General features: G+C 39.0%; 2 protein-coding genes across 2 annotated transcripts; both read right to left on the bottom strand.

Moving 5' to 3' along the window:
• Window positions 1-5,705: 5,705 nt before the first annotated feature.
• LOC139940286 (metabotropic glutamate receptor-like) lies at window positions 5,706-18,577 on the bottom strand. The gene is made up of 3 exons (XM_071936480.1): window positions 18,572-18,577; window positions 14,547-14,576; window positions 5,706-6,170 (listed from the first exon to the last, which is right to left on the bottom strand). Exons 1-3 carry the CDS (start codon window positions 18,575-18,577, stop codon window positions 5,706-5,708), a joined length of 501 nt encoding a protein of 166 aa, XP_071792581.1.
• Window positions 18,578-22,911: 4,334 nt separating this feature from the next.
• Window positions 22,912-77,932, bottom strand: LOC139940711 (D(1) dopamine receptor-like). Its single transcript, XM_071937076.1, has 3 exons — window positions 77,662-77,932; window positions 49,729-49,833; window positions 22,912-26,099 (listed from the first exon to the last, which is right to left on the bottom strand). Exon 3 carries the CDS (start codon window positions 25,940-25,942, stop codon window positions 24,620-24,622), a length of 1,323 nt encoding a protein of 440 aa, XP_071793177.1. The 5' UTR covers window positions 25,943-26,099; window positions 49,729-49,833; window positions 77,662-77,932; the 3' UTR covers window positions 22,912-24,619.
• Between the last annotated feature and the right edge of the window lie 43,964 nt (window positions 77,933-121,896).

Raw genomic sequence — 121,896 nt, 5'->3', positions numbered from 1 at the left:
CTGAAGTGCCATAGTTTTCGAGAAAGAAGTAATTTTTCCACGAATTTGATTTCGAGACCTCAGGTTTAAGAAGTAATTTTCCACGAATTTGATTTCGAGACCTCAGGTTTAGAACTTGAGGTCTCGAAATCAACCATCCAAACGCACACAACTTCGTGTGACAAGGGTGTTTTCTTCTTTCATTATTATCTCGCAAGTTTGATGACCGATTGAGCTCAAATTTTCACAGGTTAGTTATTTTATGCATATGTTGAGATACATCAACTGTGAAGGCTAGTCTTTGACAATTACCAATAGTGTCCACTGCCTTTAAATATTTGTTTGTATGATAGGCCAGGGGGTTCGATGCTTCACCTAAATTGAGGGTTGATGTTTATTACAAGATGATAAGTAAAATTTTAGTTTCTGTTTGATACTTTGCCTCAAAATACTATTCTTCCTTGACTTTTAGAGACTCCATGCCTCCATAATCTTGATTTCTGCAGTGGAATGTTATCCACCGTTAGGTCTGCCAGGTTCCCACTCTGCACCTTATTTATGAGTGTGCATCCATGACCAATACACAACCGAAATGGATACCCATTAATAAGAGAGATATTGGTTTAATATAATGATTCACAAAATACATAACGAGGTATAGACACTATCTTACGAGAAATTGACTGATAAATTAAACCAAAATCAACAAGGATGGAAGGTAAATAATGATTGACAATCGGTTATATGTGCCAACAAGTACAGCCTTTAATTGGGAAGTAATAATATGTAAATTAGGGTATTAAAAACAGGGATGGGTTTCCCTAACATGGTGACCGTCAATTTAAGAACACTTCTCTTTGCAGTTTTCTTTAAACACAGCCGCGGACTCGATGTCTTTGGGAAATCTGGCCCCGGAAATTCTGTTCCTCATTATGTAAAACTAACAAGAGCTGGAGGAGCTTGATTCAAAAGAGGGCGCTATTGGAATGTAGTTTGCACACATGCGTACAATTATTTGGTTTGCGGTAACACTGTGTGCATTATCTACGTTGCTGTGAATATTTTGTTGTCTTTTAAAACTTGTATTGTTGTTTTTATTTTTTAATTCTATTGCCCCAGTAGAATACGGCATCCGGAAGACTATTCAGGTTCAGGTTCAGGTTCAGGTTTATTTTTTCCATACCATGTGTACGTGTACAATGTAAGGGAAAACTAATTAAATAACTTAATAACAGTATGGGGAGGTCGCAGACAGAAATTCATGAATGTCTAAGACACAACCGACTAAGTCAAGACTCAGACAACATTGCAACCAAAAACTGAGTGAAAAATAATGAAATTAACACCTCTCTGTGTGGTTGTTGTCACCACAAAAACTGCAATTATGTTCTGGCGGTTCAGTACAACGACAACTGTGGCTAAAATAATGCCATTTGCAGAGCTACAAAGCAAATGACATCGCTATTCACAAGATTATCATGCCGATTCACACCTCGGATTTCAAGTTTATAAAAGAAAATGAAACGGGTTTACGCTGGCAATAATGCGCCACGGTGTCCGCATGCAGTTGTAATAGTGACATAGTTAATCAGTATTCATAATTACCTCGGACAGTTTCGCTATTCCTATTGGTGGAGAGCGCGTCACGTGGGTGTTTAAACGGTTGATAATAACCAGCTGGAACTGTTTACAACCGGCTCTTTTCGGATACTACACGCTAGTCTTGATGCACGATGTTTCTCGTTACGGGTGATGCGGGCGCTGTTGGTGAGTTGGCCGCGCTGCCTGTGCGTGAAAGGAAAACGGTAAAACGTCTTGCACCAAGACTATACGCGCATGAATGCATATCCGAAAAAAAAGTATTGAATGCACACCCGAAAAAGTGCAACAGACGTACGTGGAGAGCTCAAGTACTTCGGAAAACGGATAAGTTTTATAGAGTTTCTTACTTTATTACGCATTTTAACAAAAAATGCATTTATGAACGGGAATAAAAGAGTAGTGACTCGTTTTTTAAACTGCCGTTTAAAACCTTGCAGGGTCGTGGCCGTGCGATAAAGGCCCTCGCTTTCGCCTCGGTCCTTTATCACACGGCAACGACCCTGTCGGTTTTAAAAGGCCATTTAAGAACTCCATGCTACCCTTTTATTCCCTTAGTATAGAGTTAGATTAGAGCATTTAAATAAAGAACAGCCCACAACAAATATTCAAGAATAAAAGTGATCAGGAGTTTAAAAGAACGTTACAGAATTGGTAAGACACAAAATCGTGAAGATCACAGATTTACATAAAACCTACACGGTTTAATGATGAAGATAGTAGAAAACATCACTTGAATGTTTCTGTCTGAAATAATAATCTAATTTCGCACTTGGAGTTTATCGCTCAATGAGTGTTTTATTCATTTTTTTTGTTTTGCATCAATTTCATTCAAAATGTGCAAATCGTTATTTTTTTAAACTATTTTCTCGTGATCCGGATGGCCGATCGATCCCAAATTTGTACAGGTTTGTCAGTTTATGTATATGGTGGCTTACATAAAGTGCTTTACACTGCCAGAAAATGTTTTGTTAGCAAAACCAATTATGTAATGTTCCTTTAAAGCCATTGGAAACTTTCGGTAAACAGTATTGTCCAAGGCCCGCACTTCGTGTATCACAACTTGTATATCAAATAACAAACATGTGAAAATTTAGGCTCAATCGGTCATCGGAGTCGGGAGAAAATAATGGGAAAACCCACCCTTGTTTTCGCACGTTTCCTCGTGTCATGACAAGTGTTCAAAATAAATTCGTAATTCTCGCTATCGAGAATTGATATTGTTTTAGTGTTTTCTCAAAAAGTAAAGCATTTCATGGAATAATATTTCAAGAGAAGTCTTTCAGCATTACCTTCTGTAAACTCTGTAAGTTATTTGTAAATCTGTGAACTTTTTTTGTATTGTACCGAAAGTGTATAATGGCTTTAAGTGGTTTGTCACGACTTACACGATTTACACAATGTTCGATCGCTTCTTTTTCTACAGAGCTGAGACATCACCTATAAAAGGTGAGTTAGGGAATAAATATGCCTTTTAGACAAACATAACTGTTCTAAAAAACAACATTGACTTGTTTGTTTTACTTAGTTGACAACTCACATTGCAGTTGTTATAAAAAAAATGTGCGCGAACATCAAGTAATCGTCCAAACGGTTAATATATTACACATTAGACACACTACCCCAAAAAGTTGTTTGTTAGACATTAAACATTAACTTACGGTAACTTCAAACAGTGAATATATCGTTTTCCAATGCACTTTAGGATATACTTGTGTGTTTACACTTTTAAATCTTTTAGCTACTAAATATTTATATTGTGCATGTTCTAGTGCAAATCAACGCTATCGGTTGTCATACTTTTCATTACGTTGTAATATTTTTATGAAATAAACCAATTAATATAATAAATCAATGCAAAGGATGGACACATGTAGTAGAAGTTTGAGCGCTTTCTTGTTATGTTGTTACACTAGCTCTTTATAACTAAAATCAACAATACACCTCTGAATGTAATCGGCCTTATGTTAAAGACAGCGAACACTCTTGGTAATTACTCAAAATAATTATTAGCATAAAACCTTTCTTGATTACGAGTAATGGGGAGAGGTTGATAGTATAAAACCATGTGAGAAAAAGCTCCCTCTGAAGTGACGTAGTTTTCGAGAAAGAAGTTATTTTCCGCGAACTTGAATTCGAGACCTCAGATTTAGAGTTTTGAGGTCTCGAATTCAAGCATCTGAAAGTACACAACTTCGCGTGGCCATGGTGTGACAAGGGTGTTTTTTCTTTCATTATAATATCTCGCACCTTCGACGACCAATTGAGCTCAATCTTCACAGGTTTGTAATGGATATGTTGAGATACACCAAGTGAGAAGACTAGTCTTAGACAATTACCAATAGTGTCCGCTGTCTTTTACACAGACTCATGTGCAACACAATGAGTCAGATAGAAAAGATACCATAGAAAGGAGCAGAATACAAAAAAGGAGTAGCAAATCTCTAGTCTGAAAACAATCTTATGACTTTGCTATAGCGCTGCTGAATTCTCTATACTAATTTCACATGAGATTCAAACAATACAAGAGTGTCACATGAGCAACGTGTACAATGACCCGATGAAAGAACACACGTGAAAGGGAAGGTTCACGTTTGGTTATTGTCAAAGAGCAGTCTTCTCACTTGGTGCATCCCAACATTAGCATAAAATAACAAGCCTGTAAAAAATTGGGCTCAACATTATTGGTCACCGAAGTTGTGAGAATATGATGAGAGAAAAAAACACCCTTGTTGGACGAATTTGTGTGCTTTCAGATAGAAATAAAAGACTTCTGGCTAGAAGTCTTCTATTATTTCAGTGAGAAATTACCTCTTTCTCAAAATCAATGCTACTTCAGAGGGAGCCGTTTCTCACAATGTTTTATACTATTAACAGCTCTCCAATGCTCGTTACCAAGTCAGTTTTTAAGTTAATGTTTGTTTTGAGTAATTACCAAACGTGTACCTTCCCTTTAAAGCCAGTGAATATGACTTGTAATTCGATGTTGAGTTACTTTGTCAACAAGAACAATGTGCGTAACAGTATTTCAAGACTTTGTGTTGAGGTTTGGTTATTTGATCCCAACGGTCACTACAGTGCTATTAATTGTATCGGTGTTATGAAAACTTGACAACAGCGTGGGTCACGATTAAGGCCCTTTTCGAAACCACGGCTTCGGATAAAGATTCGTCTCAGGCTATAGCTTGGCCCCATGGTTGTTATGACAATATTGCGCGTGCTTTACGTATGTTGCTCAGGGCTTCAGACGAGAGGACGGAGCCTGAAGCCTAATCCAAACCGAAGCCGCGGTTTCGAAAAGGGCCTAAAGTCTGGACGAGACAGATCCGACATCGTCAATTCTTATACCGGTGTCAGATGCAATTGTGTCCGCCATGCAATACTGTCCGCTCCGGACACTTTTGCATATGCAATCGTGTCCGGGGCTATGCAAAAACTGTCTGGCGGACATTTACATGACTATACATGTATGTGTGCGCGTAAGCGAGCGTGCATGCACCGAAACTACGTACTATTTGCTGCATGAATATTCACGTGTTTTATGATTGCAGCGAATACCCAACTGCCGAACAATTCCTATGTCATTCATGACATGCACTTAGCTCGTAAAAAAAATTGCGAACATGTTTTGTCGACCAAGGGCGTTTAACTTACTGCAAGGACGGTTTTGCACGGGGGTGGACACAACTGCATATGAATGTGTCCGGACTGACACAATTGCATTGTGCAGCAGCGTCCGGGCGGACACGATTGCATATGCAAAACCGTCCGGCGGACATTAATTCTATGCGTTAATGTCCTCCGGATAGTATTCCATAGAGGACATAATTGCATGCGACACCGGCAGTAGAGGGCGTATTTAGGCTTGCTGTTGGTTTAACTGGGGCCTAACTTCATGGCTCTGCCTACCGCCGAATTCATCGCATCACCATACTCCGCTTACCGTGCAAGCGTCGAATTTCTAGTTGCCTCAGAGTGCCTGGTACCCTTGAGATAACGCGCGCACTAGCAAAAAATCACTGCTAACCCGTTGAATACGCTTGACGTACTCCGATAATTTCCTGCTTCCGTAAGCGCCGATTCTTTGCTTACGGTAAGCAGAGCCATGAAATTTGGCACAGGTTTCTCTACTGGGATATTGGCACTGTAGTAGAGACCGCGGCAGAAACAGACGTGCTCGCCTTCCACTCACACAGTTCCACCTCGACATCAAACCGTATGGCGTACAGTTTGGGCAGATAGACACAAAAGAGCGTCAAGAACGCGTTCAGAAGTAATGCAAGACAGAACGTTGCTACCTTCTGCAGTGTGTACACAGCAGTGATGTAGACGGGCACCGCTGCCATGCCGAATACCAGTGTGGAATAGACACTCAAAGCGATGAACTTGGATTCGTTGTAGTTGCTTGGTACCCGGCGGGCCTTGAATGCGTAGTAGCAACAGGTCAAGATCAACATGAGGTTGTAGAATGTCGATACCAGGAAACCGTAACCGAATTTGCAAAAGGTTTCGATGTAGCCGGTAGGGGGGCTGAAGTATTGTTTCTCGGGTGTACTCGGGCTGATCAGAGCTCCGATGAAACTGATCAAAATCTTTTAAAAACAATACGAAATATTTCATTTGAAAAGCAATATCAATTTTGTGACTTTTGAAACTTGTACATTTCTTGTAAATATCCTAATCGGGCAGCTTTGTTACCATGAAAACGTAGCCTATTTGCACGAGAACCATAAAGAAACACGACAATGCTTCTTGGGAAAGAAAATAAATTGTTTACAATACCAGTGCGCCATGTTAAGAGTCCCTGCCTGTAAGAGTGTACCAAGTGGTGATTCATGGGTTCTCAGATCTTCTTCTAAAAAATTAGAGTGATACATCATCATACCAAACGAACAAATCCAAAATTTTAGTTTGCCGACGCTTTCGGTTTTGGAGTTACCAGTTATCAAAGTTTCGGCCTAAAAGCCCTCGAGAAACGAATAGTACATTCCCTGTAAACACAAAAACGTGCGCCAAGGTCATCCCAGAAAAAGTAAAACATTTTTTGAAACCTCCAGTTGGGCTCATAACAAAAGTAAAAAAAAAAAATTGGGATCTCGTTGGCGCATCATGTTACGCGCACCTGAACCTTTGACGAACAGTGCCCTCGTGCCATTTTCAACGCCTCATAACTCAGCGCGCCTATAAGATCCCATGAATTAAACAAGTTCAAATGAAAGAGCTTGCATCCCTAAAACAAATTTAAGTGCAAAGTGCGTGGGATCTCGTTGGCGCAGAGAGATAATAGAGGTCAAAGTTCAAATTTTACCAATATATTGCGTTTTCGCACCTCCGTAACTTCGCGCGCCAACAACAAAAAATTGTTTTTATGGCAACTGGGTATTGGAACAGTTTCCATCTAATGACAAATGAAAAAAGAATCTTGGGATCTCTGCAACTTGCATGTCAAAAGATTTTTTGAAAATTTTCTAAAGTATTGTCATTCCACACATTTTGGCCTAAATTGGCACAACATTCACTTTTTTCATCACTGTAAGCATCTATGCCAATAAGATCCCATCAATGTTTTCTTGTATTTGGTTAAGTTGAGTGTTCCTAAACAGATTTCAATTGAAAAATAATTGGGATCATGTTGGCCCACCAATATAACAAAGGTCAAAGGTCATATGAAACTACACTACTGCCTATTTCGGGCGATTTTGCGTCGTCTAGAAATCCCCGCGCCAATATGATCCCATTAAGTTGTCTGTGTTTTATGATTATATAGATTCTCAGCAACACATAAAAAGCAAAAACCAAATGGGATTTGAGTGGCGCTAACAAATATTACAGATCAAAAGTTCACAATACATGCCTATACTTATGCATTGCTGTGGCAACCGAAAGTGAGAAATATCCCCCAATTTCAAAATGTTGGCAAACCATGAAGGGGATAGGTCTCCAAAATGAATTTTGGTCAAGATATAGACTGGACTTGTTTTTACAAATGGTGTTAGTTTAATGTTGGTTGGTAACTGTTGCCAAGGTCAAAGGTTACAAAGAATATGGGTGTTTTTTATATTTCCGTCAAAAGCCAACTTCAGAGCCTTTTCAAGATTTTATTTAAAGAACAAGGGCTCTATCATTTCAGTTTGGGACAGCCACTTATAATATCTAGGCACATATGGTTGTCCCAAATTAATTATAGAGCCCTTCCTTTTTTGATAAAATGTTGACAGGGCTTCGAAGTTGGTTCTTGACAGAAAATGTATTACAAAACACCAATATTTTCTGTGGAGAGCCAACTTCAAAGCCATGTCATCATTTTATCAAATGAACAAGGGTTCTATAATTAATTTGGGACAATCACATGTGCCTAGATATTATAAGTGGTTTTCCCCAACATAAAGGAAAGAACCCTTGTTCATTAAATAAAATCTTGAAAAGGCTCTGAAGTTGGCTCTTGACAGAAAATATAAAAAACACCCATATTCTTTGTAACCTTTGACCTTGGCAACAGTTACCAACCAACATTAAACTAACACCATTTGTAAAAACAAGTCCAGTCTATCTCTTGACCAAAATTCGTTTTGGAGACCTATCCCCTTCATGGTTTGCCAACATTTTGAAATTGGGGGATATTTCTCACTTTCGGTTGCCACAGCAATGCATAAGTATAGGCATGTATTGTGAACTTTTGATCTGTAATATTTGTTAGCGCCACTCAAATCCCATTTGGTTTTTGCTTTTTATGTGTTGCTGAGAATCTATATAATCATAAAACGCAGACAACTTAATGGGATCATATTGGCGCGGGGATTTCTAGACGACGCAAAATCGCCCGAAATAGGCAGTAGTGTAGTTTCATATGACCTTTGACCTTTGTTATATTGGTGGGCCAACATGATCCCAATTATTTTTCAGTTGAAATCTGTTTAGGAACACTCAACTTAACCAAATACAAGAAAAAATTGATGGGATCTTGTTGGCATAGATACTTACAGTGATGAAAAAAGTGAATGTTGTGCCAATTTAGGCCAAAATGTGTGGAATGACAATACTTTAGAAAATTTTCAAAAAATCTTTTGACATGCAAGTTGCAGAGATCCCAAGATTCTTTTTTCATTTGTCATTAGATGAAAACTGTTCCAATACCCAGTTGCCATAAAAACATTTTTTTGTTGTTGGCGCGCGAAGTTATGGAGGTGCGAAAACGCAATATATTGGTAAAATTTGAACTTTGACCTCTATTATCTCTCTGCGCCAACGAGATCCCACTCACTTTGCACTTAAATTTGTTTTAGGGATGCAAGCTCTTTCATTTGAACTTGTTCAATTCATGGGATCCTATAGGCGCGTTGAGTTATGAGGCGTTGAAAATGGCACGAGGGCACTGTTCGTCAAAGGTTCAGGTGCGCGTAACATGATGCGCCAACGAGATCCCAAATTTTTTTTTATACTTTTGTTATAAGCCCAACTGGAGGTTTCAAAAAATGTTTTACTTTTTCTGGGATGACCTTGGCGCACGTTTTTGTGTTTACAGGGAATGTACTATTCGTTTCTTGAGGGCTTTTTGGCCCAAACTTTGATAACTGGTAACTCCAAAACCGAAAGCGTCAGCAAACTAAAATTTTGGATTTATTCGTTTGGTATGATGGTGTATCACTCTAATTTTTTGGAAGAAGATCTGCGAACCCATGAATCACACCCCCCCCCCTAATTTGGTACATTCTTACAGGCAGGGACTCTTAAGACAAGTAACTCAACCTAACAAGAGAGAAGACTAGTCTAAATTCTTTGTGAAATCCACCCCTGGTGTCACACAGTGAATGTTGTTCCCCGCACAGAAGTCCGGGGGATCTCTCCTATAGGGGATTTTGTCCCCACGGCTTGGGTTTTCCGTTCGCCAGGGGGATTGGACCCCCTCTCGTTTATAAATTAAATGTAGTTATATTTGTATAATCTTCATTTGTTGCCTTTGTGCAACACTTGGAACCTTAAAAGACAATAAAACAAGAACTGTTGTTGTTCATTCTCGCTCAAAAAGCTCAATTGGGGGGGGGGGGGGGGGGTATAGGCTGTCTGCATAAGTCTTGGACTGATGTCCGTAACCTTTCGTTGATTCACTAAAAGATCGTAAAACATTCTTTAAAAACATAAAGCTGCAACGTGTAATGTACTTCATAAGGCCACATTACTACAATCCTATACGTCTTCGATTAAAACATGTTTTACTGCTCACAAAATTGCTGTTTTACGGGTGAAAATGGGTGTCAAACCTACAAGAAAATAGTGCCCCTCTGAAGTTCCGTCGGTGGACGCTAAAACCTGGGGACATATTCTCCGTTGGCGGACATAATCTCCGTTGAGCACTGTTTTCCTAATAACATTTTGTCATGGGGACAAAATATCCGGGTATGTGTTGGATGTGGATTTTTTTTTTAGATTGCGATGAGATCAACATGGCTTGTTCCTGTTTATTGTTTAAAATGAGTTTAATCCATTTTTTTTTCAGTTGAGGCACAGAGTGCTCTTGATGGCCACCCCTGAATATTCACGCACTACGGAGTTCAAGTAAAACATGGGTAGGTAAAATCAAGTAAAAAGGAAAACAGTGAGAATTATTTCGTTTCCTCGACCGGGCATTCTACATTAGTTTTATGAAAGTATTTCCACCTTATTTTGACCGAAATTTTAAAGAATGGAGGTATATGCAAAGTAGCGTTACAGGATAAAAAGCCCTACAAATTTCAGGATATAAAAAAACAACAGAGGAGTTATAATGAAAGATAAATTACAAGCCTACCGTTAGGACGACAGCAACGAGTACGAAGACAATCTGGACCCGTGGACCGATGAATCGAGGGCGCTTGTTGGACTTCTTACCCGCCTCGAAGATCCTGTGGATCCGGTTTACCTTCAGGAGCGTCGGAGCATACGTCAGGGTAATGCACAAAGATACCACTATCTCGGACGACAGACATGAAACATACGTCGGGGGTAGAAGAAGCAAGAATGGAGAAACAAAAGCCAAAGTGAGCCCAAGGATGTTGAAGGTGCTCAGCTCTCGACTTGATGCTTTTATTAGAATGTGTTTACGGTAGAAGAAGAGACCTGCAGCTGCGAGAGCGGAGAGTACAATACCAGAGACAGATAGGACAATGATGACAACAACCACCGGACTGTTCAAATCTGGCAGGGTAGGGATAATCGGGAGACATCGTTTAAAAGTCTCATCGGGCCACAGATCCTTCTGGCATTCCTGACACATGGTCTTATTGGCAACGATTGCATTTATTGGGCAGCGTTGGCAGCCAAAGCAACACTTTTCCTCTAGTGGTATTTCAATGGAGCCAGAGGAGCATACGTCTCTGCAAAGTGATGTGGGTGGCTGGGTCCCGACCCACTGTACCGCTGGTGTGTTCAAACGTAAGGGCTCTGCTTCAGCTAAGTCCCACTCGCCTATCTCGACAAACTCATACTTACCAGACATATCTCTTTGCAGGTTTAGAATGCGGAATTTGCCACCTGGATCACCGGAGCTATCAAATCTGTAATGACCCGCAATTCCTTCAAATTCAACGTCCATTAAATACGGTAGAAGATCGTTACCAGTGAGAGTTTTCAATGTCTCGGCATAAGTGCCGTTCCCACAAAGGTCGTCCAGCAAGTTTTGAAGAGCATACGCGTAGGCCAGAACTGCATCGACAATAAAGCTATCCTCGGAGTGGAGTGGTATAGGACAATCCTTTGAATGGGAGCAGGATTTGTCGTGCATCCATTCCATCCGAAAGTCAGTAAACCAGGGGCTCACTTTACTAACATCAGGATCAAGTTCGTGTTGACGGAAATATTCCTCGAAACCCGGGATGGTGTGTTTCTTTACATGGACGAAAAGACTGCCGCGGATGCTTTCCTCTTCAAATGAATCCAACTTGTTACCCCATGAGTCACTTGCAATGAATGTGACGGAGCGATTACCAGCCTTCTTATGTATGTTGCTCGTGATGGCGATAGCGACACTCTCTGACATGAACATGACAACAACTTTCACTTTTTCGAAATCGTTCAGTTTCTGCACAGCGTCGTTCAGTTCTTTTTGGGGTGCATTTTACCTTACGGGAACCGAAAATGCAAGACAGATGTCTCGTTCCACTGCGATTTTCTGTATTTCTTGCGCTCCATGGATGCCGTAGCTACTAAAGTCAAAGTAGAGACCTATGTACTTCCAATTGAATCGGAGAAGGATGTCGACGATAGCCGAGGCTTGGAGTTTGTCTGGAGGGACGGTCCGGAGGAAGTTCGGAAATCTGCTCTTGTCGCTCAGCTCATTACTCGTCGCAAAGGCTGAGATTATTGGGACGCGGTAAATGTTAGCGGCTTGGGCAGCTGGGATGCTTGTACTACTGGAAACCGTTCCAACAATCCCGATGAGATTGCCTCTTTCTGGGGATGATATCTTCTTAAAGTCGACATAGGTCTGATTTCTATCCGATGTGCTTGCCAGGGCAAGAGCGGACCACATCGCAACCGTCTCTGAAAGGCAGTCATCACGGATATCACAACCGATGGTGATGTTCGCGAGAAGATCGTCGCGTCCGTTGATCTGGTCGATTGCATGTTGGAAGATCTCCGAAATCTGAATGACCCAACTGTTCAGTTGTCCTCCACACTGCCCCCAGAAAGAGTGACGGAACGGGAAGGTTGCACCGAGAATAACATCCCCAGACCGGGCAAAACTCACTTGTGCGGCCGCTGGTACGGCGATACCATCCGATTGCAAAGGAAGAGATAGTCCAACAAGTAGAACTACAAGTTGCATCTTTGCATTCATCCTTAGTTCTGCTTTTATGAATCGGGACAAACAATAAATGTTTTGTAGAGTTCAAATGTGTGTCCACGCAGGTAGGAATCTTCAAAAAGGGCGCTTTATTCGAAGTTTTAAAAACGTTTTCCGAGACTAAAATACATACAGCTGATGGTACGCTATTAAGTCATCATAACCGCTGTCATATCATTGCTTGGTATCGCTCAAATTCAAATACTAGAATGTATTAAATATTTTTCAAGGAAAACCGTCGTCGCGAGGATTTCTCTCTCACTATAGTAAAAGTCAGTCCCGGGTGAAAATCAACAACATCCGCGGTTTTTTACTGAACTACGAACATCCAATCTGGCTAAAAACTTGATTTCTGAGGTTATTTGGAGAAGTGGGGGACATTTATAGTGCCCGGGTAGTCAATAACTTACGCACTGCTTGGATGAAGGTTGCTTTCAAATTGAGGTCAGGTTGGCAGGTAAAAAAAAAAGATTCGCTGATCCTCAATGAAATATAGCATCCTTTGGGACGTGGAGTGCATAACGAAACCGGGTATAGCTCAGGTATATAATATCGTTGGGTTTTTATGGTTTAGATTCCCATGGAGACTGATATTAAAACAAATCCACTGGGAAATTGCAGCATTTAATTGTTTTTATTGTTATCCTCCTTTGTTGCGGAGAAACTAATCCGCGATACACCCACCTTTAATTGCAAAAGGCCTTGACCGCCACAATCTATGAGTTGAGAGGGTAAACACAACTCGATGATACCTATTTATGAGCTTAATGGATTCTGAAAATAAACCTACTTCATTGTATTTGGATCAAAATAAATTGCCTCGTAAATTATAAGGCATTGTTCATTTTATTTGAAAGAAGATAACATTTCCTGTTTGCTGTTTTTATCGTTTTGTCATCGTTTTGTCATAATATTTAAAGCCGATAACACTCTTTTTCAGCGCAAAGGTCGTAAATTGACGATCTACTTTATATAATTTTAGAACGCCATAATCGTACATGTACGTAACAATCTTTGTTATGTACTCCAAAATTTCCACGTTATACAATGGTTGTTTTTACCATTACTATACATGTTATAATGCGAGGTCAATGTTACTTAATAATAATGACTTTGGGATGTACCAAGGGCAACGCATATCAGCAAGATTCACTTCAATTGGTAAATAAAGGCACGTTTCTGTTTTACAGAAAAAAAGACTCCAAAAAGTTTGGGAATTAAGGTTAAAAAAATATTTAAAAAACGAAAAAGCGAGCACTGACAGAGTTAAACGTTGACACGTTTTGTATTTAAAAGGAATGAGTGATGTTATCATGGTAACTTCGCAAAGTAAAAACGCCAGAGTCAAATACTGCATGGAAATATGATCCAAGCGCAAAGTAAGTTTCTTTTATGCTTCAAATAGCATTAGATGTATTTTGGTCAGCGCAAGTTTGATTAGCACAATAGATAGCCACCAACCAAAAAGATTTAGGCCCCTAAAGAGGCAGGTGAAAGAGCAAGTAAATTTAGCGTAGTTACGTAAGAGACGCAAACACCCCATTCACTATTTTGAATGAATGTGTATGGCACAATGGTGCACAGAAGGTTGATATACAAAAGCTTTCACCGAGCTGTTATATGGCACATGTCTTTGTAGTCCGAGTCTGAGGAGTTTAGTTTAAGAGCTTGTGACCAAATAATGTGCGTCACATTATTCAAACTTTAACTCACAAATGGGTTGAGTGAAGAAATGCCACGAGATACCGCAAGGAATGCAAACAAAACACACAATGGAATGGAATTTATTACTTGTATGCTGAGAGTTTCCATGTCATTTCACAGCGACAATGTAGAAAATAAAAAAGGCTAAAGAAACTATAAGGATAAGACACAACTTTTTGAGATGATGTAAATTCATGATGTTACGTCTACGGAATATCCTTACAAGTACGCCCATATAGTCAGTGTGAACGGGATCAGTGCGGAAAATGTAGAAAAACTACAACTCCCTTTTCTCCCTGAGAAATATTATATCGACCACGACAACGGAATCCAATTTTAACACGATGAGGCGGTTATTTTTCTAAGTTTCCTCAACATTTTGCTTGAATGCACATGTAAACATCTAAGTTGAAAGGAAATAATAAATTTAGTTACGACCTCGTACCTTCAATATGTTTGTCAAGACGTCCGTTTTCTCCAAAAGTAATTGCAGAGAAGGTTGGTCAAGGTGGTCTTGTTATGAGTTCATCAGTGCCGGGGTAGTAACCAACATCAATCATTAGTTCTATCAGAACTAAGCCAACTAAAAATCAGTACAAACTCTTTATGTCGTGGTTCGTTTCCAGTCCGTTAGTTTATTTTCGTAGACACACATTCGTAAGTTGTTTTTTCTTTGATCGCGCAGCACTGCTTACGCTCGCTATGGTTGAATAAACCCAAGTTATTTGATAGCGAGGTATGCCCTTCGCCAAATACATGCACGAACCTGACATTGTTTTTCACAATCTAAATTCCCATTAAAGTACACAAATACAAAAAGGACAATAACAAGATTTATACTAGTTTGTCGCCGAAGTTTATCTGTGCCTCTCGGTGAAGAGGAGCAACTCATGCTGAGGACACGTTATTATTATTTTGGTTACTTGCTGATGGTAATTCAGTGGGAATGGAATGTGTAGAAGAACTGGGCAGGACTGTCAAAGTTTTTTGTAAAGATGTTTATTTTATAATCATGAGGCACGTACTATTTATGTCGTTAATACACTTCTAGTTAGCACAATTGAACACAAACTCTCTATTGAAGGAAGAGAAAAACTAAGAAACCTATAAGCTTACGAGCTAACAACTTACAACGCTTTAAAGCTGCTAACAAAACTGCTTAAAATCTGCTTAAAACCCTGCTTAAAAATCTGCTTGTTAATCTGGTTATAAACATGTATAAAATTCTGCTTAAAAATATGCACAAAAATCTCCTTAGAAATCTTAAAAACATGCTTATAAATCTGCTTAAAAATATTGCTTAAAAAAGGGTGCTTAAAAATCTGCTTAAATACCTGCTTAAAAATGTGCTTTAAAAAATGTGCATAAAAATCTGCTAGATATCAGCTTTAAAATCTGCTTAAAACCTGCTTAAACCACCTTTAGAATCTGCTTAAAAATTTGCCTAAACATCTGCTCAAAAATCTGCTTAAAACCTGCTTAGAAATCTGCCTTAAACCTACTTAAAAACCTGCTTGAAAATCTGCTTAAAAATTTGTTTAAAACCCTCTCAAAAATCTGCCTAAAGCACATTAAACATCTGCTTACAAACCTGCTAAAACATCTGCATGCATTTAAAATCTTATCAAAACCTGCTAAAAAACCTGCTTCAAAATCTACTTAAAAACCTGCAAAATGTTCTTTAAAATCTGCTTTAAAATCTGCTTAAAATCTGCTTAAAAATCTGTTTTTAAGCTATTGGAAGGGTATTTCTATTTTTAGAAAATAGTATAAGCGTATTTGGAAAAACTTCTCGTGAGTGTATAGGGGCCAATCAGATATCTTTGTGAACGTCCATTCCCTAGTGGCAGGAGATTTGTCCCCCACCCCCGGAGATCCGGTGTGGCGGTTTCAGTCTTCCGCCGTGTTCAGTTTTCCGGGTGACGTAGCCGGACATTTCAGCACGTTGTTCGAACGGTTTTAGCTTTCCGGCGTGTTCAGTTTTCCGGGGGACGTAGCCAGACAAAAATACCGCCGCGAGTACCCTGGCGAGTACTGTAGTTCAGTGAAATAAAAAAATAAAAAAATAAAAAAATAAAATAAAAAACGGTAATAAATAAATTTAATAAACTAAACCAGAATAATAAAAAAAATCTTGTGATTCTCTGACGCTCGTTCGGTATATGTACCACTGGTTTAATACAGGATAATTTGCTTGGTCTTCACACCAAATTCTCTCATACGATCCACGCGTTCGCCGCTCGTTGTACTCGTGGACGCCGCCATGACAGCTACCGGAGAGACACGGAAGACTCAACACGGCACTAAAAATGGACTACTTTCGCTTGCTGTGCGCAGTTAAAACCGCCACACCGGTCCCCGTGTGGCGAACTGCGTATAAACTTCTTCTGATAGCGCCCTCTATTGAATCATTTTCCTTCAGCCCACATAGTAGTTCTGCCATATAATAGTATAGTTTTCACGATATCAACAAAAACGGACGGAGAGTTGCTGGGTTGATTTGTTGTTTTTAAGGAACATTACAGAATTGGTATTTGCTAACCAAACAGTTACTTGTAGTGTAAGTACTTTATGTACTCCACCATATACATAAACTGAAAAACCTGTAGAAGTTTGAGAATGATCAGCCATCAGGGTCAAAAGAAAAAAGTGAAAAACCAATTAAAGAAAAATGAATAAAACGCTCACTGAGCGATAAACTCCCCAAAACGAAAATAAGATTTGTTGTTTATCAACAAATATGACATTTCAGACAATAATATTTCATGGGATGTTTTCTACTGTCATCTTCATTAGACCGTAAGTTTTGTGTTAAAGGATTTGGGTATTTTTTTTTAAAATGTCCATAGATTTACATTAAACTTACAGGGTTTTAAGATAATGAAAGTGGAAAGCTTCCATTCAATAATTACTTACTGAGGTGCTGTAGTTTTTGAGAAATGGGTAAAACAATGTAATGAAAATACGTTTGTAAATGATTTTAAAATAATTTTCGTCTCATGAGACGAAAATGATTTTCATGACATTGTTTTACTCATTTCCCAAAAACTACAGCACCTCAGCACGTAATATTTTAAGGTACGCTTTCTACTATCATTATCTTCAAACTATGTAAGTTTGGTGTAAATCTGTGGACATTGTGGTTTTTGTCCTACAAAAGTTACATAGCCCCTTTAATCTGTGATGTTCACGATTTTTGTTTCTTACCAATTCTGTAACGTTTCTTTAAGATGCAGTGATATGAAATGCATCATTTGAAATTTAAATTTCTCTTCAAAGTGGTTCATAAAACAACGTCATGTGTTGCTCCGTAGACGTTTCTTATTGGGTGTTATTCTCATATCTGCCCGTTAGAATATAACACAGGTTGTCACTCCGAAAACCCCCACCCAAAAACAGAAGAAACTACATGGGGACAGTCACATGAAGTTTTAATAGTGCGCCCTCAAACTGCGGTGCTCGAATTTGGTAACACAAACTCTTGCAGGCAGCAGAATCAAATTTGGAATCAGAAGAAACACTCGGTACACCTTTAATAATCGTATTGTTCAGGTTGTATGTGGTAAAAAAATTAACCACACATTTTTATTTTATACACAATAAGTAATTAAAATAATGTTCAAACCGCCTACACTGTCTTCAGTATTACAATGTTTATAAGTTGGGAATTAAGATCCAGTGGTGGAATTTATTGGAAGCAAGCAGCACAAGAAGACAAACATGAGAAGGGCCCAATGAGTACAATTATACATTCATGCATAGAATTCCCTTTCTATTGATAACATGTATTTGTATTTGAGCTAAATGCACTCAAAAACTTCACCGTCACAAAATTGTATTACTAGATTGACGAAGACACAAATAATAAGATTTCAGACATCAAAAATCAAGATTTCATGATAAAAGGGCATAATACGAGATGGATAATCACCAATAATTAGACAAGACGAAAACAACTTCACGTGGGAGGGGAGGGGGGGGGGGGGTCAATTTTGAAAAGGATGATTTTCACCCAGTGAATGACGGCTTTGGGCCCAGTACCAATATTAAACCAATGGAGTTTTGTTTAAAGCCATTGGACCCTTTCGGTACAGGAAAAAAAATCACAGATTTACAAATAACTTACAGTGTTTACAGAAGGTAATGGTGAAAGACTTCTCTTGAAATATTAGTTCATGAAATGCTTTACTTTTTGAGAAAACAGTAAAACAATATAAATTCTCGTTAGCGAGAATTACGGATTTATTTTAAACACATGTCATGACACGGCGAAACGCGCGGAAACAAGAGTTGGTTTTCCCGTTATTTTCTCCCGACTCCGATGACCGGTTGAGCCTAAATTTTAACAGGTTTGTTGTTTTATATATAAGTTGTGATACACGAAGTGTGGGACTTGGACAATACTGTTTACCGAAAGTGTATAATGGCTTTAAAACACACACACGCACACCTTCTGTCCACACAACTTACTCTCATGTTACACACGAGGGTTCGATCAATGATACGTACAATCCAAGGGGACGGGGTTGACAACAGGGTTAAGAACAACCATATTCAAAACAACGCAAATCCACAAGGACAGTTAACGAATAGTAAATCACTTTGACAAACGCAAATAACGTTGCAGTAGGCCTATACAAAGACAACAACACAAAATAAAATCATAGCCATTATTATGTGTTATAACTATTGTATAGTCTTTGGCATAAGAAAATTATAATTCAAATGTATGGCTTTGAACGATAGATGGCAGCAGACATCGAGTGATGCCGCATTTTGTTTTTGTTACGCGCGTACATTTGCCCAACCAACAAGATAAATTGTTGTTCCTCCAACGGGCGTCCCTTATTTTATCCCAATATTTCAAAATAATGAAGGAGAGAACAAAAACAATCCAATACTTACATCTAAAAGCATTTTTCCCAGAATCTCTACTGAAAAAACACACACACTTTACCATTTCAAACATTTAACGCAAAACGTTATTTTTAAAACGTAACACAACTTTCCCTCCCTGGAAAAACGGTCGCAAGAAGGGATTTAACGTTATTGCTATTGTAATACTGCTTGTGAGGTGATATTTATTGGCCCCATAAAAATTAAAATGATAAACTCAAATCGTTTATTTGCTAATAGCTATCAAAATAAATAACATCTTTGGTTTAGCACTCTGAAAAGGAAGTTTCTAAAATAATATTATTACTAATAAAAATACATTATTCACATTTCGATTATCTCTCAAACGCACTTTGTCTTTCTTCCACCACATTTTCCTCCCAAATAATTTCAAGATCTCCAAAACAAACTGACCGCAAATATTGTTTTTACTTTAACCGTTCAATCTTTCTTACACTATTTCCAACATGGTAGTTTTAGTTACAGATACATTTGCGTTCAAGGAGAAGTTTTCAATAGCCATTAACTTGTAACTTTTAGGACAAGTATCTTGCACCCATGTTTGAATTTACACCTTTTACCCCCTCTATCGTTTCCATTCCGTTTTGAGATGAAGGTGCACCTTATGTTTAAATACCAGAATGAGATAAATAGACAAGCACAATGGCTAACGGTGTAACGCAAAACACAAAATACTAATGACAAGTTGTATGGGATCTTAGGCGTAGTATGGTGAGGTGTTAATATATATCTGTACTCATTTTGGTTTATACCCTCACACCGATATCTATAAGCACTTTATACTCAGTACTTTCCGATGCATGTGAACAAAAATCACATGCACTTTACTCAGGTAAAATATTTTGGTTTGCGGTAAGACCATGTGTATATCTGTTTGCCAACACGCTGAAAAGAATTATGAGCAATAAGAATCAACAACGTGAAATTTCATATTGGTGCCATTTAAAAACCTTAGTTCACCTTAACAGTAACTCTATTAACAGGTTTATCATGCCCCATACTTAATTTGTTTTTCTAGAACAAACGAGTCTTACAACATACAGATAGAAATCGCAAGGGTCAACCATTTCATGACTAAGACTAGGGCCCCTCATCAAGTAGCTGCTGAGCAGAACAATCAAGTGGAAAATTTGTTGGAATCCTGTTTTTTTTTTTTTTTTTTTTATTATCAAGGAAGACATTTCATGCTACGCAAATGTTTGCGCCAAGCAGCTCCAGGAAATTTGGGCCCAGATTATCCCATCAATAAAATTGTTAAGAATAAGTAAAACCAAAAGCATATTCCAAGTTTATCCGTTATGTGAGTGACTGCTCGCGTGGCTGTACATGGAATTATGAACTCTCACCACGTTTCCTCACGAGCGCCCTCTTCCGAATCGTTATGGAGAGTGTGCTTGCTTGCTGTATGGGTTCATAATTCCTTTTACAGCCACAGGTATGCTCTACACTGGGCCCAATTTCATAGAGATTCTTTAAGCACAAGAAGTCGCTAAGCACAACCGAACATGCTTGCTAGAATAAGGTTGTCAGCCACAATACACTGTCGCACGTGCAATTTGTGACTGGTAACCGCCTCGTTTCTGCCAAGCAAACAATTATGTTTTCTGCTACAGCAGCTCCATGAAATAATTTGGCCAAGAACTCTTCCCCTGTCACTGTAGTTTAAAAAGAAAATTTAAAGGGGACCGGCACTAGCACTATAAAACCACAGGTCTGCTTTTGTCAAGACGATACGGGTAAAAAGTACAGCGTATGGTAATAAAGCACCAAACCCAAAACAAAACACAAAACCATTCAAAGATCGGTTTGAGTACACACCATTCCCAAATCTCCAGATGTTTTGGTCGGATACACTCACGGTTAAAGTGAACTTGTTCAATTGCTTTGTTTGCTTAATCTGTTTTGTCTCTTTGCTTGTTGCTAATAATGTGTAAAGCGCTGTGGCACTTTCCTTTGTTAGTTTGAGCGCAAGAAATGCCTTGTACTATATTATAGTATAGATTATTATTATTATGATTAAAGACGGGGAAGAAAATCTGAAGTCTCCCCGAAATCACCAGTGCTTATTTGGATGACCACAACCGCAATAAGCACGTGACTGTACACTAAAACCCCAATAAAAGGACAAACGGTGTCACATTATTTGTTACGAGAAGGGGACCACTTGTAGTGATATTTTCAAATAATGGTTATAGATGATTTGTTTATTTGTTATATCAGGATTTGAGCTATATCAATCGTTAAAGACAATGGACACTATTTTGTAATAATTGTCAAAGACCACCAGTCTTTTCACTTCGTGTATCTCAACGTACGTATGCATCAAATTACAAACATGTGGAAATTTGAGTTCAGTTGGTCGACGAAGTTGCTAGGTAATAATGCAAGAAAAAAAAACACACCATTTTCAAACGAAGTTGTGTGCTTTCATCAGATGCTTGATTCTGATGCCTCGAAATCAAATCTTCAGAGGGAGCCATTTCTCACAATGTTTTATATTATCAAAAGCTCCCCATTACTCGTTACCAAGTAAGGTTTTATGCTAATAAGTATTTTGAGTAATTACCAATAGTGTCCACTGCCTTTATGTGATTATAAGTTAACGTTTAATAACTGAATGATGATCACTATTATCTCAAGAACCGTTTATGCTACATGTACACGATCTCTGCACCATAAAGAAACTATTGAGGTATTAAACAAATCATCTTTCGTGGCATGCTCTTTGGGAATTGGAACTTTAAGGTTTCATAGTTAATATTTACAATGAATAATAATAGTTATCCGCTTGTTAAGAATTATAATATCTTTAAACTTTCAAGGCTGTTATATCATATACAACTTCACACTGAAATGTTGGGGTTGGGAAAAGGGATGCATAAAACACTAGATGTGCATTGAAAAAGAACTGTGGGAAAATAATAAGAGCTTGTTTTAGAGGTTAATATTACAAAATAAACTCATATTAAGTTTGACTTGTTTATATTTATCACGATGCAACAATCTTGATCGTGTTCCCTTTACTCATGAATACAGCTTTCGCGCATCAAGTAAAGAGAACCAGACTACTTTCCTTTTAGCCTCGTTACGAATGAGAGAAACTAATTTGGCCGCTCTTTGGTGATGTCTATTATATAGGACGCATATGTCTTGACCTTTATTGGACCAAGTCCAAGAACTTTAAATGTCTTGTTAAGCCATAGTCGGCAATCAACACACTATCATTACTCTAGACATAATTATAAAGTTACAAATCGGGCACAAAAAATGCAGCACAACAACACAATCAGCTTCGTGGAAGACTGGAAAAAAAGAACTTCGATCCTCGTCAAGGAAGGTTTCGCTAAAATAAAAATATTGAATTTTGTTTTCAATATCTCGCAAAAGTGTACATTTATAAAATGTATGTTGCCGCTTTACTACATGTATATCGTTTATATTGAAAGAAAGGAAAAATCCCAAATCGTTCTCATTTTCTTATCACACAGGAAAAGAGTTTCATCCTATTTATGTAAACAATTTGTAATTTGTGAAATCGCCCAAAAAATAAAATGAATAATGATAATAATAAAAAACCAACAGAACACAAAACCAAAACAAACGCAAAAAACCCTAGCAAGCAACCCCGCTCACCCCCTCCCACTAAAAAGAGAGAGAGAGAGAGAAAAAAAAAACACGATTATGAAACTGACATTAGACAAATGATTGATTACTTAACAACAATTCTGAACTCAGATTACCGTGTTCGTTTCCATTTCCTGATAACACCAGAGAATATTACGTTCAAATTTTAAATTAACAATGCCAGTTTTGGGCTGAAGTACCACACTGAAAAACTTCTACAAAAAGCCTTGTTTTTGTATCGACAGACCATAGATAAGAAGATGAAGAAGAGGGGTGGGGGGGGGGGGGGCTCACAATAAAACAAAAGACAAGTAGAGTGTCATGGCCGAGTGGTTCGAATCCCGGTCGTGACACTTGTGTCCTTAAGCAAGATACTTGACTACAATTGCTTCTCTTCACCCAGGGGTAATTGGGCACCTGCGAGGGTAGAGGTTGATATTGTGTATGAGGAGGCGCCTTATATGCAGCTCAGTGTTGAATACTCCCCAGGGAGCTGAGAAACATTAAAAGGGATGTTATTGGCCCTATGACCAGGGCACTAATGTAAAGCGCATTGACACGGTTATTGTGAAATGCGCTATAATAAGAACTTGTAATTATTTTTCAGAACAATAAGATGGAGAGTGTTTCTTTGCGACAATATAGGCAGCACTACTTTATCACTATCGGCTGCTTAATAAGCGTGCGACTAATGTGACTGTGTGCTGACGCCTATAGTACCTACCGTGTGTCTATAAAAAAAAACCTAAACATTGTTCGAAATGGCTCCCGAATAACAAGTATATGATTCTGTGGAAAAGGTTTATATGTATGAATAGCTTATGGACTCAACTTTCATACGACACCAAAAAGTTCGAAAATAATTCATGCTCGGGTGAGCACCACTTACTTTTGTAAGGGGTATGAAAAGTAGGCTGTGTAGTAATTAGCCTTCTCTTCAGTGTGGGAGGTAAGTCCCTTGGAGCTTACACAATTCAATCCAAGGTGTTGGCTCACCCAAGCATGAATTATTGTCGGACTTTTGGTTTCATTTGAAAGTTGAGTCCATAAGCTACCCATACATACAAACCTTTTCCCCATAATCATATATTTGATATTCGGCAGCCATTTCAAAAGTGTATAGTTTTTTTTTGAGACACCCTGTATAGGCCTAAATGATATTTCCCTTGATATATATTACTATCGTGTTGTGACCTTCCTTATTTATTTCAGGAAAGCAATGGTTTAAATCAAACAAACAAATAGAAACAAACACAAATACCCCAAAAGCTCAACGGACAAACACTAAAGTAATACCCAAAACCAGTAAAGCTGTTAACTGGAAATATGGACTGAATTGCAGGTCGACTGCCCTCTTTCGTCTGAAAAGTGCCATGCAGTTTGTCGAGACCTATCCATAATTAATTTCAATCGTGTATTTGATCTTAGAAACAACAACTAAAATAATATAAGCTATTACCTTTTTTTGTGCAAATTGTCAATCATCTTTACTCTTAGTTTCAAGTCTCATGGAATGTTCAAGTTTCTTAACGATCAGTATAAATAATTGTAAGTCATTAATTCTTATGGCACACAAACGTGTGCGGCACATGACTAAGGAAAAATCTTATAAAATAGTACAGCCAGGCCGCATTAAACATAAACCTAAGGTATAAACTTGACAAAATTGCACTGCTCAAAGCATTTGGTTCTATGTTAGCATCATTGTCCGGAAATTGGGTCACCCTTACAAGGTGAAAAGGAAACAAACAGGTGGGGAAAATATGGCAGTACACAAGTCAATTGGGTGCTTCATCACGCCACTGCAATCTATGTTTAGTTCCCCTGCGTTGTCAGTATGATCGCAGAAAACTAACAAAAGGGGGCCAGTCTGTTTCCAAAATGGTAGCTTCAATTTCATCACAATGCGAAACAACAGCGTGATAAAAGGCCTATATACCAGCCTTTTGTTTTACTCGTCTGGTGTCCTGACGCAAATCATTTCCATTCCTTTGGAGGTGGTGCAAGGTTCTCTTCCGTGTCCGATTGATATTTTGCTAACCTGGGCCCCACATTGTGGCCAGGGTACGCCCCTTCAGTCTCCCCCTCGCACTCCTCTTTGAGCGACTCTTCCGTAACGAACTCCGTTATCGCCGTCAGGGTGCGCGCAGGCACCGACTGATGGCTAGTCGCACCCGCTTTGGCCTTTTTCTTTCGTTCGTTCTTGTTCGAGTCAACTTTCCCGTTGCTCATGTGCATTAGTAGTGTCACTGTGGTACTGTATTCCATAGTTCGATCTCTAAGAAATTGTTTTTTACAGAGCAGGCGCTTAAAGGCCGTGCGGAATTCCCTGTTAGTGGCGTATATCAAAGGGTTCAGGGAGCTGTTTATCCAGCCCAGCCAGAGGACTACAGTAAAGACACCGTCGGAGACACACTCCGGACAGAACGGCAGGATGCAGTTCACCACAAAAAACGGGAGCCAACAGAAGACGAATACACCCAGTATAGCACCCAGTGTCTTGGCCGCCTTGTGCTCCCCTTTCTGATTGTTATCAAGGACCCTATTCTGGCTTCGTATACTTTGCTCCTGTCTTCTCGCCTCGCGGTAAATCATCAGGTACACGATGATCATCACTATGGAAGGAACGTAGAAACTTATGCACGACGACAACACGGCGTACACCCCGTTCAAAATAAAATCACATTTGGGTGGGTTTTCGTCCATGGTGTCCGGGCCGTCCACCGTGTGTATCCCCGTCAGTACGGGCACGAAAGACAGCACACAAGACGTGATCCACACGCACGCTATCATGAACATCGCTCTGTTTTTCGTCATTTTACTCTGGTAGTCAAAGGGCTGTGTCACGGCCCAGAAGCGATCCAGGGAAATCACACATAAGTTCAGAATGGAAGCTGTCGACATCATGATATCCAGCGCTTGGTGCACCGTGCAAAATTTACCGAAGGGCCAGTACCCTATGGTGAAAGACGCAGCGTTCCACGACATGACCAGAAATCCCACCAGAACGTCCGACAACGCGAGCGACACCACGAACCAGCTTGTTATCTTGTGCCGTAGCTTCCGCCATGACGTTACGGCAGCGATCACCAGTATATTCCCAAAGACGGTAAGCAGCGAGATGATGGCCAGCGCGATGCCGGCAGCCACGTTGGGATCCCCGGGGGCTAGGAGCTCCGTCTCACTCATTGAGACATTCCGTAACTCGCCCAACTCGCTGTACATCAACTGGGAGCTGGTGGGGCCCTGTGATAGTGAGGAGGACAGCTCGTCTGCTAAGTTTTCCAAACTCACGGTCATCTTCCGCACGAAGCTAGGTGTGACGCCGCTGACACCATGTCCTCAAGTTAAATCCAAACAAATCACCGCTCCGAAATTTCCCCGCGTGTACACTTGCCCAACCGGACACGACATGTAAAATCCATCCGAATGCGTTCGCTATTAGAATCCCGAGAGCCTGTGGATTCAAGAACAAAAAATAACAATCATCATCGCGTCAAGAATCTATGTCAATCTAACAAAATAAAATAAAAAAATAAAATGACAAGTAGACCTGTATGTACAGCAACAAACTCCCATGTCCTTGTTTGGTCGAGGTTGCTTAGTATCTCCACGTACGGTTGCTAGATTGTTGTTGATATTGGACGTCAAACACGATGGCACGGCAGCGTTGAATGTTAGCTTTAATATCAGCGACATACAAACCGTGTCTGGTATGTTTTATTGGATATCGAGAAGGAGTGTGAAGCGACTGCTGATGTGCAATGGTGACGTGCGCGCATGTCAGCGTCCCCAACTCATACTCGGCATCGCACCACGAGGCTGCGGCCATGTTTGTTTGGTTTCTCAAATGCCCCCCCAAAATTATCATCGATACCATTTTTATCAGAGTACTGCAGCCTGAACATACTTTGTGTCTAGCATTCGTTATAAAATTCAAAGTTGCAGAACCATTCTCTCCTCCCGGTTGGCGAACTTAATGACGTCAGTAGTGACGCACACTCTATACAAAATCATTTTTTTTTATAATACAAATACAGGGGAGAAGACCAAGAAGCCCGGTTTAATGTTTCTATAGAGAAGTAAAATCATTGGTAAATTTCTGTACATCCGTGAGGGCAATATATAATATTTCGTTTAAAGGCAGTGGACACTATTGGTAATTACTCAAAATATTTGTTAGCATAAAAACTTACTTGGTAACGAGTAATGGAGAGCTGTTGATAATATAAAACACTGTGACAAACGGCCCCCTCTGAAGTAACGTAGTTTTCGAGAAATAAGTTATTTTGTATGAATTTGATTTCGAGACCTCTGATTTAGAATTTGATGTCTCGAAATCAAGCATCTGAAAGCACACAACTTCGTGTGACAAGGGTGTTTTTTCTTTCATCTTTATCTCGCAACTTCGACGACCAATTGAGCTCAAATTTTCAGAGGTTTGTTATTTTATGCATAATGTTGAGATACACCAAGTGAGAAGACTAATCTTTGACAATTACCAATAGTGTCCAGTGTCTTTAAAACAGAGTTCAGGTGAAAACTGAGGACAGTGACCGTGAAACACACAACCTATTACATAGCCCTAATTGAAGTTATGTATAAATTTTGACAATTTTCCCTTATATACACCGATGTGTGTGAGCACTGTACACTCAGGACTTTCCCGAGTTCTGTGAAAGAAAGACACAGACATATTACTCGAGTGGGGTTCTAACCCACGACCTTTGTATTTCTAGGGCAGTGACATATCTTACCAACTAGACAACCGAGATTGCCCGGTGGCTAGAGGCAGTTCGAATCCTATGTTTTAGCGCAGGGTACCGCAACGATGTAATATATGGAAAATGTTGTGCGTGGGTAAAATCAAAAAACGTATTTTTTGCATCCCCGATTCAAATTTCCATCCAAGAAGATCAGTAGATGGTGTGTGTCTTTAAACAAAACCCACAGCATCCCTTCTTCTATTCTTGTCAACAAACACAAACCCCCCCATCCATCGAGAGATGTTGTGCAAACATGCATACACCACTGCCACTGCCATCACATAATAATATTGGTCGACTGTAGGACAGTCTTCCCGCTGCCACCTGCATATTGGCGTGCGTGATTAACCGAGGTGGTCAATACAAAATTATGACATTAAAACATTGATTGGTAGGGGCCCCATAAAAAGAAGCCGTCTTTCAAAAAAATAAAAATTGCCGTGCGTATATCACTCACTAGCGGGGGAGCAAGAAAGGAGAGGGGGGGGGGGGGGGGGTAAACACACACCGTCGTGAGGTGTCCACGAGTTCAGAGCGGTGCAAAAAGACAGAACATGAAAAAATGCCGGCAATTATTTGACGTTCATGCTCCACGGTGCATGAGTACATCAAAAGAAGATTGTGTGAGTGATGAGAGGATGATATCACTTGCTAATACAAATCAACCCCGTCCTCTTTTTCACACACATGTTTGAAAGGTTAGCAGAAAAACAAAAGTGTACACGGGTCTATTGGTCTATGGAACAAGAAGACCAAGTTTAGCAGTTTGAACTTCTGTAATGTTCATTTAGAATCAAGATTATTATAGGTTCATCAACAAATTATAGTTCATTTTTTGGTCGATGTTTGATGCATATTATTTTATGAATGCATACTCTCATATGCATAAACGTGGCCGACTGGGACATACCGGTTTGTTTGTACAATTGGAACTCTCTTCTTGAACGGTGAGCCAAATACTAAAGACATAGAGGGCGCTGCATTGGATGAACATGGTGTGAGAAAGTCTTAAATAGAACAGATTGGTTGACACAATGGTTACAACTTTTTTAACATGATGACACTATCTTAAAGGACGTAGACACTATTGGTAATTACTAACAAATAATTATTAGCATAAAACCTAACTTGGTTACGAGTAATGGGGAGCTGTTGATAGTACAAAACATTGTGAGAAACGGCTCCCTCTGAAGTGACGTAGTTTTCGACAATGAAGTAATTTTACATGAATTTGATTTCGAGACCTCAGAATTGTAAAACTCCGGAGGTAGTTAACACGATAGTTAAAAGTCGAATTGCGAGTTTCATATGAGGGAAATTGTATTGCACAATCTATGACATAATTCTTTACAGTGCTAGACGAACATGATCCTTTTTCTTCCACCCATGTTCAAAACTTTACAAGGCGAAAATTTGTTAACACGGAAAGTTTAAATTTTTATCAAGTCCCATAATTCAAAACAAGGTCACTAGTGGAATAAATTAAAAGCCTCAAACGGTGTCAGTGTCCCGCAAACACCCTCCCAGTACGAGGTGGTATCCCGAGGTCTTATAACAAACCCTCCTAGGTATAACACGTGATCCTGGGGTCTCGACAATAAGAGACAAACCCTATACCTATAGGTGATTGGCCATAGTATGGATTCAGGATCAGATCGAAGCTTGACAGGGAGGGCCGAAAGAAGACAAGAAAAATATAGGCCGTCTAACCCCCAGACGAAACAAACACTGGCGCAAAGTCTCCCCCCTCCGCTTTGATCCAATTCAATCGAAAAACAAACACACACACCGCGGTCGGTACACACCCCTGACTTGACAGGAGAGGGGGGGGGTGACCCTAGGGGGTTTCCCCCTTCTATGTAGGCAGGCCTACGCGAGGCACTGTCAAACCATCCGTGGAAACCCTGTTCTGAGAACCCTGAAAACGGTGTCGTGAGACCGTGGACCCAGGAGGGTCATGAGCCTTTCGTTTACCCCGGGATCGCATCGGGGCTCGGCAGCCTTTGCTGATGATTATTACCAACGCACGGCCAAACAACGATCCTCCTCCGATGTGTAGTGTATTTGCGGAAGTAAACGAGGAAGGATTTTGCACGTTCTTTGAGGTTTTATGGAGTATCCGACTTGATGATGGTCAATCCACCCCGAAATGTACTTTTGTTCAATCGAACCCTGCGTGTTTCTTTGACCTGTATTCGCTATAACTGCATCAGGTTCACACAAATTAAGAACCAACTGAAGTACCTAAACCTTGACAAAACTTTGCTTAAACGTTCTGCGCGAAAAACCTGTTCTAAAAACCATAAAATGCGCAGCCCATCCCTTTAGTTTGTGTGAAACACCACCAGCATTCAATTCTATCATTTATTTATATTTTCCGCAGCTGACATTGCATCTGCACACTTTAAAATACAAAGCGCTCTGAAGCGCACTTTAGGGATGACTTTGAATGGAAAACATAAATCATCAACCTGATAATGGCAGATACGATGAAAAATTGTACACAATATTGACTGATAATTATGTTAAGCCAATCCCATAACACATATCTTTTGGAAGAGAGGAGTAAATTCATTCTGAGCCTCAAGTTGTCAGTAAACTCACAACTCCAAAACACACCTCTCATTTCCATTTCAAAATGCCAAACATTATCAGCTAATCCATAGTCTGAACATTACTGTTTCCCCCTAAACTTTTGTCACAAAATGTGTTTGTCCACAAGTTGGTTGACCGGACGAGTCTGTTGAATACTAGATGTTTGAAGTGGCTTCAATAGAGGAAATATTGCACTCTGCTTTCTCGTTTAAGAAAATAAAAATAAACGAAAACAGAAGCACATTTCAGATGAAATTTGCACAGTTAAACTTCAAGATACCTGAACGAGAATTTTGTTATGATTGGACACACTTAAAACAACCAAAAGGTGCACCTTTTATGCAAAAACAAAGAAGAAGCTTGAAGAAGGAAGTAAAAAGCGCACTGTTTAAAAGAAAAGATTCCCGTGTATGATGAAGTTGAAGGAAATGGTGGACAACTTGGAAGTGGATATTGAGCGTTCTGAAACATTAGGGGTCCCTCATAGCGGGTCGATCCCACCTTCTGCACCCACCAAAATCACAAGCCCCGAATGACATCTACAAGTGACTGATATTGATCTCCAGACGCAATACAAAATGTATTGGCGAAGGGGAAGCCCGAGTGTTGGACCCAAGAATGCCCAGGGGGCACTTCTGATGGACTCCTTTTACCCTCTTGGAATATTTATATTGTTATTCAAAGGACGTTAAAGATCGTTTTTCGGTTTGGAGTGAAGAGGGAGGTATGTTTTGTTGTAACTCTTCTTGTACATTTTCGACTTGCTGTGTCAACAGCATTTGGCTTTATAGAGTGAATTTGACCGTGAATGCGTATACCGTCTGTGTCTTGTTTCCACTTCATGAATTATCATGTATGTATACTCTGGTTTTCATAAAGCACTGAAGCGTCGAGCCATTGCACTATATAGCTTCAGTTTTGTTATCGTCTCTAAAAAAAGAAGAGAGAATTAAGAAAACAAAATTGTTGGCCCGTGTCTTCTCGCCTACTTATGGTTGACGTCAGGCTACCCTACCTAACCGCCATCTTGAATATATAAAGCTGCAATGCAACAATAGAAACGCACAGCTGTACGCGCGGCTAACACCATGGGACAAAGTGCAACCTTTACGCGAGGGTATACACTATACTCCACTGGCACTGTGCTTATGCTACATAACATGATGTGAGGGCTAGTCTTTTGCTCAGGTCGTTGAAAGTCTCTGGAGCAATACGGGCAGATATCCTGCAAAACACTTTCAACATGTCCTTGCATTGTTAAAAAAAAAAAAATAAAAAAATAAAAACAGTTCATAGTGTTGTCATCCAACCATCACTCTGAATACACTGCTTGAATGCAAACACATTCTAAATACCATCGCCATCACCGATACAGAGTACAGCCATCCCAGTTGGGTTCCTAGTACGGCAGTCGGGTCATAGCATTGAATAATCGATGTTTGAACGGGACCAGTCTAAGTTTTGCTATGTTTCAGAGGCGAGACATGTTTTCAAGAGGGCGAAAAGACACTGAGTATAGGTCCACAGGATTCATTTTTTTGCAACGTCACAGCCCAAGTTTTTGTCAACCGAGGTTGGAAAACTATGGAAAGCCATGAATGCATGAATGAGAGGTATCTTATTAAGTTGACAGTTTGCAGAACATTTGGAATTTTTGTTCACATCATCTGTTTAGCACAACTGAATGTTTGGTAACATTCGGCCGGCCGTTCCAACCACCAGCGCAGTTCGTTTACCAACACTGGAAAGATCTTTTACATCTAAGTTTACAAAATGTAGTCATAGTCTTGTACCCGAGCGTTGATAAAATAAACCAAGATGGATACAACAAAACATGTGCGCTATTGTTCTTAGAAACACATCATCGTTCATTTATTCCTATGGTTTCACAGATGAACTTATTGAACGTATCCGCCCATCTTTAAGTAGTTTTTTCTTGTTCAGTTTGACGTCGATGTCACTTGATCACGAGGATCAACCATTAAGTCTTTTAAAAGGAATGAATGGATTCAGTTTCAGCTTGTTCATCAGTCTGAGAACATTAATTTGCTGAAACGAAACCTAGACAGCAGACAGAAGGAAAATGTTGGGATACAAAATGATTTGTGGGCCATGCAGTGGGCTGGTAGTCGTAGTCTGCCGTTAGATTTGACTCAAGTCCCAATCCCGTGCCATCCCCAGAAAACTATTGTTTTGTGATGCTCTGCATTCCCAAACCTGTTCCATTCTCTCGGGACCACATTTGGACTGCGAGCGCGCACTGCTATATACGGCTTGTATGCTAGTTGGCACGATATGCCACACATCTCTATGCCAGTGACTCTGTGGACATTCCATACACCTAAGGACACTCCCATTCTTCAACATTGTAAACAACGATATGTGGACGCTGTGCTTCAAGTCCCTATATTATGTGGACCTCTCTAGTTCTTGGGTCCAGACTTCGTATGTAATGCCTACCCACACCTAGCAGCTCCGCACCAACCGGATCCGTAAGGATATAGCCTTAGGGATCCGGTTGGTGTGGGACGGATCCGGTTGGTGCGGAGCTGCTAAATAAATTATTATGTTCTATAACTCCCTTCTCTAAATAACTCTACTGTGGGGTCCAGTGTTCCATTGTGTAATATACCCTATAAGGGCACCCCGTAACTGCTCACACCCATGTTTGTCGACCTATCTTATTGTTTGGACTTACTTTTTTCATGGTGACGTCCATCGGTTTAGTACACGCAAACGAATCGAGTATGTCCTCGCCCTATCCTCGCTTTTGTTCAAGTCCTCAATTTCAATGAATGGGTAAACAAGCACACACACATAATCTAGTTTGGTGGGCACCAAAGTCTTGCTATTACTCCGTTAATGTGATCCAATTAGTCAGGACGTATTGTTTTTCAGTTGCAATAATGAGTAGGGTAGATGGCCTTAGCTTTCAATCTAAAACCGGAACTTCTTCAGAGGCATAACATACTTAATGACAGGTGATGTTTTTCAGTTGCAATAATATTTCAATCAAGACTGAGTTGATTTCTACTGAAAAGGATTAATATAATGTCATTAAAGGCAGTGGACACTATTGGTAATTGTCAAAGACTAGCCTTCACAGTTGGTGTGTCTCAACATATGCATACAAAAACAAACCTGTGAAAATTTGAGCTCAATTGGTCATCGAACTTGCGAGATAATAATGAAAGAAAAAAACCACCCTTGTCACACGAAGTTGTGTGCGTTTAGATGGTTGATTTCGAGACCTCATAACTCTAAATCTGAGGTCTCGAAATCAAATTCGTGGAAAATTACTTCTTTCTCGAAAACTATGGCACTTCAGAGGGAGCCGTTTCTCACAATGTTTTATACCATCAACCTCTCCCCATTACTCGTCACCAAGAAAGGTTTTATGCTAATATATATTTTGAGTAATTACCAATAGTGTCCACTGCCTTTAATGGAATATGGATAAAATACGTCATCGGTGTAAATGTTGAGACTCAAGTAACCACCCCAAAAACAACATCATTCGCAAAAAATAAATAAAATAAAAATTATCATTGGTAAGAAGTAGACATAAAGACCGCATCGCCAGTCAACCTCTCTCCCATCATCAGCAGGCAACACGTTTTTGTCTCTCCATCAACCCCGAGGGCATCCAATACTACAGATCTCACTGTCATAAAAGCAACTGGTACCATGAAACAAGCAGCGGAAGGTGTAGCACTACTATCCACTCACCACTCCAACTCATCAAGAACCTCCCTAGCCGATCCTCTCAAACTGTTGACTCGAGCTGCCTATCCCTAGACTAAAACAGAAAAGTATAACTCAAGTATCCCGTGCTCGGTCCAAGTAGGAGAAGTGGACGATGATGATCAAGGTGATGATGATTTTTTTTCCTCCTCCTTCTAACACATCGTATAATGTTTGCTTTTCAGGTATGTCGCACTTCACGGCTCTGATTAAAGCCTGCCGATGTTCAAAGCGCCGGATAATTTTGCAACGTGCATCGATTTCCGATGGCGGAACTGCAGTTTGGTTATGTCTGACCCAGTTTTAATACTTAATGACAGGTGATATGTCCTAGAAAAGCCCCTATACATGTATGGGAGAAAGGGGGGAATTATATTAGCAGAAGTAATGTATGGGCAAGCAAATTAAGTTATATCCAGTTTTCCACCCCTCGTGTTTTTATTGTTTATCAAGGTTGGAAGGGGTGGAAATCTGATGGGGGTAGGGTGGGGGAAACGGCGGTGTATGTGAGTGAGAGCTTTTTCGTCCAGGGGACATGGGTTTCAGTCACTTGGAGAATGCATATACTAATCGAGAAAGAGAGGAGGGAAATGCCTATACACACACCTGTGTGTTTGTTGTTGCTCCTAGCCGAGACGAGAAGCCATGCCAAAAAAAGCCTGCGGATAGGGAAATTGTGCACATCACAAAAACTAATCAAATCTTACCCCACCGTCCATCAGTACACCCCGCGTTTCATATAACGGCCGTCGTGTTTCCCGACTACAGCAGACATTCCATCGCTTGATAATGGCGGTACTAATTTAGAAAGACAAACCCTGCGCTCATTTAGATGTGCGTAATGAAACCTAGTATATTAAAGGTTTATCTAGCCGATGGGGGCTTGATGGGGAGAGAGAGGGGGGGGGGGGGTGCAGACTGAGCGGACGGACCGACACGTCCGCAGACTCTAATGGGCGACGGCGGAAAATTAAAGTTGCCGATGGGGTTGTACAAAAAGAGAGAAAAAAAGAGAAGGAGCTGCTGCCAGACTATACGAGCTATTGATCAGCGCAAGATATACAATGAATACACTCAGTGTATGAGGGCCGTGGTTGTGTACATATTAATAAGTTGGACCCAATCAAAGTCGATTTGAATTGCAACGAGTGGCTATGATACGTCGCTTCCGTTCAGAAAAGGAAGAAGGAAAATGAGGCGAAGAAGAAAACGAAGAAGGCGGCGAATATAAAGAAGACGAAGAAGAAGATGAATAAGAAGAGGGAGAAAGGGGGAAAAACACCACCATGTAATTACTTGAGAGTCACCCATGAACTCGGTGGTGTAATTATCCGGCGCGCAGTCTGGGTGGATGAGATGGATCAAAAAGTGTAAACTATCAAGATTTTACGGTAGGCAGAAAATCATGGGCTAAACTGTAAGTGCACATTGTAAGCTGTCTTGGGTTAAAGGATAATTGAGTGCGACATTTGTATTATTTCTGTGTTCGATTTCATAAAGACCAATCACAAACATATTATCAATCATTATTTGCTTAGTAATTTTGAGTGTGACGTCACAATCATCTGCTATTTTGATAAATCATCCTAACCCACGTTCATGGCATTTTCAAAACCACACATTCAACTTTGGACTACGGCTTAAGCTCCAGCCTTCTTCTTAGAATCCCCGTACCAACAACGCACGTTTTCAAAATGACCGACGGAAGCCATAAGCCATAGCTCAAGTCAAAATTGCGGTTTCGAAAAAGCCTATCCAATATCCTGTAAAATCGAACTTAACCATTAAGAAATAAAGTTAACCGCAATTTCAGCCCCATGTTCTGTATTGTTTAGCACAAATACATAATAACCTTTAAAGGTCGCTACCGGACAAAAAAAAAATTGAGAGGAAAAATAAGTACAGATTTAAACAAATTAATACTTTGAAGACCAGGTAATTGCAAACAAAGACACTTAATGGGAACGTAAACCACATGGAGAGGATCCATTATTCGGCTGTTCGTATAGATTCATGGCCGGCAAGTTGCGATGGTTGATGATAACCCAATACCCGTCCGCTCTTGAGGCAGAGTGGTACAGGTTGAAATACAAGACTCTGTTATCCACTCAGACGGTTCCTTACCGCAGGTAGAGAGGGTAGAAGTATAGTTCAGAACGGGACGGTATGGATTAGTATAGATCACTGTGTGTGTTTGTGTGTGTGTGCACACGAGCCGCTGAGGGCGTTTGTTGTTAAGATCTCAGAGGCTTAGAGTAGGTATACCCTTTCAAACCGGGGACTTATAAGAAAAGAGGACATTAGGGTCCACTGTTCGGGATGATGCAGAGATGGAAAACGTGTACAAAAACAATGTGAGCTGTTGCAAAAAAATAGGTCCATAGTTGTAGGCGTATTTACACTTGTGTGCGTGTGCGTAAATAGAACAGACCATATTTCAAAAAAGTAACTTCGAGTCGCATATTTTGAGTAACGGTTTGTAACAACAGCATACCTTGTTTACCTCATTTGGTTCTGAATCCGAAAATATTTATTTGTTAGTAGTTGTCCCTGAAAAATCACATTTAAAACAGCGCAGTAAACCAAACAGACGATAGTACTTTGCATGCAACAAATAGTCAGGTTCTGCTGTAAAGCTATGCAGTACGTCGAAAAGTACATAATGTGTCACAGAGTAGAAAATGATACACACCACAGCCTAAATGAACTTATCATATCAGCCGCAGTCCATTTAATTTTCTTGCCAACCGAGCACATTTAATACCCCAGGGCCGGGGAGCAATTTTTATTCTCCCTTTACCTCTCCTTCCAAAAGTTATGATTTAAACCATTATATATCTAACTCTACCTCTTACACAAGGGGCTCAATCTTAACAGTTGACATCTCTCGTTGACAGAAATAGCGCCCGCTGCCGATAGTCGACAGTCAGTTGCTGCCGAGGAACAAGTGCCATAACATAAGAAGTTAAGATGACATAATGGGGTTGGCATATATAAAAACCTTCACAGTAGAAATGAATTTTTTCATCCAGGAAAACAAAGATGAATAATTACAAGCTACATCGGAACGTTTGTGAAGTACGTAATAAATTGTCGTCGGACCAAACACAGTGTAAATGGGCGCACCTTAGGAGTCATAACCTTCTAACGTCACAGCTTCAATTTTTGCCAACCCCCCCGAGCCTGCTCTGCAAAAACACACTAATTATTATTACATGGCTTACAACAACCCCAAGATCATCGATGTATCAAGGATTTCTACCCCAAACAAATCGAAAGTAGGAATAATTCTCCTCGCAAGGGATTTGTGCATTTCACGGAGAGTAAATTTGTGCCAACCAAGTTGGACATTTTGTAATTAATTAAGGCCGTCCATACAAAAGTGAAGTATGTAGACACTATGACCAGGAAACTGGTAGAACAAAACAGATTGAACAAGGATTCTGCGTCAGTTTGACTGATTTTGGGTCATACGGACTCATTTCGGGTCAAACCCCTACGTGTCATTTCTGACATGGACACTTGTGGAATGATCGCACACTATGCTCTGTTCGATGATGTGAAAGTCTTTACTTCACTCAGCGCTAGCTTATTACAAATAATATACACACCTGACTTGCAAAGAACAACTTTCCTCCCAAAACAAGTTCTCTTTTTTAAAGAACACTGTCATAACCATCCCCAATTTTCCTGTAGTAGAAACTGCAGAGAATTACACAAAGATACACACAAAAGCTTCCTAAACATTCTATTGATTTCACGACAAGGCAGTATTCAGCGGAGAGCTGCTGAAAATACCCCCCGTTAAAATTACGGTGTTCACACACTCCCGGAGTTGATGAATTAAAACACTGAGCACGATTGACCGAATAATTACTCCGTGTGTGTACGTCACAAAATCACATTAAAGAAGCTGTACGCCGACCATTAAGAAATTGCATTGTTTTTAACACAAAAAGAATGGCTAGACTTTTTTATTCAAGGTACGACACAGTGTTAATATTTTAAAGAGCAAAGCGTAATAAGTACACAGTGTGATCTATTTGAATGTGGACAAAAGTTAGATCATCGCGGTGTTTTTGTTTAAAATAGAATACAGCAAATACACCAAAACCGGTTTAAGCTTTGCTGAGTATTCTGTGCACGTAAACCAATCACAAGCTTTTATTCTGACTGCTTCAAGTCCAAATAAGCAAAGATGAGGTTATAGTGATACAAGTTGCCAATTCTCTTGACAGTCCGTAATGAGTTTGAACTTTTATATAATCAGTGAGCTCTCAGATTGAAACTAAATGATGTTTTCACCGATGTTACAAACCCCGAAGTTTGTATTTAAAACACAAGGCAGAATGACTTTATGTTAGGTCTGGGCCCATTTTTGTTAGAAGTGCTTAAGCAAAATTGCTTAACAAAATCTGCTTAGCAGCAACAAGCAGGATACCAGTCACAAACTGCAAATGTGACATGATATTTTGGCTGGTAGGCCTGTTCTGGTAAGCAAAGCTATGTTGTGCTTTACTTTTAATTGTGCTTAAGCAGCTCTATGAAATTTGGCCCTGGTGTATTTTGTAGCCCACATTATTTTTTGTTAATATTTCCAACTTTCTGGAGTGTGAGAACTCACAGCCCGAGCGATTCAATTTGGTTGAAGATCTTTTGTTAATGGGTGTTAATGGGTGTTGTTGTTACAGTGAAAGCATCTATTTATAGCAAACGGTTTCGTGCGATTGCAACCAAGAAGGAGGTTCTCCACTTTATTATAATAATAACCCCATTTAATTGCCTGAAAGACATTGACTGTTTAGGGGAGTGGATGGAGCATCAGGTGGTTTTAATCCTCTATAACACACACGAACAATAATTAAGCCTCACTATACTAATCCCAAGTCAACGCCCCATTATAATAGCCACTGTCGTTTTGAAAAGAACACCCTGACTGGCTGAGTAACTGTTTCGTATTGTTTCGAGATGGATGGCACATCAATAAGAGAAAACATTTAGCTATGTGTGGTATCGATTCTTTACTTTCAAGGCCATCTCAAGAGGGAAGATTTTCACTGGATAAGTGGTGTGTGGCAGCTTGAACCCGCTATTTCTTATTGACAAAGAGATTTCAGGTCCCAACTCAGAGTTATTGAACACTCTGTAACGCCCCCTTTACAATCACAAAACAATTTCTCTCTAAAACCATTACTTTCAAAACAAACATCCCGTTAAGCACGAAACACAAATGCAACTTATTTACATTTAAACATAAACTGTTTAAATACAAAGTTTTAAAAAACAATGATGGTAGAAAGCTCCACTTTAAAAATATTACTTGCTGAGGTGTTGTGGTTTTTAAGAAATGAGTACGCACAGGAATCTCCTGAAAACATTACTCTCTAGTTTCCACGTTTTGTCTCACATAATTGGCGACCAATGAAGCTGAAACTTCTACAGGTAAATTGTAATATAAGCATCTTCATTCGCAATGAGTAAGTATTCATGTTATGGCCAAGAACTTGATCTGCAACAGGTATCAAAATCCTTTAACAGAACTTGAGCTGTGACATTCTCAGGGAAGTCTTAAACTCTCGTTTAGACCCCTTTCTATAAGATTACACAAACCAAATTTTCAAATCATAAAAGACTTCCAATGCTAGATTATTTGCAATTGCTTTCCGAACCGGGCCAAATGTATCAGAGTTGCTTTAAAGTAGCTTAGCACAACCAAATGATGCTTACCAGGGAAAAGGTTATCAGCCAAAATTTAATTCCACATCAAGGCCCGATGCTTCGTTTGTTGAAAGGGCAAGGGCACCAAGGCGTTTTGTCCTTGGTACAGGGCACCAATTTCTATGAGGAAATTCAAAATTTCTATCGAAGTCATACTATGGGGTCATTGTCTCTGTTACTTCTGTGAAATAATAGGCCTGCCATATGTATCATCTATCGACTGGTGTCATAATTTCTGCTTAGCAGAGACTTTAAGCAATACTTGCTACCGTTAGACCAATGATGGTCAGAAACGCCAAGCAGCGGCTACAACGGTTCGCATATACCCAAATGATGACAACATACGGATCCATGAGATTGTTTCATATGCCAACTCCAAACCACCCCTTTAAAGCAATTAATGTCTGGCTCATTAAGATTGTCTAATTCCTGATGAAGGTACACTATCCGCAGAACGAGAGAGTTAATTTTTACGTCCTCGTGAATATTTGTAAGTGATGAACAGAGATGGGGGGGGGGGGGGATGATACACTCTGTGCAGTGTGTCAGCCTAAAGTCAATAAGACAAGATTCAATTGGCGTTAATTTGTCGGCCCCAAGCCCCGAGCCCCGAGCCCCAAGCCCCGCGATGTTTTCATTATCGCTAAAGGTTCATCTTGTTCTGTTTTCCGTGAAAATAAGGAGGAGACCGCAGTATCAACTCTACTACCACTAAATTGAAGCTCTAGTTGGTTTGCAGGACGGAGAAAACAAGATTGACTTTTATTATCTTTTACTATTTTGATATGAGCCTTTCCAAGTTCTACAGGCGGAATATAGTGTAGTTTTGATTTCTTTATAATGGGGGTTGACCTAAAAGGCAGGGGAAAACACTGAAATGACACGATCCCATTCGGGCGGGGATGATGACTTTATCAAAAAGTGGGAAAGCTAAAACAATAACATAAGAGTGTTGACTGAAACCATAAATGTAGCTTTGACTTCTTTAAACTGGGGTTAACCTCAAAGTGGTGGGTAGGTAGGGGGGAGGGTACTGAATGGAGATGATCTCAGTCGGGCAAAAATGATTTTATACCAAAGTGGGAAAGCTAAAACAATATTAGAGAGTGTTGACTGAAAACATAATATAGTTTTTACTTCTTTAAAATCGGGTAGACCTATTCCTCCTAAGGAGGAATACTGGAGGAAGATCTCATTCGGGCGGGGATGATTTTAAGAAGGTGAGCTAAGACACAATAGTGAGAGTGTTGACCAATAGTTTAGGCTTCTTTAACCTTGACCAACAAGGGGGTGGGTCGTGGGGATACTAAAACGAGACAATCCCAAGCGGGCGTTGATGATTTTATAAAAAGGTGGGAAAGCTAAAACAACAATGAGAGTGTTGACTGAAAACATGCAACGAACTTTCCTAAAGGGGGCGCTTTCCCCACTGACTTTGTCACCCTTTCCGTCACACAATACAAAAACAGAAAGTAGGGTAACAAAAACAAGGTTATGTCAAAATGTAAAAAAGAAAAATAAAACCAACCAATTCCACCTGCTTGACTGCAGTTTGTCTGGGGAATATGCATTTGAAATGAAATATATCGGCCTCAATCCTGTGAATATAGAACCTAGAAACCCACTTGTACCACCCCCTCCCCCCGCAACTGCATTTTGAATGAAGAATCCATTAAAATTGAGGCATTTTCATCAGGACATTGGAAATACTATACTTTCAAAACGTTGAGTGTTCTTATGATGGGTAAGCAAAATAAATGTTTTTTCAAATGACCTTTTATAAAAAAACAACATAACTTTTGGAGCGGCTGCTCTACTTTCAAAGATCTAGGCCAAATTTCATGGCGTGTGCTTACCACGTGCTAAAGGTGTATGATCAAATGCATAGTTCTGCCGGTGTCGCATGCAATTATGTCCTCTATGTAATACTATCCGGATGACAATATTGCATATGCTATAATGTCCGCCGGACGGCTTTGCATATGCAATCGTGTCCGCCCGGACGCTACTGCATAATGCACTCGTGTCTGGACACACTTGCATATGCAGTTGTGTCCGCCCCGTGCAAAACCGTCCTTGTAGTAAATTTAACGCCCTTGGTCGAACACGTTTATTTACAAGCTAAGTGCATGTCATGAATGAAATGGAAAGTTGGGTATTCTCTGCAATCATAAAATACGTGAATTATACGTAGGTTCAGTGCATGCACGTTCGCTAACGCGCGCACATGCATGTACTGTCATGTACATGTCCGCCGGACGGTTTTTGCATAGCCACGGACACGATTGCATATGCAAAAGTGTCCGGAGCGGACAGTATTACATGGCGGACACAATTGCATCTGACACCGGCCGTAAACGCATACATGTGCGGTGATCAGACCCAGGAATGTGGGCACTGGGCAGATTTAACATAGAACCACTAGTTGCAAAATTTAGCGTGAGTTCTGCTTTGTTTACGTTAGCGGAGTTAATGAAATATAAATTCTGCTAACGGGTCACCTATAAGCAGAAAATAACCTCTTAGGAACTGGGCCATGATCAACAGGGACTTACAATACGCGTCAACGTCAAATCAATGCATGATAAGGCGCTGTGACGTCACATTATTTGCGCATGACCTCATCAAAGTATAGGGCGCCCTCGGCTGGAGGTCAACGAAGGGTTTTTATTGGCCCATCTTGTGCGTCGTGCAGACACAACAAAATTAGTCCTTGAAAACCTGTGACAGGAGATAAGTTTTGAGAAGAGATTTGAATTTTGCGCATGCGGTTTAAAGACAAGATCTAAGATTAAAGAGAGCTCCATATGTGTGACGCAGCTGAAGAAAAGACCCGTCACCCCAGGAGTTCTCGAGACTTGACAGCTCAAAGACGAATCTAAATGTTTTGGTGAAATTGAGCCCAGAGGTCAATTTCACAAAAGGTTAAGATCTTAACTACAAATCAATCAAAAAATTGCTAAGCAAAGTGCAATGTCACAAAACAAATCACTGTCACAGTGAAACTGACAACTCATCTTGAAATGACTCTTTACAATCGAGGCCAGAGCAAACATACATAATCTACACATTGCTCAACGTATGTAAAACACCAGTGACATTCAAACAAAAACAGGAACTCAGCTTTAAAAGAAATGAAGAGCCAAGGGCGTAAAATTGCTTCATATCTTATGGTTCGTACTTGTCAAAGTCACAAACCCACTTGTAAGTCACAGCTCATCAATACAACAAGTGATAGCACATACACTAGATAAACGATCTAATTGCAGACAGACCGAGGGGGTGTATTTAATACACATTTTGAAGAACCTAATACGACGTATATGATATCATATCAAGGTGCAGATGTTTGATTGATACGACCGCATGTCAAGAATTGAAGGATGTTTAAACTGTTAAAGTAAGACACGCTTCAGGTGTTCTTAAGGAATGTCTTACCTGTCAGTCTGGAGAGCACTCAATGCCAGTCATACACTAATCTTGATCAAGATTTCATCTGCTGTAGTATAGTGATGTCAAGTACGGTCAGTTAGTAGTGTTGAGCAACAAGCTTGCGACAACTACTTCAAGGAACCCCATGCGTTATGCATGATACTGAGGTATCAGATTGTGAAAGGGAAAATCGGCTCGGCCTCCTCATCTCGGTACGGGTGATTGATGATGCTAATGATGATGATGCGCAGCCGGATGACAACCATGGTATATTATATCCATCCATCCATCAAGACATGACTGCGTGTGCAGCTACACGTACGCCTGCGTGTGTACTGCGTCCGTTTTGGTAGAAGCCGTACTACTGGGAACCGCCGGAGCAAACGGACTCTGTAATTGTGTGATGAGCGCTCTTAGCGGAGCGCTCTTAGGCTCCCCACGGGAGCATCGTGCCCCGTACTCGGCTCGCCGCACAACCCGGTTAGCACGGTGATCTAGCCGTGAGCGAGTACCTGAGATGGGTGGTTCCTCCTTCATCAAATTTGACCCGTCATCTTCGACTGGACATCTCATCGCCCGATCAAACATCAGGAGGAAAATTATGCATGAGAGAGGGTTTGGTTCACCGTGCTCCCTGCACAAAGCTAAACCCTATATCCGGTTATATAAATAAACACACAATTAATCCTACTTTAGATGCCGCTGATGCTACGCACCATGATTAGACTGTGCTTTTGTTTCTGCGCTATTACTCAATCCGTCTGTAGTTTTTGTTTGCATAACAACTGGAGTTGTTTCAGCCGTGATTGCTTGCTGAGTATACTGTCTACAGTAATGAACACACGACACTTCACTCCCCCAACATCAACTGAACACCATGAACATACATTACGCAGGATGACGACAGCTGGAAATGCGTGTACTTCAGCACGTTACTTCACACTATTGGTTATTACTCAAAATATTTATTAACATAAAACCTTACTCGGTAACAAGTAATATGAGAGGTTGGTATGTACACAACATTGTGAGAAACGGCTCCCTCTGAAGTGGAGTAGTTTTTGAGAAATAAGGAATGTTCCACGAATTTGATTTCGATACCTCAGATTTGGAATTTGAGGTCTCGAAATCAAGCATGTGAATGCACTCAAGTTCGTGTGACAAGGTTTTTTTTTCTTTCATTAATATCTCGCAACTTCGACGACCGACTGAGCTCAATTTTTTCACAGGTTTGTTATTTTATGCATAATATGTTGAGAAAGAAGACTGGTCCTTGACAATTACCAATAGTAGCCAGTGTCTTTAAGGAAATGCATACGAGTAATCGCTTTTAAAATTAATGCTAATGAAAACTTGGTGTTATAGAAGCCTATATTATAAACCATTATACACATTTAAAATCATTTGTTATGGCCCCGAATTTGGATACCAGAAGCGTTTCTGCAGTAACGCTTCTGAGATTGTATTCATATAAGGGATTATTCTTCCTGCGTGGACATTAACCCCAGATTAGACATTTATAAAAACGCGATTTTCTTTTGAAATGAAATTTCAAAATTTATGTTAGTTTTATTGTTCTACATATAGGCATATACAATATACAGAGGATTGAAACAATATTGAGCAGTTCCAAATATCATACTTAACGCACACTTAATATCAATACAGTTGCTGTATTTTGAAGAACGCACCAATAAATAATATGACCCAAGTAAAACCATTAGCGTTGACCCATATCGTACCAGCTATATTAATACACAAATAAGTTCAAAATTGCATACAATTTGGTTTCTACTCCAATGCAATTCCCCAAATGAAAATTTCCATTGAAACGGTAAAAAAAAAAAAAAATTGCAGTTCTGAGCGTCAATGAACCTTGGCTTAATAACAACTGAAAAGATGATGAACTCCCGCCGGGGGTGAAAAATAAATGGAGTAAAAAAAAAAAAACATGAACATCAATAAAGATTGGAATGTAATTTCCTGATTTGTAATCAGGCGTAATGACCCATTCGCCATAATTTGGAAAGGTTGTTTAGTTGACAGTATTATATATTAAGTATTGCAATGAGGGTGATGAGAGGTTTTAGAAGCTACTCAGGGACTCGTTCTGGTCGTCTAGGGTCCATTTTATTTGCTCGGACAGAAGTTTTACAATGGGCATTTTAAGTCCATCATTGAGTTTGCAAACTTTAATTTGTACGAACTGCCGAGGAAACTATCAACATATCGGTACGGACATGGCATTTTGATGAGCGCAGTCTGCCAATCCAATACCTCGAATAAGGTTTTGAAAGATACACAATGCCGGCCTTTTTGACAAATTAATATCATCTACTATGGAAGTGTCGTGGCCGGCTGGTTAAGGGCACCGAATTAAAACTCTGGCGTTTCTGCTCAGCACTGTGGTTTTGAATGACAGATTTACTATGCTAGCCTGCAATTGAGATAGTATTTCATCTATAGCTACGAAGTCAAGGGATGTATGCATATATAGTACAATGTTAACCCTCCTACTGTCTGACCATTCAGTATCATCCACCGTGGTTTTAAATGCTAGCCTTTACATGAATTGTGCCAGCCTGCAATATGATAACAATGTGATGAATGCATCTACACAGTACACAGTCAACCCTCCTACCGTCCTACCATTCAGTATCGCCCACTCTGGTTTTGAATGATATATTACCTATGCCAGCCTGCAATTGAGAATGTATGAGGTGTATGCATCTATAACAACGAAATCAAGGGGTAAATGCATACACAATACAAGGTTAACCCTCCTACTCTTTGACCATTCGGTATCATCCACTGTGGTTTTACCTATGCAAGCATGCAATTGGGAATGTATGTGTGCATCTACACTTTACCTCGGCATGCCCCACAGTTACCATGTCGAATGACCCGAGCCGAACGCAAGCGGCTTAGTATCATTTCCTCATGGACAAATCACTGATAAAATATTAACATTATTATTTTCCTCTTAAGGAAGAAGGGAGGCAAATGATTTTCAGTGGGAGAGGAATTCACCGATATAATGTGGTTGTTGAGAGGTATCGAGGCATAATGCTTGTCCCAAGCCGTGCATTGCCTCCCGGTTACCCATTCAGTCTCTCACCATCAACGCGTTCCGACGGAACCAAAAGGGCCTCTACTCCGTAATCCGAGGAATTCCAGCGGCAAATATCCGCAAAGATCCGGACGCCTCGGGGAAGTTGTCACTAGGGGGGAAAGCCAACATTATGCACAAACGGTTGGATCTATATGTCATTGCCCCCCAATACTCACGTCATACGTGGACATATCACAGCATGACATAAAGGTTGAGTTTTATCAAAGGTAACATTATGAAAGTTGTTGACATAGCAACAGCACAACGTAAACGAGGTTGAACTTTCCAAAAATATGTATTGTTTATTGTATTAATGTACTGTATGCCATAAATTACACTATACAAGTTTGCCCCAAATATGACTTAAAGCGACTGGAATGGGTTACACGAAGGAAAAAATTAAGGTGGAAATAACTGATCAGGGGAGCTGAAGGAATGGTAATTGGTATCTTCAGACGTTGTGAAGAGCACCCGTCAATGAGTTCAAAAGCCATGCAGTTCATGGGGAAAACATATATAGGAATGAATCTTTTTCTTTATGAGTGTTTTGATGAGAAGCAGTAGAAATCCCTGTTTCATGCTGAAACACACTGTAAGAAATGAACAAGGTCGGACACACTGGGATGGAACAAATACAATGAAAATGTATGTGGAGAAGACAGAGGCTAGTTATAGATAACCAGTGGGAAAGAGGTTTTAACGTTGATGATACCAACGTTTAGTGAACAACACACAGAAGCGTCATCACACAAGACTTTACCCAACTATTAAAGCCCATCTTTACAGCCCATCACAGGTTTCCCCCACTTAGGGAGAAGTCACAAACGCAAATCAGACAATCTGACTGAAGACCCATCATCAATGAGAAGCATAAATAGTACAGCCGTCCGGGTTCAAATCTTAATAGATTTTCAAGGTTCTAGAATCGAATCGAACACGTGCCCTATATCTTCCCCTCCTTTTCCCGCTCATTCTTTCCCGCGTTTTGTTGATTCAGACGACCTGCACGTGGACCCGATTTCTCGTCAAGAAACAAGTAGCACAATGAATTATGCAAACTGAACGTCTGGAAAACCTAAGCGTCTCAGTGTAACCGCTTATACTTTCTCCTAAATCAAAGAAGAGAAACAGAAAGAACTACCCCCAGAAAACTAATGAATATAGACACGGGAATATTCAAGCATTCACAATCAAGAAAGTACAGTTGATGCGACCTAATGGCATGAGGCTTGGGTTTTCATCATGCATAGCCTTCCAGTGTACGTCCCTAAACCCCTCAGCCCCGATTTCAATTTTAAACAATTTGAATGTGTTTATAAAGTTTTACGAATTGGGTAAATGTGTTGCCAGACAGCCTGAATAAACACCTCAACACCCGATGCACCTTCCTCAGGGGGATACATTATCCAAAAAATCCATATGCATTACTGAATGTTTTGACTTCAAAGGTGGCCCTTGAGACCAAAAAGGGAGGTCTTTATAATAATGTCCACAAACTGCACACCTTTACTTTTGATGTCAGCTGATGTTTAAACGCATTTACCTTGCTAATAAACCAGCATGTTGCTCATGTGTTAAGATGATTAGCAGCAATTGCGTAAACTATCATTTGATTTAATCTTGGATATTGGGAAGGGAATAAAGGTAAAGTATAACTTGCCCTATAAAGTGTGAGCCGACTTATGGAGGAGGATCGCTTCAAGCTATCGTACCCCGATAGCATGGGGTTAAGATGCCGTATTATACGACCCCACGAGAGCGCTTAATTCGTCCCCCACGTGGCGCCGTTTGTGGCAATCTAAGCTAATTAGAGAGCCAATCTTGGCCAGTGAGTTCAAAAACTATACACGCCGCGGTCGACCGGGCATCAAGCAAGACAAGCGAAATAATCGTCCCCCGGCTTCGGCATTAGGGATTCCCCTATTGAGGGGCGTGTATACCAGGGTTCTTGTTTTTGTTACGAGAGGGGAAAGCGGATGTTTGCCACACATGGGATGGCGGGTTGCAACCTCGAGTCCAGGCACAGGATTATTCTCTGGTTTAACGACCATAACAAGAAACACAAACAAACAGATGAAGGACATGGAGGACGAAATGAACTCAAGGTTAGAAATGAACGACGATACAAGAACTACCCGAAGTTTTTAGGCATTAAATAGCTTTTTATAAGGAAAAACATGTTTGATGACTATATCCACGAGTTATGCGATTGGCATTAGTCAAAGTGGTGTGCATATATCATACTCATTCACACTCCATAAACCGAAAAATGATAACTGATGTTCCCTGTAGACAAAAGTGCAAAGAAGAAGTTGATTGATCTACCTTTACTGCGTATAACTCACATTAAACTATCGTGTAAACCAGCCTTCAACAAGTTTTCTTCTCTTACCGTTAGAAAAGGCCTTCCGTTTTTCAAAAGCAAACCAGTTGAACCCCTCCTTTCCTCCAGTCTTCACTAACCAAGAAACAATTATGTCCTCACGTTCCGACAGTCGGCTCACCGACACAAAAACTTGTCCATTACTCTACACCGAGGCAGGGTCGGGTAGGTCTGCAGCAGCACTCCGCTCCGGCGTTCCGGGTTAATGAGGGCACCCCGGAACTTGATTGGATTCAGGATTTTTCTTTCCCCCAATCTTCCTCAAGTCTCTTCACAAGAGTGCATTATAATGAATTTCCCCTAAGCCAGGAGAAAAAAATTGAAAATGAGGTATCATGCCCAACAATCCGGTTTGACGATATAGTTCCTGCGGCATCTGTTGTTGTTTCGTCTCCCTGTCGCACGGACGAGCTGACACAGTAAACTTCCGGTAGCACGAATATTGGCTTACCGTTTAAACAGTGGATTATAAACTACGCCTTGTGGTTGTTACTCTAATGTCATTAACGAGTTTATTTATTCAGATCTATCAATTTAAAAGTCTTCCTTTTAATATCCCCCAGTGGAGAAGTGGGTGTTGCAATTCAGGCCCCAAAACTGTTTAAGTTTGCAACTCAATTTACTAAAACCGCTAATGAACTTAAACGGCGGCCATCTTGTATCAAGTAACTTCAACCTCAACACAACCGGAGAGTTATCTTTTAAATTAAATATTGAATATCACCAGACAAGGCGAGTTAATCATCATCGAAGTACATACTTCTTCTTGAATACGGTTCGTAGATTATGTAAACAGTTTGTTAGGGCGATTGGCCAAGGAATTGGGTCACTGAATTGCTAAAGGGGCGGTTTGGAAAGGGGGGGGGGTGCATAAATGCATCATATACACGAGTTTTTATCCAGTGCTTGCCGCTCCCAATCCCATGCAAGCCCGTATACGATAAGGTATACCTACATGCGGAACCACAGGTCTCGACTCCTATAAGTTTGTGCCGTTGTGCGTTTGTCCTAAAGTCAATGTTAGCCGACCTCTACAGCCAACACGCACACTTAACCGTTTCTAACGGCGCTTTCTATGCGAGCGAAGAGGTTTAGGTCTCGCGGCCCACACTCCACTCGCCATTTAATTGTCACTATCGTAGATTTTGTGTACACACTGATGATAGCTGAGGAGGTGGTACAGCATTTTTTTTTCTTCTTTTGCAGATGACGCTGCGACTGCGTGTGTGATGATGTCGAGATATCGAGCCGTGCGACGGTCGAATCAACAAACTTGATGAAAGGGTTGGCGGTGATTTTGTCGTTGTGTAATTTAAAACAAATTGCCAATTCTCACCTTATTAGTAGCGTTGACTTGACACCGTGCAAAACACCTGCATTGCGTTGGTTATTGCCTGAAAGAAACGAAGAAAGAAACTGCTACGGGACACACGTTCAGCACCTGTAATTAAAACAAGAAATAATCATTATAAGAGTGACACCTAAATTAAGTTTCGTTAATGGAAAAACAAACCCTCAAACCGCATAATACAAACTCGAGAGTGGTTGGTTCTTAAAGACAAGAGAAGTAATAGCTAGAAATTTAATCGAGTTGAAATTCGATGACTTTTTTTGAATGTTATTTTTTCACAGGTTGTTTTGATGTTTTTTTTATTACCCATATTCTTTTGTCAGAATTTATTTTTAACATAAATCTTATAATAAAATTATTCAGAATTTCAGCGTTCAATATTAAAAACCAGTAAATGAGCGCTTTACAATATGAAAATGGAGCGCTTTACAATATGAAAATGGAGTCTAAACGTATAAACACAAAGCCAACAATATTCTTAAAAAAAAAAAGCACCAAAAAAATCAAAAAAATAAAAATAAAACCACACAAACAACCCTTCAGATAATTAATCCCCCATAAGTGGAAACTAATTGCCAAATCGAAACACTTTAAATACAAAGCTCGAACGCTGAAAATTAAAATGAACCCCAACGCCATTAAATCATCTTTCCTTTTTCAAACTCAAGCATGGTTTATTTTCTAATAAACATGAAAATGACAAAATGTAGGAAATCAAATTAGAATCGACAGGCGAGAAATGACATCAGCGGCCATTCCCTTTCAGAAGATATAAATGAGGCCACTCAGAGAAATATTCTCTTGTGTGTGGTTTGCATTTAGCACAAACCCCGGAGACTAATTTGTCAGCGGGCAGTCTTGAAATACCCATCGGTGTTGACTTGTGGAATGATTCATTACTTATCATGGACGACTTGAGTGTCCGGAGAGTTTATATTAAGGATCTCTGAGAGCCATTCAAACAGAAGGAGCCAAACTCTTCCTGTTGAGATGGTTTGTGGCAACCGTACGAAAGAGCAACATGTCTTGGGCTCGACACATCACAAGAGTGCACACTTATTAAGCGCTTTTCACATGACAGCAATCTAACTGGTGTCCCTTGCTTAATTTTAGCATGGTTGTACAATGTAGCAATGTTTGACAAGATTTTGAAAAAGAACTTGGACAGTAGTTCATGTTTTAGCAAGGGACCCTTGGTAAATTGCTCTCGTGTGAAAGGTGCTTTACTTGCATACATGACAGCTGCGGCCGACAAGCATGCAGTGTACTCCGTGCGTGGCATCAAACTAGTCTTTCAAAAGTGGCCCATTTGCCAATTCCAAATCCGTCCACAGATTTGTTTTTCGTTGAGACAACACAACTTATGTTGGCCAAAGTGGTAGTTTCATGAGAAAATATCCAAGTGTGACCTCATGGTGGCCCGTTTACGGATTCCAAACCGTCGAACAATTTCGCCATTAAGAACAAATTTATATATGACGGTTGTTGTCGACGCGCTAGTCTTTTTTTTTTTAAATTGTCAGTGTGTGACGTCATATAAAGTTCAACCGAGTGGTATAATAATTTTGGTCTAGGGATGAATGTCCAGATAAATGCATTTAACAGTGAAGGTACTAAGACTACGATTTGAAAGGTAGAGATGGCATTCATGAGAAGGCATAGAATTGGTGGTTCTGGTTAACATTAAAATGCTGGACAATGAAACAGAGGCAAATTTATTCCCGTTTATATCAAGCAACGGGATTCTGTCAACACTTCTGTTGTCTTTCACTTTAACGACTAGCACCGACTAATCTCAACATTTTAAATTGGAAAAAGACGGAGTTTGTTAGCAAAACAATAAATCACGAGTGAGCGACCTGAGCGTCCTCGACAATCACGACAGGAATATGGTGGGATTGTGTAGATTTTCAATCATAATAAAATAGAGAAAAGAGATAAATCCCCACCTCGCTTGATTTAATAATACAATTTAACAGAGGGCAAGAGCAGAATTATGGCTATTTCAGAGTCTTAAAAACGCTACAGGCTTTCTCGCGAGGCCGTGTCCTCTGGTGGACATGTCATCTAAAATTAATGTGGTTTTTTTTGTTTTTTTACTCCACGAACAAGTAAAAAATCTAACATGCTGCTGAGAACACGTCCCGTAGAGTTTAGATTCTTCCTCGCTCGATTAGAAGTGAGGTGATCCATGAAGAGGAGTTTTACTATCCAAGAAGAAAGCATGAGGGCAAGGCCCTTGCTTCTTGAGAACATTCACTGATCAGATTCTAACGAAGTAAAACCACAGGGACACGGGTCCTTTAGAGGCACTGGACACTATTGGTAATTTCTCAAAATAATTGTTGGTATCAAAACTTACTTGGTTACGAGGCATATGAAGAGCTGTTGATAAAAACATGGTGAGAAACGGCTCCCTCTGAAGTTATGTAGTTTTTTTCGAGAATGAAGTAGTTTACAACTAAAATATTTGAATTAATTTCGATACCTCAGCTGAGGTTACGAAATCAAGCATCTGAAAGCACCAAACTTGTGCGACAAGGGTGTTTTTTCTTCCATTATTCTCTTGCAACTTCGACGACCAATTGAGTTCAATTATCACAGGTTTGTTATTTTGTGCATAAGTGTACACCAAGTGAGATGACTATGTCTTTGACAATTACCAATTGAGTCCAGTGTCTTTAAGAGTGGTGTATTTTTTTGTTTTACACATGTCTCCTATGGGGTTTGAGAACACAGCATAAATAAGAGATGACATGTGTGTTTTTTTTTACCCACGAGATGGGGCAGAGCTATGTTATAATTTTTTTCGGACCGATCCTAAAGTCAACTTAATTAAAATTGGCGCTTCACTGCGACACCAGTGGTATTGCCACATCTGAAGCTATTAACTTGTTTACCATGACCCGGTAAAAACAAAATAGACTTTTAATTAAACCGTTCAATTTTAAAGGGAAGGTACACGTTCGGTAATTGTCAAAGACTAGTCTTTTCACTTGGTTTATCCCAACATAAGCATAAAATAAGCATGGAAATTTGGGCCCAATCGGTCATTAAAGTTGCGAGAAAATGATGAAACAAAAAACACCCTTGTTAGACGAACTTGTGTGCTTTCAGACTTCTAGCTAGAAGTCTTTAATTATTTTAGTGAGAAAATACCTCTTTCTCAAAAACTACGTTACTTCAGAGGGAGTCTTTTTCCACAATGTTTAATACTATTAACTGCTCTCCAATGCGCGTTACCAAGTCGGTTTTTAAGTTAATATTTGTTTTGAGTAATTACAAAACGTGTACTTTCCCTTTAATGAGTAGTGGTATACACGGGTTAGAAAAATGGGCTTGTGACTTTTCGATTATAGGGTTTCTATAACGATTCACGAGAACACAATTATTAGCAATACCAAAATGGATTGATTTAGGTCAGTTTCTTTAGGAATTTGCAACAACAAATTAAGCCACAAAACATATAGAAGTCCAAAATGCATGTTATGAGCATAAAAAAACAAACAAACAAACAAACAAATAAACATTCGTTGTGTGACGTCTGAAGAATATAAATATATGTTCACAATATTAAGAAAGCGAATAATTATTCTAGCATAAAATCTTAGACAATCAAACGGAATAAAATAAGACTCAGAAAGATTTTTTTAGAAAATGACACTATTGTAACCTTTGGAAACTAATATCTCGACTGACAATCTCACTCGCGGACATAAAGTAGAACAAATATAGACATTATCTTCTGTTGACAGACCAATCAATAATTAGAAAACACTCCATTATTAGCTCAGATCTCTAAGATTGACTGACATCAAGGAGATAAACCCCTCTTCCCTCCACCAGTTTGCTCTCAAATCCCCCATAATATAACAACCCGCGGAATAAATGTTTGCAAACCACACACTCTTAAGACGTGGCCACTTTAAATATTGACTTTCCAATATTTATATATATTTTATTATCTCATCAACACGGTTTCTCAACGGTGTCTCCCAACGGAAGATAGATCGTCTCTTCGGCTTTCATGTCACGTATCACAGCAGAGTAATCTTTCCTTACGCGTTTGTTAATCCAGTTATACATTGCCCCAGCTTTTAATAGAGGCTTCTATTTATGGTGGCGAGCCAATGCCAGTAACCTCCTATTGGATATAGTTGATACACCAACAACCCGATTGATTTCCTAGCACGCCGTAAATATTTTACAAGTGTGGGCCTTTAGCTGTGAGCTATAAAAAAACAAAACAAGTTGATACCGTGATGTGTGGACCTGTATCAAAATACAGAATGACAGAGAAATCTGCCAATTGGGTTTTATTTTTGGATGCATTAAAAGTGAATTGAGATGGTGTGGTAATACTTCAACTGACTGTTTGAAAATGTCCTTGCCCCCAAAAAAATATTCGAAAAATGAAGAGGAGCTTTTTTTTCCTCTCCTCATGTTGAAATGACTAATAAAAAGCTGACCGAATTGATGCTACACTCGATATCAGATTATCAGATTCAAAACTCAACATTGATTGCGATATTGCAAGGCAAGTAGAAGGTCAAGGGGACAAAAGAGTAAACAGAAAATACAAAGTAGTAATTTATGAGACACAAAGAGGCATACGGAGGCGAATATGAAGGCATAATCAAAAGACCAATTCTTGAAAAAGGAATTCCTTTGTAAGACAACAATTAAGTTACAGCAGATCGACAGGACAGAGATGGGCTGGACGGATCGGGACAAACAAAGCTAACCAAACCCAACCCTTTCTGCTAGGACGAAACGAGGGGTTAAATCACTATTACAAACTCATAGAAGTGGAGAGAAGAATGAGCTTATTCCTAAGCTTATTAACATAATTTGTTAGCATTGCTTGAAAGTAATATCTCAAACTCTTCAAGAAACACTTTCCCACTTTTCACATTATGGACATGAGTTCGAATTCAACCTCTTGCTCAAACCTGACAAACAGAACGGTGCATCGTGCCCCACGTGACCGATTAAGTTTTCCCGCCATTCCGCATGCATCCCTCATGTCTCACGCAACAGAACAAACCCTTTGTATGTTTTCCTATCCACGTGGAAAGTCACACAATAAAACAAAAAGCAGGTGAAGGCACTTTTGAATGGTCCTCGGTTTCCTTGAATGTAACCATGAATGTACAAGTGACGCAGGTTCGACTGATGCATTACAATGTTACGAAAATCCCCCATTACGTCGCAAATCCCAGGAAGGAAGTTCAATTTGTAACCGATCGTTATGAGAGAGGACCAGATGAGCCTCTCAATGTGTCTCTTTCAAATGTAGCATTTGATCATGTCACGTGGGAGGTGCTTAAAGGCACAGGACTCTAACAAAATAATTGGGGTTAGCGCAATGAAACACTGTTCAGCCCTCACAAGATCCCCTTTTCCCACACCTGGTGATAGAGAAGCAATCATGGTTAAGCGCTTTTCTCAAAGGACACACCATGAACTTCTCAGATTCAAGCTACAGCTCAAACTGCTGCTTAAAACAAAATCAAGATGCAGGCAGTATTTGAAACCTCTTTTTGGTTTAATGATATCATATTTCTTCTGTCGGATAAATATTTTTTTTCTCGCTGGGAGCGTCAGATTGAGGGTCAAGCCCTTACTGTCGCCTTCTTCATCATGGATTTAAAGGCACTGAACACTATTGGGAATTACTCAAAACAATTGGTAGCATAAACACTTTGGTAACAGCAATGGAGAGCTGTTGGTGGTATAAAACATTGTGAGGAACGGCTCCCTATGAAGTAACATAGTTTTTGAGAAAGAGGTAATTTCTCATTCAAACGTTAAAAGATTTGGATACACCAAGTAAAAAATACTGCTCTTTGACAATTACCAAACAAAACGTGCCCAGTGCCTTTTAAGCAAATATTGCATGGATCTATAACAACCAAGCCCTTGCATTATATTATTTCCAATCTGCCTGATCGTTCGCAAATGGTATAACTAAACATGCCTGGTTTTACTCAAAAAGGGCTTCTCACTAATACGCGGGGTGACATCTTCGTTAAATTTGATATCTTATAAATTTAGCTGTCGTTGCTAGCTGGCCTAATTCCGTTCTGCCTCAACTGGAAAAATCCATACAAGTGAGAGAGAGTGCAGCACATCCGAGGAAAGCATATATATAATATGCAGTATTTGAGAATTTAAAGGGGTCAGGATTGGGGCCAGTGGTTTCCGTTCTTAAACAGGGTCGAGTGTTGACCGGTGGGGATTACAGCGTGTTGATAGCAAGGGTTGTGTGTTTTGGGCGCCTTTACACGGACGACTTTTTAGATGAGTCTATAATACTGTGCTGTTATGTCCGAGGATCTACAGCCGCATAATGGGCAGCAACCATTAACAGCATCAGCACAGAACACAAATGGATCTTGCTACCCACCCTCTCTAGGACAGCAGCAATGGACAGTAAAACAATTTAAGATTCAAGATCTGAGAACACCCTCAACAACTTTTAATGTCAAGTCGAAGCAACTTACTTCCAACATTTTAATCCTTAAAGACACTGGACACCTTTGGTAAATGTCAAAGACCATTATTCTCAATTGGCGTATTCCAACATAAATAACAAACAATATGTGAAAATTATTTTGGACTCAATATTGGTCAACAGCTCTCCTTTGCTCGTTTCCAAGTAAGTCTGTATATGAACATCTATTTTGAGTAATCACCAATAGTTTCAAGGGCCTTTAAAGACAGAGGACACTATCGGTAATTGGCAAAGACTAGTCTTTACAGTTGGTGTATCTCGACATAAACATTAAATAACAAACCTGAGCAAATTTGACCTCAATCGGTCGTCGCAGTTGCCAGATAATAATGAAAGAAAAAACACCCTTGTCACACGAAGTTGTGAGGCCTCACATTGTAAGCTTGAGGTCTCGAAATCAAATTCGTGGAAAATTACTTCTTTCTCGAAAACTACGTCACTTGAACAGAGGGAGCTGTTTCTCACAATGTTTTATACTCCCAACTTCTCCCCATTACTCGTAATCAAGAAAGGTTTTATGATGATAATTATTTTGAGTAATTACTAACAGTGTTCACTGCCTTTAAAGGTTTGGTGTTGGTAATGCCCCGACAAAGTGTGTGTATTTTGTATCCGAAAGCCTATTATAAAGATGGTGACGGTAGCAAGCATCGTGGGAAATTATTTCCTCTAAAGTGCCCCTGTTGATTGAAACTCAATTAAATTGTGTGAAATCAAAACAAAGTCAGCGAAAATCGCCCGCTGTCACATCGCTAACAGTGGATGATTTTAATGTTTTTGATGAAATATCGTGAGAGTTTGCTCTGTTTTCTCAATAAATAGGATCGGCACTGTATTCAACAGAAACTTTCATGTGGCTTTTATTGTTATCTTTCTTGAATTCAGTATAATATAGTGTTGACAAAACCGAGTGATGACCATACCCTGTTATTGAATATTAGAGTGAAAAACGCTAATTTTGTCTATCATACCACTCTAGCAAAGAGCCTTGGTGGACAACCCTTTTTGAGTGAAAGACGGGTACTTTCAACTCGATTTAGAGTGAAGTTCGTTCCAATTTCACTCAAAAAGAGTGACACAGATTGACTTTCACTCTCAAAAGAGAGAAACTGACACCACTCGGACGCTAGAGTGAAACTGTCACTCTTTTACATTAAGATTACAAAATTTCACACAACTTTATCGTTAACTGAAGAATGTCAATAGTGCAGTTATACACTACTTGGTGTTTTCCATTGAGTTCTGTCAGATCATCAAAAAATTCTATGACCAGCCGATACTCTGCAAAAAAAAAGTGAGGTGTTAAAATTGACACCAGGGGTGTTGTGACATTAAAGACACCAACGAGAGAATCGAACTTAACACCGTGTGGTGTTAAAGTAACACCAATGCAAATGTGTTTGCATTTAACCACGGGGCGATAAAGAAAAACGTACGGCGATCAATGCAAAAGTGTGGCAATGGCACATCGCAATCAAATACGTCAGAGTCAAGCAATGAAATACTGCGATATTACAAAATTAAAATATAGCGATATTATCCAATGGAAATACGGCGGTATTTACAGAGGTACAACGCACTATTACGTCGATATATCCAAATCGGCGATCCACGCCGTAAAAAATAAAAAAGAGTTCTCTGGAAATTAGTGAATGATTGTGAGTAACCGAAGTCGTCTAACATATGTTGTCAATTAGTTTTTGGAAGAGTAAATTCAATTCCATCTTCAGTTTTCATTCCAATAAGCACTCATCATACACACCTGAGGTGATTCCAACTTAAATGGTGACTGTTTTGGCGAAATTAGTGACACGCGGGTCGGTGAATATTGCATTGTTTTTGCTAGAGGGTGTCTCCGTATGTCATTTTCCCTGAGTGAAGTATTTCAGACGGAAACCTTGTCTCTGGAGGATTGGTTACAGCCATTATACAATTTCGGTACAGAAAAAAAAGTTCACAGATTTACAAATAATTTACAGGGTTTACAGAAGGTAATGGTGAATGACTTCTCTTGAAATATTATTCCATGAAATGCTTTACTTTTTGAGAAAACATTAAAACACTTATCAATTCTCGACAACGGGAACTACGGAATATAGTAAACACATGTCATGACACGGCGAAACGTGCGGAATAAACAAAGTGTCCAATGGCTTTAATGGTTATGACCATCACTGTGCTTTTACAATGAGGCCAATCAATGTACTTGATATGATATCTTAAAATGGGTCACGCCATTTAGAGACTGGCATAGTTTTTAATTGCACATCAGGTGACGGAGTGTATATTGATATGGCATTCATTAAACTGCCATTCATGGTTGGCCCAATTAGAAACGTGATTTCAGGTCACAGCGGGTTGGCTCAAGGTCGAGGTTATTCGTATAGCTGAATATTATACATCAAAGCAACACCCGTTAACTCTTAGTGCTACGCGCACTCACTTTTTGCGTTGCTCACAACGTAATAATAATAATATTAAAGGCACTGTACACTATTGGTAACTACTCAAAATACTTGTTAGCATAAAAACTTACTTGGTAACGAGCGACGGAGAGCTGTTGATAAACATTGTGTGAAACGGCTCCCTCTTGAGTAGTTTTTAAGAAAGAAGTAATTTCTCACTAAAATATTTGAATTGAATTCGAGACATACAGCTGAGGTTTCGAACTCAAGAATCTGAAATCGCACTTTAGCGACAAGGGTGTTTTTTTGGTCCATTATTCTCTCGCAACTTCGACGACAAGTTGAGTTCAAGTTATCATAGGTTGGTTATTTTTGGCATAAAGTAGGAATACAAAACGACAAAACTGGTCTTTGGCAATTACCAGTTTCCAAGGACTTACGGTGATTTGGAGGAAATAAAGGAGCTCAGGACAGGGTCAAGTGAAAGTTATTGCGAAATGGGGAGGGGGTCTACAAAACCCACCTTCCACGTGTTAAACCATATCTATCATATATATATATTTTTTTTTCATACAGCGAGGCGTATCTCCTGGGCTCCATGTATGAAGCCCTGATGTTTTCTTAACCTACTTTCAAAGTGGTAAAATGTCATGCTCGACAGAGCGCCTATAGTTGACTTCTGTAGGACCCGTTACGACCCGTCACCCTTGATCAAAACAGTCTGCAGACGGACATGACGCATCGCATACGATGTAAGAACAACTTCACGGCAGGGCGAGCGGCTATCGCGAGCGTGTCTTGGCAGTGATATGGCTGACTTTTAAAGGGTGAATAACCGGTAACGCACGACAGGATCGTTTGCGATCCTTCTAAATTAGAAAGAAAAACATCATCACAAAATAATTGCGATCAAGGCTGAACATATACAATTGTTAGGAAATTGCAGACTGTCTAGTTATGAGTTGGTTAACCTAGTTTATTTATATAAACAATGATTCAACACGGTTGATTCGGTTTCGGGAACGTTATTCTTTGATTGTGATTGTTCAATGCTCAACATTGTTGAAGTATCTTTCAGATGTATTTTTTTGCAAAATATATAAATAAAAAAAACGTATTAGAAATGTTTGTCTCTTGTGTTGCCTGTATAATTTACTAAGTACCCTTAAAAATAATAATTTGATATTTCCAAACTGCCTAACTCATGACCCCTAAAATTGATTTTTACGATCTCTCTAAAAAAAAAAGGACTTCTAATTGGTAAACTATCGAAACTAAAATAAATTAGTTTCAAGTTTCATTCTGAAAGCATACTGATGATACCAACAGTTCACTACAGTCCCCCACATAAATATTTTCGACTTTAACAGCCTGTTAAATTCGAAGAAATAGCATATAGGAACAACCTCAAATTCACCGTTGCTTATTTTAATAAGACCCATGTATAGACCCCCACCCCAACACACCAACCATCAAGCAAACTTCATGGGTTTTCACTAAACGTGACAACCAAATTTGATGAAATTTTCTCAATTTGTCCCTACTTATAGACTCACTGAAAAGTGCCTATATTCTGAAAAATAGTGGTTGGGTACTGACTTGCTCATTAGTTCCCTTTAACTTCGCAACTTTTTTTTATATAAGAAATTTTGACATTTTTAGAATATTTTCTTTGAAACATTCACTTCCGAGACTCAAGAGAAATCATGGCACCCAGTCGCTGAAGAAGCACAACATGACACGATCGAATCACGAAGGTAGAAAAACAAACCGCTGGTTTTTAGCCCGAAGCGATGTCTGGAATTGGCTGCTTGCTGTCTGAGGAGACGAAGAAATGAGTTTTTGATTCTTACATGGTATTCAAACGAATATTCGACTTATTTTGGTTTTACCAATATAAGATAATACACTACAACGATGTGTATTAGCAAATGGCGATGTTATACTCAGTACTTTCCCGAGTCCTGTAAAAAAAAAAAAAAAAATCAAAATCAAAGGTACATTCCTCGGGTGGGATTCGAACTCACGACCTTTGCAGTTCTACAGCAGTGTCATAATTGCCCGGTGGCTTTGAATGGTATGTTTTAGCAGAGGGTATTGCAACGATTTAATAGATGTTAAACTTAACGACAATTAAATATTCAACTTGTAGTTATGAAAATGAATCATTATTCGGATTTTCCCCCTGTGCATTTACGAGGAGATGCAAAATGAAATATGTTTCAATAAAGGTTTGCGGTAAAATCATGTAATGGTACATCTTATTATGGTGTTACAGAAAACCTTTGTTAAACCGTATTTCCACCATGAGTTTCAAAAGGTAACATCGTTCGTTTTTTTGTTTCATTACCATTTGTAGAACAACAAAAGTACATACAAATAGATTACAAGTAAATAAACAAATTTATGATACACTAAATAAGTACAAATGGGGGTTGCAACCACAGAATGTAAACCCTCCTGTATTGGAGCACCATACATGCTGTAAATGCTGCACAGGTTTAAAGGTAGAGGACATATGTGATTGTCAAAGAGAAGTCTTCGCACTCGGTGATCTCAACATATGCATGAAATAACGAACCTGTGAAAATTTGAACTCAATTGGTCGTTGAAGTTGCGAGAGAGTAATGGAAGAAAAACTGTTGTGTGCTTTCAGATGCTTAAAAAAATACCCCAAAACCTATGTTACTTCAGAGGGAGCCGTTTCTCACAAAGTGTTATACTATCAACAGCTCGCCATTGCTCTTTGCCAAGTAGGTTTTTATGCTAACAATTACTGTGATGTGTCCAGTGCCTTTAACAAATGACAATATGCATTGAATCAGCAGCTGCTACAGTTGTTAGCAAAATTGCATGCTTTTAAATTAAGGTGAGTAATGATCAAGTATTAAAAGGTGCAAGCTGCAACAGAACGATGTGATTAACTAGGTGTGATGCAATAACACTTTAATAAGCCATATTGGTAGCCGGGATTCATCCTGGTATGGGGCCCCTCGAAATCAGGCCAACCGGATGTAATGACATTTCATAGGCTAACAAACCCTGTGCATCGAGGTTTGGGAGGATCAACAAAGGGATATTTCACTGCTTTTTCCCCCAAGTCTTGAGGAAGATCTGACGATGGAAGAAATTCAAAGAAATATTTTTTATAACAGCAAAACCCAGATATAATCAATCAGAGGGTCTGATACTAAAATCTCGTTATTGTGTGCGATATTCACGGAGAGCGCATCCTCACCCGTTGATTATATGAACACCATGGAACTGTCACGTTTGAGGATACCAAGTATCGGGCCCCACCCCAAGATGTAGCCACAGAACTATTTGTAATCAAGCCATTATGTAGCCTCAAGTTGGTACATTTTCATTTATTTCAAAACATTTATTTTCATTCCAACACTTAACCAAAACAAAACAATAACAGGTGACTATTAAACATAACAACAATGCTACACTCCACTAATAGGATTTGTTACAGGGTACTTGCAAATGTGTGTAATAAGGGTTATTACCCATTCTATTAAGAGTTTGATACTATCAAATATTTCTTCGCTTTGATTACAAGCTCCAATGAACATTACAGAATTGGTTTTGCTAACTAAACAGTTGCTGACAGTGCACTTTATGTAATCCACCATATAAATAAACTGACAAACCTTTAGAAGTTTGAGACATATCGGCCATCTGGGTCACGAGAAAATAGTGAAAACAAAACCGATTACACAGTTTGTATGACAACGATGCAAAAACAAAAATGAATGAAACGCTCCCTGAGCGATAAACTCCAAACGGCATATAAGACAATTTATTTCGCATCAAATATGACATTTCAGAGAGAAGTATTTCAAGGGATGTTTTGTACTATGATCATCATAAGACCATGTAAGCTTTATGTACATCTGTGATCTTCACGATTTTTGTTTCTTACCAATTCTGTAATGTTCCTTTAAACTTAAACTCCATAGACACTCTAAGTGATGCTTGTACTTCTAGAAAATATAAGTTGGTGCCCCGATTTCCGTTTACTTCATCGAATACGTCCTTTTGGAAGGTTCGTTTATTTTACACTTTTTCACAAAACTATCTCCTCCTTCAAAATGTGGTGAACATCTGGAGAGGTCTCTGTTCCTCGTGAATGATGATTCAGTTCCTGTTGAATTGAGTTGAATTGAATTGAAATCTCGACAAGAGGCGCAATTTGAAGCACTTACTCACCTCACACATGACTGCCTTCCCTTCAACACACATTAAACATTCAAGAGGGATTTGCTGCCAAACAACGGTACCCGCATCGAGCGTTTAAAGACGGCCTCCTAAATACAGAAACCTTGTTTGTAACATTTTGTAAGACAACTTTGTAACACCAGAGTGCATCTAAATAGAGATTCCACCACCATTGGTCTCCGACATAATGGAGTTGGTAGCAGGTAGTCTAACAAGACCTCCGATGATAGTGACACAATCTTGCTTTTCTTCTCTTTTTTTTGTTATCCCGAAGAGAAACGTTAATAGCAGACCGCGCAACAGAGCCTTGAGAAGGCAACAAACATGTTTTGCATTTTGCAACTAATTCGTTCGGAAAACATGTAATGGTTACAAAATACCAAGACTGGACATGCTGTGTTTATGGAGGTATGTAACTGAGGCCACTTCGACAACATGCCCCTAATGCAGAAGAGTTGACATCACTCAAATTCGACGACGTCTTGGTCAAACCTTATAGGTGATTTTCTTTCCTTCACATTTCAAAACCTGCGGGTGGTTCCCTGAAGTCTTGAAGTACAACCTTGGTACATGTATTCATGACAAATCAGCGGAAGGAGCAAAAGAGACAGTTCTCCTCCTCGGGTGTTATTTTTGCTGTGGCCCGGCCTTTTGTGAGGGCTAACCCCCTACAATCCTCCCTGTTCATCTGTAAAGGCTTAACGAGGTGACTAACACAGTACATTGTAAAACCCGCGAGCATGGGGATTCAGTGGAGGCTTAAAATCAGGACACCAGGCTTTGCAAACAACTGCTTTAAAGCATGATAATCTGGGCTTTGGAATACCTTTAAGGCGTATTCCTCAAACCATAGTTTTCCTTAAACAAGTTATGGGATTCTCCGTGCCACAACTGCGGGCTCTTCCTACCAAAAATTGATATTGACAAGTACTTTCTCTGCCCGAAACCAGTCAATTTCTCTGCCCAAAACCAGACACTTTCTCTGCTCAAAAACCAGGCACATTCTCGGCTCCAAAACAAGGCACTTTAACACTGTCCAAACCGGGCATTTTATTTGCCAAAGCCATTCACTTTCAAAAGCAGTTTCAAGGGAAGCTTATCACCATGACGACCTGTTGTGCTGAATATTAACTTTGTACCGTCTGAGTAAATCTCGCAGAAGTTCGAACTCTTGGACAAAAGTACGTGAGTTCGTTTCCTTTACTCATAGAACTTAGGAGCCATATACGTCGTGGGTCTAAAGTGGTTCCCCAAAAGGTTCGGTATCGAAAACGCGCGAGACTTGTATTGCCTTTTGCCACTCTTACCAGTGGTGTACACAAACCCTTCAAATCCATGTTTTGTTTAAGGATCACGAACATAGTGCCACAGATATCACCCCATGTGACTATTTTCTCGAGTGGCTCTTGTTGTAACAGCCTTGGGCCTTAGTCTAACTTCCGAGAAGTCTTTTTGTACAACCACAGTGCGTACAATTACTGACTTTTTAAGGAGAGCTTTTTTGCATTAACGCGGAAGTAATCAGGGCATGAAATCGGTGCCAAAATGTGGCCCAAATAATCCATACGTCGCAATATTGGAATCCGGATTTTCAACCCCGGATATAAGCCCATGTGCAATATCTGGCCCAATTGCGACCGACTTGATACTTATATGGTTCATGGTATCTTTGTTTGCTAGCTACGGGGCATATTCTATAACGAGCTCTCTCTCTTAATACTTCAAGCACACTTGTCCTCAGGAAGCACAAACTAAAGGCGTCGTGTAGCAATACTTCTTGCTTGATTCTTTTCAGCCGAAGAAACAATTCACTCAACGTTTGGTATGCATACATCACTAAATTTTTGGTTTGCGGTAACACCATGTGTGTATCTACTTGCCAGGTAGAGTTTGTTCTTAGTGAACTGTCTTGCTTAATTCTTCTACCGCGGAGTAGATTGTTCATAAAATCATCATGGGAAAAACATCATGTCTGAAACTGATGTAAGTTTCGGGAAAATTGCTTGTGATCTGCATGGTTGTACTCCCAAGTAGTCAAGCGGATATGAATAAAATTATAAAAGGACCGTGAAGTACGGTACATATTTATGTTTATTGTTGAAACTGTTAGATGAGGGTGTCACAATCAGAATTTGGCAGGTGCTCGCTCGGCACCCTAATGGCGATTTGCAGAGAATGCAAACATACAGACACCCCCCCCCATAAATATCAAATAGGTCTCTGTTCTGTATAAAGGGTTACTCAAGCCAAAACAGTTATCTTTTGGTAGGTTAAAGTGAACAAAATAATGTGTAAACACAATTACCTGGCATCAGATATGTTCAATATGATTAATTGGGAAGGCATTTTACATACTTTTTTAACATCATCATTATAATGAAAGACTGTTATATTTTGTTTTTCACAGAGCGTGGGTGATGATAAGAGCTCAACTGGTCGCCACCATCGTTAAAAAATGCATGTCGTGCCATGTTCACTCGTCGTGCCATTTTCACCCGTCGTGCCATTTTCACTCAACCATGAAAATTGCCTACCAATGAGTACAGTTTAGTTACGAGCAGATAAGCTATCCAGTGGCTAAACAAGTTAATTGATTGAATAGTCAGTTTTAAAAAGGAACAAAAGTCTGTATGTGTTTTAAAAATATACATTGTGAGGCGATTCTTAAGTAGGAACGGTACTTGTGGTGTGTTTTGATATTGTGCTCACCACAATGTTTTTGTTACAGGACCAATTAAAGAAAAAACTATCAAATACAACATATTTATAGGGAAAGCCCGTAATTGAACTGGCAGAAATTCTTATTTTTTTTTCAATACCGTATAATTGTAAATTTTGATTTTGTTTTGGAGCTAATATTAATTTTCATTTTTCAGTGCAGAGGGCAGTCGTTTTGGTATACATATTGCGTCATTTCTTTCACGACAATAAGGATAGTCAATATTTGAGTCGTTAACCACCGGTACCTTTCAGAAACAACACAACAATAAAGGATATTCTCAGTACTCTCTCGCAAAACTCTCCATAGTCTTAGTTATACTAGGAATAGAACGGGAGACCTCCGAATCGGAAGTCGAGAGATCTATCTCTAGACCAATTCTATCCACAGAAATTATACCTCCAACATGCAAATATGATCAAAACCAGAGACACTCTCAACCACTTTACAAAAAGTTTCAATATAGCTGCATGGACACACACACGTCTGTGCGGTCCCTAAATGTAGCCCAAGCCCTAACTGTCACCCCTTCTAAATGTAGCCCCAATCTTGTACCTAAATGTCACCGAGACCTTTAACCCCAACTCCTACACACAGAAACACACTTCGAGGACAGCTGCAGGGTTTCTGGTTTTCCAGAGCAGTCGAAAAAAGAAAACTATTCAATGCGATTTGATATAAACACCTTATGATATCACAATACACTATGCAAAATACTACAAAAAGGGTTAAGCAATAATAGCACTTCTGGAATGTAGTGGTTAACCTTTTTGGGTCATTGACTCACACTGCTTAAGGTTGTTACTCAAAATAATGATAAGCATAAAACCTTTCATGGTGATGAGTAATGGTGAGATGTTGATATTATAACACATTATGAGAAACGGCTCCCTCTGAAGTAACGTAGTTTTCGAGAAAGAAGTCGTTTTCCACGAATTTGATTTCGAGACATCAGATTTAGAATTTGAGGTCTCGAAATCAAGCATCTGAAAGCACACAACTTCGCGTGACAAGGGTGTTTTTTTCTTTCATTATAATCTCGCAACTTCGACGACCAGTTGAGCTCAACTTTTCACAGGTTTGTTACTTTATGCATATGCTGAGATACACCATTGCAAAGTGAGAAGACCTATTCTATGACAATTACCAATAGTGTCCAGTGTCTTTAATTTCCCTGTTGCAAGTCCCTTTTCATAAAGGCTTCAAGTTCACCGAGGTGTTACCCTGCTTTAGCATACCTATTTTTCGGTTGAATGTTCCTGAGAAGGTTTTGTACCAGTCTGAGTCAGTGTGTACATTGCCGGTACAGTGGTTCCAGTTAATAACAATGTTGGAATTATGAAAAGAAAAGCAAAACAAACAAGACCCCAAAGCATCAATGTTTTTGCATGTTGTTTGTATACGGTGTATGTGTACTAAACGAAAACTAGAGGATTTTAATAAACTTATTCAAAAATTAAAATACCAATAACTCATTTTCAAATCCATGTGATAATTTATGTGGTTTCTCGCTCGAGAAGGGAACATCAAATCAATAAAACAGAAAAAAAAAGAAAATATTAAATAACTTAAATAACAGACATGTTTAGTTTTAGAGGAAAGGACTTCGGTTATATTGATTCGAGTTAAGTCGTAAAACTTGACAGAAGTTCATAACATTCATGTAAAAATCATACGTTTGAACGATTTTCCTGCCAGGGTACGGGAATAGAGTATGTCTACCGAGAGGCAATCTATCAACTAACGTGCATTCAAGAACAGGTTTGGTGCCAAATCCATCAAATCAACGATCCAAATACGCGCGAAATTTATGCGCATTTGCTTGCACTTACTCAAGTATATCGATCCGGGAATCTTCGAAGACGGTGAATAAATTCATTGGGATTCTGGTCACCAGGCAGAGTTTGATAAGGCAGCACAACTTGGAGTGGCTTGTCACAAAAACACCACACCCAACCCTTATAATCGCACCTGCATTCTTTGTTTAGAGGTCATGTTTTGATTTTTTTTAAAAGAAAAACCTGGTAATAAACAAATATTTGATTGTGTGGACATAATTGCACACATCATCTGCATCACTTTAAAGGGACACGTTGCTTTGGATCGGACGAGTTGGTCTTTTAAAAGCATTTGAAAGCGTTTGTTATGAAATGCATAAGATGTTTAAAAAGTTGAATAAAAGGATCCACATAAGTATGACTCGAAACTTCACGGTTTTCCTTCTACGTCGCGAACACGATCAGCCATTTCTTGGAATCGAATGTTCGACTATACAAGGCAACAACAGGGATAGCTGTATATCACCGATGACAACACCAAGGACAGCGACGACAGAAACAATAACCAATGTACATCGAAGGCAACAACAGGGATATATGTATAGCCTAGCACCGATGACAACACCAATGACAGCGACGAGAGCAACAACGATAACGATGACAGTAACATGTACATTGATGAAAACAACTAGGAATACATGTATAACCTAGCACCGATGACAACACAAATGACAGCGATGACAGCAACAATGGCACTGACTGCGTTAGTAACTTGTACATTAATGACAACAACAGGGATATCTGTACAGCACTAAGACAGCGACGACAGCAACAATGGCAGCGACGAGAAGAACTTGTACATTAATTACAACAACAGGAATATCTGTAAAGCGCTAAAAACAGCGACGACAGCAACAATGGCAGCGACGAGAAGAACTTGTACATTAATTACAACAACAGGGATATATGCACAGCACTAAGACAGCGATGACGTTCTCTCGTGACTCCAACTACTGATTGAGCTCAAATTTTCACAATATTATGTTATAAAATAAGTTGCAAAATTCGAAGAATGGCGCCTTTGGATTTCATAGGTCTTTACATTCCAGGGAGGAACATTTCGTCGGCCAATAAATAAAACAGTAACAACATTTCTCCATGGTCAAAGTGTCAAATTTATGGCCACATTGTTTGAACACCGGGAGTGAACAAAACCATCCCTGTAGGCTTACACAAAAAAGTACAAACCCATCGTTCTCAGAATGATGTAATCAGTCGTGAACCATGTTGCACTGGAAGGTTCTCTAACACAACGTCCATTTACACCGTTTTTTTTTTAGGTTAGAGATTTGTAGCAATTTTCCCCGCTCTTCATAAATGAGGAAAAGTACTACATCACAAAATTGTAGTCGACATGTCCCTTACTCTTTAAGCATGGGGAGGGGGAGGGTCGATCGTTGCACGTCACCACTGCGTTTTAAAACGCTATCGATCACAGGCTTAACTACTTACAGGTCTCTCTCTCTCTCATCAAACTTAGTCTAATCACCAATTACCGGCGCGGCAGCCGATAATCAAACCACACGTGTATTCATTACATTTCAATTAACGCGTACAGTACCCTGTACAGATATTGATCTAGTACAAGCTCTAATAATTATGATAGTAATTCTTTCTCCCTCTCTCCCAAGTTCTCGATGTTTTGAGGTTAATATCCCCCATCATACCGAACTCGTTCCCAATCTCAGTACGTTCCTGAAGAAAATATAGTCTTGGTGCAAGACGTTGTTACTCACACTATCACTCAACTATGGCGAGACCCGCTAGCTCCCTCTTTGCCGCGCACACTACTACCGTTTTGTAACAAGACTACATTTTCAGTGCGAACGAGTTGGTTGAGTTTGGTGTATTATATACATATCATAGTTGTCAGAATTGATTTAACTTCCTAATATAGACAGGTCTATTAATAATTTAGTTTGGGAAATTGATATGGGAAGCCTATTTGTGCACAGAACCTAATAGTACCGGGGCTTAAGTGAAAACAATCCCCAGAATTCAATTAAATTCAACTCAGTTTCATTCAATTACGTTAAGTGAACATTTTATTCCGTGCTGTCAAACAACAATCGCATCTTGTTAACAATCAAATAAATCATGATCCCGCCACAACGAAACAAGACAAAAACCCAAGGCCATACGATCCAATGAAACCAACAGTATTGTACAGCTCATAAATTCCACAGTTAAATAGCTAAGAGGCACAAGCTAATTGGCAATAAAAAAAACCCAAATAACACTCCAACAAACTTTGTAAGTTTTACAACTTCACTCGTGATTAGGCTGCTCCGAGGTCAAACTCCTCGTATAATAATGTATGATCAAATCAAGCAACGTTTACACCATTCGATAATTTCATTACAGCAGAAATCACATTCAGTTTAGCAAAGATAAAAGCAACATCTAAATTCGCGGGAAAAAAAGAAAGAAAAATCAAACAAACTTTGCAAGTATTAGAACTTCACTGGTGACGAGGCTGCTCCCAGAGGCACAAACTCTTCGTTATAGATTAAACCATGATTAAACTAAACCAATTAATACCAATTTTGGTTTTACCCATACACCGATGTGTGTTAGCACTGTATACTCAGCACTTTCCCGAGTCATGTGAACAAATATCACAGGCATGTTACTCGGGTGGGATTCGAACCCACGACCCTTGCAATTCTAGAGCAGCGTCATACCAACTAGACCACCGAGGTTGCCTGGCAGCTAGAGGCAGTTCGAATCCTATGTTTTCGCAGCGGGTACCTCAACGATATAAACCAATCAAGCAATATTGCAACCATTGAGTAAATCCATTACAGCCGAGGTGTATAAATTGACAGGTCGTGACTTGATAATTGACCCATACCTTGCTCATTTGTTTGCTTGTTTGCTTGTTTGTTTGTTTGTTTGTTTGTGTGTTTGTGTGTTTGTTTGTTTGTTTTGATTTACATTAATGTGCAAACAATCATGTTGAGTCAACAATTAACAGGTATGAATGGGAGTGTCATCGAGAGAAGGCCTTCTGTAGTGAATAACCCAAGACTGCTGTCAAATTAAAAATAAGTGAATAATATCAGTTGTAGAGTGTATAATTCATTTCAGTTTCAAAATATCACAAAACAATACCTGGTATCGTCGAGCAAGGGTCAGACTATGCTGATATGACCTTTGTCATTTGTCACAAAGTACCCAACAGCTTGTATATACTCCACGAAAAACACGGAAGGCAGTTTCAAACAGCAAAATCATCGTTCAGTTATTATAGAAGAAACACGTGTTACATCCCACCGCAATAAAATCCACATCTTCAGTATTACGTGTAGGCCCACCCGCAGTATGACGGCACAGCTTCCATAGTGGCGTACGTGTAGATCCTCTCCAATGCTGTAGCGAGAAAGGACTGATGAAACTACACAAGGCCTTGACATGCACCCTCCCAACCCAGGCGGTGACCAAAACAGGGGAGCTACAGTTACTCTTAGAGTGTCAACAAAAGCTAAGGATCAACCGTTAGGCCCTGATATACTTTTTTACGGAGGGAAGTGTTAACTGAACAGTTTAATCCTAGTGCTTGATAGCGGTGACGGGCTAAATAAAGCCCAAGCAGTGGGAGATTACGTAATGAGTTTATCACGATCAATATCCCAGTCGGTCGAGGTTGTACATTAACATTTTAACGACTGAAAAAAAAAAAAAAACGTCATCACAGGTGTCTCCTGGAAATCATATCCTTACAAAAAGGAATTCGTAAGAGTTCAATATTTTACGTCATTCTCATTGGTCCTATGTTGTTAGGACAAACGCGTCAGTGTGAACAATTGTAGCGGTGGGTAGATTTAATAGCGGACACACCCCGTCACGTTATTTAATAATGCTCTAATTAATGTAATTCCGAACCCCTTAATATCCCAAGTTTATACAACAGTCAATGCAGCATTGTGGAGCCCCAAACTCCTTTATTATTTGATGAGTAAATACAAACACGCACAATTGTTTGTGTTTCCGTATCGGCAGCTTGTAGCAAAACATTAACATGACACCGAAGTCAACGCATACTGCAACCCTCGAGCTACCGGGCAATCTCGGTGGTCTACCTCCATTGTATAACACTGCCCTAAAATTCCAAAGGTCGTGGGTTTGAATCCCACCGAGTAACTCATGTCTGTTATTTTGTTCCCAAATAACTCGGGAAAGTATACTGATTACGCAGTTTTAGGAACAACGGATACAACCAAAATGAATGTTCATCATAGACAATACACCAAACTAGTACACCGACTTAACACCAAATGAGCCACATCAACTATTGGCTACTGTACATCACAACACTCCTTAATATCATGAGAAAAGTGGGAGCGATACCACTGAATACCGCTGAAAAGGACGCTCGATGAAACTCAACTCAGATTCAAATTTATATGGGGCACCATGACTACAACAATGTATGGAATGGACAATTGACATGGGATTAAATGAAAATAGTACTGATTAAAAAAAAATAACTCAAATTGAAAGTTCACACAACCCAAAATATTCAACCACAATTTATGTGGAAAGTCACGCAAGTAATGTGCACACAAACAAACAATGGGTAATGCATTTTTGAGTATTGTGTTTTTTTCTGAGCACAACAGACACAAAGAAACCAACGACAAACGTAGAAGCTTTCGTCCCCAGTTTAAAAAGAAAGAAAGAAAGAAAACAGAGCCAAAACCCAAGCTGTTGGCAGCTTACCCAAATATTAGTTCACGTCCACACCCGTAGAGACACTGGTCTTGAAATGCCGTGGGCTGTTTGGAAACTGGCAACAGTCGCAGATTGCATTTTTCTCAAATAGCCCGAGAGGAAAAAAGCACACACACCAAAAATCCATATTGTAACATGGAGCCGAGAAATAAACGTGTTCCAATGGCAGCGGATTGTGGCGTCCAAACTATCTGTATGTACAATATTGTCTGATACACGCTCGCATACTGTTCAGATTGAAAAACAAAATCCCCACACCACGGCAAGAGGTTTTGTGTACTCCCCCCCCCCCAAAAAAAAAAAAAAAGTGACAAGAAAAAGATGATCATCCCCCGTGACAAATTCGATGACAATTGTATGTCAATAATCCGCGCGGGTTTGATTGATGTAAAAGGTTGCTGCTTGTGAGACCATGGGGAAGTAACGGGTCGGTGTGGAATGCATTCACTCATGGGCTTATTATTGTCCCCGTTTACAAAGCATGAAAAACGAGCAATTGCGATCTAACGGGCAATCATTTGTTGCCGTAGACCGCGTGTTTTTTTTTCTGATAATATCAATTGAAACTTTTGTGGTAATTTGCAACATACTGTAATTTGTTAATTTGGTAAAAAGGCACAAGTGTCACCTTTCTGGTAATTACGGTACGTGATGGAAGAGAAATGGGGCGTTACGGATCGAACTATTCGGGATCCAGCATATTATTAACTCTTTTATTTCACATTTTCTGAAGTATAATTATCATTAATTTGTCACGTTTACTCTCTGCCTAAATATCTTAGAGCTACACATGACATTTCTCACTCCAAAAACTCTCTAAAAACACATCTTCAGTTTGGCTTTTGTTGAACACATCTAAGAATTCTTAGATTGACCTGGACTTTAAGTATGTAGTTTTTTTTTTTAATGACCGGTATAGATTCGTTAGGCGTGTTCGGTTTAGAGGCACTGGACACTACTGGTAACTACTGAACACAATTATTAGCATAAAACCTCACTTGGGGTAACGAGTAGATGTAATGGGGAGAGGTTGATAGTATAAACCATTCTGAGAAACGGCTCCCTCTGAAGTGACGTAGTTTTCGAGAAAGAAGTAATATTCCACGAATTTGATTTCGAGACCTCAGATTTAGAATTTGAGGTCTCGAAATAAAGCATCTGATTCTGAAAGCAACTTCGTGTGACAAGGGTGTTTTTTTCTTTCACAGTTATCTCGCAACTCCGACGACCAATCTTGCTCAAATGTTCACAGGCTTGTTATTTTATGTTGAGATACACCAAGTGAGAAGACTGGTCTTTGACAATTACCAATAGTGTCCAGTGTCTTCAAACTCTGTAAGAAAATTGGTCCCGTATTGTGATCACAGTTTGTCCCCCTGAGTTCGTGGCCGGCTTGGAGTTGGAAGGGGCGGGGGGTGTACAAGGACAGCGGTCGTTCATCCTCCGTCATTTGCTATTGTCATAATGATCTGATAGATCGATTGTAGTTGCTCTACCGCATTATATCCGTCTCAATTGATTATTTATTGGTAGTAGTCGATCACAGAAACCATGTGTTGTAATGGGCTTGTATCGGCTGCCCTGCCCTTGCTAAAGTGACCCCCTATGGAGATAGACTAGACGAACAGAATTCTGAAGGTTTAAGGTAAACACCCTCGAACCCTAATCTCTGGGTCGTTGCTCGAACCCGCATATGTTTATGCTAACCTGACATACATGGTTCGAATATTTGGGGAGAGTACACAACACTATACATGGCTAGTTGTTCACGAAAGTTAGCCTGGTATTTTAATTCGTTGTCGTCATCATGTTGCAGTATCAGTGTTCGTATTGTCTGTCTGTCTTGTCCTTGTTTCGTGATCCTGCTTGTTTGTTTGTCTGTTGAAACTGTTTTCTACAAGCCTCGGCTTACTCTAACAGCCTCATGCTCTCGCTCATCTCTTGTACATAGTTTATTCATAGTTACTTATATATTATTTGTTTAACAATATATATACTTGGTATACTTATTATATGCGCATTGGATTATGTAACCTTACTGTGTACTGATAAATTCTCACATTGAACTATTTTCCTACAAGAGTGTAAAATAATTGAATTGAAGTCTTTTAATGATCTGAACAACCACTCAGAGAAGATCTATGAATTAATTTGTGTATGTCATCATTTTCTGTATACGGACCCAGAATTTGGAACCAACTTCCAGGATACATCAGCCATACCAAACTGCATATAAGACACTCCTGAAAGCTCACCTGTTTCAGGAGGTGTACCGTCAATAAGGTGTCATCTGTTTGTGCCGTATCAGCACCTTAGAGCAAACTTTTGATTTTGGCGCTTTCAAAATTTCTTTTGATTGATTTATTGACTGATTGATTGATTGATTAATTGATGAATGTACCTTGACACTCTTGAAAGAGAATAGGAAGATAATTATCATTCACAGTCAGCATTCTCCACAAAGACATTACACAATGAGGTATTTAGTATTCAAATGAAAAAAACACAAGACCATCAAGTTTACTGGGCCAAGACTAAAATCACTGACCCGGCCCCCTGCCATGGTCTAGATGTTAGGTTAGAGCCCTGCTATTTGTTCAAAGTTTGAAAGCTATGTAGGAGTGTTAAAACACTCATACATAGCTTTCAATACGAAATTTTCACTATTGTTATTATACTGATGTTACCCTCCCCAGGGTTACGGGGTTTGTCTCAGTTTTGAAATCAAATCAAATACAATACAAGAATATGGAATGATTGAGAATCGAATGCGATCCTCTATTCTAGACACAGTCTTCCCCATTAGTCATTAACACCAATTGCTCTCCTCCTGCAGAAGCATCGTGAAAATGAAAGTTTGCAATTTTTCCCGTCACAAACAGACACCCTTCACCACAATTTATCAAGGAGGTTGGCAACAAATACTCCATCAACCCCATTTTCATTAACTTACAGAATACAACCGCGAGCTAGACTAAAAACTGGAAATTGAGAATCCCTAAGCCGTTTAATCACCGGACGCGGTATAACACAAGTTTAACCGTTTTCCATCTTAACCTATCACGAAACACACTTAAGAATGTAAAAAATCACCTCCGGTCTCGCCGTGGTTTATACATAATGGATGCAGGATGTCCATTTAATATTCAGCGTAAAAAGTAACAAAGTAAATTAAAGGAACACGTTGCCTTTGATCGGTCGAGTTGGGCTTTGGAAAAGCGTTTCTAACCGTTTGTTATAAAAGCATTGATTAGAAAGATTTGACTCCCATAAATGACCGATCGTGTTGATTCGCAAAGTAAAAGGAAACCACGCAATTTCGAGGCAAATGTGTGGGGATCATTATATTCTACTTTTGAAACATCTTTCTAATCAATGCATTTTATAACAAACGGTTAGAAACGCTTTTCAAAGACCAACTCTACCGATCCAAGGCAACGTGTTCCTTTAAAAGCTGTACGTACAGGTTTTACCCCCATGTTTGTTTAAAGGTGTATTATTTAAATGATTGGTTAATTTTATTTTTTACTAATTAAGAAGTTAATATCAGAACAAAATTTTCACATGTTTGTTATTTTATGCATATCTGTTGAGATGCATCAAGTGAGAAGACTAGTCTTTGACAATTTACCAATAGTGTCCAGTGTCTTTAACACCCTAGTTGCAAATGTTGATTTTCTTTTTAGGTATTCGACAACACCTATAGTGGTGTGCTTTTTAACACAGCATCTTTTTGCAGCGTATAGCTGTTTTGACTCTTATGTAAATTGTGAGTCAACGCGACAAAAACTAGTTTAATTAAAATGTTTAACTTAATGTATTGATGCGGACCTACTTTTCGAAAATAAACCTAGCCATTTAACGAAGTGGGAAGTGCACTCTTATTTGAATTTGATATACTTGAACAATCATTGCAATATAAATTATTGAATTATCAACCAACGCACATAAGTACTATAAGTTGATTTGGTTATTGTAAATCTTTTTAAAGTCACAGTTCCTAGCTCAAAGACTGAAACTGCATTGTTACATTATAGAATATTACAATGTCATCAAAATATGACTTTAAAGCCATTATACACTTTCGGTACAGAAAAAAAAGTTCACAGATTTACAAATGATTTACAGGGTTTACAGAAGGCAATGGTGAAAGACTTCTCTTGAAATATTGTTCCATAAAATGCTTTACTTTTTGAGAAAACATTAAAACAATATAAATTCTCGATAGCGAGAATTACGGATTTATTATAAACACATGTCATGACACAGCGAAACGCGCGAAAACAGGAGTGGGTTTTCCCGCCGTTATTTTCTCCCGACTCCGATGACCGATTGAGCCTAAATTTTCACAGGTTTGTTATTCTATATATAAGTTGTGATATACGAAGTGTGGGACTTGGACAATACTGTTTACCGAAAGTGTATAATGGCTTTAAAAGACATGAGAGTCAGTAGAATATTAACGGAATCAACAGAGAGAGAAACAAACCTTATAATTTATCAACCGACAGACAACAAATACTCACATCACAAGTTGATTTTATCATGTTGTCATCTTTTAAAGTCACGGAAACTAGCTCAAGACTAAAACTGCATTGCAACATTAAAATATTGCAATGACAACAAAATATGACTTTAAATGAAAGCAGAATCTGCTCAGTGGATTAATTACAAAACCAACCGAGTCAGAGAGGGAGAGAAAGGAAAAAAAAGTCACAAAACCCTCTAGAAATTCAACGCGATCAAAATCCTTCTCCCGCAGTTTACACGGAAATGACACCCTGACATTTTGCCGACAACACCGGCGTATAGAGTAACAGTTCCAGCCGGTTCCACGATCGATGCACAGGCGGTCCTAGCCAATAACACCGTGTGCTTCGAACACACCTCTGATTCCTCCACTGTGTCGACTATGAATATTACTTCCCTATTATTTTGATGTTGTTGTTTTATTCTACGCACTTTGAGGGAAACTTGACAGGTTTTTTTTAAGTCGGAAAATTTGACGAGTTTAATCGAGCAGGCATGTCAAAACAGACAAGCGTTGTTATACATGCCGATAATATTAAGAGTGAGGTCAACGGATGTTTTTAGAGAAGAGAAAAAAAAAGTTTTAATAATTATTGTCAATTCGAAAGAAACGCAAAAATAGTTCATATGCTAGGCGCATACGCACCTTGAAGTGTGTGGGTGGGAACCAGGCACAACACTCAGGGAAATCAGTAGTCGTGGCCGTGTCATCAGTTTGTTGTGATTTCCACTCAACGACAAGTGAATTGCGCTTTCAAGTTTCACTATATGAATATTTCCAGTGTATCATTGTAGTCTCTGGTTTACCTGTTATAAAGGCAGAGTATACGTTTGGTAGTTGCCAAAGATCCCCACCACGTTTATTCCAAAACAATCCAAAGAATATGCACAAAATAACAAACTCTATAGAAATGTGGGCTCTACAAAAAAAAAAAAAAAAGAGGTACTTACTGGTCGTGCTCAACAATTGTCCTAGCTTGTTGATGCATTTCCTCTCTAGAATCTCTTAGAACATAAGTGGAGGTCTCTCCATTCTAAATGGCCGAAGAGTATACTTTTACGGTATGTTTCTGTAAGTGGGTGGAAGCAACGGGAGGCAAATCATTATGTTGCAAGTTCATGCCCTCACAGTGATTGAAGATTCAAAAAGCATGTACATGACATAAATGAACACCCGTGCATCCCTTTTGCGTAGTAATTGAAAACTAGGGTTTCGTTTTGAGGCACCACAGCGCCAACTGCATACCAATTTGAATCTCTGCATGATATGGAAATCACAGCACGCTGTGTGATTACACAGTCTACATGAAACAGTACATAGTCCCTCTTTTGGATAGGGGGGGACAAATATTAAGTTAAGCCATAGCGATATTTGTTCAGAGCCAAAGTACACCGTAACGGTGTCCGGGTCTCACAATGGGCCACGAAGTAGCTGAAAGAGAACCCTTTGCACGTTTCTGTGACTTTTATATTTGCCAGTTTTAGTCATGGGTACCGAGATTGCTTTAAAGACACTGGACACTATTTGCAATATTACTCAAAATAATCGTTCGCATAAAAACTTACTTGGTACGGGCAACGTAGGGCTACTGATAGTATAACACATTATGAGAAACAGCTCCCTCTGAAGTAGCGGATTTTTTGAGAAAGCAGTAATTTCTCACTAAAATAATATTTGATTTAAAAATGTACCCAGTCAGTTTCCCTTGTGGTTTATTATTTGATATAAAATAATATTTGAATTTAATTCGAGACCTCAGCTGAGTTTTCAAATTCAAGCATCTGAAAGCACAACACTTGTGAGACAAGGGTGCCTTTTCCTCCATTATTCTCTCGCAACTTCGACAATTAATTGAGTCCAAAGTTTCAAAGGTTTGTTATTTTATGCATATTATGTCGGGATACACCAAGTGACAATAGTGGTCTTTGACAATTACCAACCGTGTCTAGTTCCTTTAACCCCTGAACGATGGGATAAAGAGAGCTCTGGAGTTTGCCAAGGTACACAGTGTCATCACAGTTTCTGAATGCTGTGACAATATTTGAGTAGGGGTTAACTCACCTGAAGTTGAAGAGGGTGCTTTCAATGGACTCGTACAAGGTGCACGAATCCTTCTATTCATAGAAAACCATCCCCCAATGAGTGACAGCCAAACAAGGCATTTTCTTTTGCCTATGGGGTGTTTGATGTTTGGTAATGAATTCCAAACCTATTGGTGTTCATGTTGACTAAAACCCTTGATCAAAGATCGATTAGTGAATAAATATGACTTGAAGTTAGCCCTGACCTCTGTACCCTTCTCTGTTTTTAATTATATGCACCCCAGATGTTCTAAGTGTTCCTACAATGGCTTCAGGGAGGCCTTAGTTCTTGGATTGGATGGGAGATCAATGAACGCGTCATTTGTGCCTTGACAACACCTACTTAAAGGCTTTGGACACCTTTTGGTAATTGTCAAAGACCAGCCTTCTCACTTGGTGTATCTCAACATTTGAACAAACCTGTGAAAATTTGACTTCGATCGGTCGTCGAATTTGCGAGAGAAAAATAGAAGAAGAAAACAAACTTGTCGCACAAGTTGTGTGCTTTCAGATGCCATTCAAATGTTTCAGTGAGAAATTAATTCTTTCTCAAAAACTACGTTACTTCATAGGGAGCCGTTTCTCACAGTGTTTTATACTATCAACAACTATCCATTGCTCGTTACCTAGTAGGTTGTTATGCCAACAATTATTTTGAGTAATTACCAATAGTGTCCAGTGCCTCTAAAGGGTTTTGATACCTTTTGTAGATCAAATTTGTGGTCGTGACAGAAATCCGTACTCACTGTAAATGAAGATGTATGCATGGAGGTACCTCAATGATATATGCAATATAATTTTCCTGAAGATGTTTCAAGATTTTAAGAAAAGAAGTGGACATCACAGAGCGATGTTTACAGAGAGTCGCGTTCTTACAAGTACTGGTGAATAATGTTTACTTCTGAGACGAAACTAGTTTCGTTACAAAAACTAAAACACCTCAGCAAGTAATGTTTTAAAGCCATAAAATACTTTCTGAACAGAACAAAAAATAAAAGTTCACAGATTTACAAATAACTTACAGGGTTTACAGAAGGTAATGGTGAAAGACTTTCCTTGAAATATTATTCCATGAAATTCTTTACTTTTTGAGAAAACATTAAAACAATTATGAATTCTCGATATCGAGAATAACGGATTTATAAAAAAAAAAAACCATGCCATGACACGGCGAAACGTGCGGAAACAAGGGTGGGTTTTCTCGTTATTTTCTCCCGACTCCGATGGCCGATTGAGCCTAAAATTTCACTAGTTTGTCCTTTTATATATAAGTTGTGATACACGAAGTGTGGGTCGTTGGACAAAACTGTCTACCGACGTTGCGCGATTGCTATAAGGCAAGCTGTAATATGCTTCTTACAAATTTGCTGCTTCTAAGTTCTATAACTCAGCCAGCAGATAAAAGTATGCATCCATTGCAGTTATTTGTTGGTTCAGTAACTTGTTTGCATAACAGTTCACCCATACACCAAACGGCATCTCTGAAAAAACTGGCTGGACAAAAATCTGCTATCAACGTCCGATAAGATAACGACTTTTAAAACCAAGTGATGTCATAACTTGACTCATCTTAAACTCCCCGGGCAAAAAATACCTCACGCTACATCAAAATATGCAAAATATTTCTTGAGAAACAACAGCTGCACAAACAAAAAACAGCGTCCACGATATCCTCCGTTGATGACAATGGATGAACTCACATTACCAGGAAGTGTGGAGCGTCTTCAACGGGCACAGAGCACCGATCTGTCCCACGAGACAATGTAGAGATTCTCGGTGAAAAAAAACCCAGGAACTATTAGCTTAGCAGAATTTTGTCAAAAACAAATATTATCACTAAAAGATGAGGGATATACACACACATTGGCTGTTGCGCTTGCTCTTTTCATAATTTCTAGGAATCGGTTATTACAAAAATCTTTCCGGTCAAGCCTGATGAAGCGGGTTATATTTGATAATAAAGCCCTGAGGGCCTGAGTTCGAAGCCCTGAGGGCCTGAGTTCGAAGAATGTACAACAATAATTTGCTTCACGTATAGGGATTTGTTAAGGATAAGCCAAACGAACAACTCGCAAGATTTTGAAGAAAAGTAACACAAAATTTAAACCAAAACCGAAACAAACCATCATGACAAACCACAAAATGAACCAAAGAAAGACACATTCAACTGTAGCGTCACAAAGCGGTCATAATCTTTATTTGGTTGTCTTACTACCGGTAATAATAATACAAGTTTGGTACCTCCTTTTTCATAATTTTAGATCATTATTCCTCGCTGTATTTTGAACTTGGAGCAAGACACAAACTAAATTGACAAAATGTCCTTGGCCAATCAAGTCCCAAATTTCACTGGGGTTTTGAATAGATGATGGGTGGCACAGCGCAACCAACTCACATAGGGCAACATACCCACCGCTTATCATGACAGCAAAAAACCAAAAGATACACTCAACTGTGGAGTAACAAAGCGTTCATCATCTTTATGTGACCGTTTTTACTAAAGGTAACAATACTGAAAAAGGAAACCTTTTAGGCCCCTTTTCAAAAACTAGGACCATAGTTAGAGGCTGTTTTTTGAACTTGGAACTATAGTAGATGTTAAATTTGCATCGGGGATAAAGAATGTTAATTTTTGGTTTTTACCCATACATCGATATGTGTTAGCACTGTATACTCAGTACTTTCCCGAGTCATGTGCAAGGGTCGTGGGTTTGAACCCCACCCAAGTAAATAATGCCAATGATATTTTTTTCACAGGACTCTGGAAACTTGGAACTAGACAAATTACTGTGAAGGTCTTTGACTAATCAAGTCCAAAATATCACCGAGTGTCGCACAACGCGACTCACTAGCACTCACTCCATGTTGTTCTTTGTTTTCTGAATAGGCCAACGCCCTCTTGTGACAATGCTTAATAAACTTATTACACGGACGATAAGTGTAACAATTGTATTGATCTGATATTATTATTAAACTATAAAGTGTAATCAGACCTACAATCTTATTACTTTAAAAGCTTCCTAATATATAACTATCTAAATCATTGTAAACTTTCATATCCTAAGATACTAAGTATACTGTAAACTACTCATAATTTGAATATACTTATAAAACTTTGTAAAATGTGTAAGTTTAAATGTAGGGCAGCAATGAAATAAATGTGTGCAAATACAAATACAATACTCCTGGATCATATATGACCTAGATTCTGGCTCTCTGGTTGACTTGGAAAATGGACATGAATGGGAATCTGTTGGCAATAAAAAAGGATTCGGGTACTTTTTTCTAACACAAAACACAATGTCCACACAGATTTACTTTAAACTTACACAGTTTGAAGATAAAGATAGTGGAAAGCATACCTTAAATTATTAGTTGCCGAGGTGCTGTAGTTTTTGAGAAACGAGAAAAATAATGTCAATACGTTTTTACATGCCCAATTTGTTTTTTTCGTCTCATGATCAATGAGACAAAAAATATTTAAAAGACATTGCTTTACTCATGTCTCAAAAACTGCAGCACCTCAGCAGATGATATTTGAAGGGAAGCTTTCTTTTATAATGATCTTCAAACTGTGTAAGTTTAACGTAAATCTGTGGACAATGTGTTTTGTGTCCTTTAAAACTATACAATGACCCAGAATCAAAGCGTTTGCAAACCTGTATCCTCTGCGTGATTACAAAGGGAGCTCTTTTACCGTCAAAATAACCGGATATGTAAATAATAATCAGTAGTGTAACAACGGCGTACCTTAACTTGATTCAGAGACAGTACACATACTTATACAACAGCCAACCCAACATACTGTGTCTTGCATTTTTGAGACCAATGTCTTCTCGGGCTGTCGTGAGGTCCACGTTCGCCTTCAGGTGTCTCTAAATATAACTGATGCACTGATATTAGATTATCCGCGATCTCAAACTGCTCGCTACGACAGAGGGGTAAGACAGGGGGGGGGGGTTGTCAATCTTTGAAACAGACTCCCCTACATTATTCATCCATATTCATCTTAAAGACGCTGGACCCTTTTGGTAATTGTCTAAGACAAGTCTTCTCACTTGGTGTATCTCAACATATGCACAACATAACAATTCTGTGAAAATTTGCACTCAAGTGGTCGTCGCATTTGCGAGATGATAATTGAAGAAAAAACAGCCTTGTAACACGAAGTTGTGTGCTTTCAGATGCGTCATTGATTTCGGGACCTCGAAATCAAATTAAAGTATTTCAGTAGAAAATTACTTCTTTCTCTAAAAACTACGTTACTTCAGAGGGAGCCGTTTCTCACAATGTTTTGTACTAATAACATTACCAAGTAAGTTTTGATGTTAAAAATGATTATGAGTAATACCAAATAGTGTTCAGTGTCTTTAATACAGACACCCCTACATCATTATCCTCATTCATCGTAAGATTCAGACTATTGGCATCATATCAATAAATCGTATGGGACTGCACCGACTGAGTTTGTGCCCCGAATAAAAATAGTCAAGTCGTCTGGCCAAAAACACATTACGGGAATGAAGTTGAGGTACTTTGAGATTCCTCGGTTGGATTGGAAAGCCCCATAGACTCCTTGATAATGAGGACAACCAATGCTAAAGCACAAAAGCCGGAACTGAGCTTTGAATGAACAAGCTAAAAATCAAATTTGTAATTCGATTTAACATCAAACCACTCTCTTGTTTTTAATTTTTAATTTTAGGATTCGAGAAAGGATGTTATAGAAAAGAAATTACTGCATATGAAATCAGTTTCATATCGAGAGAAGACATAACTGAAAAGTAAGGGTGGGGTGGGGACAATCATTTCTTGGAATTAAAAGGTTTTAAAGATAAATGGCAACTTTGTGGAATAGGCAATTTTTAAATGTATGGAAAAAATATTTTTTCGTCGTGTTTGTTTTTCTCTTAAGGAATACAGTACTACAAGTCGGTTTAAAGTTTGATATGTTTTTTTTCTTCAAATGGCAAAAATGATAACCCCCCTAAATATATAATATTGAAAATGATAAAAATGCTATATAATCAATAAAATCCCATTTAATTTCGTATACCTATTTATATATTTAAAACGAAATCCCATTAAATTAGTTACATTTGTTTATTTTATAATTTCCCTAAAGGTATAACAAACAGGCCTTTACTTAGATAGCAAAAAGCACACATCGCTACAGATATCTGTAGAATTTATTAAATAAAGAAAAAACAGCTTTTTGTAGCGATGTTTGATCTTTTTCTATTATGACAAAATGGTACATTCTCGGACCTTGCAACTGTGTGTGTTTTTTTAGTGTTGATTTACAACGGGTGAAATAGTCAATGCCCGTGTAAAGAGAAACACTGATATCACAAGATAATGAGGACTGAGTTTGTTTAAGCCTAGGGTACCGACTCTTGTGAAGCCGCCCACTTCAAAAGTATATTTATACCTCATGTACATGAATACATTTTCAGAAAGATGTATAATAAGTATATGATGTGCAAACACGCATAGAAAAAAAAACATTGAGACTTCTTGCAAGCGAAGCACAAGGGTCTGATTTATGTCACCGGAGCGGAACAGGCAAAACGTGCGTGCTCGTTTACGAGCATCGGCTGCTACAAGGACCGCCTCCTCCCCCGGGGATGTAGGACACACAAGCATGAGAAATCACAAGCACTGTATGCGGTCAGGGTACGGGAAAGGGCATTGGGGAGCGAGTGAGAGAGAACGAGAGAAGAGCGTACAAAAGGAAAACGAGGAGAGAGCAGAAATAATGTTGACGTCACCTTTAGTGGGCTACGGGGCTAAGTGTACAGTGCTTCGCTAATGTGATGGAAACTTTATACAACACCTTGTTGAAGAATAACATGCCACCGACCGCGTACACAATGGTTGGGACTCGGTCCTGAAGCTAAACCTATTCTATCCACTAAAATTGTCGACTTGCTTCAAAGTGGCATGGAAGCACAATGACGTATAAAGTGCACGAGCTGCCGGATTTAACATTAAATTATAAGCATGCATAAAGTTGATTTGATATTGGGTAATGGACATTCCCATGGGTTTGTACAGCAAATATCAATGTTGCCTTTTCGATATTGGATAGTGGACATTCCCATGGGTGGTGAATGTATACCTTTTACATCGATGATGATTGGAAACTCCCTTAGGTTTGCAAAGTGAATGTCTACCTTTTACATACATATTGGATATTGGACATTCCAATAGGTTTGTACAGTGAATGGGTTGTCTACCTTGTACATCGATATTGGATATTGGACATTCCAATAGGTTTGTACAGTGAATGGGTTGTCTACCTTGTACATCGATATTGGATATTGGACATTCCCATAGGTTTGTACAGTAAATGTCTACCTTGTACATCGATATTGGATATTGGACATTCCCGTAGGTTTGTACAGTGAACGGGTTGTCTACCTTGTACATCGATATTGGATATTGGACACTCCCTAAGGTTTGTACAGTGAATGGGTAGTCTGTCTTGTACATTGATATTGGATATTGGACATTCCCATAAGTTTGTAAAGTGAATGTCTACCTTGTACATCGATATTGGATATTGGACATTCGCATAGGTATGTACAGTGAATCTTGTCCATTGATGTTGGATATTGAACATTCCAATATGTGTAAACATTTAATGTCTACCTTGTACATTGATATTGGATATAAGACATTCACATAGGTACATACAGTGAATGTCTCTTGTACATCGATATTGGATATTGGTAGAATACAAAGCTTAAGATCCACACAAATTTGCCTCAAAATTGCGTGGTTTTCTTTTTACTTTGCAAACTAACACGGTCAGCCATTTATGGGAGTCAAAAACTTGACTCCCATAAATGGCCGACCGTGTTAGTCGACGAGGTATAAGAACAACCACGAAATTTCGAGTGATACTTTTGTGGATCACTATGTTCTATTTATTAAAAAATCTTTTTAATCACATGCATTTTATAACAAACGGTTACAAACGCTTTTCAAAGACCAAATGGTCCGATCCATTGCAACGTGTTCCTTTAAAGACACTGGACACCATTAGTAATTGTCAGTCTTCTCACTTGGTGTATCTCAACATATGCATAAAATAACAAACCTGTGAACATTTGAGCTCAATCGGTCGTCGAAGTTGCGAGATAATAATGAAAGAAAAAACACCCTTGTCACACGAAGTTGTGTGCTTTCAGATGCTTGATTTCGAGACCTCCAATTCTAAAAATTAGGTCTCGAAATCAAATTCGTGGAAAATTACTTCTTTCTCGAAAACTACGTCACATCAGAGGGAGCCGTTTCTCACAATGTTTTATATTACCAACCTCTCACCATTACTCGTAACCACGTAAGGTTTTATGCTAATAATCATTTTGAGGAATTACTAATAGTGTCCACTGCCTTTAAGGTACACAATTTGAAGCCATTCGCTATCAGTAAACGTTCAGCTCTGCATGGTCGACTGTAATAGCCAACGAAGTACAGTGACACTATTTGTAATTGCTTTTCCCCTTGTTTCAATCCTGTCGTTGGATTATTAATGGAATAATCGTGCGCTAAAAGAATTGAGTTGAGTTGATGTGAATACCAAGGCACTTTTCATATTTTTTTGGTCTGGCAATTGAATCAATATAAAAAAAAACATCTGCTTTCGAACGCCAAACATCTCAATACACAAATAAATGATCACAAATTAAGATAATATGTTATCCGTCTTCTTGTGGTTGTCAAGCCAGTCCCTTTCCTTTAAAGACCTGCTTGAACGAAAATGTCAAGTCGTGAACTTTGCTGAATTCCACTTAAAATGTTTTCGATGAATAAGGAAATCGAGTCATATGATTATAAATAGGTTTCAATTGTGTAAAAAAAAACAATCATTTTGTACGCCCTTGTCCAGAGCTTTTCTGCGAGATTTGCGAAAAGCCCCGTTACGTAATCACTCTCAAAACGTCATAAGTAGATAAAGCCGCTTTGTTGCAGAGTGGATGTATAACAAAGCAAACTCCCACAAATGACGTCAGCGGCATTGTCCTTTGACGCCCGCTCTCAACGGCAGAAGTGTTTTTAGTTTTTCAAAAAACCTTTAAGTAGGGGCCTGATTTTTTAATCGATAATTCCGAAAAGTTCAGAAGTGTACACATATCAAAATTACATTAAAATGGTGAACGAGTGCATTATAAACAAGTAAAAATACCATTTCTGTTGAAAACATTCCGCTCAGGTAGCTGTTTAAACCCCCACCCACTTTTGTCCCACTATCCCTTGTTTACCCCTTGCTTTTTCTGTGTACTTTCTAACCCCATTCATGTATTTCCACTTCACTGCTTATGTTTCACTTAGTTACCTTTTCATGTTTGTTGTGTTGTCATTATAGCCTTCGAGAAAGACTCTGCTATGGTCGAAACGTCAGGCCATTAACAATTGTGTGCACAAATAAAGATAAGAAAATAAAATTAGCTGTTGCAAACAACTTACCAACCAAATGGACCGAGAGTATAAATGCAAAAAATAGTTAATGGCCTGACGTTTCGATCCTAGCAGAGTCTTTCTCGAAGGCTATAATGACAACACAACAAACATGAACAGGTAACTAAGTGAAACATAAGCAGTGAAGTGGAAATATATGAATGGGGTTAGAAAGCATACATAAAAAGTGAAGATAAATAAACATTAAAAATTAAACAGATGAGAAAAAGAAATACAGTTAAACCAGACTCAATATAATTTGAAGTTATTTACAAGCAAACCGTTGTCATGGTGGTTGATTTGCCCCACTTTAAGGTTGTGAGTTCGAATCCAGCCCAGCTATACCGCTGATTTCACCAAAGAAGTGTCGCTATCTCTAGTTACTGAGTAAACATTTATTGAGTTCTAATTTTCATTATCGTAAACGTTAAATCAAACTGCGGTACAATGTCAGTTATTAATAAAAAAAAAATGATTTGTAATTTAATTAAAAACTGAAGCAAGAACATTACTCACAGATAAAACCTCTTTTTATGTTGACAAAAGTTCGGTTCGCAATGGAATGGCAGTAAAAAAAAAAAAAAAAAACACGCTTGCTAACTTTTACACGTTTACAAATCGTTTGCGACAGAAAGTACATGTGCAAGTCATCCCTATTTAGCCCGAAGCCAGTTCAAATAATAAACGGTACGTTAGGCACAATGTGAACTAGCACTGTGTCCAATCATGGAAAAAGATACATTATGCGCTTTGAAAAAAATCGAAAAAATTAACACAAATAAAGAAAACAAAATTCGGTTCCACAATTCGTTTTTCACACACATGCTTATGGGAGAAAATGTTTCCGTGAGGAGTAGGCCCCTATAGTGTTACCTCAAGATACTCTGCGTGAGTTTCAGACAATTTGGTTTTTCAGCATCTTGGATGATTTGAGTCTCAATACGCTATTTGATTTCATATCAAATTTCGGGTACTGTACTTAGTTTTTTTTTTCATTTGTTTTTATTATTATAGTATTTTGCCCAATATTGAACACATTTTACACAACATTTCATACCCAGCAGTTTTTTACAGAAAACTTTAACAAAAGGTTATACTTTTTTTTTTTTAGAGTGTAGAGAAAGCTGAAATAACCGAAATGCAAGCACCTAAAGTAAAGTGCATTATTAATTAAGTGACTTATTTTACACTATGTAGGCCTGTTTTGGCAACGCAGTACAATACAACCCATGTGAATCGAAGTTGCTTGGTAAAGAGTGATGTCACAATACAAATCACTATGGTGATACTGACAACTTTTCTTACGATGAATAGTCGTGCTTTGTGAAATTGAACCTAGGGTTTACATGACATTTCTAATTTTAGTTTATTAAGTACAGATTTAATTTGTCTCTGTTATGAAGTGGTCTATAACCTGTGTGTGTGCAACATCACTTGTATCAATTACCGATTCCGAATCTTGCAATTACCATTGATATAAACATCCCATACACACAAACAAGAATCTCTCTAGATCTTTCTATAAGACCATTCGAAAGACCAGGGTTTAGGTGACATGTCTACTATACTTTATAGTAAGTACACTTATATAATTTTCTCTGCCAAAGTGTTGTCTATGTGTGTGCAACAACACTGGTACCAATAATACTCCATGATCCCTGATTCCAAATCATGCAAACAGCCCACACACTCATCCATAATTCTCGACGTCGACTCCTATAAACCTTTAAAAAAACACTGGCATAAATATTTTGTCTTCTTCACCTCGCCAGGATTTTCCCTCTTGGGGAGGAGACAATACAATCAACGGTAGATCCATTGCCAACCAGCATCTAGAGACTTCCTCTAAGTGCTGTCTTCAATACGAATAATTCATCCACAATCAATTCATCCTAAAGTCCGTCGCTGATACGAACTTGAACGATGTACGACCTGGTGATAATGTAATTACGAATTGTACAGAAAAACGTAGTTCTAGCGCTTCACAAAGTGGGAAGATCCATGTGGGAAATGGTGCAAAATATGGACTGGGGATTTTCTGGGAAATGACACTATAAAAATACAGATCCCGCGCTTCACAAAGTGGGAAAATCCATGTGGGGAATGGTGCAAAATATGGACTAGGGATTTTCTGGGAACTTACACTACATAACATGAACTGGTGTTTAATAATATTGTGGAAATATCTACTGCGTAGTGAAATGCAGGTACGGCTGGGTAGCATGGTTACGCATTAAGCCAATGATGAAGAAGTCAGGGCACCAGTCTTGAGCACAATAAATTATCATAACCGAATGTATAGAGTGTTGACCGATATCATGCATATATTATAGATGTTAAATTTGCATCGGGGATAAAGAATATAATTTTGGTGTTTACCTATACACTGATGTGTGTTAGCACCCGAGTAACATTTCCTCGGGAAAGTACTCATGCATATATTGATTACATATGGATACTTTATATGAAACTGTTGGTGCTATTTTGCATGGCCAAACAAAAATAAAATGTATGTCCACTTTACAATACAGAATTAAAAAGTGAAAGACTCAATAGAACATTTCTCCCCGATAAACCATTTTAGCTGTCGTGGTGGCTAAATGTACTTCATGTCACAAAAGAATAATTAATTCATCTAAGATGGTCAGCTGCAGACAAAGGGGAGACCACAATGTTCCAACTTGACCACTTCGGTTCAAATAAACCCGAACTGGGTTCCAGATCAACATTACGTTTCACAAAAACTCTATAAACACCCAGGTCAGAACTGTCACATTTCCGACACCAATGAGAGGGCCTGAGAAATAATAGCTCGGGATGACTGCGTTGATCAAACCGAATCCAAACTGTGTGAAACTAAGCCCAAACAGTATCAAGAACACCCCAAACAGTATCAAGATCACCCCAAACAGTATCAAACTGACCCCGGACTGTGTCAAACTGACCCAATACTACGTCAAACTGACCAAACATTGTGTCAAACTGACACCAAACTGCGTCACACTGGTCCAGCACGACTCAATAAACGGGTCAGGGACCATAAATCAGATCAAATCCGACCCACTTTGCTTTGGACTGTGTGTCTCATAATGGCTAGCATTCTACATTACTTTCAACTCAACCTATATACAAACCAATGAAAAAAAAATAATATGAAATCGGCAAACTGACGTATTATTATTTTTTTTACCTCGTGGAAGGTTAAAAATTATATACAAATTTAGCAATAGGTTATTTGTAGGCTTCATAACGGTGTATGATTTTAACCATGTTTATGAAAAGTAAACCAACTGTTTCAATCAATAACCGAAGCACATGATTCAAAAATTCTCAGAAAAAGGTCGACGAATTACAATAGAGACAACGTGCTCCACCTAAATCATCAACAAATAGATTTATGACATTGCTTGTAAAATACAAAAATTAGAATTTCCAAAATTGAATTCTGTATCTTCTCGTTCCAGAATTAACCCAACTGCAGGAGCTATAATTATACAATACAGTGGGTGAAACCCAGTATGCATGGATACATAATTCAATAATGACTTCGCATACAAATCGGGCAAACTCATTTATCCAAACTCATTTATCTTTCCACAGCGCTGTGCAAACGAAGTGCAAAAGGTTTTCCATCATGCAGCTAAACATCTGTGTGGCCAAACGTCACACCAGAAGAGTTTAAAGGGAAAAAGACACTAATACATGGCAATTGCTCAAAATATTGTTTACAATCTTGCTTTTTAACGAGCATTGGAGAGCTTTTAACAGTTATGTAAAACATTGTGAGAACAGGCTTCCTCTGAAGTAACGTAGTTTTTGAGAAAGAGTTAATTTCTCACTCAAATAATAAAACACTCCAGCTGAAGCCTTTTAACAATTATTAAGCCATGAAAGCAGACATTCCCCAATGTAATGCAACAGGGGTGTTTTTTCTTTCATCCTTGACCAAATAAACCCAAGTTTTAACAAATCCCAAATTTTTACAAATAAACCCAAATTATGTTGGGATAACACCATGGTACACCAAATGAGAATACTGGTTTTTGACAATACCCAAACGTGTCCAGCAACCGATTTCACGAAACGCTAGAGTTAAAACTATCTCGATTTGGAACGAGTAACCCAGTCCTAACTTCGGATTACTATCAAGGTTTACATGTTACCAGACGGCTGGGACTCGTCCTAAATCTACGATTTGTACAAGTTAGGAAGAGGTTGTTGAAATCGACGGCAGTGCCGTTAAAGCGGATGACTATGGTTTAACAACCATGATCAGTTCAATATTCCGATGTGCACGTCGTCGGTAACATATTAATCTACCTCGTTTATTAACCTGGCATTCGCTCGTGTATCCTCAAATAAAATAAAGGGAAGATAGAAAAAATACAAAAGTGATTCAACTGATTAATGTCAGGATGATATTTGCAAATGGATGGCGTTTCCTGGATACCGTAATGATCAATTTCCGTCCATTTTTTTTTTTTTTGTTCGAAGAGTACATTAGCCATTATGTCTGAGCTTTGGGTGGTGATTATTTTCACCGATACCGATGTGAGATGTGATTATTTCCACCATGACTGGTGATGATATACTCATTTTTGTTCACATTGCGGCGATCGAAATGTGGCGTGGACTCTACAACAATACGGCCATTTTCGATACCAGGGGTTCGGCGGTGGATTCGGCTTCAGGCTTGGTCCTCTCGTCTGAAGACCTGAGCGCGTTACGCAAAGCAAGCGCGCATTTTGTCAAAACAACCGCGGAGCCAATCTAGCCTGAGCCAAATCCAAAGCCGAAGCCGTGGTTCCGAAAAGGGACAGAGTGTTCAAGTGTTTACTGCGTTCAGCTTAAGGGCACTGGACACGTTTGGTAATGATTGTGAAAGACCGGTATTCTCACTTAATGTACCCCCATCACATGAATCTGTGAAAAGTTTGGACTCAATAATTGGTCGTCGAAGTTGAAAGAGAGTAACATAAGAAAAACACCCTTGTTGCACAATTTGTGTGCTTTTCAGGCCCGAAGTCTTTCAATATTTGAATGAAAATTTACCTCTTGCTCAAAAACTACGTTACCTTCGAGGGAGCCGTTTCTCATATTTTTTTTACCTTCAACAGCTATCCATTGAACGTCAACTGCGTTTTTATGCTAACAGTTATTTTGAGTAATTACCAATAGTGACCAGCGACTAAAAAAAAAAAGGGGGGGGGGGACACTTACCAGCATCTATACCTTAGAAATCGGTCTCCATGGCAACTTAGACAAAATATTGGCTTAATTTCCCGCGCTCAAGTGGACGCTGTTGAGAAAGTATAGTTCCATGACTGTGTCTACACCATTAGATCATCGTTTCGCTATTTATTCCGTACTTTTCTACCCGTGAGTTCGAATGCTCCAAGTCCTAGGAAACGAACTTTTAAGCAGTTGTTGAGGTTAGTTCGGGTTCAGTTATTGAGTACATAGATCTACCGCAGCAAGCGAGAAAATAATATAATAATATAGTATTAAAGGGTGGGTATACATTTTGTAAAGGCTCAACAAAATTAATGACTTACTTCGAAGGCCAAGTGCCCTTTTCATTTATGGTGGAAAATTGGAATGGTAATGAATGCAACTTCTAGTTTCTAGTTGAATAGTTTTATTCAAATAATATTATTTTTACAATCAACACCATCTTGTTTTTAAAAGCAGTGGACACTATGGGTAATTGTCAAAGACTAGCCTTCAGAGTTGGTGTATCTCAACATATGCATAAAATAACTAACCTCTGAAAATTTGAGCTTAATCGGTCTTCAAAGTTGCGAGATAATAATGACAGAAGAAAACACCCTTGTGTGCGTTAAGATGGTTGATTTCGAGACCTCAAGTTCTAAATCTGAGATCTCGAAATCAAATTTGTGGAAAATTACTTATTTCCCGAAAACTATGGCACTTCAGAGAGAGCCGTTTCTCACAATGAGTTATACCATCAACCTCTCCCCATTACTCGTCACCAAGAAAGGTTTTATGGTAACAATTATTTTGAGTAATTACCAACAGTGTCCACTGCCTTTAAAGGTGCACGGCAGGTCACATGTTTGATTTATCCAATTGTTATTATTGTTTACATACAGTGTTGTTTATTCCATATACAAATAACATCCAAATTTCACACCAGCAGAAGAAAACAAATTACAAAGTATTATTGACTAATTTGATTACTTCATAATTCCCTGCACCCACCTTGTATTCATATGATCGAGCGGTCCACATTAAAATCTAAATGATTAATGACATTTCATCGGCTTTCCAGCTCTCTATTTTGATTTTCTGCTCACAAAACAAGCACTTTATCAATTGTGTTTAAAGGCGACGAGCAAGAGATAGAGGGAGCGAGCGACCGAGGTGCATGGCCGGTAACTGGGCCGTCATGAAAGGTCATTGAGCCGCCAACTCTAACAAGGGAAAGCTGACGATATCGGCGGCCGCCTACAACACATTAAAGTGTCAGTTATCGTCGCCATCTGATTTATTATACGGTTAATAGTTTTTAAATCATACAAATCAGTGCTGCAGCAAGAACAAGCGCACGGTAATAACAACCAATTATGTTCTACTCTTTTATGCCTTTAGCTCCCGCAAGCGGCTTGTACCCAACCTGCCAAATAGACCACACAGCCGCTCAAACAAGATGTGCAAAGAAACGGAATCTGATCGCATTGACTTTATTGAAATGTTTCCCAATTTTAACATTCATGCAGAGTGAACAATTCTAAAACAAAACTATGTACATGTATTTCTGTGGACTATTCTTTGTCTTTGCATTTGTTTCCCGGGGCAAACAAATCTCAAAGATTATCGGTGTCTGGGCGTATGGTGATGGTCTTACATAAATGAAAGGTCTTCTAACGGGTACGGCTATGTTTTATCATAACTGCCAACAGCCTATGTCGTGTTCCCTGTCCCAGTATAGCAATGAACAATGCTGGTAACGTCTGTACCTAAAATAACTCACGACTATAGTTCAGCTGCATGCACTTCGACTTGATACTTGATATAAGCCGACACTTAATAAACTCTCTATGACGTTATGATTCTTTTACATCACTGCCACTGGATACTCTATTTCCAACAGTTGTGCAGATGTGGTTTCCCATTCACGGACAAAGTGGTAAACTATGACGTCATCAGTAATAAAGGTCTCATAAGCCGTTGACATAACAGTGTTAGTGGAAATGTGGTATACTGTGTGTACGGCTGGATATTAAGGCCCCTTTTCATAGAACCGCTCAGCAGAATGCGGCTTTAACAATGTCTTAAAATAAGCAACAGTGAGGAGAATACAAGACAAAAATTGTACATGTAAACTGGTCACATAGTCGGTAACCTGTTTCGGTTCAGGATATTTTTAGCTTAGCTCGTTTTTATGTTTAAGCATCCATTTGAAATTGACCCTTTTCATAAGCTGCTGAAGCAAAACAAAGTATTTCTGTGTAAGTTGTTTAGCTAAGCAACAGTAAGCTGGGTACTAGTCACACATGCTACATGTTAGTTATACTAATCACAATGTTGATTTGCTTAGTTAGTTGTTGTGCTAAAAGCATATCTTTGATATTTGGCCCGTGTTAGCCCACGGCTGTTTAGGGTCAATGCCCCATTGAATCAACGTCATCACATCACTTGCGCAGATGCCTAAACGCGCTCGCCATGTAAGGAGTCAATAGTAATCGTGTAAATGCCACATCGCCTAAAATGCGCATTACACACTTTACACGCATTGAAACAGCACTGAGTCCCAAAAATGGCACAACTACGATTGTTGTGAAAATGTTGCCATGGCCCAATTCAACATGTACGCCTGAGTTTACCAAAGAGGATTTTAAAATGACAATAGTATCTGCCAACACAATTACATTTTTGTGCTATTTTAACGCTCAAGTGTGATTCTCACTTTGGTTTCTATAATTATGTGAAAACACCCTTGGTGTTGAGTTACACAACCAAGTTGTTTGCAGTGTTAAGACTGCTCTGATTGTTCCACATAATTGATTCTTCATCACTTTTTACATTGTACAAACTCCTGTTGATTATGGAATATGGTTCGGTTATGGTTGTCCGAACCTAACAATAACACGCTTAATTAAATAAAAATTACTTCCCACGCCTACTTGAAACTTAAATAGTGGTACGTCTTCACATAAATTAACACTAATCTGATGTAAATAGGTCCCCAATGTCAAGGACTGACACCAAAAACCTCATAACAACACTCTGCTGACGCATGTATAACAAGGCACTTGCCACAAGAAGTTCTAATTATACACAAGAGTGTGAGGACTGCACATTATACACGCTCAGCTCAACACAGTGCTTCCTTCCTCACACTATGCTACAACCAAACGTCCTCGCCAGCGCTAGTGCAGCATGCAGCAAAAGCGACGGGTTCAGAATAGAGTGGCAGATGCTACGCTAATCACCGACTCAAATTGGAACTTGTAAATCAAATACCTCCATTTTCCTGCCGAGCGTTACTACTAAAATTAGGAAATATTGAAAGTGACAGTTTTGAGATTAGCCTGGGAATAGACAATCTGACACGCGCGCAGAGTGCAGATGATGCCTGATGTACATGTATATGGCAATTGTAACCGAAATGCAAACATCATTATTTTGTTATATTGAGCAGATTGTTTGAGAACTAAAAGGGAATTGCGTTTATGGAAATGTAAGCATCTAATTGGGCACACTTTCATGAGTAAGATGTATGACTTTACGGCCACTGAAGATTCGTTCTTTGATTTTATTTGTAAAAAGAAGATTTACAGGCAATGTAGTCCCTACTCATAAAATATGCCTAAACACCTAAGTTAACGGTTTGATGCTAATCTATCTCAAGTCAAAAATCTTGGAGTAAGTGTACAGATTGGCCAACAATTTACCTTAATTTGATGGTTTAAACGGCTGCCCTTGCTTGTCATGTTATCTATACAAAAACAGTCTGCGGAGAACACTGACTACATGCATTAAATCTGCGATGGCTCTATAAAGCCAACATAATGTTTCTCATGACATGCACGGACGGTGCAAACTTCAACTATACTTGTTTGGGCACAACACCATCACCTCTCTGCCGTATTAATGTAAATAAAGCTTATAATAACACAAATTCGGCTGTGTATGTAACGCAATTTATTTATTTCGTCCCTTAATACCCATTTTTGTAGAGTCGGTCACATTGGAAATGACATTGACTTCCCACAACCAATCAATTAAACTATATAAGCTTCTGAACAAAACAAAGTAGATAACCTGGAATTTATACAATTTTATTGGAATTGTAAGCACCAACTGTCTGGCATTTCGTTTCAAGCTTACTTTTCAGCTTAACGAGTATGTATTATGAGTGCTTTAGATAAAAGCTGTTAGTATCCTTAGGCCTAACTAATCATAACTGACGTTTAGTAATGACCGGTTTTACTCTTGCCTCTAAACACGCCAAGACCGGAGCTTACCTTATAATGACTGATTGAAGCTCACAAAGACAGTACCCATCCTTCAATCTAGATTTAACAATTCCACTCAACAAGTTCGTCCCGTTAGGTATAACAGTTTCCAAAGTGATGGCCGAGGCAGAATAGTTCTCGTAATCGACTTTGAAGACATCACCAAAATCAAAGAAAATCCAATTTCAGCCACAGACATTATTTACAGTCGATGTATACATGAAGAGAAAGTGTAGTATACGGCTAGGCAATAAAGCCCTACAGTACCCTGAAACATTCGAGGCTCGTGAGACCTCTATTCAGTTCCTAGGAGGTGAAGTGTGTGTGATTGCCACCCCTTCTCGTATGATAGAACCTCATTCCGTACACACAGTGTCTCCAGACGGGGAGTAGTGTAGCAGGAGAGTGAACGCCAGCAGTCTACAGGGAAATCTACACTTTCACTGATTAGAAGACGGTTAGCAGGCTAAGAACCTGCCTCGAATGCTGACAATATTTACTGGCCACTCACCCCTGGGGGAAGAGGACTTTATCCGCACGTGATTGAAACAAAAAAGTGTATAACCGGTTTCGCACGACAGCATACAACACTGGCTCGCCAGTCGTCGATGAACACTTATGTGTGTGTGTGTGTGTTGTCCACTCGATCTCTATCAGTGATGAGCGAGAGGAGAAGATGCGCCGTGGCGCGAAATATTCCCGCCAAAATATGAGAAAGGGAAACTGAGAGAGAGAGAGAGAAAGTTGACGGATGGTGTGGATGGATTAAACCGCAGCGATGATTAGCAACCGAGCGTAGCTTGGAGCGTTGCACTTGATCTCCAAAACGCACTCGACATGTTCACATCTTGTAAAAGATCCAGTGTCGAAAAGACTGAAGTTAAAACACCACTATGATCGCATCGTTACTTAATATTAAAAAGGGTTCAAATTGATCAAATGATCAAAATTAAAAATAGAGTATAATAATATAGAGTAAACTATAACACGATAAAACATGTAACAGGCGTCATCAATCAACTCGCATAACCACAATTCGCTAATAACATACTTTTTGGTTTTGCGCTATTTTTTTTAAGTCAGGGATTGTAATTAATATTCCTGCAAAGATGCATTTTGTTATATGCGATATTATAATTACGAGTAGCAAGGCTGCCTCAGCGAATTCCTCCCCGTCAACAAGAAAGACTTTGCAGGCGATCAATGTCAAGATGACGTCGGTCGATTCTCGAAAACATGAGGTCGGTGACATTCTCTGCTCAGCCAGAAGACCATAAACGAGACATCCATGTTAAATACTGACCTGGGGAAGAGTTAATGACAAAGGGTTGACCCCGAACTGGGGTTCCTCCAGGACTCAGTTCGAGCACGTTCGCAAAGCACGAGCAATTGTCAAAACAACCGCAGGCCAAGCTAGCCCGAGCCGAATCTTGAACCGAAGCCGTGGTTTCGAAAGAGGCCCATAGTCCGGGCGATAGTCTGACCACCACTGTACTTCATTGATATATCGCACGAAACCCACGTAATTCTCCATTGGTTTAATTTCAGACTTGTTCAGGTCCTTTCACCAACCACAAACGCTATTACCAAAAATATACAGTAAACTACGGTGTAGAAACACACACAACCAATCAAAGGACTAAAACAAAAGTTATGTTTATTGACTAATATAAGAAGGGTTGATCACCCGTAATGGGGCTTAAAGCAAGGTTAAGTATGTAGTGTAAGTGGCAGACAATATTAAAACCCACATAGGCCTACGTCACAAGAAGGAATGTCAACTTACAACGTGTAGTTCGTGGACTTAGATTGCGCTTCACTTGTGGAGGAAAAACAAGAACAAGAAACAACAACAAATGGATGATGTTTGTGGGGAAGTGTTGATGATGCATTTGTTATCTTGGAGAAGCACGAGTTAAGTAACACTTTGGTTTCGTTAAACCCAGTTCGTCAACCCCTCATTAAATTCAACAGAGGGCGCTACACTACGTATTTTCTGTATAATTACTGATTTATCGATTATGGTGGCTATTTAAAGGTCGCAAGATCAAAGCCACAATAATTTTTTATATGTGGTGTGCAGCTGCCATGGCTGCAATATTATTACTGAATTATCCATCAGTGAACGTTCCGCCAACACCACAACTAATACGTGTTACAATTATAGATACGAAAAGGTACCGGGCTTTTTGTCCTTACAACCTCGGTTCAGGTACAATGACTTCGATTAGGGGGGGGGGGGAGAGAAAACCGAATCAGTTATGTTATGTAACGTTGAAGCTCTTATAGGGTGCGTTCAATTAGCTTCCCTGGGTCTACCCCGCGGTGCTCACTCGGGTGAGCCCGTGACAAGAGCTAAACGAACGACCACTCACCGCCCTTGTAGTGACGTCGTTTACCTGGGGGCCAGCCCCAAGTGACCCACTCCACAAGCAGGGCACTGGGGGCTGGCCCGGGTTAGCCCTTGGAATGACGTCAAAGCTTTTCGAACGCACCGGGGGCAGACCGGAGTCGACCCAGGGAAGCTAAACGAACGCAACCATAGTTATGTAACTGAAGCCAGTTAAGTATTACAAATCAGACTTAACGAACGACTAGTTATACGCCCTCACGGAAGGGGGAACAACATCAACGAGTAAAAGGTGTTGGACACAAACCAATCCAGTGTAAAAGCAGTGTTAAGAATTTCACCACTAAGAATAGGTTTTGAACTCACACGTATAACCTAAAACATGTTTAGATTATTGCGTCGCTTGAACGCTCCAAAGACTCTGAACAGGTGTCAAAATGATAGGCATATTCATTAGGGTATAACATTTGTATTTAACTGTTCTTAGAGTGGCCTCAACATTTTCAGTGTGTCGGGCTTTCTAAAATTCACCCCAAGAACGAAATTTACAAGGTTGTACGAAGCGGGCGTGACGAGAACGACTACCATTAATAAGAATAGTCATCATTTGGAAATATCTCGACAATAATTGTACTGGACGTAGTGTACACCCTTTCAAGAAAGGGTAGCAGGTGTTATAGCCTATACGTTAATATCATTAATCACTTGCGAAATTGGATTGTACGAAATCAGATGAGGTTCACATTTTTGTTTTCTAAAGATGAAAGCACTTTCACGAAATACAAAATGTCATAGATTCTAAGTATGGCTGGATCGCTACGCATGTTAATTATTATTTTGAGCCAGTGTATTCAACATTTTTCAACTCTTCATTCAACAAGTACAAATATCACTCTAAAAAGTAATGTTTCTTAGATACTTTTGTGAAAAAGCCTTTCTAGCATAGAAGGTTTGCCTTTGGGCACTATTGGTAATTACTCAGAACTATTGTTAGCATAACAACTTTCTTGGTTAACGAGCAATGGGGAGCTGTTGACAGTATAACACATTGTGAGAAGTGTCTCCCTCTGAAGTAACATAGTTTTTATAAAGAGGTAATTTCTCACTAAATTATTAAAGGACTAATTCATTTTACTATGCATCTCCTAGCGCACAAATTAAAACAATGAGGGTGTTTTTTACTTCATTATTCCCTTGCAAATTCGAATACCAATTGAGCCCAAATTTTCACAGGTTTTCTATTTTATGCATATGCTGGGATGCACCAAGTGAAAAAACTTGTATCGATTACCAACCGTGTCTAGCGCCTTTAACATTGTTGACAAGTACCTGTTTGGCCCAGATTTTGCAAAAACGTCCCGTGATTGAAGTCTGATTAGACGTGGAATAACACAATACCCGAGACACGCTGCACATCATACACCGTCTGTTATTCTATGCCAAAAGCCTCTCTGTTTGTGAGAGACAGTACATACACAGAGAGCGTCTCATCATTTTTCTTTTTAATCTGTTGGGACTTGCTCGTAAAAAACAGCAAACATGAGGCTAATGATGTTCTATCGAAGGCTTTATCCCCCCCCCAAAAAAAAAAAAAAAAAAATAGAGTTATGGTTTCAAAATATTTGTTTTTAAGTTGATGACAATAAAAGGACATTACCCCGCCGTATTTGATCATTCATGATAACTCGTATTTTGATTGCCTTTTTGTAAGATGGATTTAGAAAAACATATGGAAAAGGGCATTGAACAATCAAAATCCCTTTCTGGGTATTTTGTGTTCGTTTAGTTGAGTCAAAGTCGCCGCTTCAGCAGATTATGTTTTAACTGCCGCGAAATCGACGATGGATGCTTGTAGGTCACGTGGAAGATCATCATGTACTACGTACTATATAATCTTAACGAATTAGAACATGGGGTGCGTTTGTCCTTGTTATGTTCGCCGGCTTCTAGAATGTGATTGGAAAGCAACCTGTAAAAACAGAACAAAACTATTAATTCAAGGTCATGTTCAATAATGTCCCGTACTAGTGTTTTCTAGGTAATTAATTTGCATCACCGGCTCCCTCTGAAGTAACGTTGTTTTTGAGAAAGAGGTGATTACTCGCTAAATCGTTCAATAGACTTGAGGCCTGAAGCCTTTTATTAGGCATCTGAAAGCACACACATTTGTATATTTCTGTCATTGTTTTCTTGCATCTTCGACGACCAATTGACTCCAGATTTTCACAGATTTGTTATTTTATGAATGGGATACCCCAATTGAGAATACTGGTCTTTGACATTTTGCCAATAGTTTCCAGTGTAAAGACATAAGGGTAATTGTCAAAGACTAGCCTTCACAGTTGGTGTATCTCATCAACATTTTCATAAAATAACAAACCTGTGAAAATTTGAGCCTAATCGGTCGTCGAAGTTGCGAGATAATAATGAAAGAAAAAACACCCTTGTCACACGGAGTTGTGTGCTTTCAGATGCTATATTTCGATACCTCAGATTCTAAATCTGAGGTCTCGAAATCAAATTCGTGGAAATTAAATCACTTCTTTCTCAAAAACTACATTTCTTCAGAGAGGGAGCCGTTTCTAACAATGCTTTATACCATCAACCTCTCCCCATTACTCGCTGCCAAGAAAGGTTTGATGCTAATAATTATTTTGAGTAATTAATAACAAAAGTGTCCACTGCCTTTAAGGTCGGCACTCAATATATCATCGTGTATAGGCTCACCTCGTTAAGTAACATTCAGTACAACTATGGATATGTATCCTCGGTCGCGGGCATTAATGTTCGCATTGGCATTCATGTATGGGTTATAATACCATCTTGTTGTGTCTTAAAAAAACAAAAAAGCTGTAGTTCGGTTGGAGGGTTCTATGTAACAGAAGACTGGTAATTGGAAAACCTCAAAAACACTCACACCTCGTTCAATGTGGTATAGCTATTTTGGTAGAACATTAAATGTGAATGAAAAAACCCTCCATCAAAAAGCCTGGTAATTGGAAAAATCTCAAAATACTCACACCTCGTTTAATGTGTTAGCTATTTTGGTAAAAATAAATGTGAAGGAAAAATGGGGATATTTGTATTGATTCGTACAATCATGACCAACACGGAGCATAGTTCATCGTGCTATGAGGGCACTCTGTCTCACCAATCTACCTCCCTTAAGGAGAAACTTAAATAATTAAGACAGTCATCAATAAAGCTCCACCGGCCGAGAGAGTACCTTCTGGTAATACTTGCCTCAGGAGAAAAAGAAACCCCAACAGTTTACCCTAACAGAGAATGTGTTGCTATTTTGGTGTTACATAAAATGTAGAGGGACAAAATGGGGATATTTGTATTGATTCGTACAATCATTAATGACCAACACGGAGCATAGTTCATCGTGCTAATGAGGACACTGTGTCTTACCAATCTATCTCCTAAAGGAGAAACAATAATTAAGACAGAGTCATCAATGAAGATCAATCGGTAGAGAGTGTCCACTTTGGCAATACTTTCCTCATGAGAAAAAAAGAAACCCCAACAGTTAACCCTAATAGAAAATGTGCATTTGATATTATTGGGGAAATATAATTTGGGGCAGACTTGACGTCTACATGCTGCCGACGGTCGATCCCCCCACAATCCAGTGTCGAGAGTTCGGTTCTTTTTGGGGGGATGGGTTACTTCGTGTCAGGGATATTTCGCCCCCGAGCTAGGCCAAGATGTGAGTCTCATTTACGTCTTAAATTAACGGTGGAGACAATTCGCCCCATTCAGAAAGGGAGGCAGGGTTGGGTTTCTAAATCTTAGTTATTCAGGTCCAATCAATAACTTCAAAACATTTTGTGATATTACTGACAGTTTAAATTTTGGAGAGGAAAGTTGTGTAGATGGTGTGCACATCAGCTGAGAACTCCAGCCTCCCCAGTAAGTTTTGACTATCTAAATCAAAATCCAAACAAAATGACTGGAGTGAAAACTCACCAAACAAAATCAATTTGCTTCATACGGGTACATGCAAACAAGGATTTGCTACAAAAATTCATTCCTATCGAAAACTGCAGCAGAATGGAACTTCCTCCCAGCTGCTGTGAGGGAAGCTCCCTCACATGACATATTAAAACCTTCACATAACCCCTTTTCATTAAAGACAGTGGACACTATTGGTAATTGTCAAAGACCAGTCTTCTCACTTGGTGTATCTCATCATAAACATAAAATAACAAACCTGTGAAAATTTGAGTTCAATCGGTCATCGAAGTTGCGAGATAATAATGCAAGAAAAAACACCCTTGTCACACAAAGTTGTGTGCGTTTAGATGGTTGATTTCGAGACCTCAAGTTCTAAATCTGAGGTCTCGAAATCAAATTCGTGGAAAATTACTTCTTTCTCGAAAACTATGGCACTTCAGAGGGAGCCGTTTCTCACAATGTTTCATACCATCAACCTCTCCCCGTTAGTCGTTACCAAGTAAGGTTTTATGCTAATCATTATTTTGAGTAATTACCAATAGTGTCCACTGCCTTTAAGGTCCCGAGCATTCAAATAATCTCAGCTCCTTCGGAGTATGCAGCACCAGTAGCCAAAAAAGAACACAGATTGATAATCCTTCGCGACAAACTACATCACTTCGGACAAAATAATCACAACACAGGTTTGGAAAGCTTACGTCACAGCACGTTTATCCAATGAAATCACTGTATCCAAACACAACCTTGCAGATAAAGATAGGGAGTCATTTTTAGGGCTGAACAAGCTTTTTCCCATAATGATATAACACTACGTGAATTTCCTATGCACTCATCATTCAAAAACGTGTTCCACTTTCCCACACTCGTTTATACGACCATAATCCATATTTCCGACACCCCATAATCCGACAATGACGGAGTCTTTCCGCTTTTTCAATAAGCCCAATTCCAGGAAAGCAATTTGCACCTGACGGTTTTTATTTTTGACGACACTTCATCACCGGTCTCAGCAAAGACTTTGATCTGCAACACAGGTAAATTCATCCATCAAAAATCATTAACTCCCCACGTGTATAAGCCACCCACTATAATTATACGACAATCATTTCTACTTGGTTATGACAGGTGACGCTTTTTAATAGCAAAGTAAACCTTTGGTTTTTGAGACCGTTTGGTTGTAGAAGTAGACAACAAAACTAACATCTGAAAGTTATTATTTCAAAAAATGGTCGCGTTTTTGAGACATTGCAGACATTCCGGAGCGACACGTCCATTTTGAGAAATGTCATTATTAAACCAAAAAACTAATATCTTTTTACATAGAAACCCTCTGAAGTTATTGTTTCTCAAAAACGTTTTTAACTATCGAAAGTTGTTGTTGGCTTCTAAAACCAACAGGTTTTAAATGTCATTCCTGTTAAGAGTGACACCGAACGTATACGTCCCCTTTAAGGCAGTCAGTCCACATCTGGTTAAGTCGCAATACGACGTCAAGTTTTAGCTCTAAATGCATGCAGTAAATTTAATTGGGAGATTTACACAACCATTCAAACTTTACAATTCATAATTGATGTGTTCCATGAAGACTATTAATAAATATTCGCACAACGGGTATTAATATCTTTGACGAACTCGGAATCTGTACACAGGCATCCTGAACGTCTCACTTCACTGACGAAGTGTTTGGCTTTTAACATCCGCGTTTGATTCGATTACCGACTACAGATTTGGAATCCCCTCTGTCATTGATGGATCTGCATAGGGGGTCTATAGGATACTAGACCACCATTGTTGATCTCCGATAACTTCCTGGCTAAACTGCAGTCACCTCTTGGTGATGACAGGTATAACTGGATGAAAGAACGATATATTACTCAGACTATACAAAGAGGCGAAAAATATATAAAGGTGAATGGGTTTTTACGCGTGCGGAATACTGCCACGAAATAGTCAATTTTGTTGACCTGACGTCATCATTACAATTATCTGTGTTGCGCCAATGTGTCAGTAAATGTCCACGTGTTTTTCAGTCTAGTTCGTATTTTTAGGCGACGCAACGTTGACACGATTGTCGTAACTTTTACTTGCAATATTTGACTACGTATGGCTGAAACTTTGCATGTGGAGATACGGTATAGTAAAGTTTGCGGTAACACAAAGTAACGATAATCTCTAATTGAATTGGGGTGGTTCAGAAAAGAACCGTATGTTTCAACTCGACGTTTCGATCAGTTTGGTATTATCGTCTTTTCAAGAAAAATGGACTCTGCTAGCTGCATTCAACTTTAAAGCCATTGGACCCTTTCGGTAAACAGTGTTGTCCAAGGCCCACACTTTGTGTACCACAACTTCTATATCAAATAACAAACCTGTAAAAATTTAGGCTCAATCGGTCATCTGAGTCGGGAGAAAACAACGGAAAAACCCATCCTTGTTTCCGCGCGTTTCGCCGTGTCATGACATGTTTTTAAAATAAATCCGTAATTCTCGTTAACGAAAATTTATATTGTTTTGCTGTTTTCTCAAAAAGTAAACCATTTCATGGAAAAATATTTCAAGAGAAGTCTTTCACCATTGCCTTCTTTTTCTTCTTTTTCTTGGTAATGCACGAAATAATTATATTATATAAATTTGACTAATACAAATGTGAGAGTAGTCAGCGCAGAATCGCCACAAAAGCGTTAGGTTTGACCCGATTTTTAAAATGGGTCAGGCCTTCTCGGACCCGGAATACGGGTCGATTTTAATCCGGGAGTGTACACGTTGAAGCCGAGAAACTCCTTTATCATTGTATAAGTCTTGATTGAAGTAAATGCTACTGGTAGATATATAGAGACAATTTAAAAACAAATTTGCTAGAGGATTTCAGTATAATTGATGGCTTGATTAAAAGCCGAAAAAAAAAGGATTTGTAAATATTTATTATGGTATACCTTTTTAGTTGTTGCCTGCAAACCTATTGGAAGTTAACGACAATACAGGGCGCCGAACCAGTTTTACTGCTACAAATCATACACCTTTTTGTTATTGGGGTAGTTAATGTATAAGTTGTTATTGCGTAGAAGTAAGCTATTGCTTTGAAGAAATCGCAATCTACAGTTAATTTGCAAACCTTCCCCACGAGAAAACCTTCCTGTCCACCCCCAAGCATTTATAAATGCTTGGGGGTGGACAGGAAGGTTGCAAACCTATTGGAAGTTAACGACAATACAGGGCGCCGAACCAGTTTTACTGCTACAAATCATACACCTTTTTGTCATTGGGGTAGTTAACTACCCCAATGACAAAAAGGTGTATGATTTGAAGAAATCGCAATCTACAGTTAATTTGCAAACCTTCCCCACGAGAAAACCTTCCTGTCCACCCCCAAGCTTGGGGGTGGACAGGAAGGTTTTCTCGTGGGGAAGGTTTGCAAATTAACTGTAGATTGCGATTTCTTCAAAGCAATAGCTTACTTCTACGCAATAACAACTTGTAATCATCTAAAGTCTAGATCGGTGGTGGGCAGGCAAGGGGTGGGGTGGGTGTGGGGCTTGTGTCTATTGCATAAAAACCTCTGCCCTATCAGTCAGTCACCGTGATGGTTCAACTGTAGGACTTGCAATCATAAGGTGATGGGTTCGAATCGAACTATTAAGCATACCTGCTGATTTCACAATGACTAAAACAAGTGTTGTCATCTAGTAATAGAAGCCAACTATGATTTGTCCAATTCATAATCATAGACGTCAATCCAATAACTGTATATGGGAGAGATTGGCTGTTGCCAGCTTGGTGTCTATATCCCTTTGTGGGAGTTAGCCGTGTTCCCTTGACGGGAAGATCATTAGGAAGGTAGGCCTAATCATGACGTTCTCTTCTTTTAAAAATTGCAGATTATGGTTACAGCGACGATGAAAGTACATGTATACGACATTCGCCACTCAAGCAAATAGAGCAAGTGTCACTGTGGCAGTAACATCAGTTGAACCCGTGATAAACACACAAACATAATGAGAAAAGTAGCCATTCGGAGAATCATACAAGCAGTCACATTACTCTTAGAATAAATCTTGATCAAACCAACCCACAAAGCAAACACCTCCGCCAGCGTGAATGTACCCATCAGCCGAATATGACAAGGGGGAAATGGGATCTTTTCAGGCGGTGCATCGTCGTGCCATCACCCGGCCGCCCCCACCATCCAGGGTCCGGGTACAGTCCCCTTTCCTCCCTCGGGAAATGAAATAAAAGCACGGGAAAGCACAGGGAGGAAATGAAGAAAGTAATGAGTTTACTCGGGAAGTTCACGGATGATAACTCTTCCCCCACTCAAGCCTCAGTCAGGTGTCCCGAATGAGCTCGCTCTTTCCATCTCATTTGGTTTTGCCGGTTATCATTCTAGCGTCTCTTTATACAGATAGGGAACAAATCTCTCTCTCCCACACCACACTCCCCTACATAAACCAACCAGTGTGTGTATTTTTATACTTAAGGTAAAACAAAATGCTTCCAGTTAACTGCGCGGCGACTTGTAGAGATGGCTAGTCAAAATAGCCAAACCCTGGGACCTGCAAAAGAGATTGTTTGTATTTAATGATAATAAAAGCAACGTGGAGACATCATCCTTCTATTCACACGATTTTTCCATTCCGCTAAAAGCCTGATGCATCCATCGACCCAACGTCCATTTATATGCCTTCGGGTGATGCTATAAACTTGTAGCGTCGAACGGTCGCATGTGTGCTGCTGCTGCAAGCACACAACAAAAAGTCCGTCTCAGTGTTTTTTCTTTTTTCTTCTGATAAATTCTCTGATTGATTTCTCATTTTGAGGCTTTAGTAGAGGCACACTTTCAGATGAACTCTGAAATTGATCTGTCTGTAAAAAGTACACAAATGTAAGGATCGACCGCTGAGTTACAAGGCAATCTCTTGGGCGAAAGGCTATAAAGTGATATTTCCGTGTTAAATGAGAACGCGGATGCGATAAATCATGGGCCTTTTTGCCAGTCGTACATGACCATTGCATTCTACTCTCTCTGGTCGACCGAGGTCAGAATCATGTTGAGGCTCGCCCATCGTTGTCTTTATCTCATTAGGTTGGGAAGATCAGCTGGAAGCACCCCCACTCCATAGCAACTACATCTGTATAGCTGAGTTTCTGTCTTCCCATTTTCCTCCTTCCATGTTTTGGTGACAAGATGATAATCTGAGAGACAAGTTCGTCAGTGTTTATGTACGTGCCCTGCGAGTCTCAAACGATGCTGTTGTGTTTCACTGTGGATAGCTTCGGTTCAAAAAGTATTCCAATCTGTACTTTGACACCATCGAGTTGATCAATGCAGGAAGCTGTCCGCACAAAACCTAAATTTTGCACAAGTGTCATAAGAGTTTTACTGCTCAATGCATAATTGGAAACCGATTACATCAAATACAAAATAATATATAGAAGCTGCTAAGATGCACATCACATCATACCATAGTTTACATGTGACTTTAAAGCCGACGGTTTTCTGTACAGACAAACTAATGAGCAATCCATTTTAAACAAACCCATGCGTGTCAGAATCGACCTCTTTCTGAGTATGGTGACCCGGAATCTGTGGCCAACACGAGCCAAACAAACTGTCGTCCAACTGACGAAGAAATAGGGAGAATATTCACATGTTGAACCAGTTTTGAGGTCAGTCTGATCCACAAATGGGTCAAACCCACTTGGACCTTGAACCTTGGTCAGTTTGACCATGGAGATTTTATTATCGCGGGTCCGCAACGTGTCTATAGTCATAATATCACCCACACCCCACCCAAACTCACATGCTTTTGTTTGTTCGTAACTTACATACGTTCATTAACAAATCACAACAAATGGAGATTAAACATGGCTCGTTTATCCCCTTGAGTGTGAACTGACACATTAACAGTTGTAACATAAGGTCAAATAGAAATATGAATAAAATGCCGAAACTGGGGAAAAAATCTCGGCAAACCACAGTTTTTTATACCATGAAAAGACAACATCTGACGAGTTTTGACACACAGTTAAATTCCACATCGACACGCTACTTAATCTGGACTCTGCACAAAATTCCCCGTCACAAACCGCCAACATTGCCATTACAAAAGACATTACAGTAATAGTTGGGCCTACGTGTATGCCACCAGGTGTTCATAGAATTAAAGCTCATTCCCACAAAAATCTTATATTCAACGATCTATTGAATCAAATTCCATCATGTGTCAGAAAAAATTAGAAGAAAACACAAATTAATCAGGGTTGGCCCCCTTTACAGTAAACACCATTCCGTTTTTTTAAACACATACTCCAAATGTCAGATCTGTATTAATTAACAGAGCCTCCTTTCGTCTCCAAGGACGATAGCACTTTGGCAAAACTGAACTTTATTAGCTTTGCACCCAAAATGAGCTTTCAGACAAACATGAACTCAGTTGTCGTGCAATCAGTGTGGGACACAATGAAGTGATTTGAAGTCTGTCGCGCCTTATTTTATTTTGCCAGTGTCAAAACATGCAAGTTCATTCGCTCTGTGATTAACTTCATGTTATGAAGGGGGCTGTTAGATTGGCTTTTGAATGACTGGGCCATTTGGGGATTCTATGGTCTTTGTCACGTTCCTAGAGTGTACCAGTGTCAATGACTACTGGGTCACCAAAAGGGGACCAGACTAAAGCGACGTCTCAGCCTCGATTTGGATACGGTGGTTTTGCAATTGTCAAAAAAAGGAAGGCCTTCGCTCTGTGAATAACTTTAAGTAAAGAAAGAAGGGGGGGGGGGCTTGTTAGATTGACTCGTGAATGATTAGTAAGGACATATTATGGGGAGTACATAGTCTCTGTCACGATCCCTGTGTGTACCAGTGTAAATGACTACTAGGTCTCGCTGTACCATTATGAGACCAGACTAAAGTGACCTCTCAGCCTCGTTTTGGATACAGTGGTTTGCAAGTGTCAAATTATGCAGGTTCCTCCGTTCTATGACTAACTTCATTTTATGAAAGGGGCTGTTAGATTGGCTCGTGAATGATTAGGCCATGACGGGACTCCATAGTCTCTGTCACGTTCCCTGTGTGTACCATGGCATTGACTACTGGGTCACACACTACCAAAGTGGTACCAGACTAAAGTTACCTCTCAGCCTCGATTTGGATACGGTGGTTTTGCAACTTTAAAAAAAAAGCAAGTTCTTTCGCTCTAGGATTAACGTCATGCAAATAAGGGGGGGGGGGTGGCTTGTTAGATTGGCTCGTGAATGACTGGGCAATGTGGGGATTATATAGTGCATGTCACGTTCCCTGTGTGTATTAGTGTCAATGACTACTATGTCTCGCTATACCAACGTGGGACCAGACTAAAGTCAACTCTCACAGTCGGTTTGGATGCGATGGTTTGATTTGAAGAAAAAACATGCGCCATGATAGGTGTCTGTTGTTTTGAACTAATGCTAAACCAAAGTATATTCGCTCATAAAAGGGCGTTGGCAATTAAAAACATGCACTAGACATATTCAGACAATGAAGGTCATATTGGTTGTTTAATAATATATGTCGTGGTATCGACATTTACATGCAAACAATAGCCAATCGATAAACATACTGGCCTTTGTTATTACAAACATTCATGTTTCATAACCGTTAATAATGCACCACGTATTGATAACTAATTACAAATAATTGGATTATAGGTATTAGTTTATTTTTTTTATACAAATGCCACTCATGTATAAGACTTATGTCTGTGGTAATAGCTGTCATGTCTCTGTGATGCTAAACTCTAGATTATACGCTCAACAAAGACAATTTTCAAACTTGTTTGCTTTAAATTATATTGTATTTGCATTCTATCACTCACCAACCCGAATAAGACATGATAATAATAAAACTATACAAAACATAATACAAGTAATAATATAATTTCATTGAAATTTCATCGAAAAAAGGGAAGCAAAAATAAATTAAAAAAATAAAAACATAAAAAATAATAATAATAACATGATTAAAACATGGCTATAGTGCTATTCTGCATATCGTGAACAAATACTGCAAAGTTGACATAAACTAGTCGTCTTCGGATTCGATCCGTTTGACCATACATACTCAACTCAACCCGAATGCAGTCAGCAGTCACGAACCATCGGTGAATGCTGAGCTAGCTGCCAATAAATACAAGCGAATGAGCAAATAAGATTTACATTTACAGCGAATGCAATTTAGCCCGCTCGACTGATGGGCAATTCTCTGTGTTTAGAAATCCTTTTCTTCGTGTGAAGGTGAAGTTCAGAACTAATTGGAGATCTCTAACCTCGAGAAATGGAATAGGGGAAAATGATGGTAGTGCTTATAATTTTTGGTTGTAAAGATTATAATTTTTTGTTTTTTACTTCACGCGGACTTGGAACTGACCGCGTACAATTAGATAAATCTCAAGAAGCATTTACGCCACAAAGCATTTCTTTTTCTACAACCATTTTCTAAATGCAGTGCATTAGAAAGTATACGATAGCCGTCCACCTCATTTTAGAACGAATAAAGGTACATCTGTTAGATATATTTTTAGCTACGTATAAAGATATAACATTTATATATATTACCAAATATATAATGAATAGGGTAGATGGCCTTAGCTTTCGATCCAAACCGGACCTTCTTCAGAGGCATAAAACAAGTACAAACAAATACATATCCATTTATAGAAAAAGAGAGGGGGAAAGGGATTGAGGAAAGGATCCAAAAGAAGCGGGAAAATAACAGCCAATCAAAGTTTATATTTCAGAGACAATGTGTGGCTGTGAACCAATAGGAGTAGAGTGGCGAGGACAAAGGATGTTTAGAATGAAAGGATGGGTTACTGGACCATAAAAGTGGTAAATGTATTGTTCGACAACAATGCCGGACAACATGAAAGGGTACGATTAGAGAGCAAGTTGCACCATGATGCAACTAACAATGGTCAATTAATAAGAATAGCAAGATCAAAGGTATGATGATTTTAAAAATAGGTATGAGGGACATGTGGAAAAAGAGGGGGGGGGGTTACTTACATCAGATAGTTACAGTGATGAATTTATAAAAACAACTTTAAACAAGATTAATTTATACTTTATGAATATATACAACATATAAGTTCTTAGGCCGAAGTGAAGTGGAGGGTAATGAGAAGTTATTTGATACCAGTGTTTATGTCAAGTCCAAAGGGTTTGACTGTCTTGAGTTGGTGAATCCAGTGTGATTCTCTACTCTTGCGGTGTGTGTCATCACCATTGCAAGCTTCAATCACCAGAAGTTCAACATCACTAACACTATGATTGGGGCTGTTAAAGTGGATAGAGACTGGGTACGGTTTCTTAGTCTTTATGGAAGAGACATGATTCGCAAAGCGAAGACTAAGTTTGGTCTTAGTCTCTCCCACATATTGTAGCCCACATTTCTTACATGATATGACATAGACTACATTAGACGCGCTACATTCAGAGTCGGTCTTGATGTTGTATGAAGAGCCAGTGGTATGACTCTTCACCTTGAGTGAGGGCTTAATGTGCAGACACGTTCTGCATTTAGAACGGGTACATTTGTGACAGCCCAGTATATCTGTCGGGGGTTGTGTTTGGACTGTACCTGGGGGAAGTTTGGCCCTGACTAGTATGTCACCAAGGTTCTTAGGGCGGCGGAATGCAACCATGGGAACCTCGGGGATTGCTGAGTGTAACCTGCTGGAGGAGTGAAGTATAGGCATGTTATTATTGAGAATTGAGGGAAGTTTTGGTAGTTTGGGGTGGAAGGTGGTGACCAAAGCAACTCTATCGGTCGGAGCTTTTTTAGCTCCCGTGTTAGTCAACAGAGTATGACGAGGTACGTTGAGAGCCCTGTTGATAGCAAGTTGGACCCTACGTTCGCTGTGTCCCCTAGATACAAGGTGTTTCCTTAGCTCTGATGAGCGCCTCTTGTACAGGGTATCTGTGGAACAGATACGTCTGATACGTAAGGCCTGACTGTATTACCAAATATGTGATTTTTATACGTAGCTAAATATATATATATATCTCTACGACCATTTTCTAAATGCAGTGCATTAGAAAGTATACAATAGCCGGCCACCTCATTTTAGAACGAATAAAGGTACATCTGTTAGAGATTCATTTTTAGCTACGTATAAAAATATAACATTTATGTGTATTACCAAAATATATTATTGTTATACGTAGCTAAAAAATATTTCTCTAAAAGAAGCTACTACAACACGATGGTACATTAACTCATCTTGAAAGAGCCGACAATCTCAAATTAGAACCAAGAAGGGTGAATCTTTTATATCATTTGCATCTACTTTTGGTACGTTTTTTAAGACCTCATCTTTAATTTCGTTGTTAGATTTGGTTATTTGGTTTTATATAAATATAAAAAAAAAAAATTAACCTGTGGAAAATATTTGAAGATGTGGAAGCGTTTTTGAGATCTCGCCGAAGATTTGAAGCGGTTAATACACACACAATCTGATAAATGTTTCGCGCTGAAAAGTTTACAGATTCAATCAAAGGGAATGCTTTCTCAAAAATGTATATACACTCAACGGGTGCAGTGCTTTTTACCAAGTAAGTGATTATATGCTCATTCACTTTGGAGTAGATCAAAGGTATACAGCCAGCCTAAAGAAAACACAATATTTATATATTTTGCCTGTTTCTTTACCAAAATGAAATGTACAATAAGTAGCCCTGCAATACCTTATGGAATACGTGCCACGTGCCCTAAATTTAAAACACAGTGATAGGCCACCCATACTTGCAATGTCTCGCTGTCATACAATGCAAACTTCGAACATTGATTATGGTTGCTTAAACAGAGACCAGTATTAGACTCCCCCTCCAGCCGCGGGTTGGTATCATTTAATTGAATCTAGTCGAAACCGGAGCATTGATACACAGTCCCTGAACACATAGGATCATTTTCATCCTAGAAAAACAAATCAGCCTTTATATAATTACACGTCAACTTTAATAAAAGGTTTTTAAATAAAACACACGTGAAAACACAATTCTGTTTCTCTTTTTGGGGATGGAGTCGTGCCTAGTTTCAATAGCTCTTAATGAACTCCCATGTGACTGTTAGTTGTTCTTCGAGCGCCAACATTACGAACCTAGCGGAATGTCTGCTCGTCATGCGATCTGTGGCAACGGGGGACGAGCCGCGTCCATTAGCTCGCCAAGAACCGACAAATTGTGTTAAGTCTAGCAGAAACGGCTCAAAACAGGCCATACGAGACGGCACCCCGAGAGGTTATTGTCAGACGGGAGAACAGTCTTCGTTTGAGATGGGAAGAAAGGAGGACAGACAAAAAAATCAAGACACTCTCTTACCCGCAATCTTATGAAGCAGTCAAGTGTCAAAACCTAGGGAAGGACTAAAAGGAGGTTCGATGGTGTAAATGTGAGCTGTAAATCGCTCTTGCTGTTTAATTTATCGTAAACACCATTAGTGTATAGACACGCGGTCACACTAGAGGAAGACTTAAGGTATGAGATAATGGATTCTTGTGAATTAAGATACATTACACTTACGGGTATTGTTTAAATGCATCCACTGTAAAAGGTTCGTGCAGTAAGTTTGTGAAGCCTTCTGGATATCTGCCTTACTGTTTGTAACCCCCTCCAAGACTACGTATATATATTAATAATTTAAAATATATATCAAATATCAGTAATACAAATAATGTAAAAAATATATATATATATATAAAACAATAACAAAATAAGTGAATTTAATCAAATTAAATAAATAAACCAAAATACACGTACGGAAGGTACATAAAACTAGTTTAAAAAAAAAAAAAAAAAAAAAATAAGATTAAATTGGTCTTAAAAAAACAAAAACAAAACCCACTAATACATACACAAAAATAAAGTTAGATGAAAAATAGAGGAGGGCTTTAAAGTCGTAGTTTTTGAAGTAGAAAGATACAAAAGTTTATTTTTTGTTTTTGTTTTGTAAAAAAACAAAAACGAAAAAAAATAAAGTTAGATGAAAAATAGAGGAGGGCTTTAAAGTCGTAGTTTTTGAAGTAGAAAGATACAAAAGTTTATTTTTTCGTTTTGGTTTTGTAAAAAAAAAAAAAAACGAAAAAAAATAAAGTTAGATGAAAAATAGAGGAGGGCTTTAAAGTCGTAGTTTTTGAAGTAGAAAGATACAAAAGTTTATTTTTTCGTTTTTGTTTTGTAAAAAAACAAAAACGAAAAAAAAAAAAAAAAACATAGAAAACAAAAGGGCATTTATATACCACTGTTTCATCACAGCTTTTCATAAGAAGATTCCAACCGAGAAGTGGTTTGATGTTGTTTGACACTCTGTTCGTGTGAATGTTAAGACAAGTTCAAACAAATAACAACATTGCTATAATAATTGAAATATTCGGTCTTCGTCTAAAGTGTCTAAATATACGAAATAACAATTTAGATAGACGATTCCTTGGTGTATAGTTTACGAGATGCTAGTCATACAAATCATAATCTGTGACGGTGTAATTCTGCATGAACACATATTTCAAAGTTATCATAAAGCAGAATGTTTTGTTCGAGAAGATTAGAGATGCATAATCTTAACCCGATGACAACACAGCTGACCTTGTCACTGAATGGACTTATCAAGTGTCCACTTATAATTCACCACGTGTAATTACAAACTTTGATAAACCATTAATTAGTCAATGCACTTTAAAAACTTTTACGATTAAAAATTCCTTTAAAGCAAATCTGAAGAAAGGTCAATTATCTTTGTTCGTTAACCTCAGCGGGGGAAACATCAAAGCAAATCAGTAGAATAGGCTGGAGTATTCATTTATATTTCACGTCAACGTCAAACTCTACAGATATCACTGTGTAGCAACCCTAAAATTAGAAACTCAGTTTAGTAAAGAACATTTATGTAGCTGAAGGAAGCATATTTTACAAATTCAGCAGATTATGTTTTCAACTATTTCGTAATTCTACAGAAATCTTAAATTTTAATATTTTTTTAAGAAATGTTTTGTAAGTTTTGTACTTTGTACTTAAATATCCTTTAATTATGTGATTGTTTATATTTATATTTACGTAAGCAGGTCCGGTTTGTATCGAAAGCTAAGGCCATCTACCCTTTTCATTATTCATTTACGTAAGCTTATATTTTAAGCTAATTGTTAAGTGCCCTTAAAGCTACTGCTGTGGGGGAAACATCCAAGCAAATGAGTAGAATAGGCTGGAGTTTTCATTTATATTTCACGTCACATTCTACGGGTAACGAACCTTAGATTAGAAACTCAATTTTTTAAACAATAATAATCTTGCTAAAGGAAGCATATTATTTACAAATTCAGCAGATTATTTTTCCAACCGTTTTTAACTCTACAGAAATGCTCCAATGCAATACCTTTTTTTTCTGAGGGGTTTGTAAACTCTGTACTTTTTACTTTATTGCCCTTTGATATATGATTGTTTACATGTACTTGTAATGTTACCATTGTTAAGTGACCCTTTCAGCTACTGATGTTGGGTATTTTTTTGTTTACACCAGTAAACAAGTAACAAACTGAAAAATAACTTTGCACCAAGGGGAAAGATTATCGTATTATTCAAAATTGGAAGAAAACAGAATATGCTCTTGCAAAATGATTACCAACCAAAAGGACCCCTGGTTCAAAATGCCTGACGTTCCGACCCTAGCAGAGTCTTTCTCGAAGGCCTTCGAGGAAGACTCTGAAATGACTCCACAAAAACAGGAAACAAAAATTAAGTACAAGATTGGCGTGTTGTGGACGGGCGGATAAGAACACCGGACTGACTCAGGTGTTTCTGATCAGCAAAGTGGGTTAAAGTCCATGATGTGACACTTACTTCCTTAAGTAAGACACTTATCCATTATTGCTACGTCCTTCGGATGGGACGTACAGCCGTAGGTCCCGTGCGTTGTGTAATTGCCCGTGCAGAACCAATTGCACTTATCACAACGAGAAGGGGTTCGCCCCCCGGTTTCCTGGTCGGATTGGCCGGCTGCATATTGCGCCAAAGCACATTGACAGCTATTACATGGCGCTTTGTAAAGGAAGTTCTCATACTTTCAAACAAAGCTGCGCACACCTCGCACGATAAACACAGAGACGTGTATTCAGCGTTCAAAAACAATGTTAAGTGTTCTAGTAAATAAGTGATGTATAATACACCCCCACACCCCACCCAAGAAAAAAGACAGAAAACAAAACCCCAAAACAAAAACACAGCAAAAACAAAAAGGGTATTCTCTCTTCAAAATCACATGTATTTTCTTAATTTGATCCAATTTACTGAGGGAAGTGAATAAGCATTTTAGACAAATTAACAAAAAAGCTGATACCTCTGGCACTGAAATAGAGAAAGCACCGTCGGTGTTGATTACGAAAAGCAGTCATCACGAAACGGAAACAAAAATACAGGAAAATATCTAGAGCAGAAACCCAAGACAGCCCGTTGGGGGGTTTGCTACAAAATTACACTTTAGTCCAAGACAATGTGTTGGGAAAGCAACTTTTTCTATAATGAAGAAGCAACGATTTTTGTAATTCATTTTGGGACAGGAGAAAAAAAAACTGAGTAGGGTGTTCATAAGGTGATTTGAGTTTGTTTTGTAGACTTTTTTTGGTTGACTGTGTTATTTCATGTGGGCAACTTATATGCGTTGCGTTTGAAGCATTCAAACAGAAATGTTGTATACAACTATTTATGTGACGTCACTCTATTGATGAAAGTGTATAATTATTTTTATGAACCTACACTCAACTGTACATTCGTAACGAGTCTACACTTAAACTGTCGATTCGTTACAAGCACTCTTCAGTAGGCCGATATATGATGCAACATAAAAAAAAGAAATGTGACCAACCGTCGTTCGACAAATTACACGAAATTAGTTAAGACTATAACAAGTGTTATTATTATTGAGAAATCCTAAATAAAAATCCTAAACAAAAGTCTAAAATCTAAAGTGTAGATTCGTGACTACAATATACTCTCCCTCGGCGCCTACATTCTATACACGAATCTACACTTTCTCGATTATTCTCCTTAACGTATTGAACTTGCGGTATTCTATCAGGTAAAAAGCATTTTGTAGTTCTGTCATTAAAAACGAAACAAGCAACATAAAAACTCTGATAACTCACTTATTTCAGTCTTGAAAGCTTACCTTATATGGTTTCAGAATTATGTTTATCTCTAACTTGCTGTTGTTGTAATTACTCACTCAAATAACATTAAAATACGTCAGGCCCGAAGCCTTTACAATGCATCTGAAAGCACACAAATTCATGCAACAAGGGTGTTTTTTTTCTTTCGCTATTCTCTTGCAATTTTGATGACCAATATTGAGTCAAAATTTTCACAGGTTTCATATTTTATGCATATGATGGGATACACCAAGTGGCAACACTGGTCTTTGACAATTACCAAAGGTGTTCAGTGCCTTTAAATTGTCAGTATCCCCATTCCAAGAATTGTTAACTTAAAGCCAAGAAAGATTTAGCCTAGATGTAGCGATTTTGGTAAATCCTAAGATGTTACAATCCTACTCCCCTAACGCCTTCTGTTTCCATACATCTTAAAAACACAACCCAAGTGGCCATCCAAATAAGGTGTTCCATTATTAACAGCATTTTCCATCAGCTCCTTCGAGACAGACGAAGTTACAACCTTGGATTGGGGGGGGGGGGGGGGTTGTCTCGCTCCTCCTTTCCGTCCATGACATTGAATTAGGCGACGAGTTGATAAAACGCGGAAAGTCAAGATAAGCTAAAAGTCAGGTGCCGACGTATCTCCCAGATCAAAGAATTGACAAAACGTGTTTCAAACAGAGCACTGGATAGAAGGAGAACAGCCACTCGGAAATATACACGTCCATTGATGAAATGAGATTTTCTTCGCGACTGCAGCAACACACCCAAGCGGCTTAACCCTTCCATGCGTTTGACAACAAAATCTCCCTGCATGAGACCCACTGGTGTTTACTGCGCTCAGGGAAATCTTAAGGAAAAAAACATTTAAATAGTAATTCTTATCCCCAAAGATAAAACTATTACGTCTATAAACTACTAGTATCCACTGCTCATTACAGGATTCGAACTGGCCTCAGATTTGTATACCGGGAGCACTCGGTGGTCTTAAAAATATGACTCACCCGAGTGACTTAGTAAGCACTAAGTACGCAGTTCTTCATTTTGATAGTAAACACAAGTGTAAGGTTGAAAAAGTAGTAAGATATTGGCTATATCCGATGCACGTTTATCAATCTGCTAAAGTAGGCTTGCAAGGTTAAAACCATATTGAATAATCTCCGTCTCCGATTCAAATTTAACCTTCTGATTAAATCGTTCAAGAACTCTGGCCCTAACCACGGGGCAATATCGGTGGTCTAGTTGGTATGACACTGCTCTAGAATTGCAATGATCGTTGGTTCGAATCCCACCCGAGCATGTCTGGGATTTTCTCACAGAACTCGGGAAAGTAACGAGTAAACAGTGCTTACACACATCGATATTGGTAAAATACACACATCTGTGTAAAAGGGTAAAACCAGAACGTATAGGCCTATATAAGTGACATGTTTTCATTACTCCTTGCTGGTCCATCATCATCACATTCGGCTACAGAGCAGGCGACTAAAATAAGGTCACTTCAACCACGACGATCTTTGGCAAGTGTTTCGATTTGGTCTGGTTGCAACATACCAGACAGGCTTCATACAAACTGAAAGCGAAATTGCAGAGTGGTGAAATATTAGGCTTCATTTTAAGTCCATAACCAAAGGCGTTCACCACTATGAACAAGCGTCTATAAACACTTGTCATTCAGTCTTCTGAGTACCATTGATGTCTCTACTACTGAATTACATTATATAACATATCAATTAAGAACACTTTACTGCACAGTAACATATCAATTAAGAATACTTTACTGCACAATAAAAGACAATTTCATGGACGGTATCATTATTTACACTCACATTAAAGGTAGTAAAACGATAAGAGAACATGACAGATAAAGTGGCAGTATACTGCGCCATGGCACCTTGTAAACCATTAAATTGTGCTTAGTTATACGAGTAGGTCTCATTTCATAAATCAAACGTAGTCCCATATATTGAATGTGCGCTTAGAAAAAAAAAAAAAAAACACTATTTAATGTGCGCTTAAAAACAACCGTATAAAGACACTGGACACTATTGGTAATTGTCAAAGACAAGTCTTCTCACTTGGTGTATCTCAACATATGCATAAAATAACAAACCTGTGAAAATTTGAGCTCAATCGGTCGTCGAAGTTGCGAGATAATAATGAAAGAAAAAAACACCCTTGTCACACGAAGTTGTGTGCTTTCAGATGCTTGATTTCGAGACCTCAAATTCTAAATCTGAGGTTTCTAAATCAAATTCATGGAAGGTAGTTCTCTCTCGAAAACTACGTCACTGCAGAGGGAGCTGTTCTCACAATGTTTAATCTTATCAATCTCTCCCCATTACTCATTACCAATTAAGGTTTTATGCTAATAATTATTTTGAGTAATTATAACTAGTGTCCACTGCCTTTAAGCGCATAATTTTGTTCCAACGCGTCACTGAATGTAACGTGAGCACTTACTATACAGTTGATTTACAGGCTTTGCTCGACATATTGGTTGTATTGTATGTTTAAATTTTAAAACCTAAACATTGGTATGACATTTTGTCACCCCTATAAAACTTAGAATATAGTGGCCCTTTAAATTAGTAATCACATCTATACAAACCAGGCGCTATTTCTCACAAACTTTCCACTGCAATTTTAATTCAATTTTCTTTCATAAGAATGACACAGATACGGTCACGACTTCTTTGATGAACGTATTGCTCTAGTTACGTGTATCTATCTCCGTATTATTCATGACCGGCCTTCCTTTTGTTCGACACCCAATTATAACAACAGCTCCGTATATCTTCCATCGATTTGGGATATTGCGTTCGTTAATTGTTTAAGAGGAATTACCTTTTCTTAACTTACAAGATGCCAGAGTCCTCTGCGAGGCATATTAAAGGGGATATTGTTTATTAGTTGTTATTTTTAGTTTTGACATTTTCGGTGGAATATAAAATTTGCTTCATGCCATGGTCGCTTAACTTTACTAACGAAGAAACAGTCACTCGTCTTGTGGGTTAACCAATTATTAACATTTCTTAAGGAGGAGAGTGTTGGCTCAGAGAAAAGCCGATGAATTGGTTTCGACGTTTCGACAGTGTAACTACTCATCTTCAAGAAAGAAGGCATCACTTGTGAAATCATCTTCAAGGATCCAGACAATGGAATTTAATAATGTGAATGTTGATCCATTTTTTTTCTTTCTGATTACACACCCAACAGCACAATTAGCGCCAATAACAGAGTGGAAACAAGCAAGACAGAACCGTTCAGTTTTAGACGTAGGAGGAAAACCCCGGAAAAGAAAAACAATTGAATCAAGTGGGGACTGAAAACCCAATCCAAAGGCTCCGGTCTGAGGTGGGATTCGAACCGGGGTCCACAGCGTTGAAAGGCACGGAAAGAAACTACTAGTTTCAGTTTACTGCACCGTTTTCCAGTTGAGTCTTGAGTGCAAACCTCATTACTCTTCTGTATAATTGGGGTATATGTCATTGCTGTCACATACACATTACGAGCATGACATATAAATTGCCCCGGCTACCGTTTTTATTGGTCTATGGTTTATTTAGTTTATGAAAGCTGTTTATTTTGCATAATTTTTGTACGGTTACGCAAACACGTAACCCCGAAAAATAATCATGTACATATCCGTATTACGCCAATCCAACATGGATTTCGC

Source organism: Asterias amurensis, chromosome 8 (genome assembly GCF_032118995.1).
Source record: "Asterias amurensis chromosome 8, ASM3211899v1".
Classification (NCBI taxonomy): Eukaryota; Metazoa; Echinodermata; class Asteroidea; order Forcipulatida; family Asteriidae; genus Asterias; species Asterias amurensis.
Note: the sequence above shows the minus strand (reverse complement) of the source record. Positions and strands in the feature narration are given on the sequence as shown.

Excerpts from the sequence above, each read along its gene's own strand:
- LOC139940286 (XM_071936480.1), bottom strand. Across the intron at positions 6,171-14,546 it reads TCTTGACAAACATATTGAAG|ATTTTGATCAGTTTCATCGG; the intron begins GTACGAGGTCGT and ends TGTTTTTAAAAG.
- LOC139940711 (XM_071937076.1), bottom strand. The coding sequence starts at position 25,942 with ATGACCGTGAGTTTGGAAAACTTAGCAGACGAGCTGTCCTCCTCACTA.